Source organism: Pelobates fuscus, chromosome 5 (assembly GCF_036172605.1).
Source record: "Pelobates fuscus isolate aPelFus1 chromosome 5, aPelFus1.pri, whole genome shotgun sequence".
NCBI classification, from domain to species: domain Eukaryota; kingdom Metazoa; phylum Chordata; class Amphibia; order Anura; family Pelobatidae; genus Pelobates; species Pelobates fuscus.
Genome location: NC_086321.1, coordinates 340432756 through 340576934, shown reverse-complemented (window position 1 = coordinate 340576934; position 144179 = coordinate 340432756). Strand labels below are relative to the sequence as shown.

General features: G+C 42.4%; 1 protein-coding gene across 1 annotated transcript; it reads right to left on the bottom strand.

The window, feature by feature from the left end:
* Nucleotides 1-55778: 55778 nt before the first annotated feature.
* On the bottom strand, nucleotides 55779-133209 carry LOC134611663 (plexin domain-containing protein 1-like). The gene is made up of 13 exons (XM_063455775.1): nucleotides 132960-133209; nucleotides 119041-119201; nucleotides 75478-75621; nucleotides 68316-68385; nucleotides 68103-68225; nucleotides 67800-67918; nucleotides 66688-66787; nucleotides 65879-65974; nucleotides 65203-65284; nucleotides 64369-64429; nucleotides 62792-62924; nucleotides 60700-60965; nucleotides 55779-57091 (listed from the first exon to the last, which is right to left on the bottom strand). The coding sequence occupies exons 1-13, from the start codon at nucleotides 133075-133077 to the stop codon at nucleotides 56975-56977; spliced, it is 1590 nt and encodes a 529-aa protein (XP_063311845.1). The 5' UTR covers nucleotides 133078-133209; the 3' UTR covers nucleotides 55779-56974.
* Between the last annotated feature and the right edge of the window lie 10970 nt (nucleotides 133210-144179).

Here is a 144179-nt window from a genome sequence, read left to right as displayed (position 1 = left end):
ATTATTATTAGAGTCCTCATTATAATCATCAGAGTCCTCCTCCTCGGACTCGCTCTCAGCCTCCTCTAGCTCCGATTCAGAGTCGGAGGATTCCAGTAGGGCCTTAGCCCTCTTCCATTTCCTCACTGATTTTGCCCGGTGGGGGGCTCTTCGTTGTGGTCCAACCACAGGTTCTGCGACAGGATGTGCCCTGTCCGTCTGTAGGGTTTTGGAGGCATAATTGTCCAAATTACGAGACTTTTTAGCGGCCTTACGCCCACTAGGGGCCACCGGCTTATTTTCTGGGGGGTTAGCCACGGGGTTAATTGGTAGTTGCTTGGCTCTCATCGCAATGGTTATGGAATGGGATAAATTATCTGACATGTTTTTGTAAATAAGACCGTAGTTCTACGAGACTTTCCAGACCCACAGTCTCCCGAACGCTGTCAACCGGTCAAGGTTCACACGTTGCATTTACTCGCCCTCCTCCCCCCTCCCCCCCCCCCCCCTTACTGGATGGCGTACTCCTATCCCCCAGGCGTCCACCGTGCGGGGGCTGGAGCGGGATTCGGCCCGGCCCTGCTTAAATACTGGTCCAATAATACTGGGGGCCTCAACCAACCGGAGAAACGTTCGCACCTGCTCCGCCGTCTTTGGGCGGAGAGGGTGTCCGTGGCGTTCCTGCAGGAGACGCACTTTCGGGGTCCTAATGCTCCCAAACTGGAAAACAAACGTTTCCCCCTGGCTTACTATGCCAACCACCCTGATTCTAAGAGAGCAGGCGTAGCAATATTGTTCGCACACAACACACCCTTCTGCCACGTAGAGACCCAAAGAGATCCGGGAGGCAGGTACATTTTTATCAAGGGTACGATAGCTGACCACACGTACACATTCGCTTGCTTATACTCCCCTAACCGCGGCCAGCACACCTTTCTTTCCCGCACCTTAAACAGGCTGAACAGGTTCAGGGAGGGGCTTCTTTTGGTGGCTGGTGACCTGAACATGCCACTTGACCCACTCCTGGACACGTCACGGGGAACATGCACGCTCCCGCCGCACTGCTTGCGGACAGCTACTAGGGCTCTGACTAACTTAGGACTAGTAGACTGCTGGAGAACCGCACACCCCGATGACAGAGACTACACACACTTCTCACACGTCCACCGCCATTATAGCCGTATTGACTATATTTTCATGTCCCAGGAATACCTCTCCCTCCTACGCGACGCGCACATTGGAATCACGACCCACTCGGACCACGCCCCGGTTACAGTCTGCACGAGCTCCCCACTTTACAAACCAAAGGACAGGCAATGGAAACTGAACGCATCCCTACTGACTGACCCTGTCACCCGCGCATCCACACATCAGACGCTCACACAATACTTCGACACTAACGAAAACCCGGACACACCACCCCTGACGGTCTGGGAGGCACACAAATGTGTTGTGAGGGGCCATTACATCGCCATTTGCACTCAACGTAAGAGAGATAGACTCAAGCATTTCACCAATCTCACCACCAGGGTTACTGACTTGGAGAACAAGCACAAACAGACATTAGATGACGACACCTACCTACAACTGACTGAGGCTAGGAGGGATCTTAGGGACCACCTTTCGCAGGGACTGCTGCACACCCTGTCGAAGTCGGCCAGATACTTTTATGAACACTCGAATAAGAGTGGTCGACTTTTAGCACGGATGCTCCAGACAAAAAGACGGACGCAACACATTCATAAAATAAACACACCTGGCCAACGTAGCACACGACTCCCAGGAGGCATTCTTGAAGCCTTTCAGACCTACTACGCTGACTTATACAACCAGACACAGACCGCTCACGGACAAGCATCTCAGACGCACCAACGTCAAATCACCGACTACCTCTCCCAGCACATAGCCAAAACGCTCACCCAGGAACAATCGGAGGACCTAGAACTACCCCTGACACTTGACGAACTTAAAGGCGCTCTAAAGTGCATGAAGCCTCACAAAGCACCGGGCCCGGACGGATTACCGGTCTCATACCTTCGCACTTTTAGTGACACACTCTTGCCTAAACTTCTATCCGGTCTGAACTCGATTCGCGAAGGAGGGCAGTTCCCGACAGACACGCTAGCCGCCACCATCACAATAATCCCCAAGGAAGGTAAAGACCCATCTAATTGCTCGAGTTACCGCCCGATCTCGCTCCTAAACTCGGACCTTAAGCTCTTTGCTAAAGCGCTAGCACTGCGGATCTCCCCGCTCCTCCCGGATCTGATTCACCCAGACCAGGTCGGGTTTATCCCGGGTAGGGAAGCCCGTGACGACACGATCCGGGCCCTTAACGTCATCCATATCGCTAAATCCAAGAAACGCGAGGTTGTCCTGTTATCGACGGATGCCGAAAAGGCGTTCGACCGGGTAGATTGGTCATACCTCGCGTCCACTCTCCACCACTTCAGATTTGGCCCACAGCTGCGCAACTGGGTGGCGGCTTTGTACACGACCCCGACAGCACGCATTCGCGTCAACGGTGCACTGACGAAACCTTTCCCCATCAGCAATGGCACGCGGCAAGGTTGTCCCCTGTCCCCCCTCCTGTTTGCCCTCTCTCTAGAGCCTTTCCTGGAGGCGGTCAGACGGGACGGGGGTATTACGGGGGTGACTCTGGAAGCGGAAGAACACAAACTTGCCGCCTATGCAGATGACATGTTGTTCTTCCTGGAGCAACCCTTAATTTCCATCCCTAACCTCCTCAAAGCGTTCCGCGACTTTCATCGAGTTTCCAACTTGAAATTAAATATGTCCAAGTCAGAGGCCCTACCTCTCCTCGATAACACCGAGCTGGTTGATCGGCTGAGCTCAGAGTTCGCCTTCTCCTGGCGACCAGATAGACTACGGTACCTGGGCACTTGGCTGCCGAGGGATCTCGCACAACTCTACCCGATGAACTTTCCTCCCCTACTCGCTACTATCCAAAAGGACCTATTGCGTTGGTCCCCAATGTATCTCACCTGGTTCGGCCGCATACAAGCCCTGAAAATGAATGTCCTCCCCAGACTTCTATATCTTTTCACGACACTACCTGTCGCGATCCCACAAACGTTCTTCCGTGCACTGGCCAGAGACATCCGTAGCTTTGTATGGAACCGCTCCGCTTCCCGCATTCGCAGAGCCACCCTGGAACGCCCAAAGTCAGCAGGGGGGGCCGGACTACCTTCCGTGCAACGATACTACCAGGCCACACATCTACAAAGGGTGGTGGACTGGCACGCGAACACGGGTGCCAGGAGATGGGTGTCTATGGAGGTACAGCAATCTCGCGGTACGATCCCTGCTAGACTCTGGCTTGGCTCCCTTACGTATTCCGAGCTCCGACTCCACAATCCCCTCATAGACGCCACCCTTAGGGTATGGTGCTCACTACGCTTCACGCACAGGCTCACCACATCACCTAACCCACTGACCCCGATCACACATAACCCGTCTCTCGCGGACGGTCTCACCCCCGCGGCAATGCGAAATTTTCACCAGACGGACTGGCTCTACCTGCATCAGTGGATCGCAGACAGGGCCCTTAAACCGTTACCCGATGTCGTATCGATTCAGCAGCCGACCCTGATAGACGCGTTCCACTATCACCAGGTGAAGACATACTACACAAACATTCAAGGCAAAGACCACATTCACAGACAACTGACCGACTTCGAACAATTGTGCACTGACAGAAAACACCTTGACCACGCTGTATCCCACCTCTACGTACGCCTACTGACACCGGACAATGAGGGCACACTGGGGTTCACGGACAGGTGGGAACGGGAGACGGGCGTGCACTTGACTGCCCAGGAGTGGGGCAAAGTCTTTCTCCTAACCCACAAATGCTCCATTAGCTCCAAATACCAGGAGATGAGCTACAAATTACTCACGCGCTGGTATAGAACCCCTGAGGTGCTCAGACACATGCATGGTACAACCTCTGGCGACTGCTGGAGATGTCACTCCGCTCTGGGCACCACCCTTCATATTTGGTGGACTTGCACACGCATAGCTCCATACTGGCACATGATACACGACAAAATTAAAGAAATCACGGACACAGACCTCCCATTCTTGCCTCTGGCAATGCTCCTCCACCACACATCCATGCCCATTCAACAGTACAAAAAGTCCCTCACAATACACCTGCTCTCTGCTGCGAAAAGCCTTATCCCGCTGCTTTGGAAAAGCCAGGCGGCACCCACTTACAAGCAATGGGTAGACAAGGTTGAGGAGATCCGTGGGATGGAAATGCTAACTGCGTCCCTGCGGGAGCGCTCGGACAAGTGCGCCCTCCAATGGTACCCCTGGACGTCCTATACTGCACGGGGACGGGCCTGACCTCGTACTCCGGGCCCCCCCAGGAGACGCCTGATACCCTCGCCTGCTACCCCGATCCATATCCCTATGACGGGGATTAGTCCCCAGACTTAGCCACCCCCCCTTCCTATACCCAACCTTTGACTCATCTGACAGCTATAGACGCGCCTGTAATACATTTTACACCTGAGGAAGGTGCCCCATATTACTAACTATAACCCGCTTAGGCGGACACGCTGTACACTGATTGTGACTTTATCATTGCTGAAACATTATACTCGATTATGTATCCATGCCGGGCTCGATGTTCTGAGCCGATGTATGTCATCCTTTGCAATTTGATGTTTGTTTCCCCTGCCCCTCCCCTCCCTTTTCTTTTTTCTGTACCCCTTCCTTACTTGAAAAATCTCTCATAAATAAAGAATGTCTAAAAAAAAATTATCTGACATGGTGCCCATGGCGGTAAATATGGCCTGTAAGAAAGTGGGGTAATGAAAGTGGAACAGAAGGGTCACAACAAACAGAATCTAACAGAAGCGCTAATCTAAATTGCTGAACTCACCCTTATATAAAGGGGTATGCAAGACGAGAAAATCTAAAAGGAAAAATATAAAATGGAAACAATGGTGTAGTATATCTGGACTGGATATTTCTTAAAGAGAGCTGTATATGTAACAAACTCACATGATTCAGAGCCTGGCAGAGATAGGCTCAGATCATAAGCGCAGGGGTATTTTAAAGCAAATACCAAGCTTCTTCAATAGCTTTGTGGTAATCCTCAAAGAAAGGGAGAGAAAGGGAACAATGGACCAAAGTCCTAGTGTATTATCTTCAACCCAATATGTCAGTAAAACAAGTACAAGTGCTTGCTCACCTTTAAGAGAGCCAATCCAAACTGGGCTCTTAGTGTGATAAGTGATGTGCCTTTAAGAGGGCACTGCTCTTCTTTGTTTAGCAGGAGAATAGATGCAGGACGTAGGCTCATGTAGACAATCTAAAATTTATTTGTAGTTAAACACTTACATAAAATACAAAATAAAAGTCCCATAAAATAATGGTGAAGAGATGAGTCCTCGTCCGAGACGCGTTTCGCCTTATAGAAAGGCTTTTTCAATAGGGGCCACCGGCTTATTTTCTGGGGGGTTAGCCACGGGGTTAATTGGTAGTTGCTTGGCTCTCATCGCAATGGTTATGGAATGGGATAAATTATCTGATATGGCCTGTGTCACAGACTTTGCCATGGCCGCGTCTAAGAGGGAATGCAATTCCTCTGAGTCCACATGCTCCTGTGCTGTTTCCAACGCTGTGGGCATTTTGGGGCCCTGTGAGGGAGGGGTGGGTATGGTGGCACTAGGTGTAGTGGCACTATAAGCACTGTGTTCAGTCTGCATGTTTGGGATGGATGGGCCTTAAATACAGGCACGGCTGAGAACTATACCCCTTAAGTCAACTGATACAATAGCTACTCCCAACTACAGTAGTGGTAAATACACTAGCAGGCACCAAACACCAATGTGGGGCAAAGCACACCAAATATACAATAGAATAAACAAATGCAGCAAGCTCACCGAGTGTTCCCTCAGGAATAAGCTCCTGGGGAACACAGGGAGAGTTTGCCCAGCAACAGGGAGTAACTCCCGCCCTCAAACGAGCAGTATTGGCCGCGCTAGCAAAAGCGCGGCAAAACTGCCAATCCCAAGATGGCCGCCGAGATGCGCACTTGCGTTGTGTGCATGCGAGGGCGACCACGGTTACCGCGGACCGTCGGGGCCACGACCGGCAGCGGTACCCGTACGAGGGGAGAAAACAAGAGGGGAGTGAAGCCAGAAAAAACGGTCGGGAAATAAACAACCCGACCTGAGGTGTAAGGGGGGGGGGGGGGGCGGAGAAGATAGAGAGGGAAAAGTACAGGGAGGGCAAAGACCCAAAAGAGAGAAACAAAAAACCCAAAAGGATTAAAACACATGTAAACCCTGAGGGAAGGGAAAAACTATTTAAAGGTAAACTGACTGAAAACAAAGCTATTAACTGTCAGCAACAGAGGAAGGAAAAAATGTTGTACTTATCTGAGGCTGCAGCAGCAAGAGGAGTGGCTTAGGGTCACATGGGACTTTGTTGTAATGGGGACACTCTAATTGGTTCATATGTGGTATTTGATTAACCCTTTAGAAGTTATGATGTGTTATTGAATTGTTTTTCTTTTTTTCATGGAATATATATACAATATTTATTTTGCTGCTGAGGAAAAGAAAGAGGAAAGCATAATAAGAGCCTCCGTGTCCTTTAATAAAATCCTAATATTGGTACAACCACATGATACACTGTGGCCAACCCTATGCACTTCGCCTACGCAAACACGAACATCAATGCTTCTCAATATCCACCCACAGCTCTATCCACGCACCCACGATGGCATTGACACTCTTTTCCCCCTCTTACCCCCCCCCCCCCCCCCCCTCCAATGGAGGGGTACTCCATAACAAGCACTCGGACCACTAGTCCTCATCTCCATGTAACGAACCCAAGCTACGTACAGTTTCTTGTTTGCATTATATATAATATAAAACATGCTGTCCACCTGCATCTCAAACAGATTTTTATATTTCTGAATTGTGCGATGCTCCAATTACATTGTATGTTACCACATTATTCTTCGCACGAAAAATAAAGAATGAAATTATATATATAATTACATAAATAATTTCATAAATATGCATGTAGACTTCAAATATATAAATATGTATACATATTTAAATTCTACGTGCATATTTATGTAATATTTTTACATAATTAAGTAATTTTATTGATTGCAATTCAATTTGCTAGCACTATATTTAACCCTGTAACTTTCCATGACACCCTAAAACCTGTACATGGGGGGTACTATTTTACTCGGGATACTTCGCTGAACACAGATATTAGTGTTTCAAAACAGTAAAACATACCACAGCGATGATATAGTCAGTGAAAGTGATGTTTGTTGCATTTTTCAAGCACAAATGGCACTTTCACTGATGATATTGTTGTGATACTTTGCCTTGGGGCCCATAACGTTGTTAAGATGGCACTGGGTCTGGTCATTAAGGGGTTAAGCTGTAGTGGTTCTGGTGATTATAGTGTTCCTTTAAGAATTGTATCTTTGGTGTTGGGGAAATAAACTGACTCCTAAATTTTTTTAGCTGGCTCCTAGATTGAAAGCAAATTTGTCAAGCTCTGCTTTAAGGGGTTAAACTGACTAGATGTTTTATTGTTTTTGCTTTCTGTTCCTATCATAGATATATTTATTTACACCCTTGTCTTTCCCTATATACGTTTTATGATGATTTGACATTAATTTAATATCTCATCTGTTTCAACAAGCATATGTTTGCATTCACAATCGGAAGAAGGGAAAAGGACTTAAGTTCCAGCCAAAAAAAGCACCAGTACTGTCCAGGGGCTTACCCAAATGAACTAAACAAATAATTTTTTTTTTTTTTTTTTTAAAGAAACTGGTTACAATCTTTAACTTTCTTAAATACAGGTCTAAATGTGAACAAAAGTATATTGTAAGTTGTTATGGTGTCCGGAGTGCTTTATTATGTTAGCAGTTCATACTGCCTGGATAATGCTACACTTTTTTATAGCTATTATCACCGTGGTTACTATTTTAATATTTAATAGAAAAGTAACATCACGTGTGAATGAAGTGTAATGGGCATTGAGCAACAATTGTTAAAAAGCATTGTTTGTTTGTTTTTAAACTTTTCTGTCCAAATATAACTTTACAGTATTTACCTCTACTTTTCGAGAATTCATACAAATTTTAAAAACATGTCTGAGTATCAAAATGCGACTTAAACTTTTATGTGTGTTTGTGTCAGAGCTATTAGATCAGGTCACAGTTAAAAGTTAATTTTGTATGCTCGGCCCTGAACTAGTTCTGTTTATTTTCTTTACTATCATCTATTATAAGTGTATATAGAGATTCTATTTTTGCCTTTGACAAATTGATGGTGTTAGCTTACATACGTTATGTAAATATTATAAAATGTACAGTTTATAATAGTGATTCACTGCAGATCTTACTATAAACAGACAATAGAATTATAGCTGGCTGAGGTATGTTTTTCCTTGATTCTTTGACATGCAGAAAATGTATTGTTAGATTACTCTGCTTTTCTGGATTTGTAACTTTATTCTTATTTTACTTACTAGAGCATAACAAATATAATTCAGACTCGTTTTTTTTTTGTTTTGTTTTTTAAACTGCGACCGGTATGATGGATTTTTATTTGGCCTTTTTGGGGGCTGAAGAAAGAAGATTTTAGAAAAAAGAAGACGTCAAATGGTTTTTTTTTACAGGTTAGTTATTTTATTCCCCCCTCACTATTTTTAGGGTGAGGGGGGTAGGTAGGGGATAGTTTGTTTTGGGTGGGGGTGGGGAGGGGGTGACTAGGGGCTTGGGACCCCTAGTCACCTTGATTGGGGGGGGGTTTCATTAAGGGCCCCCACCCACCGCTCAGGGGTGGGGGCGGGGGGGGAGGACAGTAGGTCCCCCCCCCTTATTCTTTTATTAGGGCCCCCACCCACCGCGCAGGGGTGGGGGCCAGGGGGGGAGGACAGTAGGTCCCCCCCCTTATTGTTTTATTAGGGCCCCCACCCACCACTCTGGGGTGGGGGTTGGGGGGGGAGAAACATAGAAACATAGAATGTGACGGCAGATAAGAACCATTCGGCCCATCTAGTCTGCCCAGTTTTCTAAATACTTTCATTAGTCCCTGGCATTATGTTATAGTTAGGATAGCCTTATGCCTATCCCACGCATGCTTAAACTCCTTTACTGTGTTAACCTCTACCACTTCAGCTGGAAGGCTATTCCATGCATCCACTACCCTCTCAGTAAAGTAATACTTCCTGATATTATTTTTAAACCTTTGTCCCTCTAATTTTAGACTATGTCCTCTGGTTGTGGTAGTTTTTCTTCTTTTAAATATAGTTTCCTCCTTTACTGTGTTGATTCCCTTTATGTATTTAAATGTTTCTATCATATCCCCCCTGTCTCGTCTTTCCACCAAGCTATACATGTTAAGATCCTTTAACCTTTCCTGGTAAGTTTTATCCTGCAATCCATGAACCAGTTTAGTAGCCCTTCTTTGAACTCTCTCTAAGGTATCAATATCCTTCTCAAGATATGGTCTCCAGTACTGTGTACAGTACTCCAAGTGAGGTCTCACCAGTGTTCTGTACAATGGCATGAGCACTTCCCTCTTTCTACTGCTAATACCTCTCCCTATACAACCAAGCATTCTGCTAGCATTTCCTGCTGCTCTATTTCATTGTCTGCCTACCTTTAAGTCCTCAGAAATAATCACCCCTAAATCCCTTTCCTCAGATGTTGAGGTTAGGACTCTATCAAATATTCTGTACTCTGCCCTTGGGTTTTTACGTCCAAGATGCATTATCTTGCACTTATCCACATTAAATGTCAGTTGCCACAACTCTGACCATTTTTCTAGTTTACCTAAATCATTTGCCATTTGGCTTATCCCTCCTGGAACATCAACCCTGTTACATATCTTAGTATCATCCGCAAAAAGACACACCTTACCATCAAGACCTTCTGCAATATCACTAATAAAAATATTAAAGAGAATGGGTCCAAGTACAGATCCCTGAGGTACCCCACTGGTGACAAGCCCAAGCTTCGAATATACTCCATTGACTACAACCCTCTGTTGCCTGTCACTCAGCCACTGCCTTACCCATTCAACAATATTGGAATCCAAACTCAAAGATTGCAGTTTATTGATAAGCCTTTTATGTGCAACAGTGTCAAAAGCCTTACTGAAATCTAGGTAAGCAATGTCTACTGCACCACCCTGATCTATAATTTTAGTTACCCAATCAAAAAAATCAATAAGATTAGTTTGGCATGATCTCCTTGAAGTAAACCCATGTTGTCTCTGATCTTGAAATCCATGTGTTTTTAGATGTTCAACAATCCTATCCTTTAACATGGTTTCCATCACTTTCCCCACTACTGAAGTAAGGCTTACTGGCCTATAGTTGCCCGACTCCTCCCTATTACCTTTCTTGTGAATGGGCACAACATTCGTTAACTTCCAATCTTCTGGGACTACTCCTGTGTCAGGGTACCTGCTGTCTCTACCTCTGTGGAGGTGAGACACTTGGACGTTCTTCCTCGCAAAAGGGTTGAATCACTCATTCCTCGCGGATCCCTCGGTCGTTTACACGCCGGCCGCGAGGGATCCACTTCCTTTTATGACGCGGCGTTCAGTAGCCGACGTCATGACGACAACCCAACCCGATCTGTCAATCAAGCCCCAAGCACGAATGAGGATTCGTCGGGGGCGTGATTACCTGTTTAGAATCAGGGTATAAAAGAGGGCTTTCTACGTTTGTTCATTGCCCTGTCGTGGTTCTAGCTTGTCTAGTCACTCAGTGCTCTTGTATTCTGTTAGTTTCTTTGGTTTTGACCCGGCTTGTCTGTTCTACCTCGTTTACCTCTATTACCCTTTGACTCGGCTTGTCTCTCGTTTACCTGCTCTCTCGTTCCCTCGACCTCGGCTTGTCTCTAGACCATTCTTTTCTACTACTTACGTTAGTCCGGCCATTCTAAGGTCCGGTATACGTACCCTGTACCTGTTTGTACTCTGCGTGTTGGATCCCTGTCCCGATCCTGACATCCTGTTAACAATGATTGGTTAAATAAATCTGTTAATGGTTTTGCTAGTACACCACTAAGCTCTTTTAATAGCTTTGGGTGTATTCCATCAGGTCCCATTGACTTATTTGTCTTTACTTTTGACAGTTGAAATAGAACCTCTTCCTCTGTAAACTCACGTGTAATAAATGACTCATTTATCCTTTTTTTAAACAGAGGTCCCTTTCCTTCATTTTCCGCTGTAAATACCGAACAAAAATATTCATTGAGGCAGTCAGCTAGACCTTTATCCTCATCTACATACCTTCCTTCTTTTGTTTTTAATCTAACTAATCCTTGTTTTACTTTTCTTTTCTCATTTATGTATCTAAAAAAAGTTTTGTCCCCCTTTTTTACTGACTGTGCTATTTTCTCTTCTGTGTGTGATTTGGAAGCTCTTATAACTTGCTTAGCCTCTTTCTGCCTAATCTTATATGTCATTCTGTCTTCCTCACTCTGGGTTTTTTTATAATTACTAAATGCTAACTTTTTGTTTTTTACTATTTTGGCCACATCTGCGGAGTACCACAGTGGTTTCTTGAATTTTTGCTTTTACTGACAAGCCTAATGCAATTTTCTGTTGCCTTCAGTAGTGCAGCTTTTAAATAATCCCATTTCTTTTGGACTCCATTTAAGTTGCTCCAGTCTGATAATGACTCCTTTACACATATTCTAATTTTAGAAAAGTCTGTTTTTCTAAAGTCTAAAACTTTTGTTTTTGTGTGGTGTGACTCAGTCACTGTTCTTATATTAAACCACACTGACTGATGATCACTGGATCCTAAACTTTCACCTACAGTAATATCTGATACCAAATCTCCATTTGTTAACACTAAATCTAGTATGGCCTCTTTACGAGTTGGCTGCTCAACGACTTGTTTTAGAGACAATCCCAGTAGGGAGTTTAGAATATGTGTGCTTCTGGCACAAGTAGCTATTTTTGTTTTCCAATTCACATCAGGAAGATTAAAGTCACCCATGGTGATAACTTCCCCCTTCAGTAGGTCCCCCCCCCCTTGTCTTTATTTAGGGCCCCCACCCACCGCTCAGGGGTGGGGGTCGGGGGGGACGACAGTAGGTCCCCCCCTATCTTTATTTAGGGCCCCCACCCACCGCTCAGGGGTGGGGGCCGGGGGGAGGACAGTAGGTCCCCCCCTTATTCTTTTATTAGGGCCCCCACCCACCGCGCAGGGGTGGGGGGGAGGACAGTAGGTCCCCCCCTATCTTTATTTAGGGCCCCCACCCACCGCTATGGGGTGGGGGCCGGGGGGGAGGACAGTAGGTCCCCCCCTATCTTTATTTAGGGCCCCCACCCACCGCTCAGGGGTGGGGGCCGGGGGAAGGACAGTAGGTCCCCCCCGTCTTTATTTAGGGCCCCCACCCACCGCTCAGGGGTGGGGGTGGGGGGGAGGACAGTAGGTCCCCCCCCTATCTTTATTTAGGGCCCCCACCCACCGCTATGGGGTGGGGGCCGGGGGGGAGGACAGTAGGTCCCCCCCTATCTTTATTTAGGGCCCCCACCCACCGCTCAGGGGTGGGGGCCGGGGGGAGGACAGTAGGTCCCCCCCTTATTCTTTTATTAGGACGGTGGGGGCCAGGGGGGGAGGACAGTAGGCCCCCCCTTATTGTTTTATTAGGGCCCCCACCCACCGCGCAGGGGTGGGGGCCAGGGGGGGAGGACAGTAGGTCCCCCCCCTTATTGTTTTATTAGGGCCCCCACCCACCGCGCAGGGGTGGGGGCCAGGGGGGGAGGTCAGTAGGTCCCCCCTTATTGTTTTATTAGGGCCCCACCCACCGCGCAGGGGTGGGGGCCAAGGGGGGAGGACAGTACCCACCGCGCAGGTTGTTACAAGTGGTTACAAGTAGCAACAAAAAGTGCAACAAAATATTTGAGATTAGTATCAACAAATAGTGCAACATTTAATTTGAGATTAAGAATGAGAATATAAGAATATGTGCCAAGATTATAATAATGTAACAATATTAAATAATGTGTATGTGAAATGATTAAAAAGGCATGTTTATTGATATGTGAAAATTGGAGGAGAATAGATCCATTGAAAAAGCCGTTCTGACGGAGAAACGCGTTTGGAAGGACTGATTGCTGATTACTGAAAGTTAGCATCCAGGGTATACTTACCTGTATTGTATCCAGCAAAGTAACATCTAAGCTGTTGATCCGGGACGCCGTGAGCAATACAAGGTCTGCACCTAAACATGCACTTTGTATATCAGCTTATAGATACATGTTAATGAAGTCTGATTGTTATTATTTTATGAAAAATATTTTAATTTGAGCTTTTATATACTGATTTTAGCTGAGAGCTAAGACTCTAATAAAGCAAGTTTTATTTTTAATTAATCTGGACGGCTTCTCATGTACTGTATTAATACAGAGAGTCACTAATTCATTTTTTCTCTGTATTTTTTCATATATTCAACTTTATTGTGGAGTGCTACTATCCAAGAAAATACCTGGGATAAAGGAGACTTACACAGACTAATACTGGACTTTATCATTTAGTCTGTTGCATTCAGTATATAAGATCTGATATTGACTCTTTTTAATTGTCATTTGTGATATATTACTGTTTGACTATCCAGGAAAGATAGGTTTATTCATATTACTGCAGTAATAGAGACTGCAGTTAGAGGTTAAGGGTATAACCTGTTTTTTATTGTATGTAATACAAAGATACCATCAAATGAGAGTCCATTAGACCAAATGTCAGAGCCAGAATAAACAGTGGTACGTAAAAAAATTAAAAAATAAGCGCAGAATGATTAGTGTTTATTATGCTCAGTAATGAGAACTAAAAAGTAAAAATAAAAATGCAGAATGTCAAAGATATGCTCCAGTTCTTAATTTTTGATCAGCCAAAATCCACAGAGAGCAAAACACAGTTCCACAGTAAAATAGGCTGCCAGAGAGATGCAGGTCTGTTACCTCTACTGTGTGAATGAAAGCCCTGTTTGTCATAGACTCACAATAAGGACGATATCTGCTGAGGGTTATCAGATTGGTAAAGGAAGGAGCAGGACAGACAGATTGTTGACGTCTCCAGTGTTAGATATGGGCTAACTTTTTTAGGAAAAGCAGCAGAAGGATGGGAAACATGTTGCATTGGACGCAGAGGCAGGGTAGGGTTCTTCCACTCTGGTGTGAGAGGCTGCAGTCAGCAGTAAAGCATTTTCCAAAAATCCACCAATAGTTGGTCCAGCTGAGCCATAGTTAGGCCTCGGAGAGGCTACTGCCATATTGAAATGGGGAATACACCGATCAGTTTTCTCTCTCACAAGGTAAAACAGTGATAGGTGCTTGGATATTCCTCCCCGGCAAGAGAGTAGAAAGTGGTTCAGGGCAGAGTCTTCTCACACTGGTGCCACAATGAGGGCTTCAGTCCACAAAAAGTATTACATTTAATTCACTGCTCAGACGATATGCAGCTGTTCAGCATGACAGTCAAACCCCACCCTGCACTATTACTTTTTTCTGCTAGTAAACAATGGTTCTGTTCTTTTACTCATTTGCTTTGTGTGCATTGACTTTAGCTGGAATGAACTGGATTGTGAATTCACTTGCGAAATATTTAATAGACATTTAAAAGAAAACAGAAAATCACATGAGAAAGGTTTATCATGGATAATAAGTTATAGTTGCTTTTCAAAAATATATTCTCTGCAACTTTGTATGTGGAATGGATGATGCAATCCGTTACAGTAACATAAGTTGTGGATTATTAATTATTACCATGTATAGCTATTATAACCATTTCTTCTGAGAATTGTATGGTTATTGATCTTTATGTGTCAGGACAGGGCTTTTTGCCTTACCCCATCTAAAACAGAACAGAACTTTCACTTCCTGCACACTCATTTTCAGATTTTTCTGTCCCAGTTTGAACCACATCTGTCGGCCACGTGCAACTTCTCCAAAGCTCTGCCACAGGTGTATAAAGAACTAAGGATTCTGGGTACTGGCGTGCAAATGAGAACATTTTGTCCAGTGCATATTGTAGATTTGCCCCTGCCAAGAACTATTAATTAATAAAAAGATTGTGTGTAACATGTATTTTTGTTTTATTGAACAAACTGGAAAAAGTCCCAAAAAAGAATAATTCATAGGATATAGGCCAATGCTGTTATAGGACTGCTGAAATGTTCTCATGTTTGGAGTGCACTCAAGTCAAAAATGTTTATCTCTGGTTACCATGAAAGACTTGTCGGGAATCCACCCCTACACTGCATAGTTTGGTCAAAAATGACATTTACTTCTACAATATGCTAGACTTTATTTGCATCCACATTGATAGCATGCAAAATGCCATCCGCCTACTTAAATGAAGATTTGATGGAGGCAGTGACAGTACAATCTGATTTTATACGTATGTTAAATAGTGCACAATTCTCTTTTGCAGCACATATTGCATGAAGCAGCACTTGCTGGGGAAATTTAGATACATAGATCTTGCTGAGATCTACACTACAACCATGTAAGTTTAAATTACTTTGTTTATACAGCCTTTGCCCTCCTAAACACTTCCTATAAAGAGAGATATAATGTTTAAACTTCCTTTATTGTTTATTTAATAATCTGTTATCTCCTGTTCTGTTAATTGATTGCAAAAGCCTCCTATGTGTGATTAAAGTTCAAATAACAGAACAGGAGATCAAAAAAGCAAAAATCTAAGATAAGTTATTATCTGACTGAATTATTATTATTTTTTTGTTTTGGCTGTGTTAGTCACATACAGGGGAGGTGTGGCTGGGGTGGAATAAACAGAAATTACAGTGAGTTAGCTCCTAAATGGAAGAGAATCGGGGAGTGACCTATACAGCCATACTACTTCATTATGTAAAGATGTTTTGAGACCTACAGTAATCCTTTAATCTTTTTAGTGTTATTAGCAAACTGTGCGTACTCCTTATGTTTTGGTTGGTTTATTATAAATATCAAATGGCTTTTGGATGTTATGTTATTGTCGTGTAGTTACTATATGCCTAGTGGGAGCTCTATGTGTCATTATTTTTGTGTTAAAAATGTTGTTCTGTGGGTGTTACGTGAATATAGAATGTTTTATGGGTGGTATATTAGAGATATAAGTGCTCTATGTCATGTAGGTACCGTACTTAATGTGGATTTCATAGGTGCTATATACAATGTGGACAAGGAGTCTTTGTAAAATATGGCTTGGGTTGTCTGTTTAACACAATTTTGGTAAGCAGACTAAACGTGTAAAAGTATGATATATTTCAATACTCATTGATTATACACATGCAAAGTCTTGTATGTGTGTGGGAAGTGTTATATTAGCACGGTATGTCAACAGAATTTTATGATGCGGTAAACCCTTAATTATAGCCGATGTTTAATGTTTAACAATGATAATGTAAATAATATTTTTCAGAAGCTGCATAATACTTAACTATAATTTAAATGAACTCGCTTAATTTGGGAATTAAAGGAACATTCCAGTCACCCACACGTGGTTCATGCAAAGTGTGCATTAGCTTATAGGTAGTTGTGCTATAGAAGAAAACTGTCAGCTAAACTACAGCTCTCTTAGTTAGACCTCTACACCCTGTTCCAAATTATTAGGCAAATTCTATTTAAGTGTCACAAAGATTAAATATTTTGTTTTTCAGTTTAACTCATGGATGGCATTGTGTCTCAGGGCTCTTTTGATCACTGAAAACAATCTCGGACACCTGTGATAATTAGACTGCTAGGTGAGCCCAATTTAAGGAAAAACTACTAAAGGAGGGTGTTCCACATTATTAAGTAGAGCACCATTTTCATGCAATATGGGGAAGAAAAGGGATCTCTCTGCTGCCGAAAAGAGTGAAATAGTTCAATGCCTTGGATGAGGTATGAAAACATTAGATATTTCATGAAAACTTAAGCGTGATCATCGCACTACTAAGAGATTTGTGGCTGATTCAGAGCACAGACGGATTTGTGCAGATAACGGCACATTGAGGAAAATTTCTGCCAGATCCATGCATCGGATCAAGAGAGCAACGGCTAAAATACCATTACATAGCAGCAAACAGATATTTGAAGCTGCTGGTGCCTCTGGAGTCCCACAGACATCAAGGTGTAGAGTCCTTCAGAGTCTTGCAACTGTGCATAAACCTTCTATTCGGCCACCACTAACCAATGCTCACAAGCAGAAATGGCTGCATTGGGCAGAAAAATACATGAAGACTAATTTTTATACAGTCCTGTTCACTGATGAGTGCCGTGCAACCCTGGATGGTCCAGATGGATGGAGTAGTGGATGGTTGGTGGATGGCCACCCTGTTCCAACAAGGCTACGTCGTTAGCAAGGCGGTGGTGGAGTCATGTTTTGGGCCGGAATCATGGGAAGAGAGCTGGTCGACCCCTTTAGGGTCCCCGAAGGTGTAAAGATGACCTCTGCAAAGTATATGGAGTGACCACTTTCTTCCCTGGTACAGAAGGAAGAACTATGCTTTCCATAATAAAATCATTTTCATGCATGAAAATGCACCATCTCATGCTGCAAAGAATACCTCTGCATCAATGGTTGCTATGGGAATAAAAGGAGAGAAAATGATGGTGTGGCCTCCATCCTCCCCTGACCTCAATCCTATTGAGAACCTTTGGAGCATCCTCAAGCAAAAGATCTATGAGGGTGGGAGGCAGTTACATCCAAACAGCAGCTCTGGGAGGCTATTCTGACATCTTGCAAACAAATTCAAGCAGAAACTGTCCAAAAACTCACAAGTTCAATGGATGTAAGACTTGTGAAGCTGCTATCAAATAAGGAGTCCTATGTTAGAATGTGATGTGAGCTGTTAAAATGTTTAAAAAGTTAAAATGTTGTTATAAGTTTGATTGAAATAGCTTTTGATTTCAGTAAATATGCCGCAAACACAACAAATGACAATTTTCAGTTCTTTACAACCTATAAAGTGTTTTGAAACTTACTGTGCGTAATAATTTGGAACAGTGCATTGTAAGTTTTTTATGTTTAAAAAAAATTCTGTTATCATTAGGAGGTTTGTTCAATAAAATTTGAATTGTCCTCTTAATAGTTGATAACATGAGAATTATGCTGACTGTTATTTACATCAATTATTTAGGTAAATGAGAAAAATATAATTTGCGTAATAATTTGGAACAGGGTGTATTAAGCCCATACATTTTTGCTGTTCATATGTTTATATAATATGTTCAGCAGAGCAAACGGAGTAGATGAGCCACTTCCTGGGTTGGTTACAATGTGCTTTAGAAATGATATATATATATATATATATATATATATATATATATATATATGACCATCAGGCATGTACTGTGTAATTATCAGGAGTGGAGGATGTACTTTGTAATTTGCAGTTTAAAGAGAGTGTAGAAATCTTCACCCATCACTAAAAGTGTTTTAGGTAATACTCCAAAGCCTGCATGTGTCCCAGACAGACTGACAGGTTTGTAGGGGAGAGCAATTTCATTTAATTTCAACTCTCCTCTTCAAACATTTCATAAATCACAGTGGACAGTAATATATATTGCTTCCCTAACTTCACTGTGATGCACTTTCAAATAATTTATTACATGATTAAATCGTATCTATACATTGCAGTAGCCAAATTCCTTGTACATCTAAACATTGTTTCTACTTCACTTTTATTCTGACTTTTTTAACTTTTGCAGCAAACTTAAAAATACAGCAATTTTATGACATTCCAAGGCACATGCCCAAGGTGTCCTGAATCCTCTGCCCTCTAGAAATTATTTGATTGTCCAGAGGTCATTTGGGAGCATAGGTGGTGTTCTCTGTACATTCCCAGTTGATGCATTACTAGAGGTTGTTTGAAGGGGTGAGTAACATTTAAATCTGGCTAGGCTAGTAGCATTGAACTTGAATTGTTAAGCATTGTGTACAGCCCAGCCCAGTACAGCCCATAGTTTCCCTTTAATGAGACCAAAGTCAGTCAGGGATAGACAATATAAAAAATGTACCCAATGCTGAACACACAGCAACAACCAAAGACAGAGAATGTTAAATGCAATACAATACTTTGTACAGAAAAAAACATCAAAATAGGCATTAAGGGAGAGCGGTGACACATTTTGCTGAAACAGTGCTTATGCTTGTTCACCGAAATAGTAAATATCTGGTCACCATACTTTCGCTTCACCCGTTTAAGCCTATAGCTGCATGGCACACATGCACACACACTCAGTACTGAAACCCCTACCTTTCTAGTTTTCTGCTTAGACAAAAATGTTTAAAGGGAAACTCCAGTGCCAGGAAAACAATCCATTTTCCTGGCACTGCAGGTCCCCTCTCCCTCCCACCCCCCATCCCAGGTAGCGGAAAGGGATGAAAACCCCTTCAGGACACTTACCTGAGACCCCGCCGATGTCCCTCAGTGGTGGTTTCGGGTCGGCGTCGCTCCTCCCAGTAATCGCAGTGGGCGAGACGGATCCCGCCCACCGGCTGAGGAAACCCAATGCGCATGCGCGGCAATGCCGCAAACTCGCATTAGGTCTCCCCATAGGAAAGCATTGAAAAAGTTTTTCAATGCTTTCCTATGGGGAATTGAGCGACGCTGGAGGGCCTCACACAGCATGAGGACGTCCATCGACGCTCTAGCAAAGAAAATCTTTGCTATGATTCAGGAAGTGCCCTCTAGTGGCTGTCTAGCAGACAGCCACCTGAGGTGGAGTTAACCCTGCAATGTAATTATTGCAGTTTATATAAAACTGCAATAATTACAGTTGCAGGGTTAAGAGTAGTGGGAGTTGGCACCCAGACCACTCCAATGGGCAGAAGTGGTCTGGGTGCCTGGAGTGTCCCTTTAAGCACTCACCTCTCAAATTCACTTTTGATTAATTATGGGCATGTGTGTAGTAGGCAGTAACTGGACATTGTAGACTGTTTTGCATTACCATATTTGAAATCACAGTGAGAGGTAACAATCTTCCCTCCTCCCACACCAACTGCATTACTCTATTTCCACATATGAAACAGATATAATTGTGCTGTCAAGATTTCCAAAACATAACTCAGAGAGAAAAATCATCATGAAATTTAGGCCAGTTGCAAAGGAAGATGGAACATTTAACTGCCTGTACTGACCCAAATCCAAATTAATTAGGATTCCATGTTTCTGAGAGCATCTTTTGGTATGGGGATATCAGTGCTGTTGGCAATGACTGATTAAAGAGTAAGACGTGCTTGCGTTAACCCTCTCTTTCCAATGTGGTTGGAAAAAAATTATTTTATGGCAAGTTACTATATCATGACTCATCTACAATATTCTATTTAAATTAGATTAAATTAAAAATCACAAGTCTTCAAAACACAATGAATAATTTCTTATACTTATAACAACTGTGTGACAATTCAAAGTGAATTTAAATCCTAAGAATCTTCATGCTAGTTAAATAATAAATCTTAAATTTGTACAGAAAACTTTGTTTTAAAGTCATATCCACCGTCTAAATTGCAATAAAAGAAGTAAAACATCATAACAGTATTTTCCTTTCAGATTAGAGGCAGTGCTTATACCACAGGGATATCCAATCTGGAGGGAAAAAACAGGCAGGCAAATCTCCAAACATTTTAATCCCTCCCCTAATTACCTCCTTTCCCATAAGTAGCAGCTCCTCCTGATCATCCCCAGTTCTTTGCCTGCCTTCGGCAGGGGAGGTTAGACAGGAAGGTTCTCCAGGAAGTAGGTGAGAAGGGCTGAGGCTCTGGAGGCTCTGCTTCCTTGATGTCCGGTAAGTAGCGTGCAACACGCCGGCCGGCGTGGTCACTCGAAATTTATGTTGCCGTCTTTTGCCGTGCCAGGTGCCGGTATGACGAAGGACGCAGGCGTGCGTCGGCTGGGAGGTCCTGTCGGTGGAACGCACACACAGGTTGCGTTGCGTTCCACCAGGGAGTCGCAGAGCGCTATGCACATGCGCAATGCGAACCTGGATTCAGGCGCCAAATTCGAACTGGACGTTTCCGTTTGGTTACAGGACTTATATGAGCATGTACCAGCAGCAACCTCTGTTTGCCAGGAGCTCTCAGATCGGTTGTGAAGTGTGTTTCTCACCTGCCCTCCAACACACTCTCAGGCCATTTAAGGTAAGACTGTTAAGTTTTCATTTTAAATGGTTCTTAGCCTGAATCCGTAAGGAGAAAATTTTGATTATTTTCCCCTTTCTTGTTTTCTTGTTTTCCAGTATGTCTAATCCGGAAAGTATGGATAAAGTTGCTGAGAAGGGGAAATGTGCATCTAAAACCAAGCATTTAATGTGTTCTGTGTGTGGCCAACCTATGCCTGATGGTTGTAAAAAAGAAACTTTGCTCAGTGTGTTCAAAAGAAGCTTCAGAGGAAGCAAAGAGAACAGAAATGTCCACTTTTCTCAGCTGGTTACAGCAAAGTATGCAGCAAACATTTGTGGATGTGCAGTCAGCTGCTTTACAGTCAGTCCAGGCTTCTGTTGCCCAGGATTCTCAGATGGTAAAGCATGCTAAGAAAAGACTGAGATCTTGGGAAACATCTGATACTAGTTCGGGAACTAGTGGTTCTGAGTATGAAGATAATTCAGGCAGTGATTCCTCAGATGAGGAATTTGCTTTCCCAGATGAAGCCATTGGGAAATTGATTAAAGAAGTGCAGTGCATCTTTGATTTTGGGGTAACGGGGAAAAAGTCCAAAGTGTTTCCTTTTCACCCACAGACTAAGGAATTGATTTTGAAAGAATGGAAGTTCCCTAGTCACAAGCCGTTTATGTCTAAGCATTTTAAAACTCTTTTTTCCATAGAATCAGAGCAAGACTGCAAGCTGGATACGGTCCCTGTAGTGGACGTCCCTATTGCTCAAATAGGTAAAAAGACTACTTTACCAATTGGAGATTCAAGCGGGCTCAAGGATGTCATGGATAAACGCATGGACTCCTCTTTAAAGAAGTTGTTCATCTCTTCTGCAGCCCAAGCTAAAGCCTTGATTACGGGGTCATCCGTTGCCAAGGCCCAGAAACTTTGGTTGGAAGAACTAGAAAAAGTATATACGGGAGAAGCTAAGGAAGACCCGTTAAAGCTATTAAAAAATATCAAGATGGCGTCTGATTTTTTAGTGGATGCTTCTTCAGAAAGCCTGAAATTGTCGGCCAAGAATATTGGTATCTCAACAGTCGCCAGGAGAGCGCTTTGGCTTAGAAATTGGTCTGCAGATGCGGCATCTAAAAATTCTCTGTGTGAACTACCTTTTGAACCAGGAAGACTTTTTGGTTCTAAGCTGGATGAGCTGTTGAAACAGATGAAGGAAGGAAGGAAAGCTTTACCAGTATCATATAGGAAGCAGTCTAGAAGCCGTCACGCAGAGACTCGTCCTTCATTCAGAAGTTCCTTTCGTAGAAACTATTTCAGGGGTCAACAGCAAAGAGCCTTTGATTATAGGAAGAAGGAAAGGTTTACTGCCAAGAGAAATAAAAAATTATGACGCCAGGCCGGTGGGTGGAAGGTTGAGTCACTTCCTAGAGCACTGGAAAGAGACAACGTCAGATCGCTGGGTCCTTACAGTGATAGAGCACGGATACGCTCTAGAATTATCACAAGCCCCTATAAACATGTTTCTATGTTCCAGGGTTCAGTCTCTAGATATGGAACTCTCTCTGATGCGAGAAGTGTCAACTCTGTTACTAAAAAGAGTGGTGGAAGAAGTTCCTATGAAGGAAAGACATCAAGGCACCTATTCAAGACTTTTCTTGGTGCCAAAACCAGATGGTTCGTTCAGACCTATTCTAGATCTAAAAGCCGTAAACAAGCGGATTATAAAAAAGAAATTCCTCATGGAATCAGTAAAATCAGCGGCTCTGCTTATTCACCCAAAGAGTTGGTTTGCGTCCCTGGATTTGAAAGATGCCTATCTTCATGTACCCATAGCGGAATCCAGCAAAAGTTTTCTACGGTTTGCGGTGTGCTGCCAATCGGTAACCAAACATTACCAATTCAGAGCACTGCCTTTCGGCCTATCATCAGCGCCCAGAGTTTTCACAAAGCTTCTAGTAGTCGTTTCAGCCTTTCTAAGAGGTTTGGGCATCGCTGTCATTCCATATTTGGACGACTGGCTGTTGATTGCAGAGTCCCAGGTTCAACTACAGTTAGATCTGAGGACAGCCATCAAATCGCTGGAAAAGCATGGCTGGCTAATAAATTTCAACAAATCGGAACTAGTGCCAGTTCAAAGGATCCAGTTCTTGGGTCTAATTTTGGATTCTATCGCAATGAAGTTATTTCTGCCGGAAGAAAAGAAACTAAAGATCAAGCGGTTAATCCGGAATCTCAGAGTAAAAAGAGTGTTTTCAATCAGAGAAGCCATGTGCTTGCTGGGTCTGTTTACAGCCTCAATTCCGGCCGTCGGTTGGGCAAAAGCCAGAATGAGACCTCTACAAAGAAACATTCTGCTAGTCTGGAATCGACAGGAACTCGGCCTGGATGGGCTGATGAGGTTCAACAATCTAACTTTAAAAAGTCTGCAGTGGTGGACATCTTCTCGTTTCCTCCACGAGGGTCTGTCATTCCGGATGAAGTCCTTCACTATCATAACAACAGATGCCTCTGCGCTGGGCTGGGGGGCCCATCTGGGAGACATAAAGAAGCAGGGGTCCTGGCAAGTGAAGGATATGAGAAGTTCCTCGAACTTCAGGGAATTAAAGGCCGTATGGATGGCACTCTTGGCGTTTCAGTTTCTCATCATAAAGCGACATATTCAAATTCGTTCAGACAATCGTACGACAGTGGCATATTTGAACAAACAGGGAGGTACGAGATCAACAAGATTAGAAAGCCTGTGTTCAATGATCATGCTGTGGGCGGAAGTGCACCTTATGTCCATCTCTGCAGTTCACATTTTAGGAAAATTCAATGTGGTGGCAGATGCCCTGAGCAGGCCTCATTTGAAACAAGCAGATTGGTCCCTGTCATGCAGAACTTTCAATTTCATCACAGACCGCTTCGGTGTTCCAGAGATAGACCTGATGGCATCCAGAATGAACAGGAAGACAAGACGGTTTGCGTCCCTAAATCCAGCGGACAGGCCGGATTTCATAGATGCCCTGTCAGTTCCATGGAAGTTCAACCTGGCTTATATCTTTCCGCCAGTAGTGCTTATTCCCAGAATACTTCAAAAAGTAAGGCTGGAAAATGTAAGAATTATCCTAATCCTTCCATGGTGGCCGAGGAGAAGTTGGTTCTCAGTTCTCCTGAACTTTCCAGGGGCCACCTTTTGGAAGTTGCCGCTTTCAGGAGAAATTCTAGAGGACGCCATGGTGCCTCTTCCGACCCTTCGGAAATTCCAGTTGACGGCTTGGTTTCTGAATTCCAGATTTTAGAGAGCAAAGGTCTGGATCCTGAAGTGATTAAGATCCTGTTGGCAACTAACAAGGAATCGACGTCTAAGATCTACACTAGAATTTGGAAGATATTTTGTCAGTGGTGTTGTAGGTTTAAAGTCAACCCGGTTTCCGCGTCCATTCAGAAGATCCTAAGCTTCCTTCAGATGGGATTTGCAAAAGGCCTTAAACCTGCATCGTTGAAATTACAAGTTTCTGCTATCAGTTTCTTCTCCCTCAGATGCCTGGCCTCAAATGTTCTGATTTCTAGGTTCTTCAGAGCTCTGACTCGTTTGGTGCCCTATGTTAGGGAAACCTGTCCTCCCTGGGATCTAAACTTAGTCCTTTCCGCGCTTTGTGAGCCGCCCTTTGAACCATTGGAGGAAGCTTCCCTAAAGCTCATTTCATTGAAAACTGTTTTTTTGGTGGCTATTACATCTGCTAAAAGAGTATGTGAGATCCAAGCTCTTCGGGCAAATTTTCCTTTTTTAGTTTTTCATCAGGACAAGGTGGTTCTAAAGCTCGATCCTTCGTTCAGCCCGAAAGTTTGTTCTGTTTCAAATGTTAACCAGGAAGTGGTCTTACCAACTTTTTGTCAGAATCCATCTAATGCCTTGGAACGCAAATTTCACTGCCTAGATGTAAAGAGATGTCTTTTGCAATATCTAAAAGCAACAGAATCCTTCAGGAAGGATAACAGTCTTTTTGTATTATTCAAGGGCCCAAGAAAAGGCATGAAGGTTTCGAAAACTTCTCTGGCTAGATGGCTGAAGGATTGTATTCAGTTGGCGTATTCCAGGAATGGCATGGATCATGCAGGCCCGTTAAAGGCCCATTCTACTAGATCTGTTTCGACGTCCTGGGCTCTGCGAGCAGCTGCTTCTCCTTCTCAGATTTGTTCAGCGGCTACGTGGTCCTCGCTCCATACTTTCGCAAAACACTACAAGTTGGACATGATGGCCTCGGAGGATGCAGCTTTTGGGCGCAAGGTGCTTCAAGCAGTGGTGAAATGAACCCGCCCTCTGGATCTGCTTTATTATATCCCTGTGGTATAAGCACTGCCTCTAATCTGAAAGGAAAAACATAAATTTTACTTACCGAAAATTTCTTTTTCCTTAAGATTAGAGGCAGTGCTACAATTCCCGCCCCTTTTTTCTAATAAACTAAGTAATTTTGCAGCTATTTGGCTTATGTATTGTCTGGGGATGATCAGGAGGAGCTGCTACTTATGGGAAAGGAGGTAATTAGGGGAGGGATTAAAATGTTTGGAGATTTGCCTGCCTGTTTTTTCCCTCCAGATTGGATATCCCTGTGGTATAAGCACTGCCTCTAATCTTAAGGAAAAAGAAATTTTCGGTAAGTAAAATTTATGTTTTTTGCATATATGTGTTTACTTTAAAATTGCAATGCCAAATATTTTTGCATAACCAAATTGACCGTGCTGCTAGTTTAATCAGGGATTCCTATAAAAAAGTTGTGGCCAAAGGTAAGTCATAATATGTCATTAAACCACATCTCCCATTACTTTTCAAGTACTCGTTCTAATACATACATGCTGCTTAATGTGTACATTCATAAACACACACTGCCTAATACCTACACCCATACACACATACTGTCTAATACATGCATCCATACACACATACTGCTTAATGCAGGGCTTGACAAATTTGTTTGGAATCTAGGAGCCAGCTAAAAGAGTTAGGAGCCAGTCATTTTCAACAAGAAACATGCAATTCTTAAAGGGACACTATAGTCACCAGAACCACTACAGCTTGTAGTTGTTCTGGTGTCTATAGCCTGTCCATGCCGGCTTTTCAGCAAAAAGTCAGAGTTTACAATGCTGCTTAGTAACACCTCTAACGACAGTCACTCAGACGGCCACTAGAGAGTCCTGGGTCACTGCTGCACAAGGTGTTGCACCCACGTTCAGGGTCTCCGAGCTCTGCATGGAGGCGCTGAATTTTCCTCATAGAGATTCATTAATTCATCCCTGTGTGGAGATGCAGATTGGCACATTTGCTGCGCATGCACAAAAGCCTCCATGCTACCTCAGCGCTCCTTGCTACTTAGCCAGGCGATCGGCTCCATGCTGCCTCAGCCGGCCGCCTCCTTGCTCCTTAGGGCGGGCGGCTCCAATATTCCCAGCGGCTGCCGCCTTCAAAGCTCCCAACATTAAAGAGCTGGCAAATCCCAGGCACCACTGCGAAATTTTTAGTTGCCATGGCGACCTGGCGCCTGGGATTTGTCGAGCCCTGGCTTAATACGTGCATCCATAGACACATATTGCTTAATGCGTACATCCATACACACATACTGCCTAATACCTACATCCATACACACATTCTGCCTAGTACATACATTGTACATTGAATACATAATTTATCGCTGTGATAAATGATGTATTCAATGCATTTGGTGAATTTAATTTTATAATAAAACTAACACAGATGAGCACACTTACTGATAGACACACACTGACAGACATACACTCACTCACTGACAGTCACACACACACACACACACACACACACACAGACTCTCACTGACAGACTCACACAATTTTAGTTTTTTTGAGGCAAATTCAGTCCAGTGTGGGGCAGCTCCTTACTCCTCCCGCTCGCTGTTTAGTATGCCAGGGCCAGAATTACGTCATATTCCAGCTCCCGGCATCACAGAGGGCGCGCGAGGGAGGAGTGGGAAGCTGTAAAAACAGCCTCCCTCGCCTCCCACACTGCCGCCAATACTTGCCTTCCAACACCAACAAAACAACGTAAAATTTAACATAGGGTAGCATTAATTTTGAAATAGATATATCTTCTGCAAATATGTGAAAGGTTACATCAGCTTCAGATAGTTTGTAATTACCAGATTTTACTATTAACATTTATTTTACAAAAACTTTATTCTCCCAGCAGCAAAGAAAGAAATTAGCATACAAATGTAGAACCAAATTGACCAAACCCATAAAAGGTTGACCATGTAACACATAAGCTGATCATAACATAGATCATCCCATATCCCATCATGTGTCGCTAAGCTACTCCTGTTTCTGTATGATGCTCCTTAACGTAAAAAACTAAAAGAACAGGAACAATATAACAAAATACTCAATCTTCAACAAAATGAGGAACAATAGGGCGTTGATGAGATGACGAAGTTCAGTTGGAACTCAATCTTCAGTAAAACGACTAGAGAGTTCAAACTGAAAAGTAAAAGAGGATGCAAATAATTGTTAAGACACCATCATAGACTTCAGGTAACAATCTACACATTAAATTAATTTAGTAAATAATTGATAATTTACCATAGCAAGAAAAAAACAAACATCACATTAACCTCTTAAGACCGCAGCCAAATGTACAAGTTGTGAACCAAAAAAAATGTAAACAAACCACAGATTTTGACTATATGTCTGTTCAACAATAATTCACCTCTTTCATATTAAATGCACCCACACTTATTATATATCATTTTATTCAGGGGAAACAGGGCTTTCATTTAACATCAAATATTTAGGTATGGAACATAATGTAATATGAATACAATATAAAAAATGAGAGAAAATAAGATTTTTTAAAATTTTCTTAGTTCTATGTGACATTCTAACTGTGAATGTCATAATACTGTTTGCTTTTACAGCAATAAAATACACATATTTGTATTCAGTGATGTCTCACATGTAAAACAGTACCCCATATGTACAGGTTTTATGGTGTTTTGGGAAGTTACAGGGTCAAATATAGCATGTTACACTTTTCAGTTTTTTACATTGAAATTTGCCAGTTTGGTTACGTTGCCTTTGAGACTGTATGGTAGCCCAGGAATGAGAATTACCCCCATGATGGCATACTATTTGCAAAAGTAGACAACCCAAGGTATTGCAAATGGGGTATGTCCAGTCACAAACACCAGCCAAAGTTAAGGTTAATATTTGTTTGTGTGTGAAAAATGCAAAAAACTAATTTGAAAGCCAATTTTGGCCAGTGTTTGTGACTAAGTGGCTACTAAAAAAGACTGAACATACCCCATTTGCAATACCTTGGGTTGTCTACTTTTGAAAATGGTATGCCATTATGGAGGTAATTCTTATTTCTGGGCTACTATACGGTCTCAAAGCCAACGTAACCAATCTGGCGAATTTCATTGTGAAAAAACTCAAACGCAAGCCTTATATTTGACTCTGTAACTTTTGAAAACACCATAAAACCTGTACATGAGGGGTACTGTTATACTCAGGAGACTTTGCTGAACACAAATTTTGTGTTTCAAAACAGTAAAAAGTATTACAGCAAAAATATCGTCAGTGTAAGTGCCGTTTGTGTGCGAAAAATGCAAACAATTTCACTTTCCCTGACGATATCATTGTTGTAATACATTTTACGGTTTTGAAACACAAATATTTGTGTTCAGCGATGTCTCCCGAGTAAAACAGTACCCCCCATGTACAGGTTTTATAGTGTCTTGGAAAGTTATAGGGTTAAATATAGTGCTAGCAAATTAAATTCCCTATACTTTCGGCCTGGGTTGTTAGGCAGGTCCCGCAAATTGTAATTAATAAAAGGACCTAATTATGTAAAATTATTACATAAATATATATGTAAAATTATTATATATACACGTGTACATATGTGTATATATACACATATGTATGTATAATTGATGTAGATTAATTTAGAAATAAACAAATATGTTTAAATGTCTATCTGTTCCTGTCCAAATCTGAGATGATTAAATTGCGTATACACAGAAGTAAGTTCACACTGACACATGGAGTTCAGGTTAAAAGCACTTCAGAAAATTTAATGCCATCTGGTTGGAAAACACTTATGCAGACCTTTTTAAAGGCAAAATGACATCATCATTGAATATCAGATAATAACAAATAAACATCATTAATTGGATTAAATGTTATGTGACTATATCAGTGTCCACCCATCAATATTATTAATTGGCTCAGGGATTTGAGTGACTAGCTAGGTGTCCTCCCACCGGGAGGTGGTAGGTTTACTCGGTGGAAAGGGGGGCTTGAGCGTCATTTTACACAGTCAGTGATGTCAGTCTCATGATCAGGTGCAAGGTTCTTTTATGAATAGAACATTTCATTAGTACAGTGTTCTCATGGCCTTGGCTCTGGCCTTGGTTATACTTTGTTGCATGTTACAGGAGATTCAATAATTCCGGAGTCAGCTATGTCTTTATAGAAAATACAGTCTCTGTTCATTGTATTAAATGTTGCTGGGAAATTCTGTCATGTAATGTAGTTTAAGATGGAGAATATAGGCACAACAAGTCATAGCTGGGGATTGTGGGTCCATGGTGACAGGTAAACATTGTTGGTTGCAATAGATATAATAAATGCAAATCAAAATATTATTATTATTAGCAGTGACGGTTGGGAAAATGGACTCAAACTTTCCTTTTACTGCAAAATCATCTGGTACCCCCCTTGGCACACCTATGGCATCAATATATATATATATATATGTGTCAAACTTTCCCTTTAGAGGGGTGCTCCTCTTTATGTTCTGAAGCATGAATGTGGTGTGTCAAGAGTACCTTGTCATGTATTATGTGTATGGACATAATAACCTTGGCTAGGGCACATTTGCTTATGCATTGTAGTATTAAACTTGTCCCACGCTACATCAGCGTGGGTGGACTCGGATCATTTAGTCAATATTAATATCACCACAAACTCAGGATGGGCAAATAATCCTGAGGGAGCTTGGCGTTTGGATCTCTTTAGCTTCACGAGGTCTCCTTTTGGGGTCCTCGGCTTTCCATCGATGGCAGGTGGTCAGGCATTATTATGGCCATCAAACACCTACTTGTTGGTATCTCTTTTATTATTTTTTTTAACAAGTCATTTTTTCTTTAGAGTCAAAAGTGTGTCAAAATCAACAAATGTTACTTCTCATGTTGCAGAGAGAGAGAGAGTCTTGAATCTGGAACAATGAATCCACTAAGTGATCTCTGCAACTTTCACAAGGCACTATTGGGTATATGGTCTTGGTTGTCACATTGATGACCGGCTAGGCTTCTGGCCATCCTGACAAAATGTCTATTATAACTAGTGCATATTTGACCCAGCAGCTCTTTGTCACCTGGATTCTTGAAAGGGATATTGAGAGTTAGCTAGGTGCTTTAGAGTATTTAGAGATCAAAGAGTTCATGAGGGTCTTGGATAGGTATAAAGTTCCATGGGCTCACTGCCCAGTACATGTTTTTTGGGTAAACAGAGCTTGAGAGTGTTGGAGTACAGCCCGTCTTCAAGGGTTGCCCCTTTCTGTTTTTTCCAGCTTTGTATTTCTTCAGGGTCAGCAGCTGCTTGTCATTCTTTCAGAAGCTTGAAATCTGTAGGTAGGATCTACATGGTGAGTATAGAAGTTTCTTTAGCGGACACCATTCTGTCCACTTCCCTTGGTGCACTTGTGGCTTGGTTGGCAGCTTTTAGTCAGCTGAGTGGTGCTTCTTATCTTCCAGATTGATCCAAAATAATGTGCTGCACCCAGGGCATATCTTGAGTCAGTGTAGGTATTGGCATGTCTTCCTTCAGGCATTTTGTATGCCACTGAGAAGGCTGTCAATTCAGCGTCTTGAGCAGATGTGGGTGAGGAAAGTGAAGATGCTTGACGTACCTGATCTTCTGTAGCAACAGCAAATCCAGTATGGTACCTTTCCTCTTTATCCGCAAACAGAGTGGAGTCAGGATCTGGTAAAGCTACTGCATGCTCTGTTGAAAGGTGTCTTGTTTCTTCTTTCATCTGTTCAAAGCAACCATGAGGAGCAGTAGAAGAGGTTTCCTCACCTATTTCTGTGTGAGATTGGGGGGTATTTATCTTTCTATTTACAGTTCTCTTGCTGACCCCCCTCTGTAGAGAGTTGCAAATTGATTGTTAGTGTTTCATGTGTTCTAATGAGTCAGGTTCCTTTCATGAGATTTCTGGGGACTTAGTGAAGAAAAAACATGAGGGACAGCCACCTCCCTTACAGGTGTCTTACTTCCATGGGAATCTGGGTCAGGACCGCACTATTTCCTTGAGAGTGCCCAAAACAGTTCTTTCATGTCTGAATAATTTTTCGTTAGTGTGGTATTCCCCCCTGGGAAGTGGCGGAAGAGTGGCCAGAGCAACTTTTCTTCAAAATATAATGTTGTCAGGTAGAGGCAGAGTTGTCTATGAGCGGAGGAAATTGGTAAGGAATAAGAAGGGAGGAAGCATATAAAGGATATAGATATGGTGGTGGGGAGATGGAAGAATGAGTAGTGGATAGAGTGAGAGGGGAAGAAGGTGGAGTAGGAGGAGAAGGTGGAGTAGAGGGAGGAGTAGGAGGAGGAGAAGGAGGAATAGAGGAGAAGGTGGAGTAGAAGCAGAAAGTGGAGTAGAGGGAGGAGTAGGAGGAGGAGAAGGAGAAATAGAGGGAGGAGTAGGAAGAGGAGGGAGGAGTAAGAGCAGGAGGAAGGAGGAGAAGGAGTAGAGGAGAAGTAGGAGGAAAGAGGAGAAGGTGGAGTAGAGGGAGGAGTAGGAGGAGGAGTAGAGGAGAAGTAGGAGAGAGGAGAAGGTGGAGTAGAGGGAGGAGTAGGAGGAAAAAAGTGGAGTAGAGGGAGGAGTAGGAAGAGGAGGGAGGAGTAAGAGCAGGAAGAAGGAGTAGGAGGAGGAAAAGGTGGAGTAGAGGGAGGAGTAGTAGGAAGAAAGTGGGGGACTGTAGATGAAGGGGAGGGATCGGTGGGAGGAGTAAGCAGGGGTGGGCAGGTAAGGGAGCAGACAGGTGATGTAGCAATGGAGGGTACATCAGAAATCAAGACTAGGTAGAAATGCAATGGAGGCTGCAAATAGCCCATGTACAACAACTATTAACTGGCCCTATGCTTTCCCTAGAGAAAAATAATAAAAGGCTAACATGCTCATCTTGTCTCCACAAGCCTCGAACGTTTCACTCCGTGGGTGTCCCGCAGCGGCTAGCCCACCACATCTCCCACACCAGACTTGTGCCCGTGGAGACAGACGCTATCCCTGACTCTCGTTCTTCATTTTATTAATTTATATCTAACATCTCAAAATGTAATTCCTACTTATATCACAAATATACATTATCACAATTTGTATGTCTCGCAAATGGGATAAAATTTATTCTACTCTTCACTGATAATGTATTTTTAAAACATACAAAATAGACAAATAACATTGTCTTCTGCAAAATAAATGGAAAAGATAACGGAGATTTTGTTAAGCTTATAAATGGCTATACATTAATCCACATTTCTTGTTCTCCAGTTTCTGGCTGTTAATGGCAATGTACAATGTAATAGAGCAGCAGAAAATGCTAGCAGAATGCTTGGTTGCATAGGGAGAGGTATTGGCATTAGGAAGAGGGAAATGCTCATGCCATTGTACAGAACACTGGTGAGACCTCACTTAGGGTACTGGATACAGTACTGGAGACCATATCTTCAGAAGGATATGGATACCTTAGAGAGAGTTCAGAGAAGGGCTACCAAACTGGTTCATGGATTGCAGGGTAAAATTCACCAGGAAAGGTTAAAGGATCTTGACAGGTATAGCTTGGTGAAAAGACGAGACAGGGGAAATATGATAAAAGCATTTTAAATACATAAAGGGAAACAACACAGTAAAAGTGGAGACTATATTTAAAAGAAGGAAAACTACCATAACAAGAGGACATAGTCTCAAAAATAGAGGGACCAAGGTTTAAAGATAATATCAGGAAGCATTACATTACTGAGAGGGTAGTGGATGCATGGAATAGTCTTCCAACTGTAGTGGGAGAGGTTAACTCAGTAGAAGTGTGTAAGCATGCGTGGGATAGGCATAAGGCTAAGCACTTGCTGCTAGTAACAGATCTAGAATTAATACACTATAATGCCCAAAGTCTCAATTCCTATGCACATGTAATAATAAAATATCTGGGCTTACAACAAAAATTATGTTAGTCAGTCTTTAAACTTGGCTTATTCATTTGTTAATAGTTATGCTTCTAATGTTAACAGGTCAAGAAATCTTTGTTTATTAGAAACTTCTTTTAGTAAATGTTCTTTAAGATAACCCCTCTTCCAGCATGTTATCAATTTTTTTTTTTTATACAAAGTTCAAACACACTTGTTCACAGACACTTTCCTGATATAGGGAAACTAATAGTAGGATAATTTTAGTAATTGTAACTTTTTGTTCATAATATGTGGGAATTAAGGAAGACAGCATGTCTTAGGATAGGATGAGCGTGGTAGAAGTAGATCTCGAAGTGACACTATATATGGGCGTATATATGACCTCACTAAGGGCAGAGTGAGGGCAGGAGGAGGTGTGGGTACTAAGGACAACCTTCTTTTGTTCTAGGGGCCATTTTCTTTTAGGGCATTTCAGCTGACAAATGAAAGCATTATACATTTAACAGCCCGTGAAGTTTTGAAATAACATGGTGCAAAAAAAAAATAATAATAAATAAACTCACGGGATGCAAACAATATACCTACAGCCATTAATCACTTTTCCTCTTCACAATCTAACTTAACAACTTTGCATATTCCCTCTATCCACATTGCATAGTAATGCAACAAATCACACTTGCCTTTACATTTTTAACTCGTCCAAATAATTCTCTATTCCTGCATCAGATTCACTTTCCTAACCTTCGTAATCAACACTGAGCTACATCCCCGACTCCCTATCTTATACACCAGTCTTGGAGAAAATACTTTGCACCGCGAAAGGAAATACAGCCTCAGAAAGGTGGAATGTAATCTTGTGAGCTAGTCTCCCACACGATCCTATCAACTTCAATTGAAATAACAAAATACACAATTAGAATATTTACTAGCAAAAAATCCATTGCTAAGTTCTTAATAACTCTACGGAACACAAATCTGAATCGCACTGAGTCCCAAACACGCCCCCCCTCCTCCTCCCTCCCCTGTCTCACAGAAGGCAAAAAGGGAGGGGTAGGAGAGGGGGGACTGCAAGCATGACATTTTAACCATGTCAGTGCTGGAAAGACAGTTACGTTACAATTATTGCAAAGCAAAGAGATTCAGTGAAACTCAATACAAAACCCCCACCCTCTACCAGGGTAATGGCTAACACAAAATACAAAAACAATTATTATAATATACATATATTCCTAACCCTTTGTGATTTAGTTCTTCCTCAACCCAACCTTCTTGCTGAATAGCCTTCGCTACTCTGTACCATGCTTCAGCTGTCTTTAATAAATCATTATTTGCAAGCTTGCCTTTCTTCTCTGTCAGTAACCTACACCAGCTTTCTGGTTGCAATATACCGCATGTCGGCACAGCAATTTTACATACTTTTGCAATCTTTGCAACACCTTTAACCATCTCCTCACCCTCTCTGTCTTCAACTAAATCACATGCTAGCCAGCCCTTACTGGGCTTACTCAAATCCTGCCCCATAATCCCCTTTCCCCTACACCAGCGTCCTAGATATAGGGAAAGATAAGGAAAATTGAACAGGAATGTCTACAATGCTCGACTGCCACTTTAATGTAGGTGGGTCCTACTCAAGTGCGTCTTCCCAAAACGTAGACTAGTCACTGAATCCGCCTACCCGGGGTGGTAGACACGGATTGGAGCGAGGTGAGAAGTGTGTGACCAATCACTTCTCTGTTAAGAGGAATGGGAGTGGATAGTATAATAGTATAGGAAGTGTAGAAAAGATAAAAAGGTAAGGAAAATCCTTAGAGACAGACACAGGAGTTTGAATGACTCCTAATTAAACAAACAAGACAACAATACAATTGAAATACAGTGCATGCATCACAGTTCAAATAAAATCAACAGTAATCCCTTTCCTTTACTCGTGTGCTTACTCCAAAGTCACCTCCCTCAATCTCGTAGTGTCTCACTACCAGCGGCCAAGGATAACAGCTAACACCGGTCCGAAATCCATATGCCTCCCTCGTTACAGCAGTCCACTAAAAGTGTCTGCGCTACCCTCACCCTTGTAGTGCCCCTATGAGACCCACTCATAAGTCTCACTACTCCGTGGTGATGAAGACAGCAATGCCTGCCCGAATTCACGCACCACAAATAACAATTGGAATGACTCCAGCCTAGCGCTCAAAGCTGGAGGGTACCACCTCTCTGCAAGCAGAGTTATGTGCACAATGAAGCTAGCTAGGCTATCAAAGTGACACCAGAAGGATCCCCAAGAAACTATGAGTCTACACAATCTCTACAGATCCAACACACCTCTTTTTCCATACAGCCACAGCCACGAGGCTCCTAAAAGAGTTAAACAGGCAAAGAAGACCCCCAGGAACACTTCCACAGGTCAACCCCCCTTTTTCCCTACAGCCACAGCCACGTGGCTCCTAAAAGGAGTAAACAGGCAACAGGACTCCAGGCAAATCCCCCGGGTCCACCCCCCTTTATCCCAAAAGGGGTAAAAAGACAAACAGACAAACAGAAGACCCAGGCAAGTCCCCTCAGGTCCACCCCCCTTTATCCCAAAAAGGGGAAAACAAGCAAACAGACAATCAACCCGGGCACTTAAGCTAAAATAGGCCAATACAAACACACCCAGGCAACAGATAGACTAAATGCAGGTAAACAAGTGAGTAACGAGACACCGGGCAAGATATTACCTGTCTTTGATGTCCTCCCGGGAAGCAGTCACAGCCACGTGGACGGGTCAATCAAAGGGGCCGGAACATACCGGTGGCTCTGCAGAAGTCTCTACCGTGTACTTGGAGGTGATCAGTCTCCTTTCCTACCCCTAGGATTCCCCCGTCCAACAGCATCTTCCTTAGGACGGCTCACCGGCCAGACATAGCCCGATGCCCCACGTTGGAAAGCGCCAAATTGATGTAGATTAATTTAGAAATAAACAAATATGTTTAAATGTCTATCTGTTCCTGTCCAAATCTGAGATGATTAAATTGCGTATACGCAGAAGTAAGTTCACACTGACACATGGAGTTCAGGTTAAAAGCACTTCAGAAAATTTAATGCCATCTGGTTGGAAAACAGTTATGCAGACCTTTTTAAAGGCAAAATGACATCATCATTGAATATCAGATAATAACAAATAAACATCATTAATTGGATTAAATGTTATGTGACTATATCAGTGTCCACCCATCAATATTATTAATTGGCTCAGGGATTTGAGTGACTAGCTAGGTTTACTCGGTGGAAAGGGGGGCTTGAGCGTCATTTTACACAGGCAGTGATGTCAGTCTCATGATCAGGTGCAAGGTTCTTTTATGAATAGAACATTTCATTAGTACAGTGTTCTCATGGCCTTGGCTCTGGCCTTGGTTATACTTTGTTGCATGTTACAGGAGATTCAATAATTCCGGAGTCAGCTATGTCTTTATAGAAAATACAGTCTCTGTTCATTGTATTAAATGTTGCTGGGAAATTCTGTCATGTAATGTAGTTTAAGATGGAGAATCTGTCAGGTAATGAGGACAAAATGGAGGGTTTGTTACAGTGTGAGGTTAAAATGGAGTTAGTACAATAATTCAGTACAAGTTCAATAAAGATTTTTAATAATTCTACATCATATATATGTCACTGCGATCAGATCGCAGGGAGAGGCTGTCTCTGCATTCAGATTGCAGAGACAGCCTCTCACTGCGATCATACTCTGCAGATCGCGGTCACTGACCGCAGGGGGACTGCCTGGGGGGCCAGGCATGTCCCCCGACCGCGATCTGCATTGTGAAAATTTTAAAATCGGCTGACACATGGTAAATACCGATCGCAGTCACAGCCTGTCACTGCGATCGGAAGCTGCAGACCACGGTCCCCAGGCACAGGCGGGCTGCCTGGGGGGCCAGGCATGCCCCCCGACCACGATCTGCAGCGGCCATGTGCCGCCAGCCACGTGGGGGGTAAGACCGCCCAGGACGTTCTATGCCGTCCTGCGGCGTTTAGAGCCGGCCAATTAAGGACGGCATAGAACGTCCTGCGGTCTTAAGGGGTTAACAATAAAGAAACCAGAATGGCATAACAACAACAATGTAGAGCCTGACAAATTTGCCCATTATACAAGTGCAGGGATAACAAGGGGAAGTAAGAAAATAATAATCAAGGTGGATGAATATCCGCCACTGTGTCTTTAAGAAAATCATAATTTTATGTTTTTTTCGTAGGTATTTTTATTAAAAGACTCAAGGCTCATGTTTGCTAGATCAAAGCTTTGAAATAACCAAAGACGTAAACTGTGAAGCTGGTCTGAAGTTAAAACTCTCTTAATGTGAATTTCCGAGTCCAGTCTGCAGCCTTTAGAAGGCCTTTCAGAAGACAACCCAATGAAAAGGCTTTGGAACGTATGGCAGCTTTCATAGAGTGCGGTCTGAATATGGAAGTATCAATCACAGCGGATGTCATAGTCCATTTATCCAGAATGACTGTAGATACTGGCTGAATAGGTTTACATAAAGCCATAATGAAACCTGTGCGAGTGGTATCACAGAAGGTTGCTTTACAAGCCTCATATTATCTGAGGCATGATATTGGACACAATTGAAACGTGTGTGGGAAACTGATTTTAAAAATTGATTTCATAGACTGTAGTGGATTACCTGGTAACCCGACTGGTTAGTCGGGTAGTGGTTCGGGAGTGCTTCAACGAACGGAATTAATTCACCTCCCGACCGAGGAGCGGGCAGAAGACACGAAAAGATGAGGAAATACACATAATAACAACAAGGCAATTCACGGACAGGCAGCAGTTCCACCATATAGACATTTTCGTATATTCACCATATTAATGGCCAATGCATTATCAAAAAGCTAAGTGAGAATACAGAGGATGTAATTTGTGCTGAAACGGGATTCACGTCTTGTTTCATGCACCAACCAGTCCAACCAGTTTCGTGCACCAACCAGTTTCTGTAGCCCAATCTCCAGCCAAAATATTGAAAGTCGATTGTGGAGCATCAGCCACATGCCATGGGCCCTGGAGTTGGAGGGGTTGAGATATCCCTACCAAGAGAAGATCCGATGGGAAACACTGTGGAATTAGGATGTTGAATATCTTCGGGGTCAACAGAGGGTCGTCTTGAGGGTCAAGCATTATGGGGTCAGTTATAGGAGATTAAGTAGCTGAATGTACTTGTCTGATATATAATCTCCAACTCCTCAGAGACCTCCTCAGAAGCCGAGCCAGATATTTCCTGTAGGGCTTTAACCCTTTTTTCACTTGAGCACCGATTTTGCCCGTTGTAAGGCTTTCTTACAGGTGACCAAAACATCATCTACAGCACATGTTCTGTGCATCAGCAAGGATTTGGAGGTACAGGCACCCACATGAGATGATTTACGAGTTGCTATGAGGCCATGAAGAAGAACCAGTGGTGGGGCAGTGTGTGCTGCATGCTGATTGGTGCAGTACTAATAGATTGAGAAAGGGTGTCTGACATGACACCCATAACAGAAAAAAAACATCTAAGTGACTGATTTAGTCATGGTGGTGTGTAAGAGGGAATGAAACACCTCAGAGGTCATATGCTCTTGGGAGAAGTATTTGTCTCCAGAGAGCAATGGTTCCCTAGGATGGAGAGGTGGCTTGGAAGGGTCAGCATTTCTGGTAGAACAACCAGGCTGGGATACATGTGGCAAGGAGGAATACTGCATATTTAGATAATGTCAGGGTCCCGCGGGCGGCTGTGAGGGGAGGCTGCAAGCCGCTTGCAGCACTCACCCTTGGTTCTCCCCTTCCTATGCCTGTTGGCGAGCGGCGTCCTCACAGCCTCGGACGCCGCTCGCATCCTCCTTCTCGTCTCCCGGCGGCAGCGTGTGTAACGCTGCACGCTGGGAGACCGCGCATTTATGCAAACGCCGGGGTCAGCCACGTGACCCGGCGTTAAAGTCACAGTATGACAATCACAGTGGGAGGTATAGATATCTCCCACGTGTGATTGTTAATTCTGATTGGAAGTTATCCAATCAGAATTAACCACAGGGTTTAAATACTTACCTTTCCTGTCCCTCAGTGCCCTGTTGTGGTCTTTGGTTACCTGTATTGCTGTTTGCTTGTGTTTCTCTCTGGTTACCGATTATTTGGCTTGTTCCTCCGACTCTCCTGTATTCTCCATCCCTTTGACCTCGACTTGTTTCACGTTCTCCTGTTTTCTGGCTCCCCTTACTCGGCTTGTCTCCTGACTATTCTTGTTGTGCTTAACCCGGCCATTCTAAGGACAGGTACTGCACCTTTTCCTCTCTGTGACCTGTTAGCGTGTTAGGTTCCCCGAATCATGACATTACAACAGGGCCATAATGGAACCTGCTGACATTCCACAGCTATTAGTTAATCAGGAGGCTAGAATGGATAGTTTAGACCACCGTATGGATCAGTTTGCTCAAGCTTTACAAACCATACTGGCTCGTACTGCACACTTGCAACCTGCCGTTCAGGAGGCTGCTGCTGCTGTGCCCGAACCCATTCCCACTCCGGTACCCGTTCCTGCTCACGTAGTTCATATGACGCCACCACAGCGCTATAGCGGTGATCCAGCATTGTGTCGTGGTTTCCTCAACCAAATTGATATCCATTTGGTGATGAATCCACGTTCCTATCCCACTGACAGAACTAAAATTGCCTTTTTGATAAACCACTTGTCTGGGAAAGCTTTAGCATGGGCCAACCCCATGTGGGAGAATACGTCTCCTATGTCATTTGCAGATTTTTTGACAGCTTTCAAACGCACGTTTGATCAACCCGGTAGGGTTGCCTCTGCTGGCAAAGCTCTGCTTAGGGTCCGACAGGGTAACAGATCTGTAGCGGATTATACTATCGAATTCCGCACTCTAGCAGCTGAAGTGGTTTGGAATAATGACGCCCTCGTAACAGCCTTTCAGGAGGGTTTGGCCGCTTACATACTGGATGAAATAGCATCCAGGGAATTGCCTGTTCTTCTGGATGATGTTATAGACTATATATTTCTTATTGACAACCGTATAAGAGAGAGGCGTAGTCAAAGACGGATGAATACACAGGTGATACCTGCTCTACCCAGTACTGCATTACTAGCATTACCCGCTCCTAGTCAACCATCCTCCGAACCCATGCAATTGGGTGCTACGGGGTTAACTGAGGCTGAAAGAGCGTATTGTAGAAGGGAGGGGTTATGCCTTTATTTTGGAAAGAGGGGGCACCACTGTAATACCTGCCCTAAATTACAGGGAAACTTCAGCACCTAAGGCCTAGAAAGGGGTCGGCCTCAGGTGTTATGACTTTGTCCCCTCATGTGTCCATCTCCAGACCGTTTATTACGGTTTCTCTTTTGGTCAATAAAACCACTATAACAACCAAAGCCTTGATCGATTCAGGTGCAGCAGACAACCTTATGGATGAAAACTTTGCTAAAACCGCAGCCTTGACTTTGATCCAAAAAGCCACACCCTTGGCCGTTGAGGCCATAGATGGTAGACCACTTGAGAAACCTCTGGTGACCCATGAAACCCAAGAAATAGTTATGTCTGTGGGTGCTTTGACTCCCCTACTGCTTCCATCGTTCTGGGTTTTCCCTGGTTAGTTAAACACAACCCAGTACTTGATTGGGGTTGTTTAGATATACTCTCCTGGGGGGAATCTTGTCAACGAGACTGTATGGCCCATGTACGTCCTGTTTGTTTACTCAATGTGCCCACGGCTAAACCACTTTCTGTTTCTGTCCCTTCTGTGTATGCAGACCTTGCCTTGGTTTTTGAAAAAAGGGAGGAAGATAAGCTACCTCCACACCGTGACTATGACTGTGCCATAAACCTTTTACCGGGTACTATGCCACCTAGGGGTAAGGTCTACCCTCTTTCTGAAAAAGAAAATCAGGTTATGGAGGAGTATATACGGGAATCCTTGAGGAAAGGTTTTATCAGAAGGTCCTCCTCTCCTGCTGGTGCTGGTTTATTTTTCGTTGCCAAGAAAGAGGGTGACTTAAGGCCATGCATAGATTACAGGGGTCTGAACAATATAACAATCAAGAACGCCTATCCTATCAATCTCATCACTGAGTTGTTTGATCGTGTCAAAGGTTCTAGATATTTTACTAAACTAGAACTCAGGGGGGGCTTATAACCTTGTTCGTATAAAGGAGAATGATGAGTGGAAAACAGCGTTCAATACACGTAGTGGACATTATGGGTATCTAGTCATGCCTTTTGTACTGTGTAATGCTCCTGCTGTGTAAATAAATGATGTCCTTAGGGATCTACTGCATGTCTGTGCCATGGTATACCTTGATGACATACTTGTATATTCTCCTGATTTAAAGTCACACCATACTCATGTGAGGATGGTGCTTAAGAAATTGTTGCAGAACGGTCTTTATTGCAAGTTAGAGAAATGTTTGTTCGACCAGACTTCTGTGCAATTCCTAGGGTATGTCATTTCTGAACAGGGATTCAGCATGGATCCTTCTAAATTGGAAGCCATACTGTCCTGGCCTCTTCCCCAAGGACTTAAAGCAATACAGCGCTTTATAGGGTTTGCCAATTATTATCGGAAGTTTATTAAAAACTTTTCACCACGTATTTCCCCTATTATGAAACTAACTAAAAAAGGTTTGCACCCCAGGGTTTGGACTTGTCAGGGTACCTGTCAGGGTTAGACTTTCTAACGGCCGTCCTCTCAGGGGGACTGATTCACCCAATCCTCACAGCTCTCATAACCGTTTACACGCCGGCCGCGATAGCCCCGCTTCCTTTTATGACGCGGCGCTCAGGAGCCGACGTCATGACGGCAATCACGTCCCGACCTGTCAATCTAGTTCCGAACAACGAATCAGGGCTCGGCAGGGGCAGAGCCATCAATCAAAGAGCTAGGTATAAAATAGGGATGTGTGTAATGGTTCATTGCCCTGTCGTGGTTCTAGCTTGTCTGGTCACTCAGTGCTCTTATTGCTATTGTCTCTTTGGTTCTGACTCGGCTTGTACTTTCGTTCCTGCTTATCTCTCGTGTCCTTTGACCTCGGCTCGTCTCTCGCTTACCTGTTCTCTCGTTCCCTCAACCTCGGCTTGTCTCTGACCATTCTTTGCTTTCTCCTTACGTTAGTCCGGCCATTCTAAGGTCCGGTATACGTACCTAGCTCCCGTTTGTATTCTGCGTGTTGGATCCCTGTCCCGATCCTGACATTACGACAGGGCCATGGATCCTGCAGGTACAAACGCTCAGGTTGGTTCTCCTGACTCGAGATTTGAAGCCATGGACCATAGAATGGACCAGATGGCTCTGGCGCTGCAAGCATTACTATCCCATCCTAGTAATCAATCAGAGGAGATGCGTACACCACCCATCTCTCTTGTTAATACAGGCCTAGAGGTAGCCACAGTGGGAGCCTCTTCCCGTGTTACTTCCCCTTTACGCTATGGCGGTTCTCCGGATACCTGTCGAGGTTTCCTAAACCAGATAGGGATTAATTTTGAATTACAACCCCGCGCCTACCCTACAGACAGGGCGAAGGTTAGATTCATAATCTCGTTACTCATTGACAAAGCTCTTAGATGGGCTAACCCTCTGTGGGAAAATGATAATCCAGTAGTCTATAATTATAATGCATTTGTCACTACTTTTAGGAGGACTTTTGACCCTCCAGGAAGAAAGGCTAGTGCAGCTAGACTACTATTACGTCTTAGACAGCATAGCCTAACCCTTGTGGATTATGCGTTAGAGTTCAGATCCTTGGCGGCAGAGGTCAAGTGGAATGAACAAGCCTATATGGACGTATTTCTGAACGGATTATCAGATGAGATCTTAGACGAGGTTGCCACAAGAGATCTTCCTGAAAATTTGGAAGAATTAATTTCATTTATTTCTCGAATAGATAAACGCATGAGACAGAGGCAGAACACTCGAGATAGAACTCCTAGACCTTCCTTAAGACTAGCTCTCCCAGAACCTATGCAAATAGGTAACACTCGTCTCTCAGAAAGTGAAAGACAATACAGGAGAATGGAAGGTCTGTGTATGTATTGTGGAGTAAGAGGTCACCTACGCCTAAATTGCCCTAACCGTCCGGGAAACGCTCGCACCTAAGTTTCTCAAGAGGACAGGCCTTGGGTGCTTCTATTTTGTCCTCTACATATGATTACAAGGATCATAGGCTTCTGTTACCTGTTTCTTGAACTTGGGAAAAGGGAGTACTTAATGCTATGGCATTCATAGATTCCGGAGCAGCTGAAAGCTTTATTGACCAAGCCTTTGTCACGAACCACTCTATCCCATCTCAGCTAAGGGATACACCCTTGGCCGTTGAGGCCATAGATGGTAGACCATTATCAGACCCTGTTATTTCTCGTGTGACTATACCAGTTAAGTTAACCATTGGTATTTTACACGAGGAGGGTATATCTCTCATGCTTATCTCATCTCCTTCAGTTCCAATAGTCTTGGGGTACCCCTGGCTTAAGAAGCATAACCCTATTATTGATTGGGAACAAGGTGAGATAGTCTCTTGGGGTCAGGGTTGCCAGAAAGTAACTCTAACCAGCCCACAGATTTACGGATACCATCTCAGTACCTGGATTTAAAGGCAGTCTTTGATAAAAAGAGGGCTGATACTTTACCCCCACACAGGTCCTTTGACTGTAAGATTAGACTCCTGCCTGGTACTATGCCTCCGAGGGGTACTGTATAGCCTCTATCCACTAAGGAGAACTCAGTCTTAGAGGAATACATACGGGAGAACCTAGACAAGGGATTTATTAGGAGATCCTCTTCTCCAGCCGGGGCCGGTTTCTTTTTTGTAGATAAGAAAGACGGCACTCTACGGCCTTGCATTGATTATCGGGGCTTGAATAAGATAACGATCAGAAATGCTCATCCTATTCCCTTGATTACTGAGCTATTTGATCGCCTGAAAGGCTCCAAGATTTTTACCAAGTTAGATCTGAGGGGAGCTTATAACTTAGTGAGAATCCAGCAGGGTGACGAATGGAAAACGGCTTTCAGTACCCGCTATGGTCACTATGAGTATACGGTAATGCCCTTCGGCCTTTGCAATGCTCCTGCTGTATTCCAGGACCTAATTAATGAGGTTCTTAGGGAATTTCAACATGAATGTGTTATAGTCTATTTGGATGATATACTAATACACTCTAGAGAGCCTGAGACTCACCACAAACAAGTCAGAAGGGTATTGCGTAAGCTTCTACAACATGGTTTGTACTGCAAATTGGAGAAGTGTAGCTTTGACCAATGGTCTTGTTTGGCTATGGACTTCATTGTCGATTTGCCTGTTTCTAAAAAACATACTGTTATCCTCACGGTGATTGACAGGTTTACTAAAATGGCTCATTTTGTACCCCTGCCTAAATTGCCCTCTTCTCCCGAATTGGCTGAGATTTTTGCGAGGGAGATTTTTCGTTTACATGGTATTCCTTCTGAAATTGTTTCTGATAGAGGGTCCCAATTTGTTTCCCGGTTTTGGAGGTCCTTCTGTTCTCAATTGGGCATCAAATTGAATTTTTTTTCTGCCTATCATCCCCAGTCCAACGGAGCTGCCGAACGCACCAACCAAAAGGTTGAACAATTTTTGCGTTGTTTTGTTTCTGAACACCAGGAGGATTGGGTCGGTCTGATTCCTTGGGCGGAGTTTGCGCACAACAATCTCGTTTGCGATTCTACTCGTTCTAGCCCCTTCTTCATGAATTATGGCTTTCATCCTTCCGTTCTTCCGTCGGTTTCCCCTTCCCAAGGGATACCGTCGGTTGATGTTCATGTTGCCAATCTGAGGAAGTTGTAGGATCAGACTCGACGTATTCTTCTTTATAATTCCACGGTGTCCAAACGACACGCTGACAAACGCAGACGGGTGGCTCCGTTTTTTTCCCCGGGTGATAGGGTATGGCTGAGTTCCAGAAACATCCGCTTAAAGGTTCCCTCCATGAAATGTGCTCCTCGTTACATAGGTCCTTACAGGGTTCTGTCTCGTATTAACCCGGTTGCGTATCGTCTGGCTCTTCCGCCTGCCCTGCGCATCCCGAATTCCTTTCATGTTTCCTTATTGAAACCTTTGGTTTGTAACAGATTTTCCTCCGCTGTGTCCTCCCCTCGTTCTGTCCAGGTTGAGGGTCAGGAGGAGTATGAAGTCAAGTCCATTCTCGATTCTCGGGTTTCTCGGGGGAGGGTGCAATATCTTGTTGACTGGAAAGGTTATGGTCCTGAGGAAAGGTCTTTGGTGGTCCGGGAAGATGTGCATGCCCCTCGTCTCCTCAGGGCATTTCATGCTCGTTTTCCGTCTCGCCCCGGTTCCTTCCGCCCGGTGGGCGTTTCTGAGAGGGGGGTACTGTCAGGGTACCTGAAGTCTCTACCTCGGAGGAGGTTAGACTTTCTAACGGCCGTCCTCTCAGGGGGACTGATTCACCCAATCCTCACAGCTCTCATAACCGTTTACACGCCGGCCGCGATAGCCCCGCTTCCTTTTATGACGCGGCGCTCAGGAGCCGGCGTCATGACGGCAATCACGTCCCGACCTGTCAATCTAGTTCCGAACAACGAATCAGGGCTCGGCAGGGGCAGAGCCATCAATCAAAAAGTTAGGTATAAAATAGGGATGTGTGTAATGGTTCATTGCCCTGTCGTGGTTCTAGCTTGTCTGGTCACTCAGTGCTCTTATTGCTATTGTCTCTTTGGTTCTGACTCGGCTTGTACTTTCGTTCCTGCTTATCTCTCGTGTCCTTTGACCTCGGCTCGTCTCTCGCTTACCTGTTCTCTCGTTCCCTCGACCTCGGCTTGTCTCTGACCATTCTTTGCTTTCTCCTTACATTAGTCCGGCCATTCTAAGGTCCGGTATACGTACCTAGCTCCCGTTTGTATTCTGCGTGTTGGATCCCTGTCCCGATCCTGACAGGACTCCTGATGCCCTTGAGGCCTTCGAGACTCTCAAAAAGGCATTTGCCACTGCCCCTGTGCTACACCATCCTGATCCTTCCCTTCCCTTTGTTATGGAAGTGGACGCTTCTGAATCAGGTTTAGGAGCAGTGTTGTCCCAAAGATTATCGTATGACGAACCCCTCCATCCCTGTTGTTACTTTTCTAAAAGGCTGTCTGATTCAGAAAAGAATTACGACGTCGGGAACAGGGAACTATTGGCTATTGTGATGGCTTTTAAAGAATGGAGGTACTTATTAGAGGGATCTAGACACTAAATTTTGGTTATAACTGATCACAAGAATCTCTCCTATATAGCAAATGCTAAAAGATTGTCCTCTCGGCAGGCTAGATGGTCTTTATTTCTTTCACACTTTCAGTACGTTATTACATATAGGCCTGGTTACCGTAATGTCAAAGCTGATGCTATCTCCCAACAGTACGAACCTTTGGAGTCTATTGCCCCCACTCCCGAACCCATTGCACCTGCGTCTCAGATAATAGCTGCTACTCGTTTGGTTATTCCGTCTCCTTTCCTTGATAGTATCAAGACATACCAAACCCGAGCACCCTCTGAGACACCTGTTGGTAGACTATACGTGAAAGTAAAAGACAGAGAAAAGTTGTTAGCTTTATTTCACACCGCCAAAACTGCTGGTCATCTGGGGATTACCAAGACATACAAGGGTCTCCTTCAACAGTTTTGGTGGCCTTCACTTAAACAAGACGTGGTGGATTATGTGCAGGCTTGTTGTGTCTGTACACAGTGTAAGTCGCCTAATGTTAAACCCCGGGGACTCCTAATGCCCCTATCTGTACCGAAGAAACCCTGGACCCACTTATCCATGGATTTTATTGTGTATCTTCCTTCCTCTGATGGACAGACAGTAATTTTGACTGTGACAGATAGGTTCTCTAAAATGGCGCACTTTATTCTGCTTAAGAAACTTCCTTCTGTGGTTCAGTTGGCTCAGGTGTTTGCCAAAGAGGTGTTCCGGTTGCATGGTATACCACTGGATATCGTATCCGACAGGGGTTCTCAATTTGTCTCTCGGTTTTGGAAGGGCTTTTGTGCTGAGATGGGGATCTCCTTGTCGTTTACATCCTCCTATCATCCACAATCTAATGGAGCTGCTGAACTGGCTAATCAGTCTGTGGAGTTGTATTTACGCTGCTTCTCGAATGCACACCAAGACAACTGGTCTCATCTTCATCCCTGGGCTGAATTCACCAGGAATACTGTGACTCATTCGTCTACTGGCTTAAGTCCTTTTATGGTTGCTTATGGGTTCCAACCTTCTGTCCTTCCCGATGTATTCTCCGACAAGGGAATGCCCGCTTTGGACGAGCACCTCGCCTCCTTACGGAAGATGTGGGATCAGGTCCATGTTGCTCTCTCTCGTGCAGCGGTTGCTCAGAAGAGATTTGCTGATCGCCGTAGGTGTGCGGCTCCTTCTTATGCTCCGGGTGATAAGGTTTGGTTGTCCTCTACATATCTCCTCCTCAGAGTTCCCTCGATGAAATTTGCGCCCAGGTTCCTTGGCCCCTATAGGGTATTGCGTAGGGTGAATCCCGTGTCCTATTCCCTGGCCTTGCCTCCTTCCATGCGTATACCTAACACGTTTCACACATCCCTTTTGAAGCCTTTGCTCTGTAATCAGTTCTCTGGTCCTCTCAGGCGACCCGATTCCCTCCGCACGGTCTCTAGTGACGTGTACGAGGTGGCTGCTCTCCTCGATTCTCGTTTTTCTTGGGGTCGGTTGCAGTATCTGGTGGATTGGAAAGGTTACGGTCCTGAGGTGCGGTCTTGGGTTTCTGTCTCTGATTTGCACGCACCCTCTTTGGTCCGCTCCTTTCATGCGCGGTTTCCTTTGAAGCCTTCGTCTCCCCTTCCTATGCCTGTTGGCGAGCTGCTGACGCCGCTCGCATCCTCCTTCTCGTCTCCCAGCGGCAGCGTGTATAACGCTGCACGCTGGGAGACCGTGCATTTATGCAAACGCCGGGGTCAGCCACGTGACCCGGCGTTAAAGTCACAGTATGACAATCACAGTGGGAGGTATAGATATCTCCCATGTGTGATTGTTAATTCTGATTGGAAGTTATCCAATCAGAATTAACCACAGGGCTTAAATACTTACCTTTCCTGTCCCTCAGTGCCCTGTTGTGGTCTTTGGTTACCTGTATTGCTGTTTGCTTGTGTTTCTCTCTGGTTACCGATTATTTGGTTTGTTCCTCCGACTCTCCTGTATTCTCCATCCCTTTGACCTCGCTTGTTTCACGTTCTCCTGTTTTCTGACTCCCCTTACTCGGCTTGTCTCCTGACTATTCTTGTTGTGCTTAACCCGGCCATTCTAAGGACCGGTACTGCACCTTTTCCTCTCTGTGACCTGTTAGCGTGTTAGGTTCCCCGAATCGTGGCAGGTAAGTTTTAAAACGATCTATAGGGTGTTCGTAGGGAGAATTTGGTGTGGCCAGATAGCAAGCACCCCACAGCCACTGGTAGTAAGGGCAGAAGCAGTTGTAAGGCACAGATGTGGAAGCACAAAATGGCACTATACAGTATATATATTTGTAAATACAGGCACTCCTCACTTACTGACCGGGTTCCGTTCCTATGATTCTCTCATAAAACGAATTGGTCGGTAAGCCAGGATGCCACTCACCAGTGAGACAGCCAAGTCTTGCATGCGATAGAGAGCAGGTCTATGTCTGGAAAAATTCCCCAAACATAGACCAGCTCTCCAAAATGGGGAATCCCTCGTCTTTATGTTTAAGAGAATTCCCGAGACTCAGATTCAGGGGATTCCCCCTCTGTAGAGAGCCGGTCCCATGTCCGATCGGTTGATAAACAGGTAAGTCGCTAAGTGAGGACTACCTGTAGTAACAGGCAGAGTCAAAATAAGCAGTAGCAAAAGCACAGGGTAACTTACCCAGTGTTCCATCAGGAACGGTTGTGTGACAACGGTCGGATCAGGTAGGGGTGAGAGTCACACAGTGAAGGAAAAAGAAGGAAAAACTGACAGGGAAAGGGAAGGGTTACAATTAACCCAGAAAAGGTTAGGTAGTGCAGAGCAGAGGAAGCAACAGCCTACTGATCTGACCTGTGTAGCAAACCAATAGATACAACCTCAAAGAGAAGAGAAAATAGATACCAGACATGCAGTAATGGGAAATATACAGTAAATGTTACAATGCAAGCCAGAGGGAAAAACAAATTGGTACTTAGAAAAAGGAGCAGCAGCAAAGAAAGAAAAGTGGCTTAGGGTCACATGATGGGATGATCTATGTTTCTATTGACTAATGTGTTATATGGTCAACCTTTAATGGGATTGTATAGGCCATGTCCCTGCAGTCTCACTGCAGAATTCTCTGAAATTTAGGAGTTAAATAGTTTTGTTTATACAGCCCTAGTCATTCCTCTCGGTATGTTACTTGCACAGCCTTCCTAAACACTGTAAAGCGAGATCTAATATTTATCTCCTGGTCTGTTAATAGCCTTCTATACCATGCAGGAGATGTGATTAAAGTTCAATTTACAAAGCAGGAGATAAACACTGCAAAGGTAAGCTAACATATAATTGAATTTTTTTTTATTTTTTTTTTTTAATGCAGACTGTGTCAATCATAGCCAAGGGAGTTGTGGCTGGACCTGCATAAACAGAAACAAAAGTGACTTAACTTCTAAATGGCAGAGAATTAAATGGACACTATAGTCACCAGAACAACTACAGCTTATTGAATTTGTTCTGGTGTGTAGAATCATTACCTTCAGACTTTGCAAAATGCAGTGTTTACATTACAGCCTAGTGATAACTTCACTGGCCACTCCTCAGATAGCTGTTAGAGATCCTTCCTGGGTCATGGCTGCCTAAAATGCATCCAAACATTCAGTATCTCCTCCCTCTGCTTGCAGACACTGAACTTTCCTCATAGAGATTCATTGATTCAATTAATCTCTATGAGGAGATGCTGATTGGCCAGGGCTGTGTTTGAATCATGCTGGCTCTGCCCCTGATCTGCTTCTTTGTCAGTCTCAGCCAATCATACGGGGAAGCATTGTGATTGAATCAGGCAACCACTTCTGATGATGTCAGCAGACTGCTTGTTTTTCTGAGTGTAACATCATGCAGATCTACAGCTTCTGGCTTGAATACAGTAAGAGTTTGCTATATTTATGGAGGCATGAGGGGCACAGGGGGGCTAGATGGTGGTTTTAACACTATAGGGTCAGGAATACATGTTTGTGTTCCTGACCCTATAGTGATCCTTTAAGCAGTGAAACTGCATGGCTTGATACACTAAAACTGCTTCTTTATGATAACGTTGTTTTAGTGCCTTGAGTATCCCTTTGAAGGCACACTGTAATGTTATAAATACATATATTCATAGCGTTAGATTTATTTTATTTTTTTACCTGTTAAACATAGAAACATAGAATGTGACGGCAGATAAGAACCATTCGGCCCAATTTTCGAAATACTTTCAATAATCCGTGGCCTTAAGACTATCCCACGCATGCTTAAACTCCTTCACTGTGTTAACCTCTACCACTTCAGCTGGAAGGCTATTCCATGCATCCACTATCCTCTAAGTAAAGTAATACGTCCTGATATTAATTTTAAAGTATTGGTCCCGCCAAAGTAAAAAAAAAAAAAAAAAAAGGTTAAACTTCCCTTTAATCCAGCGCTATCTCTCTCTCACCATGGCAACCACTCCTCCCCTTCTGAAATCAGCATTACTGTGTTTCTCTGGGTAATCTAATTAGTTTCTCATAGAGAAGCACTGGGGCTTTGCTGGGCATACGTGGCAACTGCTGCATTCCAACAATTAGATGCTTGTCATAGAGCACCACTGAATCCAATGCTTGTCTTTAAGAGGCATTAACAGTGATGTTAAATGTGGAGTTTTTCAATAATTAAATAAGAAAGTGCCTCTTGTGGTTGTCTGTCTGACAGCCACTAGAGAGATTTTAATTACAAATGTACACATTGCTGTACATGAAGATGTGAGTGCTTAGTGTCCCTTTCAGTGAAAAAATTTGGCTTGCACAATATTAAACTATAACATTTTCACATTATTTTTCATGATAAATGTAAGTTAATGTTTCTTAACATTTAGAGAAAACCAATATAATAATTTTTAATATAATGAAGGATATTACTAACGCATCTTGTTACTAAATTGTATAGAAAGTTTCTGTGCTCTTAAAGGGACACAGAACAACTACAGCTTTTTGTATTTGTTCTGTTGAGTATAATCAGTCACATCAGGCTTTTTTTGCAGTAAACACTGTCTTTTCAGAGAAAATGCAGTTTTTACATTACAGCCAGGGACACCTCCACTTGCCACTCCTCAAATGTCTACCAGAGGTGCTTCCTGAGGCAGTGCTGCATAGTGTGCATGGAGACACTGAGCTTTCCTCATAGCGATGCATTGATTCTGATGATATGAGCCAAACAGGCAGATCAGGGGCAGAGCCAGCAGCAGCAAACTGTAATAAAAGTAAGATTTTGATATATTGGGGGGGGGGGGGGGGGGGGGGTAGATGGTGATTTTAACACTATAGGGTCAGGATTAAGTTTGTGTTGCTGACCATACAGTGTTCCTTTAAGTTAAAGTAGTACAAAGAGTCATATATTTTATGTTGATGTTTATTCACTAACCTAGGAATTGTGCAAAAAGGGGGATAATAAGCGGAATTCCAAATATAAGTCAAAACCAAAATGTGCATTTTCCCTTGTCAGATATATGGAAATGAGATAAAGAACAAATCCCTGAAAACAGAGATAAATTCAGTGTGTCCAGATCGTATCTCTGTAGGGGATAACCCTTGTAATGCAATACAAAAACGAAACTGGAGTGTGAACCAAGGACAAGTGTCCAGGGAACACTAGTGAGATACTGGTCTGAGTTGTTGGTCACTTAAAATAAAAAATCATTTAATTGGTATACAAAACCATGAACTTAAAGTAAATGTAAAAAGAAAAGAAAAAGTAAATAATAAGTGCACTCTTACAGGGAGGAGGGTAGAAAGGTAGCTCAGGGAGCCCAGGGATGAGCTTAGGCAGTGGGTAAAGAGAGGTAGCAGTAGTTTATGGCTACATAATAGTCCTATGCAAGAATTAACTGCTTTCAACAGAACTGGACATGAGCTCTAGTGGCTACTATGAGAACCTCTCCAATACCCAGAGCAACAGTGTACACAAACTGGTAAACTCCAGGATACTGTAACAGCCTGTGTGATATAGAATACTTCACATCTGCTATAGAAACAGGATAAATCCTTGGAGTGTACAACAGCCCGTTAGTAGAACCCCAGTATAAGGTTACATAAGAGGATAAAGTTCTAGATCCGTGTTACAAATTGCTTCACACTATCTCCTAAGGTACAATAAATCCTCAAAGGCTGGTGCCCTATCTGTGCCAAATCCGAGGTATAAACTCATACTGAACCCTGAATAACGCTCCAAACCGGTTACCAACCCTCCTTGCCCTGTTTAAACACCCAAAACAATAGTGAAGAAAAAAGTGCTGTGCTTTAAAAGAACATTACTTCTGCCTAACGCGTTTCGGCGCTAAAGAGAGCGCCTTTCTCAAACACCCAAAACAATAGTGAAGAAAAAAGTGCTGTGCTTTAAAAGAACATTACTTCTGCCTAACGCGTTTCGGCGCTAAAGAGAGCGCCTTTCTCAAAGAGAAAGGCGCTCTCTTTAGCGCCGAAACGCGTTAGGCAGAAGTAATGTTCTTTTAAAGCACAGCACTTTTTTCTTCACTATTGTTTTGGGTGTTTAAACAGGGCAAGGAGGGTTGGTAACCGGTTTGGAGCGTTATTCAGGGTTCAGTATGAGTTTATACCTCGGATTTGGCACAGATAGGGCACCAGCCTTTGAGGATTTATTGTACCTTAGGAGATAGTGTGAAGCAATTTGTAACACGGATCTAGGACTTTATCCTCTTATGTAACCTTATACTGGGGTTCTACTAACGGGCTGTTGTACACTCCAAGGATTTATCCTGTTTCTATAGCAGATGTGAAGTATTCTATATCACACAGGCTGTTACAGTATCCTGGAGTTTACCAGTTTGTGTACACTGTTGCTCTGGGTATTGGAGAGGTTCTCATAGTAGCCACTAGAGCTCATGTCCAGTTCTGTTGAAAGCAGTTAATTCTTGCATAGGACTATTATGTAGCCATAAACTACTGCTACCTCTCTTTACCCACTGCCTAAGCTCATCCCTGGGCTCCCTGAGCTACCTTTCTACCCTCCTCCCTGTAAGAGTGCACTTATTATTTACTTTTTCTTTTCTTTTTACATTTACTTTAAGTTCATGGTTTTGTATACCAATTAAATGATTTTTTATTTTAAGTGACCTACAACTCAGACCAGTATCTCACTAGTGTTCCCTGGACACTTGTCCTTGGTTCACACTCCAGTTTCGTTCTTGTCAGATATATACCAAAAGCTGGTTTAGTAAATAAACACCCAAACGGTTTATACATAAATTAGAATAAGATCTTGATAATGCTGCCCAAGGATTAGCTTGGAATAAGTATGCTTTTGTAAAATGGGAAAATAAAATAACTACTATTATGCCTCCAGCTGCTGTAAAAGCACAAATCCCTTGATGAATAGATCCATATTATGTGACCCCATAGCTTTTACCAGATGTCAGGACAAAGAAAGAACATTTGTTGCAGTGATTAACTTCCCAAATTCTCTTAGCAGTATGATATGCCTAGTTTGTTAAAAAGACAAGCACATTACCATGTTTTTTATTTTTAACAATCACTCTTCCTTTAACATTTAAAATAACCAGCATAATGATGGTTCTGCTAACAAGTTCAACAAAATTGAGGTTATTTTGGCAGCTTAACAATACCAGTAGCATCAACACTGAGACATCTGAGTCCTAAATACAGAGAGACTAACTCTCTGTATGCGGCACTCCTCAGTGCAGATGCCCCTGCTGTCTGGTGGTAGTGGTGGCGGGGACAGGTGAGGGCTGGGGCAGCTCCTCCGTTTTCTTAGTTATCCAAAGAAGTGCATCAGGGTCATATGATTTTTATTTTAATGTTTAATTTTCATTATATAAACCTCCTGAATATGCTGTGATATTGGGGAGGGCTATAGAGATAGACAGACAGATAGACCGACAGACACAAAATGGGTACATGTGGGATAAGGAATATGTGAGAGTATTATAGAATATGTTGAAAAAAAGCTAAATATACATATTTAGAAATGTTATTCATTTACAACATTGTAAACATCTGTAACTTAATTAATTTGCAAATTATTTTTTCCAAATTTTTCTGTCAACCAAAATTTTCTTTTTTTGTTTCCATTAAATAATGTGCTGCCTAAACATAACATTATTTTCAGCGACACCCAAAATCCTGGCACCAAATATGCTTCAATTCCTATTTATCATTTGGTGACTTAAAGGACCACTATAGGCACCCAGACCACTTCAGCTTAATGCAGTGGTCTGGGTGCCAGGTCCATTTAGGATTAACCCTTTCTGCTGTAAACAGAGCAGTTTCAGAGACACTGCTATGTTTACTTTAGGGTTAATCCAGCCTTTAGAAGCTGTCTCATTGACAGCCGCTAGAGGCACTTCCGCGCTTCTCACTGTGATTTTCACAGGTCCATCTAGGATTAACTCTTTCTGCTGTAAACATAGCAGTTTCAGAGAAACTGCTGTTTACTTTAGGGTTAATCCAGCCTTTAGAGGCTGTCTCATTGACAGCCGCTAGAGGCGCTTCCGCCCTTCTCACTGTGATTTTCACAGTGAGAAGACTCAAGCGTCTTGCCGCGCATGTGCATTCAGCCGATGACATGAGAAGAGGGAGCAGAGTCCCAGTGCCGAAGGAGCCTGGCGATGGGAAAAAAGGTAAGGGATTAACCCCCTTTCTTCAGCGCAGCGGGAGTGGGGGCACCCTCAGGGTTTGTTTTCCTGGCACTATAGTGGTCCTTTAAACATAAAATAAAGGCTTGTTCACCTGCTTCAAGTATTAAATATAAAAAATACAAATACCTATGCTGTGTGTTTTTTTCTTCTTTTTCCCAAAGATCTATGGACTTGCAGTAAAGGTTTATTGTAGCAATTTATTGTGGAAATGCTTATTGAGAAGTTTAGGGGTTAGAATATGGTTGAAAACCACAGGTGTACTTCTGACCACCTGGTTCTACTAAGAAATTACAGATAACTATGTAACTCATAAATAACTCAGGATACCTTGTTCAGAGATCCATTTTATAGCAGCAAATTTCTATTTCAGAGAGGGACTGTTACAAGGCTCGACACATTTATATAACAATTTTTAAAAAAGGTTTGGAGCCAGCTTCATATATATGTAGCTGCCAAAATGGGTGTATTCTTGGAGATCAGTATTAAACATAACAAAACGTTGGCAACGGGTAACATTGTTGGAACTTTTCTTAGTTTGCTCCTTGCATTTGTCCAATAGATATAGAGAAACAGGGTGTCTGCAGACATGCAAATGATGAGATGCAACAGTAAAATATTTGTATATGATTATTTACAGCGCTTTTGTGGTACTTTATTACTCTATATTTATATCACTCACAGGCAGAGCAGCTACTAGTATGTTACAGGGTTTCCAGAACCAAACGTGTAAATAAAACTATTATTTCAAAAGCAGCTGTAGACACTGACTACAGGAGCTTTGCCATTGTTGTGGTTAAAGTACTTGATCATGTAAAGATTTTGGGGTGAAAAATGGGTTAAAATTAAAAACAAATATTGCAAATACTGTAAAGATACATACAGTGCAGAAAGAAAATTGAGTAAATGTATTTTCCTGTGGGGAGAAAAAGTCCAGGACTGCAACATTTAGCAATGCAGGAAGTGAATGTTGCACATTATTGGCACACATGTGACTTTGTAGTAAAATGTCATAGATGTGTGCATCCCATATAGGTGTCAGTTTCTCTGTATATCTTTTTGCAAAATATGTAAAGCTGCACGTGTTTGCTCCATATGATTGTATTGTGTTTGCAGGTTTCTGACTGCTGGTCTGATGTTCAGCATATCCATGGCAGAGGAAGTCACGGATTGGCGAGTGTCAGTGATTTGCAAATATCTGTCTGAAAGCCACATCTCCATGATTAAACTGGTTGAACATCTATAATCTGCTGTTTTTTAATATGGAGAATCGGTGCTCTGGTGAATGCTTTTTTAATGAATCGGTCCCTAAATTGCAATACACATCCAATGTCCATTTGGTTCATAATGTATTTCAGTATTCTAGTATTGAGCAGGTCTATGAAGCAAATCTTTAATATATTATGAGATATATGAAATGCTGTGTTAGTTCTAGATAGCATGAGCTTAATGTTCTACAGGTTTCCGTTGTTGGTATGCATTCTTTTCCACATTCCAAGAAACTCAATGTCTTTAGATGTCTGATGCTGATAGGCATTGATCTGCAGGTGTCTGGCAGTGAAACATTCTGTATTAGGTCATTGGGTGTGGTGCTAAGGTTCGGTCCTTTGGAAATTTCTACAGTTAGTGCATTTTTCTGCATATTGCTTCTAACACTAAAACTCATGTGAAGTGCAAAAACTATGACGTTGAAGAGAGGATCTTGCCCCTTCGTAGACTTTCTGGGGTCAGTGTGGTGTTTTTCTGCATAACTATATATCTGGGAGATCCTGCCCCAGAGCTGATATTCAGCTGTCTGTTGTAGCTGAAGAATTCTTATGGTCCTATCTCCATGATGCCATCTTTCTCTAGTCCTGGTGTGGGATCCACCTCCCTGTAAATACCAGGATATCCATGATTGTGGAACTTCATTGCCCATTGATGGGGACGGTACTGAAAAAAAAAAAAAAGTAGACAGTTATTACTATTGTGAATTTTACACAAAGTGCATCACTGCTGACTATGACTATTAATTGTGCATTTTCTAAATATAAAGGTCAGTGAGCAGAACGTTAACTACACATTGGACAATATGCAGGGGGTTGTATGTTTTAAACCAAAAGGAGGATATATTCATAAAGATGCATTCAAATCCCAATAAATTATTTTGAACTTCATTTTATGGACACCTTATAAGATCTCTTATAATCTACCACCAATGCTTACAAAAGTTAACTGTACACAGTTTTATTGTGCCCATGAGCAGAGGCATGTTGGAACGTTGTTACTGAGCTCTAAAGAGCTGCCACTAAAGATTTTGCTATTGTTAACCGCAGGGCCGGATTGGGAAAAAAATTAGGCCCGGCATTTTTTAATCAGAGCCGTCCCCTAACACAGAGAGGGTGTGTTTTGTCATCACTAATGACAAGCATGCCCCCTCTCAAAGTGAGCATGTTAGTTCAACGCGCAGAGCCCCGCTAAAGAGCTCTGGCATTAGAAAAAGGCCCTGAATTTGTTCTGCGCAGCTCAAGCAAATTTATTAACATGCTTGCGCTGTGTTTGCTTTTAAATTGTCTCTGGTGTCTCCACAAGTGGGATACCAGAGGACAAAAGGTACAGGAATGTGCATGGTGCATATGTTTGGAGCCTGCTTGTGGGATTGCGTGTGTGTAGAGTGTGGTGTGGTATTGTGTAAATAGGTCAATTTCATTTGTGTTTGTGGTGTAATATTTGTGGCATGGGGCTGTAGAGAGTGTGTGTATAGGAGGCATAGTGTTATAGGGGATGTAGCGAGTGTGTGCATACGGGCTGTAGTGTGTGTGTATAGGTGACGTAGTGTGTGTAGGGGTTGTAGAGAGGGTGTGTTTAGAGAATGTTTTATGTGTTTGCTGACAAGGAACGTAGTGTGTGTGTAGGTGGTGCAGTGTGTGTGTGTAGGAGATCTACTGTGTAAAGGACCCAGAGTGTGTATAGGAGATTGTGTGTGTGTGTGTGTGTGTAGAGGATTAAGAGTGCAAATAGGGTAAGGAATCTAGCGTGTATCTGGAGCGTAATGTGTGTAGTGGTGCAATGTGAGGGGTGCTGTAGTGTGTATGTATATATATATATATATATATATATATATTTGGACGTATTGTATGTGTGAGGGGCGCAGTGTATGTGTATGTAAGAGGGTTGCTGTGTGTGAGGGTGTTTTTATCTGCCGTCACATTCTAGGTTTCTAATTTTCTTTGTCTGTTAACTCACTGAGGGTTATTTTATATATTATATATATATATATATATATATATATATATATATATATATATGTGTGTGTGTGTGCTGTATATGTGTGGGAGTGTGCTGTGTGTGTGAGCGAGGGTGCTGTCTGTCTGAGGGTGCTGTGTGTGAGTGAGGGTGCTGTGTGTGTCTGGGGGTGCGCTGTGTGTGTTTGGGTGCTGTGTGTGTTTGGGGGTGCGCTGTGTGTCTGGGGGTGCGCTGTGTGTCTGGGGGTGCGCTGTGTGTCTGGTGGTGTGCTGTGTGTCTGGGGGTGCGCTGTGTGTCTGGGGTTGCTGTGTGTGTCTGAGGGTGCTGGGTGTGTTTGGGTGCTGTGTGTGTCTGGGTGCTGTGTGTGTTTGGGTGCTGTGTGTGTCTGGGTGCTGTGTGTGTCAGGGGGTGCTGTATGTGTCTGGGGGTGCTTTGTGTGTGAGTGTGAATCTGACGCTCAGAATCCCGCGAGAGAACCCGGCGGAGCTGCTGGCTAGAGCTCCGCCGCTCCTCTCTCCTGCCTACCTCCCTCAAACCCCAGCTGGCGGCCACCTGTAACTGCCACTGGGCCGGTGAGGGAGATCTTTGATCTCCCCACCGGCCCATGGAGACACACAGCAGGGCCGGCGCTCGGGTAGCGCTGGCCCTGCAGGGGCTGGCAGGGGAGATCCTGCGATGGCCAGTCCGGGCCTGGTTAACCGTGTACTAAGTGCTGCCCCACTGCTTCAGTCATGCTAAACAATGTATGAGTCTTATAACTGCACATACCAAACTCACTGCTGGCATTCTACTAGGGATGCACCAAAATGAAAATTCTGGGCTGAAACTGAAAATTCGGGATGCCCTTGGCCGAGTTTTTTTCCTATAATTTTATTAATATTAGATTTTTTAATGAATTTAATTAATCTAATACAAAAAACGTCCCTTCTCCCTTCTCTTTTAGTGGCCCCCCCCACTTAATGTTCCTCTCTCCCCTCTCTAGTGTTCCTCTCCCCTCCCTCTTTTTTAGTGTTCTTTCCTCCCTCCTCCTCCGTCCCATAGTGTTCTTTCCCCCCCTCCTCCCCAGTCCCATAGTGTCCCCCCCTCCCCTGTCCCATAATGTTCTTTTCTCCCCTTCCCTGTCCCAGTGTTCTTTCCCCCCATCCACTGTCCCATAGTTTCTTCCCCCCCTGCCCACAGTGTTCTTTCCCGCCTCCCCTGTCCCAAAGTGTTCTTCCCCCCCTCCTCTGTCCCATAGTGTTCTTTTCTCCCCTTGTCCCATAGTGTTCTTCCCCCCCTCCCCTGTCCCGTAGTGTTCTTTCCCCTCTTTCCTGTCCCATAGTGTTCTTTCCCCCCCTCCCCTGTCCCATAGTGTTCTTTTCCCCTGCTCCCCGTCCCATAGTGTTCTTCCCATCTCCCCTGTCCCATAGTGTTCTTCCCCCCCCCGTCCCATAGTGTTCTCCCCCTCCCCTCCCTGTCCCATAGTGTTCTTCCCATCTCCCATGTCCCATAGTGTTCTGCCCCCCTCCCCTGTATCATAGTGTTCCCCCCTCCCAAGTGCAGTATTCTTGACTTTTCATGTTATCATTACTATCTTTCATTGTGATATATAATCATCTGAATTGTTAATGCAAGCATGTCTGTTAGACTATGCAGTACAAAAAAAAAAAAATAATTTCTCCAAATTTGACTCGTTTTGGGCCGAAAATTTCGCCAGCCGAAATTTCGGTGCATCCCTACATTCTACATTTGAGGTTAGTGCATAACTTTATGAATGTCCTTTGATATACATACATATATATATATATATATATATATATATATATATATATATATATATATATATACCAAAATATACCTGATATATAAAGTAAGTGCCAAGAGTTCTAGTGCAATTTTATTCTGAGGGGTAGGTAGATTCACTATTCTTTAATTATTTAGGACATATAAATATATAGTTTTTTAGGAGATACGGGTATATTGGTAGTGGTACTGAGGAAAGTCAAGTGGTACTGAAACATTGAGCGACCTTATTTTACTTGTACATATTGCCACAAAGTAAAGTGGAATTTATCTTCATATGGATAAGTAAAAAAAAACTAAATTAATTATACAAATTACAATTATTTGTACATATATATATATATATATATATATATATATATATATGTATATATATATATATAAAACATATATAGTTTGAAAACAAAAAAACTCCTTAGATTATATTTACTTATGGTTTCTTAATGGGATGTATACACACAACCTAGTATAATTCTTGAATTGTTAGGCCAGAGATCGATAAATAATAGATGTAACATCAATATCTGTCTTACCTTCATACAGCAGCGTCTTCCTTGTTTTCCAGAGTGTCGGTTTATATAAATCACTGTCAGTATAATAACTGTGATTAGCAGCACTGCCAGCACAATGCCTATGATTGTTCCAGAATGTACAAGTGGTTTGCTCGATTTGGGCCACACCTGTTCCAGTTCTGGAACAGATGTTACACTGTCAGAATTCCTGGCAAGGGTCATCCTGTTTATGTTAATAAGCCCAGAGGTCTCACTGTCTCCCGCATTCTTAGTCAGTTTTGTATCATCTGTAAAAAGAAAGTGTTTTTGTTAATGTAATAAATGTCTCAGTTACTCCAAATGTGACTATACTAAGATGTCATTGTAAAAGAATAGACCCTTGTAGATGGAATAATGCCAACTAACACAAATAGAATTTTTTAATCACGTGACTATTTTTGTCAGATGTTTAAATCTGCATTCATTTAGCTGTGGTGTTTTGAATCCAACAATTATTTTTCTTTTAGCTCTGTTCCTACTGGTAATATCCGGTTTTTGACAGAACTGCACCTTAACCGTGCACTGTTGGAGCTGTATTAGGTCATATGTGTTTACGTACTTGCAGTTATTCAATGAATATGCAGAAATAAAACAGGGAATTGTAATATTAAAAAGCTATGCTTTTTAGAGAAGGTTTGAACTTGAAGATGGTAATGTCATAAGATTTCTGGGAGTGCAAAGTACAAGCAATACACTTTTTGTCTACCATCTTGGTTATTGCAAACCATCTGTTCCAATGTAACCCCTAAATAACGATCTTGCTCTGTACTGGTGTCCATAATGAATGCTTCTGACAGACTTTTTTTTTTCGTGTTCATTGATTTGCTAACATGTCACCCCTCAGTCATTCCTTATTTTATTTTCCTCCATATTTAAGATTTTATGGCTGTCACCTATAAAGTTAATCACAGCTGTATATCCAAGGAACATATCATTCATGATTAACCAGGTGGTAAACTCTCACTATGCAATTCTCGTTCAAACCAAGTGCTTCTTTGCCCCACAGACAATCTTCTCCTGTCCTCTCTTTTTGTTCCTGCATCCTAATGTCAGATACTGAATTTCTAAAGGACTACCACATTCTTAGAGACTGCCCTCTCCAATCAATTCAGTTTTCTCTAAAAAACTCAAAGTTTACTTTTTAAATAATCCATAAAAATTTTTTTTATTTTTTTTTAAACTTCAATCAACTCGTGTTCATATAGCACTCAACTCACAGATTTGATCCTCCCAATGTTTGTTCTAACTGACTTTCTTTGCTTACTCTACACCATAGCAAAGGTATATGGCACCCATGGCAGAATTCCCACGTGAAAATAATTTTGTTTGTGCCTCTCCTAACTCCCACCTTCTAGTGACTCTCCTGGCCCCACCCCTAGTCTCACTCCAAAAAACATCCCTGCACCTCTGTTTTTCCTGCCCTCTGCACTCCTTTGTCTGTTCTTCTAGCCTCTCACCCCTTTGTATATCTTTCCCTCATAGGAAGCTCAAGGAAGCAAGGTGAAGGGTCAGAGTAGGACCCATCTAGGGGGGTCTGCCTTGACGTTGGCAGGCGGGCATTCCCTCCAGTGGCCATTGGAGTAACTAAATGACCTCCATTTGTTTAAATATACATAGGGATTAAGGAGAGAGGGCAGGTAACTTTTTTTTCTTTGGTTTTTACTATATGTATTGGAGCTGATGTGTACTGTGGTCGTTGCTGCCACCCAGGAGTGATGGGAGTGAACGCAGGACTTTTCTTTTCGTATTTGTATTCACTTTTTGTATCACACAGCTAGGTTACAATTCTGCCGCCCATCCCATGTGTTCCATATTAAGGGTTAATAAGTATATAGGGGTGTATATAAAAAATACCCCTTTCTGTCTCATTAGGTGAAGTGTCAGAGTAGGACCCGTGTAGGAGGGTCTGCCTTGACGTTGGCAGACAGGCATTCCCTCCAGTGTCCATTGGAGTAACTAAATGACCTCCATTTGTTTAACTATACATAGGGATTAAGGAGAGAGCACAGGCAACTTTTTTCCTTATGTTTTTACCATTTTAAAAAAGAGTCTGTTTCACAGACATCTCACCTACCTTCTGTGGTGAGGCCCTCTGTGATGCCTGATGTTGTTGTCGCCCATTGACTCTGTTCAGTTGATGTGGGCGGAAGGGAGGAATCAGCTGGTGAGTAAAAATCCACAAACTCTTCACAGGATGTGCTTTGGGCCTTGTGTGTGACACGTGGAAAGTAAACAGAAACCCATAATGTATGTAAACTAATTGTGAAATTGTTCAGCAGCTAAGGGATACTGTAGTTATTATAACAACTTAATCTTATTAAAGTTGTTACAGCGCTTACAATAGTTCCCACACTTGAATTTACCCCAGAATGTTTTGTTTTACTAATTAGAGGGCTTGGAAGCATGGCTTCAAGCCACGACTCTAAGCCCTCTGGATAGGAGACCTGGGACTGTTACTTCCCAGTTCTCATATCCAGTCATACAGTAACGTCAGGCGCATGCACAGAGCCATACGGCTTGCCATAGAGAATCATTGAATTCAATGATTCTCTGACAAGATTTTTTTTTTATTTCAATTTATTATTTTTTAAATGGACAATATAGACAGTACATACATCAAATGTAATGTGCGAGAAATACGTGACAATCCATTCTAACTAACTAATTGTGTGTGCTAGGTAATGTCTCACAATATCGTGCATCATACTTAAAGTACAAATTGCTCAAACTAGTTTTAAATCATAAGTAAATGATAAGTAATGCGTAAAATATCATCCAAAACCAAACTAGGATAGAAGGGTAAAAAAGATGGGATACCCTCTCCTAAGGAGACCTTACGTTGGAATCGTACTCCCTAACTATAAGCATGTGGTGTATTCTTGCTACGCTGTCCACACTTTCAATAGAAGGCATAGTATTGTACATCAATACAGTCAAATGTTCATCAATTAAGCTTTTTTTCTGGAATGTTATCCCTTATTTCACTAAATAATGGAACTGCTGTTCCTAGCCAAGAAGCAGCTAGTGCTATCTTTGTGGCCAATATTTTTAAAGAGCTTTTGAGCTTCTCTTGGGAATTCTTCCAAGGGGCAGAATAAGCCAAGGACCAAGACCAAATGGTGTTTAAAAAAACAACAACAAAAAAAAAAAAAAACGCTGCCAGCAAGTTCCCCATCTCCCTACAAAAAGGAACCACCACCTGGCATGTCTACCATAGGTGGCCACATAACCACCAGCAAATATCAGAGCTTTCCGCACAGGAGTGGTGTGCCATCTTTAAAGGCTTTTGTACATTTGTTCATGGGAGAAAACACGGACACCCCACTGGCTGCTTCCCATATTTCCTCCCTGGAGTCCTCCTCCAACACCTCTCCCAGATCCTGTTCCCACTGGGTCACATAACGTAGTGGTCTCCAAGTTGTAGAATTAGAAACTCCTTCTATGACAGATTTAAATTGGTGGATCTCTGTGAGCATTGTACATGTGCCTACAGTTCTAAACAGTCTCCAATGCTCCTCTGTGATGGGCTGTCATGCTGGAGGAGCCCACGGTAGCAATTGTAATTAGCTAGGGATTGGGAGATTTGTATTCCTAATGCTACCATGTCCCTTTAAGGCAGCTATACTCACATACACTCCCGGCAAACCTCACCTGTTCAGCACAGCCATATGTCAGCCAGTCTTGGCGGTAGCGATCAAACCCACTCGAACATCTGCAAGAAACATATACAGGGTAATTCACTAAACTGAGAATTCAAAGTTACTTACAAATTTAAATCCAAAGTGCCTAAATAATTCTTCCAGTTTAGCTATTTTGACCCTAAGTTTTAAATTCACTTTGAATGTGCTTTGAAGTCTCACTTTGTTCAATAACCCTGATTGTCAACTTATGATGTTGCATTTGTCAGTAAACTTGTGTTATTTAATGTATGTAGAAGCACCAACACAATTATCATCAATTTTACATCCAACGACCACATGCTTTTCACAGAGTTCAAGTCGCACACCTTATAAATAAGTGTCAGGGTTTTGGAACTGCAGGAAACCAATATGCAAAATGACACTGATAGCGAGGTACAGAAGGGGAGAATCCAGAGACATAGTCAGACAAAAGGAAAGGTCAGTCCAGGTAACGTACTATCTTGGGCGGATAAACAGGCAAGATATCAAATACTAGGGAGTTAGAGTAAGGCACACATTAGACAGACACTAAGAACAGTAGCTGTGACGTGATGGAGCCGGCCACATGGGGGCAATGTACAGAAAGGGGAGAGTCCCTGACAATAAACTTAAATTGTCAGTAAAATGTCATCATGATTTTTCGTATGGGACGCACATTGAGAGTAGACATAAATTACTAACTAAAACCCATTTGCTTGTATTATTATTCTAAAATAGTATTACTGTATTTAGTAACATTAAATTGTTGTTTTCTGATGGATTTGTCCTTGCTGAAGGATGCTCACCACTCATACAATTTGCTCACCTCTGTAATACATGGCACCAGCTGCAGTTAAATGTCAAGGCTGAGGTTATACACTGTTCGCAAGTCGATAGCTCTAGGCAAGCTGCAGAGGACAATACAACAATCATTTAACAATAAGACCCATAGTAAACCACCCTTGGCCTTCAGGATTACTCAAAAACAAAACTGTTTATGTAAGTAGAACGTAGGATTTCTTGTGGGAACCATACCATGCCAACTGTCCATTAAATGCAACTCTCATTATTCCTAGTTTTTGACTGTCCAACAATTGCACTTCTTGAACAAATCAATGCCACATTCTACAGATTAATAGCATCTTGGCATAACTCTGTTATTTTAAGGAGTCAAATTTACAGTCCGTGACAACATCAATCACAACATCTGGATAAATAGTGACATTTGTATGGATTTATGTGCATCCATAACAATAAGCAATTAATATGTCACAGAGGAACAAGTAAAACAGAAAGCATCTTATAATAAATGGTTGCAAACTAAACAAAATTATGTGTAAATGTGCCATGATATCGTGATTCAGAATAGATAGTAAATGTTGCAAGAGAGTAGAAATGATCATTTATATCAGAGGAAAAGCAACAATAAGATACGTAGATGTTTTGTCCAAGGACAAATAAGCAGATTTAATGAGCTGTCATATTATATATTTTTTTATTACTTGGCAACGGGGTAAATTCCACAACTGTCTGGCTCCGAATTTTTGTGAGGTCCACCTCCACCCTGTGATATTCATATATGGTGCGTCTTTGAGATTCTGCAGGTCAGGAAGAGGAATATAATTTTTTTTTTTTTTTTTAAATGACAATTAAGGATGATCTGCCATGCATTCATATTTTATATAAAAAATTGGATCATTCAGCCATATACATGCACCTGGGGTGAGATAGTGTTTGAAAACTGACAGTCAATCTCTATGGTCATCCCTGCACAGATGCAGGGAAGTCCAGAAAGACTGTTGGTTTTCAAATGTATTTTTTTAATGATTTTACTAATTTTGGTTAGGGAGATGGGTGTGAGAGTGTCACTTTTAATAGCTTGTAAACAATGTGCTATTCTATAGATTGTTCACCTTTTAGAACTTTGGCCCAGAATTGTTTTTTATACATAGCCATCAAAAATAATGCCTGTGCAAATCTCTATATAGCTTTCATGAAGGCATCACATGCAAGTGACCTCGCATGTATAACAGTGGTATTTGCTAGGCATTTTGTAGCTTTACAGGAGCACTGTATGGACTATAACACCTTCATCTTATTGAATTTGTTATAGTTTCTTATGTCCTACCTCAAAATGTAATTTTTAATAGTTTTAAAGCTTGGTGGTGAGGCTTGAAGCCTTGCCTCCAAACCCCCTCTGGGTTGGTTAGCTAGGACTGATACAGCTGGCTCTCATACCCAGGCGTACCGTAACATCACACTTTGTCATAGAGATTCATTACTTTCAAAGCAATTTGATACACTTTATTACCTGGAACATCCAAAGAAGGATTGAGAACCATGAAGGCGTCTGAGAGTCCTACTTTCACAGGATGTTCTGCAAGGCTAATATCCTTGGCCAGCAGAGGTACCTGTATTAGGACCAAACATTCGTCAAATCAATTACAATACAAAAGAGCATTTTATTTTTAGTTTTTTTTCAACATCTGATGGATAGACTATATAGTATAAGGAAAATAGCAGTCTTGTTTCTGGTAAAATCTGAATTTTTATACCTCTGTGTAAATGTTACAATGTTTTTAATGTTACAATGTTGAATGACCAAAAAACAAACACGAGTCCTGCGCATCCAGTATAGGCGTGCACACCCAGGTGCTACCACAATTTATTTGAGGACAAAGTTAATGCAGCAAACGTTTCGAGCAGCAGCCCTTCTCAATGCTAATGTTCTTGGAATAATGTCCTAAAATAAATTGTGGTAGCACCTGGGTGCTTAGCATTGAGAAGGGCTGCTGCTCGAAAGTTTGCTGCATTAACTTTATCCCCAAATAAATTGTGGTAGCACCTGGGTCTGCACACCTATACTCGATGCGCGGACACGTGTTTGTTTTTTGGTTGTATATACACTGTTAGGACTTCAGTGTGGAGTATCTGCAGCACAGTCCTCATTTTTTCTATGTTTAAATTTTGAATTTTGTAGGCATTTTTTGCCTTTATCTCACCCTATATACAATGTTGAATGTGAAGAGTGGATTTGTACACTTGTATTTCTACATTTATAATTTTTTTATCTCCACACTAAAAGGCTTCCAAATGCCAATGTGATAAATCTCTCTGAGTCCTGAATGACAGTCCTTTAATTTCTGGTGTAGCACAACTCCTGGTACGAGGGGGCTGTGGTCTAAGAGTAGTGAAAGACAGAAGGGGCCAGTTGATTAATGCACAACAAACTGAACCCCCCTCGTATTACATGGCGCCAGAGAGAAAGCAAAGGAATTCCCTTCACTGGAACACTGCCTTAAAGGCTGACCATCCACTTTGAATGGCAGGCACTGTGTAGGATGGTCATGTGGCTCATGATATTATGTGGTATCAAAGATTAGTTAAAAGGGTAGACGTTTTGAGTGAAGCGTATGAACTTGCCTCTTTGTAACCAAATACAATACGTCCATCTTTGTGCAACGAAGCTTGAAAAGTGAACCCTCCTACATTTTCCTGTTCATGGAGATGAACATTGTTCCACTGTACCACAAATGATGTGCCTGGTGAGACAGAGTGTGCAAACACAGTATCCATACAAGATCACATGGATCAGAGTATCTTCTAACAGCATGAATTTCATCTGTGTGCCAATATGTATACATTATGCGGTTGCATTGTTAAGAGCATACTATTAACTGCTCATACATTTTATTGTGTTTAATGATGTGATATCTTAACCCTTACCATTGTCTCTGTAGCTTATCGTTGAGTTAGAAGAATAGCTGGGATTGAAATTTGCCATGAGGGGTGCTACGTATTGCGTCGCTGTTAACATGCGATGGAGGACATCACCCATAAAGATAAAACCTGAATGGAACAACATAACATCAAAGCTCACTGACACATATTCTAAATGTTTATATTAACCAATAGTGTGGTTTTGGGAGCAGTACTTACCTCCTGTGGCTATTGTGATGTGGCGCAACAAATGTCCATAGAATGGGAATTCAAATGACAAAATAACTCTCTGTAATTGGAGGAAATCAAAATGAGAAACAAGTCATATAAAACTTAATTTTATATTTAGCACTTCTTATATAAGACCCTTATTCAATGAATTTTAGAAATAATTATGCATTATCAACAGGTTCTAAATGATAAAATATATAATTATACATACAGGCACAGTAGGAATAGATAGTTGTGTCTATTAGCATTTTTTACTACTTTTATAGAACATACTTCACAAATTCCCTTGTATCTCTACAAAATACCCTGTATCTCTACAAGACGAGACAGGGGGGATATGATAGAAACATTTAAATACATAAAGGGAATCAACACGGTAAAGGAGAAGACTATATTTAAAAGATGAAAATCTACCACAACAAGAGGACATAGTCTTAAATTAGAGGGGCAAAGGTTTAAAAATAATATCAGGAAGTATTATTTTACTGAGAGGGTAGTGGATGCATGGAACAGCCTTTCAGCTGAAGTGGTAGATGTTAACACAGTAAATACGTTTAAGCATGTGTGGGATAGACATAACGCTATCCTAACTATAAGATAAGGCCAGGGACTGGGGGGCGGAGCTTGAACGCTGAAGTGAACGGTCGCATGTGCCTGCAGCTCCGAGCTACACACGGCGGAATTAACGGCTGGCCTGAACCCCTGCAAACCCCGAACACCTGGAAAGACCCCCCGAGACCACATGGGGCGAAAGACGAAAAAATCGGTACCAAACAAGCCCGGGCTGACTATCGGAGAAATGTGGGGACAAATCCGAGGCGCCAGTGAGCACAACATGGCGGCGCTCCATGGCGGCTGATCGGATTTCTCCGATGAACTATCCGAAGAGGCAGATGGAGAATATCAGCCTGCCCCTGCCCCAACACCAATGGCTAAACAGAGCAAGCAGGGAGCAGACTCCGAGCCGGTCACCACGGCGATACTGAAAACGCTATTAGCAGATCTGCAGAGGAACATACTTGCAGATGTCACGGCACTGCGAAGCGACCTACAGGGCCTGAGAGGCCGCATCAGCACGCTAGAGGGCTCCACACAAACAAATGCCCAAAACATTACCACGCTACAGCAGGCGGTGCACGACTTACACTTACAGGCCCAGCAGCACGAAAGACGCCTCGCTGCCCAGGAAGACTCTAGGCGGAGACATAACCTGAAGATGAGAGGGCTTTCAGAGGCAGTACCGGAGCAGGAGCTGCCACACGTGGTGAGGCGACTGTTCTCGACCATCTTACCACCCAGACAAGCCAAAACGATTGAACCTGCTGACCTCTTTCGGATCCCCAAACCCACGGGCGCTCCAGCCACGGCCTCAAGGGACGTTATACTGGTATTCCACAATGGGAGAGACAAAGCTGCAGTCCTTACCGCCCTAAGAGGAAAAACACCTCTCCAATTTGAGACCATGGAACTGACTTTCTATGCTGATCTCTCCAGTAGCACCCTGGCGTGGCGGCGGTCGCTCCGGCCACTCACCACCTTGCTGCAACGCCACAAGATAGACTACCGTTGGAAACTACCCCGTACGCTCCAAATTCGACAGGGAGCAAACTTACACCGGATCCAGAACATCTAGGACGCTGAAGCAATACTACGGTCCCTGGGCCTACCGCAGGACTTGCTCTCCCAGGGGGAACAAATCAGCCTCACCTCACCAGTACGCACCTGGGATCCGGCAAGGATCACGCCATTTTCCCCCAAGTGCTCAACACTCTTACGCAGCAGTCACCACCTAGCTAATCAATATGGATAATCTACATGGGGGCCCATCGCACCCAACCCCCACCCATCGCACCTGGGAGTTTGCTGTGATGTTGGTGGATGCGTGCGCCCGACCGCAGCCATATCACCCTGCGGGGAGCTTCCAGGCCACAAACCTGCTGCTGTTGATGTATGACTTGACCACCCACGGCATCCTACCATACGGGACACACCTAGTAGTATGTACTCTGTCTGGCAGGGGGCTTTTCCTTTGACCAAGGAGTGTTTCCTTTTATCGTTTCATTTCTCGTTTTTTTTTTTTTATTATTTTCTCTTATTATTACTGTTGATGTAACACTGTTGCCTGTCTGAATTGCAAGAGGAGGCGCAGAGGGGATATACTTGCCCTACACATACCACATAGTTCAGGGGACCACCGAGTAGTAAACCCTCTACCATGCGGCCATATCTACCCTAATGAGCACTATGCCCGCCTCGGCAGGCTCCCTCTCACTACAAGTCTAAACGTCGATACAAGTCCAAATATTGAGGGGCTCACCCTGAACTGCAACTCCAGTAACGAATGAGTTTGCAAGGAGACAGGGACCCCTATAGCTAATTAATTTTGTTTTCGAAATTTTCTTTTGATCTTTACCCACTTTTGTGGAGCACTACCTATCTCAGACCCTTACCTAGTCCTATGCCTGTAGACCAACTAACCCTTACCCTAAGGCAACGCCAATACAGCTTTAACTTGTCTGGGATAGTTGGGACAGGCATGCTATACATCTCGTAGCGGGGACTACTGATACAGTTTGCCGTTTAACACATGGAAATAACTCTCAGCTAAAATTGCCAATTACTATGCCAACAACTGATCTCCTGCTCCTAATCAGTGTACTATATATAAGTTTAGATGGTCAGCGATGATCTACAGTCAGAGGTACCGTTAAATATAATGTCTCACTTGAGACAGCCGACAGTAACGAGCTGGTAGGTAGACTTCTCTGTGGAGAGGCCCTTTAACCCTTATGGGCCACCCTTTCGAACAAAAATATAGTTTGTCTACCAATAGTTTGCACTATGGCTTAATCCCAGTCCACAGACAGACGAATCTGCGGTACTGAGACACAGCATATAAAAGCATATACGTTAAATTTTAGTTTAGGCTCGTTGCCTACCCATGCTACACACGTCTCTTCCCTACACTAACTGGTAAAAGACTGGCAGGATAATATGCTTAGAACACACCTATCTTACTCGCTAGCATGCACATACCATCACAAATTGTTTCTAGACAATGTATAGGCATAAGAAATACAACGCGCTACCTTAATCAGTAAGGCCAATCTAATATCAATCATTTACACTACCAGATAGCTTAAGCTTGGTTTACCGCAATGTTATTTTATTCCCTTAAAAATGTATACATACTCCACATGTCTCAAATGCTGTACTATGAATATGAAAATCGAGCCTGCAAACGCTGTTGGGGCAAAACAGGCACTGTTGTACAAACCTGCATACCAAAAATAAAGAATTTCAAAAAAAAAAAAAGATAAGGCCAGGGACTAATGAAAGTATTTAGAAAATTGGGCAGACTAAATAGGCCAAATGGTTCTTATCTGCCGTCACATTCTATGTTAAGCTAAAGAAGACAATGGAAGAAAAGACAAAAGGTAGCAAGGGAGAATATGAAGTTGAAGGTTACAGAATATAAAGGGTATCATGACGAACTACAACTTGGTTTGTGAGCAATTAATGAATTCATAGCAGACAATTGAAAAGCTGCACTCTAAACACCATACCCACATACCCATACCATTGTATCCATCAGTTACGGTAATATTTTATAAGTGAGCACTTAATCGACATGTTTGTTCGTTTTTTATGTAAATTAGACTGCAAGTACTGTGGTGTACACATACTTAGATAAACATATTAATTACTGTGAGTTGCATAATTATGTTTTTTAGTGTGCCTATTTAAGCTAAAGTGGAGTATGTTTGGGTGTCAGAAAAGAGGAGTGGTGTATTAGTGTTTACTGTAAAGGGTTTAACTATAGGTGGAAGTTGGGGCTCGGGGAAAAAACAAATTACTCCCTAGAGTAAATGTAAGGGATTGGTAGAGGAATGAAAAAGAATGTTTAGAGACAATGAAAGACAAATTACAACATGTTGTATTAACAGAGAGAGAGGCTTGCTTTAATAAGAGTTTGGCTAAGAAATTAATCTTGTAGAGAGGTTACTAAATAAATTAATGTGTGCATGTAAATATTTGGAGATATGTCAGTGTAGAAAAAACAAACAAGAAGCAAACGAAAAAGAAGTGGATCAGTGTTACAATACAAAATAGATGACGTATCAGGTACTTAGTGGCATACATTTTAAGTCTTGTGATGTAATTACTCAGAATGCTATCAGCACCAACAGTGTAGTCAAAGATAGAATTTTTTAATGACTGCCCAGATTCTTTTTCTGAATGGCCGTGACAAAGGGTGCTCTGCGACTCAACAAGGTTTATTTATTTATTTATTTATTATTGCCATTTATATAGCGCCAACAGATTCCGTAGCGCTTTACAATATTATGAGAGGGGGATTTAACTATAAATAGGACAATTACAAATAAACTTACAGGAACAATAGGTTGAAGAGGACCCTGCTCAAACGAGCTTACATTCTATAGGAGGTGGGTGTAAAACACATTAGGACAGGAATTTACAATCAAATAAGGTGGGCTGCCCTTTAGGAGAGGGCAAGAGACAGGTATGTGAGGTAAGGCTTAGTCTTGGAGGCCATAAGCTTTCCTAAAGAGATGGGTTTTAAGGCACTTCTTAAAAGATGCAAGACTAGGGGAGAGTCTGATGGCGGTAGGCAGGCTATTCCATAGGAAGGGAGCCGCCCGCGAGAAGTCCTGCAAGCGCGAGTTGGCCGTACGAGTGCGGACAACGGACAGGAGGTGGTCACGGGCAGAACGGAGAGACCGAGAAGGGACATACCTATGGATCTGTGAGGAGATATAAGAGGGGCTAGAGTTGTTCAGTGCTTTATAGGTGTGAGTTAGTACCTTGAATTGACTCCTATAGCATACAGGAAGCCAATGTAAGGACTGGCAGAGGGGTGAGGTGTGAGAGAAACGACTAGAGAGGAAAATAAATCTAGCAGCAGTATTCATTACGGACTGTAAGGGTGCAGTACGGCTATTGGGGAGACCAATCAGGAGAGGGTTACAATAATCCATGCGGGAAATTACTAGAGCATGGACAAGCTCCTTGGTAGTATCTGGTGCAAGAAAGGGGCGGATGCGGGCTATGTTTTTAAGATGGAATCTACAGGATTTGGCAACATGCTGGATGTGAGGCTCAAAGGTGAGGCCAGAGTCAAGTATGACGCCAAGACAGCGCGCTTGCAAGGATGGACTGATGTTGGTACCACAAACTTGGAGGGAGAGCGAAAGAGGAGGATCAGTATTAGGAGGAGGAAAGACAAGGAGCTCAGTTTTTGAGAGATTGAGTTTCAGGAAGCGGGAGGACATCCAGTCAGAGATGGAAGAAAGGCAAGCAGTGACACGTTGCAGGACGGCAGGGGAGAGGTCCGGGGAGGAGACATATAGCTGGGTGTCATCAGCGTACAGGTGGTAGTGAAATCCAAAAGAGGTAATAAGTTTGCCAAGAGAGGCAGTATAAAGAGAAAATAGAAGGGGACCAAGGACGGAGCCTTGGGGAACTCCAACTGAGACAGGGCAAGGGGAGGAGGTATCATTAGAAAAGGAGACACTGAATGAGCGTTGGGAGAGATAAGAGGAAAACCATGAGAGGACAGAGTCACAGAGACCAAGCGATTGAAGAGTTTGAAGAAGGAGAGCATGATCAACGGTGTCAAAGGCCGCTGAGAGGTCAAGAAGAATTAGTATGGAGTAATATAGTGGCCTTTGGATTTAGCTGCGATTAGGTCGTTAGTAACTTTGATAAGGGCAGTCTCTGTAGAGTGGAGAGGGCGGAAGCCAGATTGAAGAGGGTCAAGGAGAGAGTTGGAATTGAGGAAATGAGACACACGGGTAAAGACAAGTCTTTCCAGAAGCTTTGAGGAAAAAGGGAGCAGGGATATGGGACGGTAGTTAGAGGGGGTGGATGGGTCGAGGGATGGTTTTTTTAGTATAGGTACTACAGTGGCATGTTTAAGGTCAGCAGGGACGATGCCAGAGGAGAGCGAGCAGTTGAAGATGTGTGTTAGAGAAGGCACGAGACAAGTGGAGAGAGATCTAATAAGGTGAGAGGGGACAGGATCTAGCGGGCAAGTGGTGGGGCGAGAGGAGCAAAGAAGAGCAGCCACCTCTTGGTCAGTAGCTGGGGAGAATGTCTGAAGGGTAGGAAAGGCGTGATCTATGTGTGATTGAGAAACAGAAAGGCAAGGAGGGGAGAATTCTTTCCTTAGCTGTTCAATCTTGTCAGTGAAGTAACATGCGAAGTTATCAGCAGTAAGGTTAGTTTTGGGGGTGGCCACAGCAGGGCGAAGAAGAGAATTAAAGGTGTGAAAGAGACGCCTGGGGTTGCGGGAACATGAACTAATGAGAGTGGAAAAATAGGACTGTTTGGCAAGGGCAAGGGCTGCACTGTATGAACACAATATGAATCTATAATGGAGAAAGTCTGATTGTGTACGAGACTTCCTCCAGGAGCGTTCAGCACAACGGGAGCATCTTTGCAGGTAGCGCGTTGATTTAGTATGCCATGGTTGGGGGCGGGTCCTCCTCGAGGTGCTTGTTTGGAGTGGCGCTGCAGTGTTCAAGGCAGATGTAAGAGTAGAGTTATATATGGAGATGGCCTGTGAAGGACAGGAGAGGGAAGGGATGGACAGCAGTTGTGAATCAATGTCAGCTGACAACTGTTGGAGATCAAGAGAATTAAGGTCCCTCCTGAGTTGAGGGGGGTTAGGCTGAGGTTTTTGGGTGAGGGGGTATGTGAGAGCAAATGATAAGAGGTGAGCAAATGATAAGAGGTTAATCAATAATTGAATAATTGAATAATAATTGAAACAACATTTTGTTTTAGTATCATTTTAACTTTTGATAAATAATTATTTTAGTGTAAAATGAACATATAGACAGCCTAACTACTATCAAAATTGAGATTTTTCACCCATATAAAATTCTGCTGATCATGATACAACACAGAGCACGCCTTGTCTGATATAAATACTTTACTTGCAGTTACTTAGTACTTGGTATACAAACTATCTGAAATGTTATGACAGCCCTGTTACTTGGGAATACAGTTCAATGGCCAAACATTTAACAAATATAACAGTCTGTGGCTGGGTGTAGATATGTTGTGGCTAGCAGTGTAATTTCCAAACTTGCCACTCTCTGTTCCAGTCTGGCTTATGACTCACCGAAGCCTGTCTGTGTGTGTTGGACAGGATACTGTGCACTCTGGCTTTGTTGCTTTTTTCATGTAATAAATCCACCCACAACTCTTGACTTTGTAGATCTGAAGGACCAAACATCCTTGATGTGTAGTAACTGTAACTGTCTTCCTGTGAAGAAAAAAGTAGCTGGTGCTGATTTAACCCTATATATGTTACTTTAAACCATGGGTGTCCAAACATTTGGCTTCCCTGGGCCGCATTGAGTGCAGAGAAATTGCCTTTGGGCAGCACATATAATCTAAAAAATTATCAATTCATATAATAAAACTTCAAAAGCCCTTTCTTAAATTTGTTTAGTAGATAAATCCCTGATGTGTTATCCTTATGTGGGATTTCCATATTTAAGGATTCCAACTTAGGGAACTATCTACTAAACAAATACACATGTATATACATATGCACACATAACCACACACACAATCACAGGCCCACACACAAATATATAATCACAGATCTATACACACAGTCACATACATTTATTTATTTACTTATATATGAAATATTTTACCAGGAAGGATACCATTGAGATTTCTCTCGTTTTCAAGTATGTCCTGGGTCCACAAACATTGCATTGATACAAGAGGGTATATAAAAAAAAATATTAATACACAGTATACAAAATTTAACATAGAACAGGTAAGAAACATAATCAACCATGACAGGTTCATTCTGTTTTGAGATATGTAGAGAGGGATCTCTTAAAGTCTTTTAGGCCTGCAGGTGCATATTACTACAACCCCATAATCAATGATTGGCATCAGCATTTGCTGCACAATCTTTTCCTTTACTGTAGGGCTTGGCCAGGATTTGTTTCTGTACAGGGCCCCTAGTTTTGGATAAAGTTTAGATGCAAGTTTTTCTATGTAGAGGGCAAAAGATAGATTGGGGTCTAACAACATACCCAGGTATTTAAAAGAGCGGACTGCAGTCAGTGTGCTATTTGATTTTGTTTTGATGCATAGGTGGGGATTTTGTAATTTGTGTAATTTAGGTACTGTTCCAAAGATCATTGTGACACTTTTCTGCCTCTGTGAAATGGTCTTGGAGCACAGCCTCAAGCTGCGGTAGATCGGATTCGTTTGCATAGATTACTGTGTCGTCTGCGTACATGTGTACATTTGAGGATTTGCAGACATTAGGCAGATCATTTATAAATAATGTGAATAGTAGGGTGCAGAGAATGGAACATTGGGGAATTCCACAAGTGACTGGGAGAGGTAGGAAGTCGCTGTCAAAAATGGACACATATTGTGATCGATCCGATAACTATGATCAAAACCAGGTTAGCGGATGATCACCAACAGGGACGGCGCCACCATTAGGCGAACTAGGAATTCACCTATGGCACTGGTCACATACATACACACATAATCACACACACACAATCACAGACCTATACGCACAATCACAAATATACACACTGTGGCGAAACCGACCTCGCCACTGGGCCCTGGAGAAGCCTGTTTGCCCGCCTCCTACCTGCTGACTATGGCCCCTGGATTATTTGGGGCATATTGTATTTTATTGTGCGACTGCTGGCCCTTTAAGCACAGGGAATGGTATTTTATTGTACTGCTGCTGGCCCTTTAAGAACTGTCTGGGGACATATTGAGACTTTGGGTAACAATACCCCTTTAAGACTATGTCCCCAGACCTGTAAAATAACTTGCCCCAGGCTTTCTCCCACTTGGTTCAGTAAATAGGGCTTACTGAACCAAGTACCACACAGGCGGACCACCCAGAAGTTAAAGTATGCAGGCAATTTACCTCCCAGGCTGTGAGGTTACTGCAGGTTAATTGCACGTGGCGGCGGCCATCTTTGTTCAGTCGAACGCGGTCAGCGGTGTATGCTAAAGATTCTGTGAAACTGAAATCGGCTACACATTTTGCTGAACACCGCTGACCCTTACCTTCTCCTACACTTCGTTTTTCAACTCCAGAGACTAAGTCCCGTTCGTTTTTCGGCATGAAATTGACTGACCGCACAGCCCAAATCTATGGAACTGTTTTGGGCAGGAAAATGTGCTTGCGGTCGGTCATAAAGGGACCTCCAGCTAACTTTTGATCCACTGGAGGGATTTGGCTGATTTCTGGAAGTGTTTATGTTTAAAGTGTGCTGATTCCAAATAAATTGTTATGAAGATTAGATGTATGATTTTAAAGTTATAGCACATGTATAAAAACTGTATTTTCCCTGGCTGTAATAATTATGTTAACTGGTTAACTGAGGGGAGGGAACCTGGGGGTTGTAACCATTATGCTATTGGTTGTTTTGTCCCTCCCTGTGGGCGGTCCTGTATTCTCAACACTTGTAATAAAAGCCAGGCTGGATGTGCCAGTCCAGAGTTCCTGTTTTACCCTCAAAGTGAAGTGTCGTCTCATTATTGGGGGAGGATTTATTGTATGCTGTTCCAGTTTGACTGCTAGGAGTGTAAACCTATTTGTATGGTTTTTCCTATTCGGCTGTATGCAGCATTCATATGCTAGAGAGGATTCCTATGCTTCTCTGAGTCGGTGGTTGTGGTGTCTGCTGCAGTGCTTGAAGTCCTCAGGAGCGCTAGGAGCATCCTTTAACGGAGGTATCCAGTCGGGGTACCAGGCGATCCGTTACACACACGCAATCATAGACACCAATACATATAAAATCACAGACCTATACACACATTATCAGATGTACACACACACACAGAATCACAGACCTATACACACAATTACATACATTTATTTATTTATAAAATATTTTACCAGGTAAGATACATTGAGATTTCTCTCGTTTTCAAGTATGTCCTGGGTCCACAAATCATTGCATTGTTACAGTTAGTGTACAATAAAATACAAATACAATATTAATATACAATATATACAAAATTTAACATAGAACAGGTAGGAAATATATAATCAACAATGACAGGTACATTCTGTTTTCAAGTATGTAGAGAGGGATCTCTTAAAGGACTTTAAGCTTAGGGAAGATTTTAATTTGTGCGGGAGGACGTCCCACAATTGCGGTGCTCTGTAGGAGAAGGAGGATCGGGCTGCTTTCTTTTTATATTGAGGTAGACTAAGTAAAGTGTTGGTACTGGATCGGAGGTTATAGGAAGTGGGAACAGCCGGGGAAAGCATTGCGTTCAGGTAGGGTGGGAGTTTCCCCGAAAAGCTCTTAAACACAAGGCTGGAAAGATGAAGGGTGCGTCTGGATTCCAGCGACAGCCAGTTTAGTTCTTTTAGCATGTCACAATGGTGGGTCCTGTAATTACAATGTAGCACAAATCGGCAGAACGAGTTATACAATGTGTTGAGTTTATTAATGTGGGATTGCGATGCAGATGCAAATATTACATCCCCATAATCAATGATTGGCATCAGCATTTGCTGTACAATCTTTTCCTTTACTGAAGGGCTTACATACACATAATTACTGATACAATCACATACCTATACATATAATCACAGACACACACATACAATCACAGAACTATAGGCACAATCACAAATATGCACACAATCACAGACCTATTTATACAGTCATATATATACACACACGTAATCACAGATGGACACACACACATACAATCACAGATGTACACACAATCACAGATCAATATACACAGCACACAGTGTGCAGCACTTCCCAGGAAGCAAAAATAGTGGCCGTCCGAGGAGTGGCCACTAGAGGTGTTCCTAGACAGTAATGTAAACACTGCCTTTTCTCTGAAAATGCAGTGTTTACATTGAAAAGCCTGCAGGGACAGGCAGTAGACACTATAACATCTCCTTTAACCCCTTAAGGACGGTGGGCGTTCTATGCTGGCCTTGGGGACCCGGCTCTAAACTCCGGCGGGCGGCATAGAACGCCCAAGCCATCCTATGTACTTACCTGGTGTGGGGACTCACTTGGGAGCCCAAGGAGTCCCTTTCCTTCCTCTTCGGCCCCCCTGGGCCATGTGATTGAGAGGACCTCACGATCACATGGACGGCATAGCCAGTGTTCATGACCAAGTGGCTACTAAAAAAGACTGGACATACCCCATTTGCAATACCTTGGGTTGTCCCATCATGGGGGTAATTCTTATTCCTGGGTCTCGAAGGCAATGTAACCAATCTGGCAAATTTCAATGTGAAAAAAATGAAAAATGAAACGTGCTATATTTGACCCTGTAACTTCCCAAAACACCATAAAACCTGTACATAGGGGGTACTGTTTTAAACGTGAGACATCGCTGAATACAAATATGTGCATTTTATTGCAGTAACAGCAAACAGTATTATGACATTCACAGTTAAAATGTCACGTAGCACTAAAGATTTTTTAAAAATTCTTATTTTCGCCCATTTTTTTAATATTTTATTCATATTCAATTATGTTTCATACCCAAATATTTGATGTTAAATGAAAGCCCTGTTTCCCTTGAATAAAATTATATACGATAAGTGTGGGTGCACATAATAAGTGTATTTTAATATTAATATATATACTTATATTAATATTAAAATTAGGGATCGACCGATTATCGGTTTTACCGATATAATCGGCCGATTTTCGGTATTTTCGGCAATATCGGTATCGGCCAATAGGGATACCGATATTGCCGATAATACCTCCCAGGACCGCCAGGCTCATTACAAGCCCGGCGGTCCTGGGGGGGGCGGGCAGCAAGCGTTTACTCACCTCCCAGCAGCTCCTCCAGCTCCCCAGTGTAAATCTCGCGAGACCCGCGGCCAGCTCTGACGGCCGCGGGTCTCGCGAGATTTACTCTGGGGAGCTGCAGGAGCTGCTGGGAGGTGAGTAAACGCATGCTGCCCACCCCACTTCCCTCCCCTCCCCCAGCTAAGCCAATGCCACTGGACCACCAGGGATTAACATATCCCCCCTCCCTGGCAAGGCAACAAGCAGGGAGGGGGGACAACAAAAAATAAAAAATAATAATAATTAAATATATATATAAAAAAAAATAATTGAATATAAAAATTAAAAAAAATTTTTTTTAATAAAAAATGTCCCCTCACACACACTGTATATAATTCAGTGTGTTTGTATAGTGTGTGTGTGTGTATATATAATGCAGTGTGTTTGTATAGTGTGTGTATATATAATACACACTGTATTATATACACACACACTATACAAACACACACTGCATTATATACACACACTACATTATATACACACACACTATACAAACACACACTACATTATATACACACACACTATACAAACACACACTGCATTATATACACACACACTATACAAACACACACTGCATTATATATACACACACACTATACAAACACACACTGCATTATATACACACACTATACAAACACACACTGCATTATATACACACACACTATACAAACACACACTGCATTATACACACACACACACTACATTATATACACACACACACACTGCTTTATATACACACACACTATACAAACACATTGCATTATATACACACACACTATACAAACACACACTGCATTATATACACACACACTATACAAACACACACTGCATCCACTACACACACACTGCACACACACTGCATCCACTACATACACACTGCACACACACTGCATCCACTACACACACATACACAGCTCCCCTGTCTAAACACACTGCATCCACTACACGTGGCATGTATATTTTGTGCATTTACCTTTAGAAATAGTTTTTTATTTTCCAAAATGGTAAATGTACAGAATATCGGCAAATTATATCGGCTATCGGCCTGAAAGTTCACTGGATATCGGTATCGGCTCTAAAAAATCAATATCGTTCGATCCCTAATTAAAATACACTTTGTATGACGTTACATATATATAATATGTATATATATTATATATATAATATATATACATATTATATATATATAAAAATATATTTAATTTATTTTTACACTTGTTTAATTTTTTTTTTTTTTTTACTTTCCTACCAGCAGGGGGACTGTCTGATATTTCAGACAGTCCCCCTCCTGGCAGATCCATAGCCAGCTAAAGGGGGCCATGTGATCGCTCTTTGAGAACGATCACATGGCCCCTCGGGGGCCTCATTTGCCAGAGGGGGGCTGCCTGGGCTGTCAGGCAGCCCCCCAGAAGAGGATCGCGGCAGAGGTGAGTACAACTCATCTCCAGGGGCTCAAAGCCGTTACGGCGTTCCATGCCGCCGCAATGGCTTTAAAGCCCTTTTAATGCGGGACGGCATGTAACGGCGTTAAGGGGTTAAGGGGTTAAGCTGTAGGTTTTCTGGTGACTATAGTGTCCCTTTACATGTAAAATCCATTTTGAATTTACCTTGAATTCTAACTTTAGTGACTAACCTTATTGGAGAGTATGTCGCAGCACTACCAAGCTATATCATGTGCAGCCATGTGTTGTGGTAGAAGCAATTGTAGCTCCCATGGCTTGTTGAAAGGGACACTGTAAGCACTTTAACAACTTCTTCTTACTGAAATTGTTACAGCGCCTACAGTTCTACTCCCCAAAACCCAATATTTATTCCTGAACAATTCTTGCAGTGTTTTAAGGTGCATTATCATGCTAAAAGCGGCCATTGAAATGAAGGGGTGTACATGGTCTGTAACAATATATAGGTAGTTGGTACGTGTCTAAGTAACATCCAATGATGCTCACGTCCCCATTGAAGGCGCTTTCAGTAGACAGGGGTCATCATGGGTACTCTCACAGGTGTGCAGCTACACAGCCCCATACGCAGCAAATTATGAAGCACTGGCTTCTGACACCTTTCTATCATAGCCAGCATTAAAGGGACTCTCCAGGGAGTAGATTTTACTCACCTCGTTCCAGCGCCGGGAGCCTCGTGAAGCCGCGCCCCCTATTTCGTCAAAATGACGAAATAGGCGGGCGCGAGCAGGGAGCAATCAGACGCTTCCATTTGGAAGCGTCATTGCTCCCTTGTGCGCATGCGCAGCTTCGCCACACATGCGCACATACTTCAGAGGGCGGCATTCATGCCGCCCTCTGAAGTGCTGAGCACACTACCGCGCATGCGCGCGGTGTGCGCGGCCGCGAGCTGAGCTGAGTGACAGCTCAGCTCGTGGTCTTTGCCCGCCCCCCTCCTCCGCTGATAGGCTGGAGAGAGAAGGCGCGCACACAGTGCCTTCTCTCTCCTGAACACGTCAGATGTATTTTAATACGTCTGACGTGTACAGGGCCTTTTTAGGGCCCTGCGTGATAGGAAGTCCCTCTAGTGGCCGTCTGAGTGACAGCCACTGGAGGTATTCCTATCAATCAATGTAAACACTGTATTTTCTCTGAAAATACAGTGTTTACATCAGATTGCCTGCAGGGAGCTATAGATAATACCTGAACAACTACATTAAGCTGTAGTTGTTCAGGTGACTATAGTGTCCCTTTAAGGTTTTCTGCAATTTAAGCTACAGTAGCTCTTCTGTATGATTAGACCAAACAGGCTAGCCTTCTCTCCCCACATGCATCAATGAGCCTTGGGCGCCCGTGAGCCTGATGCAGATTCGCCAGTTGTCTTTCCTTGCTCACTTGCCAACTTGCCATTTTGGAGATGCTAATAATAATCATTAAAAACATGATATCTATTTCATATTTTCCCAGTCCAACCAATCTTAATTACACTTTTCTACATGGCTCATACTGAGACAAATCTATATTACAAATGTTTTGAGTGCTGTCCTCTGTTAATATGTATAGTTTGAAGCTGGAGAGAAATCAGGTAATATCTTAGTATAAGATAAAAAATCAAATTGCATTGGTTTTATTTGTGTTGTAAATTTGTGTGAGTGTCTGAGAGTGTCTCTCTAAGTTTCTAAGGTGTATCTTTGATATGTCTTGAGTACTTCTAGGTGTTCTGAGAGTGTTTCTATATGTGTCCAAGAGCATTTGTTTGTTAGTATTTGTATTCAAGCCTGTGTGTGTGTTTGTACAAGTGTCTGAATGTGTCTTTGTATTTGTGTCAAAAAGAGTGTTCACATGCCTGTCATTGTTAACTTTCTACAATGCAATAGCATTTTAAATATCGTTTTATTTACTCAAACAAGCCACTCATAACAATTTTCACCATCACAGAAATATGCTTAAAAATAATAAAAATGTATATTTCTTTGTACGTTGCTAATCAACAATGGTGATTGTGTTGGCATAGCGGGAAGCCTCACTCTTCAGTCTTGCATAGGGCACCTTAAAACTTAAGGTCAGTCCTAACCATAACTCCTTTATGGTGTGTACCATGTGCATGCACAATAAGTGCCTTCAAATTGCTAGCATTCTCTTCCAAACTCTAAATATGCATATGTATGAAAGCCTGAAGTGTTTTCCAAATTCTTGTAATACTTAGCTTTTCCAGCATAGTCAGCCTGGGTATCTTAACTTTCTGGCCATGAAATGGCAATCATAAAAAAAATAACCTTCAATGCTCTTTAAAACTGAGCAAAACAACATTTCCAAACCACTTTCATCCAAGAGTTGTTTGACAGTTTGGAGTTTAATGGATAGACCTTAATTTATTTTACCCTATAAGGAGGTGATAGTTTGACAAACCTCAGGAATATACTGTTTCAGTGAAAACATTATTGGGAAGTTTTAACTTTTTTCAAGTAGTTTATATACATTATATTCTACAGGAAAACTCCAGCATTATACATAAATACATTCATGTATAACTAAAGTGTTGTAGTGCCATTTTATGTTCCAAAAAAAAATAAATGGTTACTTATCTGTAATCCTGTGATAAGAGTATTGCCACCATGAGTTACCAAATTAATGCAGTGCTTTTCATAGTGAAACATTGCAATGCGGGGTGCATGCACAGTGATTGCTGCATTGCGATTGCAATACCTCTCATAAAGTAACATTTAATCCAGTGTTTTTCGGTGAGATGCCCCGATGCTGTGCTAAGGCACAAAGCAATCTGGAAGAGTAGCCTCCTTCCTGATTGACAGCTGGGAGAGTGCACCATGCCACTTTATACAAGTAGTGATTTCTCTTGAAAATTGCACTTTTTAAGGTGCTAAAGAGGGGACACTGTTAACCCCTAAAGCACATCCGGAAACTGATGTGCTTTAGGGGTGTGAAGTATACTTACAATCATTTCATGAATCTCTCCTTTCAAAAAGTACCTAAAAGGTTACTCTGCTGCTATCTTCTGGGGATGTTGCTTAAGCAGCAACTGGCCTGTTTCCTTGCAGGTTTTATCCTACTTACTGGAATACAAATTTAATTCTGGGTTCTCTGCCAGAGATTCCACAGTGTGAAGATTTAAGCAATACTTCAGTAGGATGGGACTTAACTTGGACCCTGACTCAACATTTTTCACCATCCCCAGTCATTTGTTTTTATTGATATCCTTATGTTTACATTGACAGACAACTTGCCCTGTGTAATTGAAAGTGAATATGTGAATATGCTGTTACGCAATGATTCATGACTCCAGTTAATTTTTTTTATTTAATGCTTCTCGATGTATGTTCCGATAAAATGTGCGAAGTATACTCCTTTCTCTAACATGTAAGTGATGATGGTTGAGATGATTTGACAAAGTTACTTAATTTTATATGCTCATAAAAAGATTAAAATATCATAGCTAGCTTTTAAGAATCAGCCATCATGCCTCAGATTTTAATGGCAAATTCACTAAACCAAGAAATGTGGGGAATTGGCAATAAAATTGTAAATGTCAACATAAAAAAGTGACACTCACTATTTTTCTAGTTCAGTTTTTGTGACTTACAGTTTGTCCATTCTCCACAATTCCTGGTTTTCTGTAGAAGCCCATAATCTTGTATGGGCGGTGAAGTTTCAGCCTGGTAATTACAGTCACAGTAAATATAAAACTCAAAAGCTAGGAATCATGGCTGCTGATACTGTTCCAGCCCTTATGCAAAAAATAAACAAACGCTGTCATTACGTCCGTCCCTGGAATGTCACATTGAGTGTTAAACCATTCCACGTGTATTTAGCAAAATGTGTAATTGGTATGATTACTTCCTTTCAATTTCCTTTCTTTACATCAGGAAGGAATTACACCTCTTGGAATTGTTATTTTTCTTCTCTCACAAACTTGTCGACCCTAGAGAGGTTCTATAAAAAGCAGTTGCATAAGGATTACTATAAGGAGGGATGTCTTCTGTGTAGCTTTTATAATGTCTTGTTTCCTATTTGAATCATGGGAGAGGATTATTTCTTCCATATATGATAAAAAAAGTTGAGATTCTGGAATTGTGAACATCTGGGTAACAAGTGTTTCCAGTCCTTACAATTCTTTAGTGTGATTTATTAAATTCTTTAATCGCATTATTTTCAAATATTTATGACAGCTGATTTATACAACAATGTCAAAATAACCTCATAAGTAACGTGTTATAAAAGTGAGTTCAATGTACATTTTTGCTTGTGTAGAATCTTGATAAAACACAAATCTTCTGACTAAACTGTTGTAGATGTTCACTTTCATTAAAATTGTCATGGCTGTATGTGATAAAGCTTGCAGACATAGTGAAAATGAAAGGGACACTATAGTCACAGAACAACTACAGCTTAATGTAGTTCTTCTGGTGAGGATAATCATATGCAAGCATTTTCATGCAAATATTGCTTTTCCATTAGGGCCACTAGAGGTGCTTCCTGGGGCAGTGCTGCACAGTAGGCAGCACTGCCGTTCAGCGTCCCCATTCTCTGCATGGAGACGCTGAATTTTCCTTAGAGAGATGCATTGATTCAATGCATCTCTCTGAGGAGTTGCTGATTGGGTAAAACGGCGTTTGACCTGCTCCCAACCCGCCTCCTTGCCGATTTCAGCAAATTCAATGCTTCCCCATAGAAAGTATGTAGATATACTGGAGTCTGATACCACCAAGGAAGAATTTATAGTTCATCTACTGCAGTGCTATAAGGATCGAAGAGGATCTAAAAGGGATATTTTTGTCCAATTTGATGAAAAGAGGGAACAGGATAGTTTGGAATTCCATGCCTCGATGCATGGCACTTGTGGGGAAGAGTAAGAGTTTGTATATCTGTAATAAGGTTCTCAATATTTTTTTCAAAACTGGGTAACATCTGGCTTTGAGCTAGGGAGTGTAACCATGCATAGAAATTGGGTGAGTTGGTGATACTGGAAGATCTCAAGAAGAATAAAATATATAAACCAGCTGAAAAACGGAAGAAAGAAAATAAAATGTCTGAATATTATAAAATATTATTTTTCATAAAGTGGGCTGCTTCACAACTAATTTGAGCGACCGATAGAAGTAAAATTCAAGAATATGGTAGTGTGAGCGCTCCTATTATATATATAAATATATTCACCCCAATATTCTAAATTCACAAATAACAACACTATTCAAGGGCTTAGGTGAGATAAACCATAAATTACTTTTAATGTATACAGTACATAACACTATACATAACAATATACATAACAATATATAAAAATGTAGCTAAATGTGAATCAGAAAGTAACACTACTACCGGGTGGTCTCCCCAATAGCAGCTACACGTAAATACAACTAGCTACGGGACCGCTCAGTCGTCTCCTAAGCAAAAACATAAATAGACATAGCCATGAAACAGCAATAAAATAACATATAAACCTATATATAAAAATAGGAGGGAAAGGACCTTCAGGCCTTTTAAAAGACGAATCCTCGAACATATAAACTCAGTTAAAACAGCAAGAAACATAGAAACATCCGTTTCCAGACATGTTAAAACAGTCCACAATGGGGACGCCACTGTCCTCAAATTCTCTGGCATCGAATTAATTAAACCTGGCCAAAGGAAAGGCAATTGGGATCAACATCTAAGAAGACGTGAATGCTATTGGACTTATCGCCTAAAAACCCTGTCCCCTAGGGGACTTAACGAAGGGTTTTCATACTCTCCATTTATTTAGAAGTCTCTCTGTAACACACTATCTTTGAACACTAATAATCAGTCCACTAACTACATCCTAGTTAGTATTGCGACCAGTTATCTCTTTCTTTAGCCCTTAACAGGACTTTATAAGTTATAGTGGTTTACCCTACACACTATTTTTAGGGGTAATTATAAGTCCCCTTTCCTCTTGTATATATATTGCCACCCCTCTACTTTTACCCTTTCCCCGTATTTTCCACTAACATGCTATACTACTATCCTTATAATATGCAGGGTTATAATTGCCAACTACTCAGAATACTCTAGGGATACCCTAGGGATCCTTACAAACAATTGTATTAAGCAATATAACCCTATCGTTTAATGATTATCCCACATTAATCATATATGCATAGTAAGTGGAACATAGGGGCAGTCCGATCACTGAAAAGAATCCTGTCAGTCAGCTGATGTAAACGGACTTCTAACTCCGCCCACAATACACTGACGACATCAGGACCTAAGGCACCAGCAATATTTGTTCTATGAACTAAGCTGTTTTCCTCTACTATTCTGTGTGGGTTGTTTTGGTGGATAAATGTGTACAATCGGATTTTATAGCGATCATTGTAGCAGTTTGCACTTAGCAATTGTACTGCAACATTAGTTTCACTTGCATCCCCTACATGCAACAGTGATTAAAGTTTATATGTAGCACTGTTGATGCAGGGTTCCCTGTACCGTATTTATCGGTCAATATTCCGCTTTTTCTGTACCTATATTCACCATCAACCACCAGCATCGTTATATACATTTATGTACTCTTTTTACTCTAACTAAAAACTAGGCAGTACATGTTTAACATCAGTGTTCTTTAATTACACCATACCAGCTCGCTGGGAAGTTACCCCGTTAAAGGGATACTACCTTAGCATTGTGCATTTTTTTCTATATTCACTATAAAGGGTTCAAGCCCATTTCGGTGGTGCTGGTACCACCTAATCTGACCTTCTTTCCCTAGCCATTTACTCAACTATTGTGGAGCAAAGACAAAGGGAAATTTCTTCTTTCTCTTTTATTTAATTTATTCTTAAGGGTTCAAGACCCACAATTTGGTCAGAAGAGAGACTTCTTAGATATCAAATAAGCTATGGCGGGTTTCCTAGCAAATAAACCTAATGCCACAAACTGGTGCCAGGATGCAGAATTGATTTTTTTCAGAGTCTGATTTACAGCCTGATGACCTTAACTACTCTATGACATCAGGCTTTAATTCTCTCACGCAATTATACAAACAACAAATAAGGACAAGTTGGGAGATAGCATCCCTGGAAAACTATCTAAAAAAGAACTTGATACCAAGGGGACTGAGAATACCAACAACCCCTAGTTCACATACTGATGAAGAAGAATTCATCAAAGAATGGGAGGAAGCAGCTGGGCAATGCTCAGTACGCTTCATGCAGATCATTTGTAAATTCGAGAACAAGAAATTAGTAGAACTTGAGAAAAAAATAGATAGCGAAGTTGAAAAAATTCAACAACATAAACCAGACCCAGCCTTTGGCCCCAATGAAAATAAACTCCAAACAAACTTAGAAAAATACCAAAGTATAATAAAACAGAGGAAACATTCTAAATTTCTAAGGGACCATAAGGACTTCAAAACTGGCAACGTCTACAAAAGGTTTAATAATAGAAAAAGAAGGATCGATAGTGATCAGGCATCAACATCAGAATACGAATCGAGTAGCTCCGACACTGACACAATAGCAACCCCCTCCACCTCCAGTGAAACCAATAGAGGGATCTTAAAGAGAGGAGTAACTTTTTTAGATCGTCCACAGGGGGAAAATCGCCCCTTTTTGAGACCGAGACCCAAAAAACAATACAACAGAAAGAATCGCTTCTAAAAGGAAAACAGATTGTCAATTTATCTGAGTATAACCTTACACAATCCGAATTGGACCTTTTAGCTAAAGGTCTGTCTTTTATCCCTATACCACGTTTTGACAAATTCACCTGGGTTAAGGATATCCATCTTTTTGCTAGAAAACTTATGTTGCATGAGAATTTCCTTCTAGCTGAGGAGAAAAAAGCAAAAAATCTAGGTTTGGAACTCAAAGATTACTACATGACTAAAATCCTAGTAGAACTATTAGAAGAGAACAACAATATGGAGGGACCTAAATACCCTTTTACCAGTCTTAAAAATAAAAGTCGTTATTGTCCAAAGCTAGGAGATTCTAAATATGTAGAAACTTTTGTAGAGTTGGTTTGTGAGGCAATAGAAAAAATCACACCAAATGAAACAACCTATAAACCAAACTCGAACTTAACGGCCTCAGAATACAAAGCCTTAAAGACACTAAAAGAGAACCAAACCATAACCATAAAGTCTTCAGACAAAGGTGGGAACATTGTCATTATGGACACCCCCAAATACGTTCAAATGAACAAACAAATTCTTATGGATCACACTACTTATAACATCTTGAAACAAGATCCCACAAAAGCCTTCGCCAACAAGCTAAAAAGTATCCTTCAACAAAGCTTAGATGATAAAATAATCTCAGTGGACGAATTTAACTTTATGACCATCACCAACCCTCGCATTTCAACCTTTTATAGTCTGCCCAAGATCCACAAACAGCAGAAGGTCTTGACAGGCAGACCAATTGTCTCAGGTAACGATAACATGACTCAGAATGTCAGCATATACCTGGACTACATCTTGAAGCCATTGGTGACAAAGCTTCCTTCGTACCTAAGAGATACTAAGCAAACGCTTTCAGTCCTGACCCAAACTAAATTGCCAGATAACTCTATCATCTGCAGTTTAGATGTCGAATCTCTATATAGCTCAATACCCCATGGTTTGGGAATTAAACATACTGAGCACTTCCTGAGGAAAAGAGGGACATTGTTAGACAAACACAGTGACTTTGTCTTGGAACTCTTAAGATTCGTCCTAACTCATAATTTTTTTCTATTCGATGGGGTATACTACCATCAGGTGCAGGGAACTGCTATGGGGACATCTTGTGCACCCTCATATGCAAACCTGCACCTGGGATGGTGGGAGGAACAAGTGGTTTTTACATCTCCCCCAAAAAATCCCCTGACCCAGCACATTCATCTTTGGAAAAGATATATCGATGATATTATAATTATCTGGACTGGGTCAGGGGATCAATTCGGGCAATTTACACATAGCCTGAATTTAAACGATTTAAACCTCAAATTCACAGCAGAAATTGGCACCCCCTCACTAAGTTTTCTTGACCTCATTGTATCTCCCAAACCAGAAGGCACTATCAAGACCGATTTGTTCAGAAAAAGCACAGCTACCAATAGCCTTCTGAATTGGAGAAGTCATCATCCAATCCAGCAAAAAAGGGGGATACCCACAGGCCAATACCTACGTCTAAGACGGAACTGCTCGGATATCGAAGATTTTAAAATACAAGCCAAACAACTACGCCAAATGTTCAGATCTAAAGGACACCCCAATAAATGCCTGAAGAGGGCATATCATAGGGCCTTAATGACTGAACAGACAAGTGTACTAAACGAAAATTTAGCCCCCTCTAAAACATTGAAAGAAGAGGGTCAGAAACAATTTAGATGCATCGCCACCTTCGATGCTGGGTGGAACCAGGTCAAAACCATTATGACCCACTTTTGGCCTCTACTGAAACAGGACATTCATCTCAGAGATGCCCTTCCCTCATATGTACCTTTAACAGCCAGGAGGGGTAGCAACCTAAAAGATAGTAATTAGTAATTTCCAACCCAACAAACCACCAACACATTGGCTGTCCGAGAAGATCAAAGGCACTTACAAATGCGGTAGATGCAAAGCCTGCAGATACATTAGCACAAACTCAAAACATTTCAGTAACAGTACCAATACTGAAAATTTCAAACCCTCTCATTTTTTAACTCCAATTCCAAAGGAGTGATTTATCTAATCACTTGCCAATGTCACGTCATGTACGTGGGCAAAACCTTCAGGCCTTTTAAAAGACGAATCCTCGAACATATAAACTCAGTTAAAACAGCAAGAAACATAGAAACATCAGTTTCCAGACATGTTAAAACAGTCCACAATGGGGACGCCACTGTCCTCAAATTCTCTGGCATCGAATTAATTAAACCTGGCCAAAGGAAAGGCAATTGGGATCAACATCTAAGAAGACGTGAATGCTATTGGATTTATCGCCTAAAAACCCTGTCCCCTAGGGGACTTAACGAAGGGTTTTCATACTCTCCATTTATTTAGAAGTCTCTCTGTAACACACTATCTTTGAACACTAATAATCAGTCCACTAACTACATCCTAGTTAGTATTGCGACCAGTTATCTCTTTCTTTAGCCCTTAACAGGACTTTATAAGTTATAGTGGTTTACCCTACACACTATTTTTAGGGGTAATTATAAATCCCCTTTCCTCTTGTATATATATTGCCACCCCTCTACTTTTACCCTTTCCCCGTATTTTCCACTAACATGCTATACTACTATCCTTATAATATGCAGGGTTATAATTGCCAACTACTCAGAATACTCTAGGGATACCCTAGGGATCCTTACAAACAATTGTATTAAGCAATATAACCCTATCGTTTAATGATTATCCCACATTGATCATATATGCATAGTAAGTGGAACATAGGGGCAGTCCGATCACTGAAAAGAATCCTGTCAGTCAGCTGATGTAAACAGACTTCTAACTCCGCCCACAATACACTGACGACATCAGGACCTCACTGGTGATTGGCCCATTTACATTGAAATACCGGGGGGGGGGTTTGAGCGGCAATTTTAAGCCCCTGACGAAGGAGTCCAGTACTCCGAAACGCGCGTCGGGTTTCCAGCGCGATTCCCATTCATTACACGTTAGCACCTTGGCACTTCACTGTGCACATCACGAAGCACGAATGGGAATCTTCTTTTTGTCACTTTCACTCTCGGTTACTATAACTTACTAATCTATGTCGCCTTAGCTAAGAGTTTAAATCATAGAGGTACAGCAGACAGGTAGCCTTATAGTGCAGAACACCCACGAAGGTGTTTATTAGCAGAAGATAGGGCATTAGCTAGACCAGTTGTCTATACAGCAGCATCCTTATCAGATCATTACGATCATTACTAGCTCGCTGTCCACGGGTCTTTTTTGTATCTACACGATACTTTTTCCCTATTACTGATTTCACTATGGCACCAGCAATATTTGTTCTATGAACTAAGCTGTTTTCCTCTACTATTCTGTGTGGGTTGTTTTGGTGGATAAATGTGTACAATCGGATTTTATAGAGATCATTGTAGCAGTTTGCACTTAGCAATTGTACTGCAACATTAGTTTCACTTGTATCCCCTACATGCAACAGTGATTAAAGTTTATATGTAGCACTGTTGATGCAGGGTTCCCTGTACCGTATTTATCGGTCAATATTCCGCTTTTTCTGTACCTAAATTCACCATCAACCACCAGCATCGTTATATATATATATATATATATATATATATATATATATATATATATATATATATATATATATATAGTATTAACCCTTTCAATGCTGGAGTGGTTAAATAAAAGAGAAAGAAGAAATTTCCCTTTGTCTTAGCTCCAGTTGAGTAAATGGCTAGGGAAAGAAGGTCAGATTAGGTGGTACCAGCACCACCGAAATGGGCTTAAACCCTTTATAGTGAATATAGAAAAAAATGCACAATGCTAAGGTAGTATCCCTTTAAGGGGGTAACTTCCCAGCGAGTTGGTATGGTGTAATTAAAGAACACTGATGTTAAACATGTACTGCCTAGTTTTTAGTTAGAGTAAAAAGAGTACATAAATGTATATATATATATATATATTCACCCCAATATTCTAAATTCACAATAACAACACTATTCAAGGGCTTAGGTGAGATAAACCATAAATTACTTTTAATGTATACAGTACATAACACTATACATAACAATATACATAACAATATATAAAAATGTAGTTAAATGTGAATCAGAAAGTAACACTACTACCGGGTGGTCTCCCCAATAGCAGCTACACGTATATACAACTAGCTACGGGACCGCTCAGTCGTCTCCTAAGCAAAAACATAAATAGACATAGCCATGAAATAGCAATAAAATAACATATAAACCTATATATAAAAATAGGAGGGAAAGGATTCCCATAAATGGTAGAATTACAATCCAGTGAGGGGCCCCTCAACTGGTATTAATACATATATTTAAAAAAATGGGGATTGTGGGAGAGGGGATATAGTGGAGAAATTAGTCATGATAAACCCTGTGTGGTATTGTGGGGGTTGAGAAAATTAACTGGTGTGGTTGGGGGCATAGCATGAATATTGGGGCATCCTGCCATGGTAATATCTCTATCTCTGGTAATGTCATCTAGCGAGGACAGATGCCAGATAATATAAATATGAGTTAGGTAATCCTATTTTCCCCATCCATCCATCACCCCTGTCTTTAGTCTATTAAGCGTGACAAATTATGGTTTCTTTCTAGTCCAGACAAAGTGCTTTAGGGTTTATCGTAAGGAAGTACAGAATGAAATGTGGAGGTGCAAAGTATACATAGTGTTGAAGAAAAATGTATCAGAAGGAGAAATTGACAAACAATAAAACACAAATATCATTAAAAAAACAAATACAAAGAAACAAAACCGGTTCTAATTAAAAGAGAGGATTTTCCCAAATATGTATTTGTGAGGTGTGATAAAATTAAATATAGAAGCGCACACTTCTTTATAAGGATGTGCATGGGGAAAAATTTTGGTTCGGTTCGGCATTCCGAAATTCGGGACTTCGGCCATTCGGTTCAGTTCGGAATTTCGACACTTCGAGACTTTTCTTGCAGCCGCCAAGTAGATAACTCCCTAATTCGCCCGGTATTAGGGAGCTATCTACCAAAAAGCTTTCAGCCAAATTTACTAATACTAAGTAAAAATTACTTAGTATTAGTACATTTTGCCCCTACTCGCTAAACTGCGAGTAGGGGCATGTCTATTAAACAGTGAACAACCTAAAAAAAAATCCCCCCCCCGAATAGAGGGTGGGGGCCATAAAGTAAAATAAGATGGGGGACCTATTGCCCCCAGCCCCCACTCCTGAGCGGCGGGTTGGGGCCCTAAAGAAGAATAAGGGGGGGCCCTATTGTCCTCCCCCCTGGCCCCCACCCCTAAACAGCGTGTGGGGGCCCTAAAGTAAACTAATGGGGGGGACCTATTGTCCTCCCCCCTGGCCCCCACCCCTAAACAGCGTGTGGGGGCCCTAAAGTAAATTAATGGGGGGGACCTATTGTCCTCCCCCCAGCCCCCACCCATGAGCGGCAGGTGGGGGCCCTAAGTTAGAATTGGGGGGGAGCTATTGTCCTGGACCCCACCCCTGAGCGGTGGGTGGGGGGCCTAAGTTAGAATAATGAGGGGGGACCTATTGTCCTCCTCCTGGCCCCCACCCCTGAGCGGTGGGTGGGGGCCCTAAATACCAATAAGGGGGGGTGGTCCTATTATCCTCCCCCCGACCTCCACCCCTGAGCTGTGGGTGGGGGCCCTAAGTTAAAATAAGGGGGGGAACCTATTGTGTCCCCCCCTGGCCCCCACCCCTGAGCGGCGGGTGGGGGCCCTAAATAAAAATGTAACCCCCCAGGTGACTAGGGGTCCCCAAACCCCTAGTCACCTGCCTCCCCAAAAAAATAACCCCTACCTACCCCCTCATCCTAAAAATAATGAGGGGGGACCCTTATCTAAATACTTGTAAAATTAAATAGATAAACTTACCATTTGATGTCTTCTTTCTTCTAAACTCTTCTTTTATCAGCCCCCAAAACGGGCAAATAAAAATCCATAATAACCGACGCACTTAAAAAAAAAAAAAAAACAAGCGCAAAATAAAATAATCCATCTTCACCCATGGAGGGCTCCGCGCAGACTGAGCTCTGCAGGGCGGGGAAAGGCTTATAAAGCCTTGCCCCGCCCTGCAATTAGGCTCAGAGCACTCTGATTGGTGGATTTAAGCCATCCAATCAGAGTGCTCTGACAGGTAAATGAAGAGACTGACAGGTAAGTCTCTATAATTACCTGTCACAGCACTCTGATTGGTTGGCTTGAAATCCACCAATCAGAGTGCTCTGTCATTTTACACAGCGTGTGAAAGTTCTTTGGAACTTTCCCCCGCTGTGTAATTTGACTCATAACTCTCTGATTGGTGGTTTGAAAGTAACCAATCAGAGTGTTATGAGGGGCCAGGGGGAAGGGGGGGATAAATATATTTATTTTTTTTGTAGTTTTTTTTTACAGTGCACTGTTTAATAGACATGCCCCTACTCGCGGTATAGCGAGTAGGGGCATAATTTACTAATACTAAGTAATCTTTACTTAGTATTAGTAAATTTGGCTGAAATACCAATTTAGGTCTTTCAGCCTTTTAGTAGATAGCTCCCTAATACCATGGGAATTAGGAAGTTATCTACTTATTCATTCCTGTCATTACATTGACAGGCTAAGTAACTTACATTTTATATGAATGTATGTTACTTGATTGTTGTAAGTGTTGCAAATGCTTACACCTGAATCCTGGCTATGTTTGTATACTTTTTATTTAAAATTGTATACAGTGTAACATTCTTCATTCTTCCACTGGGTAAGTATATTAGTACTTAGGCAATACTGTGCTTCGGCACTTCGGAAATTCAGCAATTTCGGGACTTCAGAAATTCGGAAATTCAGCTGTTCGTACATTCGGAAGTACCCGAATGTCCGAATTTCCCGAAATTTGTTCAAATTCGGACCGAAACGAATTGCACATGTCTACTTCTTTATCCTGCAAATGGGCACCCCTATTCTTTTCTTTTATATCGAAGGGGTAACTTCTGGGTGTGGTTTGCATCTTTTTGTTTAATTTTCAGTCAGTGTTTTAGGGCTATGTGCTGAGATTGCCTTAGAAATCATCAACTTAACATTGTTTGAGTGTTAAAGCGGTACTGTGATGCCGAATTTACCTTTCACCAATCACTCTGATTCTATTCGTGCCTATTCGTGAAACTCTGATTCTATTCGTGCCGTGGCTGCATCTTGCAGCCGCTTAGTAAACAGCTCCCTAATTCCCATGGTGTTAGGGAGCTATCTACCAAAAGGCTGAAAGACCAAAACTGATCTTTCAGCCAAATGTACTAATACTAAGTAAAAATTACTTAGTGTTAGTAATTAATCTGCCCCTGCTTGCTATGGTGCGAGTAGGGGCATGTCTAATAAACAGTGGAGTGGGGGCCCTAAGATAAAACAGGGAGGATGACAATAGGACCCATTAGCAAGCGGGTGGGAGACCTATTGTCCCGTCCCCCACCCATTAGTGGTAGGTGGGGGCTGTAGTGACAATGGGGGGACATAGGTCCTCCCCCCGGTCCCCACCCGTGAGCAGCGGGTGGGGGCCCTAAATGACAATGGGGGTAGGACCTATTGTCCTCCCCCTGGCCCCCACACACACCTGTTGTTCCGGCCCCCACCCATGAGCAGCGGGTGGGGGCTCTAAATGTAAAAAAAAACAAAAACGGGGGGGGGGTGACTAGGGGTCCCCAGGGGGGACAATAAGTCGTTGTCTGGGTGCCAGGTCCCCCTAGTTTTAACCCTGCAGCTGTAAATATACATTGAAGGTTAATCTAGCCTCTAGTGGCTGTCTGCCTGACAGCCACTAGAGGTCACTTCCGCAATCCGCAATGCAAAAATCGCATTGAGGACACGCTGGACGTCCATACGAAAGTATTAAGAAATGCTTTCCCATGGGCAGTTTGAATGCGTGCTGTGCATGCGCATTCAGATCTGACGTCGGCAGGGGGAGGAGAGGTCACCGGTGCTGGATTAAGGTAAGTGGCTTAAGGGATTTTAACCCCTTCATCCCAGCGGGAGGGGGGTGGGGGCTAATAACCCTATAGTGCCAGGAAAACAAGTTTGTTTTCCTGGCACTATAGTGCTCCTTTAAGATTTTCTTGTCTGTATTATGCTGTAATTTGCATCACGTAATTTTCATTTCACATGAAGAAAGTTAACAGAGCACATAGGTAATTTTTTAATAAATAAACACATACAAAGGAAAAAAAATATATATGTTAGTAGCAATATATTTTACTAAGAAGGTAGTGGGAGTAGGGATTGATCTAATAAATATTGATCTAAAAAAACTGGTTTAAGGTTTACTACGCCTTATTTGAACAATGCACAGACAATTTTCCACCAATGAATAGTTTGATCAAATCCTAGAGATGGTATGTACATTAAAAACAAATATAGTGAAAATGATTTAACACGCTTGACAGAATGGCGGGAGGGGGGAGGAAGGAGGAAGGTTAGTAGGAGGGGGACGGCACACAGCCACTAAGCCTAACACTAGGGGAAGGCTCCCACATGGAAGAGGGCCGGGAGGGCAAAATTAGTTAACAGCGGGAGGGAAGGGCGCAATCAATATGTAGCCCAAAGAGGGACAAAGGCAAGACCACCTCTCTGTAACTGGGACAGACCAGACTGTAAGAGATATGACAAAAATAAAAAATAGGTGCGCAAAATAAATATGTAAAATGTACAATATAATGTGCCAAGCATGCAAACGTGTCATGCAATTATGTACATAAATGCAGGTATATATGCATATTGGGAAAACACCACATATATATTAACTGTGCAGGTGAATATACACCAATATAAAGGAAATATATACTTGCACAGGTCTGCTCAGGTTGTCCAATCTAAAATATAAAAAGACACAGACCTAGTGCAATATTGTTGAGGTAAATAAACTTGAAATAACGGAAATATTTTCCAAACTCACAGTTGTGTAGTGGTTGAAGTACCACTCCAAACTATCAGGCTTTGGGAGGATCAGCCCCTTGTGGTCGTAGGATCCAATGGATGGACAGCTGAAAGTACTCACTTGATGACCGGTAAGTTCAAAAGTAAAATTCCATTTATTCAAACATAAAAAAATAATTAAAGTTGGGATTAAAAGTATGCTCCTGTCGCTGATAGAGTCCAGTGAGTCCAGGGCAGGGCCGGACTGGCCCACCGGGATACCGGGAAATTTCCCGGTGGGCCGTCGGCACCTGGGGCCGGGCAGACATGTGGGTATGCTGCCAGCCGCTGGAGGAACTTTTCTGGCGGCCGCAGGGGAAGCTGTGCTGTGTCTGCTCTCCAGCGCGCTACTGAATGAGACCGGGGCCGGAATATGACGTCATATTCCGGCCCCGGTCTCATTCAGTAGCGCGTGAGGGCAGGGGAGCAGACACAGCACAGCTTCCCCTTCGGCCGCCAGAAAAGTTCCTCCAGCGGCCGCCATCCCAGTTTCTTCTGCGGCCGCCATCCCTGCTCCTCCAGCGGCCGCCATCCCTGCACTAACGGATCCAGGGGGGGGGCAACGGGGCAATTCCCCCCCCCCCCCCCTCCGAGAATCCGAGGTTCTCCCTCTCCCCTCCCGGCTAATGCAGGGCTGGCCTGTACAAGCGCCAGCCCTGCAATGTGCCTTCCTGGACCGGAGGGGAGATCAGAGATCTCCCTCTCCGGTCCGCAGGCACTGTTTGCTGGTCGCCGGCAGGGGAGGGAGAGAGAGAGGACCTGGAGGAGCTCAGTCTGCAGCTCCTCCAGGTCCTTCTCTCGCGAGCACGGAGCGTTGCCACGGCAACGCTCCGGATCTCGCGAGAGTGAACTCTAGCCCTGGAGGCCTGGGCTAGAGTTCACTCTCACCACATGGACCACCAGGGATTCCCCACCGGACCACCAGGGATCGAGAAATGTCCCCCCTCCTCCCTAAACAAAGGTAAGAAGGGAGGGGGGACATTATGTATATTTAAAAAAAAAAAAAAACATTTTATCAAATTAAAAAAAAAACATAAAAAAGCCCCCCATCCTTATCACACACATACACACATACACTGCCCCCACACACACACATTGTCCCCCAACTACATAGACTGCCCCCATACACACACATTGCCCCACATACATACACTGCCCCCATACACACACATTGCCCAGATACACTGCCCCCAATACACACACACACCCTACACACCCATACACACAAACTTCCCCCCATACACACAAACTTCCCCCCATACACACATTGCCCCCCACTCACACTGCAACGCACACACACACACTGCCCCCCTAACACACACTGCCGTCCTCACGTACACACTGCAACTTTCACACACACACACACACACACTGCTCACACAGTCCTTCTTACACAAACACACACACACTGCACCCCTGCTCCTATGCCCTACTACAGCCCCATTTCCAAGAAGACCTCATGTAAGTTGTCAAACTGTTCTTAAACGGTTTGACTACTTACTCTGGGAGGGGGTACTGGCACCATAACCACTACACTGAGCTGTAGTGGGTATTGTGTCTGGATTATTTCTCTAAATAATCTGCAAGTGCCCCTCCCGAGGTCAGGCTCTGGATCCGCCACTGCATCCCTGCTCCTCCAGCGGCCGGCATCACACCCAGCTCTCTGCCCTGCATGACCCCCCTGGCCGGTCACCCACAGGTAATATGTGCTATGCTGTCAGTGTGTGTGTGTGTGTGTCATGGTATGTGTCTGTCTGTGGCATGGTGTGTGTGTGTCTGTGGCATGGTGTGTGTGTGTGTGTCTGTCTGTCAGGGTGTGTGTCATGGTATGTGTCTGTGTCATGGTGGGTGTGTGTGTGTCTGTGTGTCATTGTGTGTGTGTGTATGTGGCATGGTATGTGTCTATCTGTGTCATGGTGTGTATGTGTGTGTGTCTGTCTGTGTCATGGTGGGTGTGTGTGTCTGTGTGTCATGGTGTGTGTGTGTGTATGTGGCATGGTCTGTGTGTGTCATCGTATGTGTCTGTGTCATGGTGTGTATGTGTGTGTGTCTGTCTGTGTCATGGTGGGTGTGTGTGTGTGTGTCTGTCTGTGTCATGGTATGGGTGTCTGTGCCATGGTGTGGGTGTCTGTGTTATGGCGTGTGTCTGTGTGTCATGGCGTGTGTCTGTGTGTCTGTGTGTCATGATGTGTGTGTTTGTGTCTGTGTCACGTTGTGTTTGTGTCTGTATCATGGAGTGTGTGTGTCTGTCTGTGTCATGGTCTGTCTGTTGTGGTATGTGTGTGTCTGTCGTGGTGTGTGTGTGTGTGTGTCTGTCATGGTGTGTGTGTGTCTGTCATGGTGTCTGTGTGTGTTTTAAAAATAGTGTTTTTACTCACCTTTTTTTTTTTCCCCACGCTATGCTGGTCTCCCCTCGACTGGCCCTGCCTCTATGGCTGAGATCATCAAGCTTGCCATAGGATTGGCTGCAAAACGCTACACCAATCAGCATCTTCTCATAGAGATGCATTGAATCAATGTATCTCTATGGGGAACCTTCAGCGTCTCCAAAGCGTGAAGGACCTGAATGTAGGTGCTGCACACTGTGCAGCACTGACACAGGAAGTACCTCTAGTGGCCGTCTGAGTTGCTGTCACTAGAGGTGTCACTTGGAAGCAATGTAAACACTGCCTTTTCTCTGAAAAGTCAGTGTTTACATTGAAAAGCCTGCAGGAACAGGCTATAGACACCAGAACCACTACATTAAGCTGTGTGTGTGTGTGTGCGCGCCTGCTAGTGAGCTTGCTTGCTTGCATGTGTGTGTGTGTCTGCTACTGAGTGAGCTTGTGTTTTTATGTCAATGAGCTTATGTATATCAGTGAGATTGTTTGTCTGTGAGGCTGTGTATCAATGAACTTGTGCGTGTCAGTGACATTGTCTGTGTCTGCATGTGAGTATGCTTACTGTATAATTAAACGTTTTACTATGAAAGGACCAATATTTTATATTAGAAAAAGCAATATATATATATATATATACTCAATCATCTGGGGTGGCAAGACATAGCCTTACATATTACGTGCGACAATATATGGCGCATTGACTTATGGGGCTGGCATATATTTTTTTTCCAGGGCTGCTTTGTATCCCCAGTCCGGCCCTGGTCCAGGGTTACGTCTCTCAGACGAAACGAAAGTTGTAGTTCTCTCTTCCCCTTAGTACTGACTTTTCATTGGCTCTCTCGTCCAGCGCAGTTACTTCCGACTTCCGGAACTGCGCTGGACGAGAGAGCCGATGAAAAGTCAGTACTAAGAGATATGAAGCAGCCTGTTGCGTACAACATCATAGTGGAAGGGCGCTGGGAGATCACCAACCCCGAGAGGTGAACTTTCTCACACCACTTGGGAGGGGTGAACACCCCCACCCTAATCTGGCACAGGTTAAGACCAGATTATCACCTTATACTTATTTTTCATGTTTATTTGTATGTATATTGAAATTGTTACTTGTTACTGATTTTCTTTTTTTCTCACTCTCACTAATGACAAGTACTGATCTCCAATCCCGTTGCGCCGCCTGATTGCAGCCCGCGTCGCCGAGGGTAAACCCCACACCAGACCCCACACACAGTGCGCACAACAGTCCCCGGATGCCCAGAGAACCTGTAACACCAGCAACGCCGCCTATACCTCCTCGTGGCTCTTAAGGTACTATCACTTAACGTCAAGGGCCTAAACTCCTCCAAACAAACGAAGATTACTAGCGAGAGACTTAACCCCTTAAGGACCAAACTTCTGGAATAAAAGGGAATCATGACATGTCACACATGTCATGTGTCCTTAAGGGGTTAAAGACTACGAAAATAGATATTGCACTGATACAGGAGACGCACCTCCCCAGGTCGGCACCCACCAGACTGACTGACAGGACCTACTCGACAGTACATGAGGCACGCTCACTACGTAAGCGAGCGGGGGTGGCGATCCTCATCCATAAAAACTGCCCGCTACAAATAACTACCACCCAAACTGACCCAGAGGTGAGATTTCTATATATAGGAGGCACACTCTATACTACAAAAATACATTTCGTAAATGTCTACGCACCCAACAAGCCAGACCAGCAATTCTGGGAGGGCCTAGAGGTACTGGTAGCCGGGGCTAGGGGGGGGTCTTGCTGGTGGGGGGCGACTTCAACGCAGTGCCAAGCCCAGCAGCTGACAGGAGCTCAAAACCTAGCACTGTGAGATCCCAGGGCAGAGGGAGACAAGACAAGCTGCTACACACATTTTTGGCACACACGGGCCTACTGGATGTATGGCGACTGCAACACCCGACCACATCTGACTACATATTTTATTCCACACCGCATAACACATATCCCAGAATAGATAACATTTTTCTCAATGGGGCAGGGATGGATAAGGCCCTACACACAGACATCAGTAGCATCACATGGTCAGATCACGCTGACATAACGCTCACCCTAGGCAACCTACGATACCAGTCCAATTGGTCATGGAAACTAAATACTAGTCTCCTCAGAGACGACAAAACACTAGAAACAACCCGACAAGCTATCACAGAATATTTTGAGCTAAACACAACACCCGACGCCAGCCCCACCACGGTTTGGGCAGCACACAAAGCAGTCACGCATAAAAAGCGAACTAAAACAAAACGGCTACTCGAACTACAGTCAGCCCTACGTAAGGGAGAGCAACAACACAAAACCAAGCCGACTGAATCCAAACTTAGAGAACTTAACGCCCTTAGACACTCTATTAGGGACATATCCCTGGAGGCGGTGTCACGCTCCATACAATGGTCAAAAAGGCTCTTCTATGAGAAAGCTAATAAAACAGACACACTTTAGCCACAGTGCTCCGCCCGAGACCACAAGGCAAAACCATCATGAAGATACGCATGGTAGCCAATACGCTAGTAGAGACCCCCGAGGCTATTAACGAGGTATTCACCTCCTACTTCTCCGTCTCTACAATCACTCCCCCCGCCTCCAAGCCAATAACACCACTAACGTAGCGGACATACAACACTTTCTCTCTGAACTTACCATACACAAAGTGAGCGAGGCAGACGCAGGCTCACTACGCGAACCGATCACCCAAATTGAGGTAGAGTCAGCCATAGCATTTCTTAAGGGTAACAAGGCCCCAGGCCCAGACGGATACAATGTCAATTATTACAAACAATTCAAAGAGATACTGGCCCCTCCCCTTACAGCCCTTAGTAATCACTTTATGCAAGGCGGGTTGCCCGACGGGGACATGGCAACAGCAAATGTGGTACTACTGCCAAAACCAGATAAAGATGACACATTAGCCTCTAGCTACAGGCCAATATCACTCATTAATACAGACCTCAAGATCTTTGCTAAAATACTAGCATCCAGACTCACCTCCCTACTCCCGCGCCTGATCCACCCGGACCAGGTGGGCTTTATGCCCGGACGCCAACTATACGAGAATACCAGACGGGGGTGGACACCCTGTGGTACATGACGGAGTCCAAAACGCCTTCTCTAGCACTCTCTTTAGATGCTGAGAATGCGTTTGACAGGGTGCTGTGGCCTTACCTGTTTGAGCTACTCCGGTTCCAGGGGTTTCCGGAACCATTTGTGACAGCAATACAAGCACTCTACACAGACCTGAGGGCACAAATACTTATAACAGGGGCGCACAAAAAGCCATTCACCCTAGGCAATGGCACCAGACAGGGATGTCCATTGTCCCCTTTGCTCTTCGCCCTAACCCTAGAGCCACTCTTACAAGCTATCAGGCAACACCCAACAAATCAAGGGAATAGAGATCAGTGGCACACCATTCACAGTCTCGGCGTATGCCGATGATGTCATGCTGACACTCCGGGACCCACTGGACTCCCTGCACCACCTAACACTACTACTAGAAAGATTTGGGAACATCGCAGGCATAAACCAGGAAATAGTCACATACACACACCTGAACACCAAAGCCACACTACAAACTAGAGACTATTTCAGGTACTTGCAAATCCGAGACTTTGCGCCGAGACCTGACGTAAAGAAGGCAGCCCTGACACCACTAACCTTTTTCGAAAGACTATGCTATACGGAGACTACACAATCTAAGCTAATTACATTACTGTACAACCACCTCAACATGACCCCAGACACAAAGGGTGCACTACGATACGCTGACCAGTGGGAAGCCGACCTGGGGGAGGTCCTGGAGGGAACGGAGTGGCAAGATATTTGGGAAGCATGCACCAAAACCACTATCTGCGTAACACTCCAAGAACAATCTTATAAAACGATATTTCGATGGTACATGACTCCAGTGAAACAAAAACACATGAGATTGAGCCCTACAGATGATTGCTGGCACTTATGCAGGGGGAAGGGCACATACATACACATGTGGTGGGAGTGCCCGAGGGTTGCGACATACTGGCGCAGCATAGTAGACTTTGTAGATCTTACAAAAACGGATGACACTAGACCCATGGGCATGCCTTTTGTCTAGACCCACGGAGGGCCTCCCAAGACACGAACAGAAACTCCTCAACATGATTTACCTAGCGGCCCGCAGGGTCGTAGCACAACACTGGTCATGCCCGGACCTCCCGCAGATATCTCTGGTCAGGACAAAACTACGTGACAATTATCTGATGGATAAACTCACGGCCCAAGTGCGGAACACATTGACCACGTTCCACAAGGTGTGGGATCTATGGAAGCAATACGATACAAAGAACCGAGGCCCGGGTCGAGGGGCGGCATCCACGCGGTACATTTCAGTGGCGATAACTGGGAACCACCCAACGGCCACTGTCATACCAGAACCCGGACGGATGGAAGCGGCACCACTGCAGAACGGGTAGATGGTTAAAGCCAGAACACGGGGCGCAGTCCACTGAGACGGGCAGCGCCTGGTTCTAGGCCCCCAGGAGATCACTTCATCTCAAAACTTCACAAATTTTACTTGTCTACACATATCTATCCTTTTCTTATATGTTTTTATCTATTGCAAGCACACTAGACCTGTAAACAAACAGGAGGAGAGAAAGGCTCAAACATGCATGAGACGCGCAGACAATTTCAGGGGATGGGGGGTGCGTTGGCACACGTAACTGGCCGACGACACGTACCCCCCCCTCCCCCCACCAGCACTACCACACTATCATGCTCTGCCTGTCTGCGCACCTAGCGGAATGGTGGCACCCAGGGGGTGGTATGGACAGAGCAGACAGGAGGGACATAACGCCTGAACTAACCAGGCAAATTCAGAACACAACATAAATACGCTCGAGGCCACAACAGCATAACATACTCATCAGGGCCAACTTGAGAGTTCATGACACTCCACCTACAAAGCCCACTTCTCAACAATACTACCACTGTACATAGTTACACTTTGCTTGCCAATGTAAAAGAAAAACTCTGACGGCAATACACACAAAGTGCACAGTATGTGAATGATGCCTGTACTAACCATCCTACTCTGCATTCTGTAATACATGACAAAAATTGTACGGTTATTTCCATACCTATGTTTGCATTATTGTAACAATGCTTGACTGTCAGAACGAAAAATAAACAATTTAAAAAAAAAAATATATATATATATATAGTATAAGAAAATAAGAATCCACATATAGGTCTAAAAGTCCATAAAGTTACAAATGATCTAATTGTGGATAAAATAAAAAAACACTTCTCCATATTAATTCTTCTTGACCTCTCTGCTGCCTTTGACACTGTTGATCATGGCCTCAGTCTCCAAACTCTTCAAACTCTTGGTCGCTGTGACAAAGCTCTCTCATGGTTCTCCTTCTATCCCTTCCAAAGTTCATTTGGTGTCTTCTTTTCCAATGACCCCTTATCCTGTCTCAGTCGGATTCCCTCAATGTTCGGTTCTTGGTCCCCTTTTGTTCTCTCTCTATACTGCCTCTCTTGGCAAACTCATTAATTTGTTTGGATCCTGCTACCACCTGTACACTGATGACACCCAGATATATTTCTCCTCTCCCGACCTCTCCCCTGCTTGTCACCAATTGCCTTTTTCCACTTTCTAAAACTGAGTTTCTTATTTTCCTCCTCATTACACTGCAAGTTCACTCGTGCAGGATTTCTCGCAGGCCAGTTCTTTCTTTTGGGACAGTCTGGCTACCCCCGTCAGTCTTCAATCCTTTATGAAGTCCCTCAAAAACCATCTTTTCAGGAATGCTTATGGCCTCCAAGAGTAACTTCTATCTCACAAACCTGCCTCTTGCTCTCTCCAAAACAGCCACACTCCACTCTCACCTCCAGTTCTGCTACTTTCCCACTTGGTTTATTTGCTGTCTTCCTCAATACCCTTCCTATTGTTTTCTATTCCCCACATCCTAGACTGTAAGCTCGTTTTTAGCAGGGTCCTCATCTACCTATTGTTCCTGTAACATTTCGTTTTTGTTTAACTTGTTAAATTCAACTTTTAATGTAAAGCGCTGCGGAATAAGCTGCCACTATATAAGTATTAATAATAATAGTCCAAAAAATAAAATTTAAAAATAGGAGATAGTAATTTAATGGGATACAGATTTATCAGTCTGGCATGTGTGCTAAAATACCATACTATGCATGACAAGTACAATAATCAAAGTGTGTGTATGTTTCCACATAGTATCCACTGGTAAGTTTGAATAGCTCCCGTTTGTGTACCTGTCTTAACAAACAGGTACCCAATTCCATTCACCCAATTATTCTCTGAAGCCTGCCACAAGGAACAAGTTTCTGCTGTATCTATTCAGGAAGAGGTCAAATAGGCTTGCTTGCATTCATATCATTGTTAAGTAACTACCTTGCAATTGTCGTTCTAATAGCAGGAAGTACTGAAAAAAAATTAAATACAATGCTTTTTACTCAGAATCCTTTACAAGCACAGATTTTTGTGATATCATTTGACCTCTGTGTAAGAAATCGTGCCAGTATTTATATAATGTTGCTTCAATAAAAAACACTATCAGAAAAAGAAAAGTAACACATAATGAAATTAAACATTCCAAGCCTTAAATGGTTGTGTTAAATAAACCTGTATAGTTATTTATGTATTAGTAAGCTAGTTATCTGTATGCCTGTTAGAGTTGCCATTTGGGCTACTTGCACCAATGTTGCTTGAATATTTGTGACGGTAGTCACCATCACCAGGATATTCAGGCAAACACTAATCGTATGTAGGACCCTGGACTACTCCTATGTCTAAGTCACCATGTGTCTGTTATAGGTGTAGGGTTTTTATAATGTACTTGTTTATTGTTAAATATTTTGTTTGCTCTCCTTTCCTGCGGATTCTTGCAAGCAACTAGGTGGATTTAATTATGGAGCCTGTATAAAAACAGCTGTTGGTAGCAACTAGCATGTTAGTTTGCATATTCAGGTAGATTTGCATCTTATGGTTTCTGCAGGTAGGAGAGATATTTCATGTTATTTATGGTTTTCCCAACCCCTGTATATATATGTATATATGTTGTGATGTTATTGTGAGTTCTTGAGTGTTTACCCATATGATTTGATTATTTCTGTTTTCATTGAGTTGTCACCATGAGCTACATGTAATGAGAATATGGGTTAATCCTGAGCAGTGGTGTATCCTGGTTTTGTGCTGCCCTAGCACGTACAATGATATTGATTAAATATATACCGTATATACTCGAGTATAAGCCGAGTTTTTCAGCCCATTTTTTGGGCTGAAAAACCCCAACTCGGCTTATACTCGAGTCAGAGTCTGTATTATGGCAATTTGCATTGCCATAATACAGACTGGGGGGAGAGGGGGGCTGGCAGAGCTGTAACTTACCTGTCCTGCAGCTCCTGTCAGCTCTCTCCTCCTCTGCGCCGTCCGGTCAGCACCTCGGTCAGCTCCCAGTGTAAGTCTCGCGAGAGCCGCGGCTCTCGCGAGATTTACACTGGGAGCTGACAGAAGAGCAGAACGGACGGCGCAGAGGAGGAGAGAGCTGACAGGAGCTGCAGGACAGGTAAGTTACAGCTCTGCCAGCCCCCCTCTCCTCCCACTGAACTGCCACTGGACCACCAGGGAAGGAGAGCCCCCCTCCCTGCCATATATCAAGCAGGGAGGGGGGACGAAAAAATAAAATATATAAATAAAATAAGAAATAATAATAAAAAAATAATAATAATAATAAAAAAATTAATAATAACAAAAAAAGGGGTATAAGGACCACTATGGGAGGGGGGGGGGGTATAAGGACCACTATGGGAGGGAGGGGGTGGGTTAAGGACCACTATGGGAGGGAGGGGGGTATAAGGACCGCTATGGGAGGGAGGGGGGTATAAGGACCACTATGGGAGGGAGGGGGGGGATAAGGACCACTATGGGAGGGAGGGGGGTATAAGGACCACTATGGGAGGGAGGGGGGGGATAAGGACCACTATGGGAGGGAGGGGGGGGATAAGGACCACTATTGGAGGGAGGGGGGTATAAGGACCACTATGGGAGGGAGGGGGGGTATAAGGACCACTATGGGAGGGGGTGGGATAAGGACCACTATGGGAGGGAGGGGGGTATATGGACCACTATGGGAGGGATGGGGGGATAAGGAACACTATGGGAGGGAGAAGGGGGATAAGGACCACTATGAGAGGGAGGGGGTGGGATAAGGACCACTATGGGAGGGGAGGGGGAAGTAAGGACCACTAGGGGAGGGGAGGGTAAGGACCACTAGGGGAGGGGCGAGTCAGGACCACTGGGGGGGGGAGTGAAGGAACACGGGGGTGGGGAGGTAAGGACCACTGAGGGAGGAGGAGGGGAAGTCAGGACATATGGGGGGGAGGGGGCGGCAAATTTTTTTTTGCCTACGGCGGCAAATATCCTTGCACCGGCCCTGCACACACTGCATTCACACACTGCATTCATACACACACACACTGCATTCATGCACACACACACTGCATTCATGCACACACACACACTGCACTCATACACACACTGCACTCATACACACACGCTGCACTCATACACACACACATACGCACACACTGCATTCATTATACACACACTGTAAATAAATATTCAATTAATATATTTTTTTTAGGATCTAATTTTATTTAGAAATTTACCAGTAGCTGCTGCATTTCCCACCCTAGTCTTATACTCGAGTCAATAAGTTTTCCCAGTTTTTTGGGATAAAATTAGGGGCCTCGGCTTATATTCGGGTCGGCTTATACTCGAGTATATACGGTATATATAATATAAAATAAATAAATATATAAATACGTTAAAAAATAAAAGAAAATAAATAATTACAAAATATATATATGTGTAAATTCGTTCTAACTGTATTTTAAAATTAATATATATATAAATATCAAAATACATGTAGAACGAAATAATATATATATCTATATACCTAAGTATATACATATATATATCACTATATATATATATACCTATATATAAATAAAAATAATAATAAAAATTGTATATATCTATATATACTCGTGTATATATACACACGTATATATATATATATATATATATATATATATATATATAATAATTCTACGTATATATTTATGTCATAATTTTACATAATTAGGTCATTTTATTAGTTGCAATTTGCGGGACCTGCCTGACAACCCAGGCCAAAAGTCAGTGAAAGTGACATTTTTTGCATTTTTCACACACAAATGGTACTTACACGGATGATATAATTGCTGTGATACGTTTTACTGTTTTACTGTTTTACTGTTTTGAAACAGTAATGTTAAAAAACTGAAAAATGTAACATGCTATATTTGACCCTGTAACTTCCCAAAACACCCTAAAACCTGTACATAGGGGGTTCTGTTTTACACGTGAGACATCGCTAAATACAAATATGTGTATTTTATTGCAGTAAAAGCAAACAGTATTATGACATTCACAGTTAGAATGTCACGTAGAACTAAAAAAAATTTACAATTCTTATTTTCTCCAGTTTTTTATATTGTATTCATATTACATTATGTTCCATACCTAAATATTTGATGTTAAATGAAAGCCCTGTTTCCCCTAAATAAAATTATATATAATAAGTGTGGGTGCACATAATATGAAAGAGGCGAATTACGCCTGAACAGACATATAGCGCAAATTCAAATTTTTGTTTACGTTTTGTTTTGATCACGTGTACATTTGGCTCAGTCCTTAAGGGGTTAAATAGATTTTCATTTACATATACATTTTGCTTGCAATCTTGCTAACACAATGTAAAGATAGAAATAATTGATGTGATTCTGACAGTAATATATATATGTATATATATATATATATATATATATATATATATATATACATGTATATTAATGTGTACATTAGTAATATATATAATTATGCCTATAATATTTACACATATGTTAATATATATTTATATATGCATAATGCACACATAAATGTCATTAATATATAACATATATGTAATGAGCACGTATTGGCCCAGTTTTGTTGTTAGTTGCATCCAGCACAATAACATATTTAAAGTGAAGAGCGCACCCATACACTTCAAAATTAACAAGATAACTTTATTTTTTACAACTGTGCAACTGCATACATTCACCATTTCAGTCCCATTACTAAACTTTCCTTAAAGGGACACTATAGTCACCCAGACCACTTCAGCTCAATGAAGTGGTCTGGGTGCCAGGTCCCCCAGGTTTTAAACCTTTAGATATAAATATAGCAGTTTTAGAGAAACTGCTATGTTTACATTGCAGGGTTTATCCAACCTCTTGTGGCTGTCTTCCTGACAGTCGCTAGAGGCGCTTCTGCGATGCTGGATGTGAAATAGAACGTCCATAGGAAAGCATTGACGTTGGCGGGGAAGGAGAAGTCACCAGCGCCGAGGGAGCCCGGCGCTGGATTAAGGTAAGTGGCTGAAGGTGTTTTAACCCCTTCAGTGCCAATGGAGGGGGACCCTGAGGGTGGGGGGGTCCTAAGGAGTATATAGTGTCAGCTCGTTTTCCTGACACTATAGTGATCCTTTAATATGTCAAGGTAGTTGGACTGAAACATTGATTACATGCAACTGTACGTCTGCTTAAAATAAAGGCGCTCTTCTGTTTATTTTGAAACCCTATATGCTTTCTTTCATTGAAGTAATAGTTTTCAATTTTAAGTTATCTTTTCCACCTCTATATCAGCACACTATGCTGGCACGACGCATTATTGGGCTGGTATAGAATTTTTTCCAGGGCTGCTTTTAGTTCCCAGTCCGGCACTGAACTGATATGACACATTTTAATTCTTCTTTTTTTTTTTAATACAGCATGAGTCACAGTTTGAGCCCACCCCAATATCTGCAAGATGTTATTTGTCATGACTAAACTAATGCTTTAATGTTTTTTTTATTTTGTGCATTTTCTTTCTTTTTAACACTATTGTGCTTGCTATTTATCAATAGTGTCAAATTTACTGCTATGTCCTGACAGGTATACTGCACATGTCAGTTACTAAGGACATTGGACATGTGGGATCAGTTATTATAACCTGATTTACCCGGCTGAAGAAGCCACGATATTAGTGGCGAAACGCGTTCCGGATTTGGCATATTTATGCTTTTTTATTTTGTTACTTTTAAAGTTTGTTAATACATTTTGGAATTTTATTTATCGATCCTGGTTCCCAGCATTCTTATCCAGCACAGAAGGGAGTGCAGTCCCTAATCTGCACAACGCTAAAGAATTGAGTCATTATTGTATGACTCCAGATTTGTGAGTACCCACTTGGGATTTTTATTCTACATTAGAAATATTACTTGCAATACTACGCAATCGTTGGTATTTTCCCATCTCCCTCACAGAACAAGATCCACATCTGGAATAGGGGTGGGTCGCCTAAACGGACCCAGAGGCGATTCAAACCAGAGCTGGGTCTATAGCTCTTTGTTTGTGAATGTATATATACCATAACTAAAACAGGTTATTTTATTGTGTATGATCTATGCTATGTTCAGTTATTTTTTATAGATATCTATATATATCAAACTCATCTGAAAAGTCTGCCTCCTAATTAAGTCAGTCCGTCTCCGTGCTAAACTAAAAAGGTGAATTTTTCGATTATTTAAAGCGCTACATTCTTTTTCTTGTCAGTTATTATAACCTAACCATTAAATAATATTGCTGAGCATCCAAGTGCAAATTATATTATAAATGTGTCCTCTGCATTCAGGCTTGACATTTACAGGGAAATTCAAACTGCATACGATTATAATCAATAATCTGTTCGGCGCATCTGCATTGCAACTGATTCTATAGGTGTATTGACTTCTCACATAGGCAAATATTCCAGGCCAAGCTCTTTGCCTTATGGGTCATCTCCTTATTAGCAAATTTCTGATTTGCATGCATTAGTCCCATAGAGAGCTCACCTTTATGAGAACTACATTGGATAGTTCTTTGACCTGGATTTCACCGCTGACTGTTGAATTCTTAGTTAGATGTTACATGTTGGGCCTGGCAGCCCAGCAAATATTTGTTCTAAGATCCAGTAACTAAGGAATGTCATGTTTGTAGTGCTAGAAGTGTGCGTGTTCCAGGTCTATTGTCATTATGAGGCCATTAAAAAACATTTTTCTTCAAGAATGCAGCTCCTGTTAAAAGTAAACATCACAATAGACATGTGCCCTTCTTTCCGTTTAATCAATCGTCTGTCTGGTATGTTAGTTATTCTAAGCTTTCACTACTTGCTCAAAATAGTAATAAAAATAATATTTTAAGTATAGGCTTCTGCTGTTTATGTGACCTCCATGATTCAGCTTTTGGTAATAATCTGCATTGTTGTCATTCACAATATGTATATTTATTTAATGCTTACACGATGTGCTATCCTCTATTGCTAAGTAAAAAAAAAAACATTTGAAGGCAAAGCACAGTGATACCCAAACATGCCAATTTTAAAAAAATGGTGTAAAAAAACTTGTTTTAAAAATATTTTAAAAATAATAATAAAGAGAGATCTGCTGAAGGATCTAGCTCATATTCCCACTCAATCAACATTAGTTCATCACCACCATATATCCCCATGATTTGCTGCATAATCAACCCAAGACCCACTAGCTTGCATATGTCCCTAAGCTGTATTGTATGTAGACTTTTGGCTTCCCGAGACAAGCCAAAGCTTTACACTAGCCCCCCATATTCTGGTAACATACATACATAGACATGCAATCACACACGTTGACTTTATTGCCAGCGTGCTCATGTTGGAACGAAGTGACATCATGTCCTTCCTATACTTCTTACCCATCGCTAGAATGTATTAACAGACAGCTGGGAGAATTTTTTTTAAATAGTTTTTTTTCTTAATCTATCTAATGAGCATAAATTATTTGAGGCATGACAGGTGCCCTTTAACTCGTGATTACCTAATATTTTTTCTGGGTTAAACATAGTGTTAGCTTTTAATAGCTTATCCTTGTTATTTTTGGTTTAGGACTGTTGCATTCATCAATATTGCTTCTTTTAGTAGCTTACCCTTATTGTTGTTTTTGAATTCTGGTTTGAGCATGATACATTGCTTCTGGTTTGAACATAGCTTCTTTTAGTAGCTTACCCTTATTGTTGTTTTTGAATTCTGGTTTGAGCATGATACATGGTCATACTAATTAGCCACTGAACTACATTTGGAGAGTAATCCCTTTCTGCGACACTTCTTTTTTGTTTGTCTGGCTGTGCTTCAGTGTTTACCAATTTTAATCAAATAAAGTTTTAATTGATTTCATTTTCTGAAGGAAGCTATAGAATTCACAACTATGAGTTTCCCTTAGAGTATGACACCATGTCTCCTCCAATGGACATCATCGACCCTAATTGTTGCAGGAGACTTTAAAAGACATATTTTTACCGTTAGGGTGTTTATCTTCCTATCAACTTCACTGGTCCGCACCTAAAAAAAACGTTGTTTTGTAAATCATATTTACAGTACAGTGGGAAATAGTACAATGGGAAATGTGCTGTCAGTACATGGCGCAACATTTCTGTTTGTTTATACATCACTTTATCGCATTTCTCAGTCAAGGAGGACTTGGGTTGATCAAGTCAACTAACAAATTATGATTTTTGGGGCGGGCCTGACCAGCTAACTGAACGGCCGCATGGTGGAGGAGCTCCCGCTACAAAAGCTGTTTATAGGGATATGCTCGCAGATATAATGCCTCAAACGATACCGGGGTATGCTACCCAAGCTGGGAGCAACCTGGTGAAGCTCCAGATACCGGACTCAAGCATATCCCACACCCGTGAATGCAAGGTGGCAGGCCGCAGCCTGCGGTGGACGGAGCTGGGTGGAGACGGTCGCTCTCCTCGCCCCCACACCGAAGGGAACCGAGCCACTGCATACCCGCTCCCCCCCCCTCAGGACAGGCGGGGTTGATCCCTGTCTACCCCATCCAGGCAACAGGGCTACGATAAGCACAGGCAACGGAGCCTCACAGGCAACCTTTGGCTACACAGGCCTACATAATGGCGGACGCCACGTGTGGCCAAAACTACCATACTCTAACAAAGCTGGAAGCCATATGCGACGCCTTCTGGGCGAAGCTGGCAAAGAGAGAACGGCAGCCCAAAGCACAGGTACATCCACCCAGCGAAAAACCCGCACATACCTGTCACAGCCGCGATGACTCCCGCCCGACAGGAACTAAAAGATGGCGCCGACAGCGGAGACCTTTCCCGCATACACACAACCAGACAAGACCGCGCCGCGATGCGAGGGGGCCAGCTGGCATCCGCCAGACCCTGCCTGAAATCGAGAACCGCAACGCAACTAAAGGCAGGCAAGATCCCCTCACAGCACCGAGCCCAGACACTGACATGGAGAGCCCCAAAGTCACAGTCAGAGACACTGTTTACCTGCAATGTCAACGCAGGCTCCCACAGCGGCAGGTGGAGTGGACAGCCACCGGAACCTACAAAGCCGCATCTTGCCATGCCCCAGCAGGACTTTCAAGCATCCCTGTCACCCTTCCCTACGAAGGGTATAGGCTGAAAGAGAAACCACATGCCGGGAAGCGTAGAGGTCCAGGCCTGGAGCCTCTGATACAATGGACGCAAACAAAACCATACTGCAGCCTCCTAAACCGGGACTTACTAACAACATGGAACTCTAACGTAATATCCACTGCTTGGTCGTTTCATTTTACTTTATTTATGTTACTTAGCCATGCTCTTTATTTACGTTTTGTCTAGCACTCTCATAATAGCCTTCCAACAACTGTATAAGGCCTTAACACAAGCATCAGCTAAACTCTCAGATTGCCTGTCACCTGCTAATTTACTGACGACACGCCCGCTTGCCTGGCACTATCCGTGCTTATCTCACCTGCTTTATACTCGAGCCACATAGGCACATACTATATCTAAGCACACACATAACCGTACATATCTGAGCTTCACATATGATTTGCTTGCCATGTAGCAAAACACACAGGATATGCATGACTGACCTAAGCCCAAACTACTTCAATCACAATATGCGCGGCTGTCTCAAACGTACATTAACCTTAATACAAAAATGTGCCGACTAAACAAAATGAAACTCAGCAATCGCTTTAAATGTATAAACCTTCTTTTGACATGTTTCATTGTGAATTATGCATGTTCTTGCATCTGTTTTTGTGACAGTGCAGGACGATTTGTTAACTTGTGCACAATAAAAATAAAGAATAAAAAAAAATTATGATTTTTGTGATTTTGGGCAAGTGGGATAAGAGATATTAAGTCAGGGATAGGCACAGGGAGCCGGGTCCAGGGATCTCAGGCACTAATCTATGATTCATAACCAGACCACCATGGTACACAGTAAGTCCAGAGTTCGTGCTGACATCACCGTGCACGAATAAGAGGGGTTAGGAGTGCAAGGATCGAAAGTCCTCTAAACCACATGTTACCAACCACTGTGCCCATATTGCCATGTAAATATGCGACCTGAACATCAGTTCCTCCATGTGTGAGTGCCACTACTCCAAGGAGAGTCAAGCTGGTTGTTTTAAAAAAAAAAAAAAACTGAATCAGGCTTTGGCTATATTCAGTATGCGTATTGTCATTGATTTCTTAAATGCCCCCATAAAGGCCGTAGTGTGATAGAGGACAAACGGGACTGGCTGGAAGGGTTATATGAAAAGCAGGTTATAATAGAGTGTATTTGCTTCCGGAAAGGTTGTATAATGAGACAGTTCCATCAGATGTGCAAAGTCGTAACATCAGCTTGATCACATCTTCAGCAGAGTTCATTGTGAGACAGGTTGATAGCCCGCATCACTTGCGGTGTTCTATACCAGTAGGAGTGTTGTTTATATGCTGTCTCTTGTATTTTGCTGGACAGTGAGCTTGTTACACCAAGTCACACATCTTCTGCCACTGAGATGCAGAAAAGCTCCCTCCCATTTCCCAAAATTTGATGGTGTTGGAAGCCTAGCCTGCAAATGAAGGGTAGTGTACACTCAATCTTCAAGGCAATCTGACTCGATACATATGGTCGGAAAGGGTGTGAGTTCTCTGTAAAGTTGATATTGTTAAGGCATGATACACAAAAAAGCTTGAAGTTGGTGGTAGCAAAAGCCAGACATAAAGGTTTGAGGCACTGAACCCTCATTTGTTGCAAATGGGCTAAAATTTTTTAGTGTACATGAGGTCCAGATTTACTGGTATCCAAATTCCTAAGTATATAATTGACTAGTTAGACCATAGAAAGTGGTATATTTGGTAGACCGGGTTGGCCTGACAGGCAAAGAGATATTCAAAATATGAGATTTCTCAAAGTTGATGGGCAAGTTCAAGAGGGTTCCATAAACCTCAAACTCTGTCATAATATGTGGGAGGGAAACTGAGGGACCGTCATATAAAAAGCAGAAGGCCATCTACATAGGCTCAAGCTTGTGATGCCTCTAACCGACCCCCATTCCTCCAATTAGAGGGTTACCCTGTATTGCATTAGGAAACGGTTCAAGTGCAAAGACAAAGAGCAAGGGCAACAGTGGGCATTCCTGTCGTGTTCTGTTGTGTATATCTAATGATTCTGTAAGTACGCTGTTCAGTATACCTGTGCAGATGGGGAGGTAAAAAGTGCCCACATCCATCTCAATAGTGGCCCAGCCCCACTTTCTGTAGTGCAGAAAGTAAGATGCTCCAGTTCACTCTTTTGAAGGTCTTCTCCATGTCTGTAGAGAGTAGGAGAAGACTCTTTGACTGTACTCAGGCTTTCTGTATAAAGGTCAACGTTCTAATGATTTTATCACTGAGCATGAATCTAGTCAGCATGAATAAGTGCACAGAGATGGGACTGGAGTCTATTGAAAATTTTTGCAGACAATTTCAAGTCACAATTCTAAATAGAGATAGCGCAGCACTCCCTGGAATGCTGCACCATCAGTCTCAAGAATTCCATACTGTGGGTGGTGGCATATCTAGAAAATGGTGAGCAGTTGCTAAAGCTAAACCCATTAGAATGGGGCCAGAAAATTAAAGGGTGGGACCTGACACTGGTCCCCTTCTGGCCCAGTCTGCATATGCCTCCAAACATGGCATGTTGGTTGGGAGTGCAAAGGAGTTTTTATTCCTACCTAAAAGTGAATTATCATATATTCTTATTCCACAACACTTATTGTGGTGGCTTGCTAGCAACCACTGGTCATCCTTTACATGGTTAACCCTTGCACTTAAAAGTTTTTTTATTTTGTTTTTTAGCTATTTGCAATAGCACTGATATTTACAATTCACTTGCCAAAAGGCAAGTGAGTTATAATGACCGTTGCATTCGGCCCTGATTTTATTTAAAATCTGCATCCGACCAAATGGCTGCGTCCGACCAAATGGTCTAGAACTATTTGGGATAGCCAATTTTAACCCGATTTGCTTTTGGACAGAATTCTCAGACATACTTCATAAAGTGGAAACCAGACATTTTCTAGTGAAAATATTACTGACAGTTGTGAAACCTTTTACACCTACATGGTCTATAATGTGTCAGTTTATTCTATTATGGAATCCTTTACTCTTGTCAGTGAACCTCATGCCGTAGATTCTACAGAAATTAACAAATTATTGTTCTATGAAATAGAACAATCATTTGTTAATTTCTATAGTAAACTGTTGAATAGACACGCCATCACTCTGTTCGGATTACCTCTCAGTGTGAAATACCTCTACCTTCATGATATTCCCTCTCCTGGCCCTGGGTTATAAACTACATTTTTGCTTATGATGTCCCACCGAAGGTGGAGATACAACACCAAAGTGAAATGCTGCACATACAGACTCCAAGCACCAAGACCACTTCATATCACTGAAGTTGTCATGGTGCTTGGAGTAACCCTTTAAGTTAAGCAGGACTATGGTGATTCTAATATATTCACCTTTGAGACAACTTGCATCTGTTACATAAATAGTGTTTCTTGTTTTTGCTAATTAATAATAAATGATGATACATTAAACACTATAGGAAAAAATGTTTAGAGCATTTCATTGTGAAAGTGTTCGCTAATTCAAAGACTGAGCAATTTAATTTAGGACTATGTGGATTGTTATAACAAGGGTACTAATATTTTATTTATTTCTTTTTATTGATGCATCCACGGAGATGCTTGTTTTCCAGGTTAGGGTTTGCAACAAACCTGAAGCTTTGGAAATACTTGTTTTGGCACAGGTTGATCAATCAACATGATTAGAACTGTATAACTAGTAGATAGTATGACTTATTTTATCTATATATACATAAGAAACTCTCAAATAAACTTTGAAGTGATAGAGATAAGTGAAACTGAGAATTTTCTCATGCCCAACAACCATTGCTCTTTCATACTCACAATAACTTGTGACTGATTATCCAGCAGAGTGTCAATAGACAGACTGTCACCTCCCATATCCTGGCTTATGCGTGTTCCATTTCTGGTTGATCCATTGCTAATGTCACGCTGCTTTCTCGCAAGGTGTATGTCCCACCTTTTCATCTCAAAAGACTGGTGACCTATAACAAAGAACTGTGTCAGAGTATAGCAGACTGTGCAGAGTTTGGATTAAGTCAAAAGGAATGTGGCAGGCACACTGAAGGCTCTTTAGCAGAATAAGGAAAGATAACGAACCCTTAAAAAGATTTGCAAGATGGGCCATACTTGGGATACAAAACTGCCTGTGGGTTCAACAGGTTGTAATATGGTCAAATATAATATAGCCCAAGGTTGTAATAAAGTCCAATATACTTAACATACTACCAGCAGAAATTTCTATTCACAGAAATTTCTGTCCTCTTAACTCTGCAATGTAAACCATTGCAGTTTTAGAAAAACTGCAATGTTTACATTGCAGTGTTAAGACTGCCTCTTGTGGCTGTCTACCAGATAGCCACTAGATGCGCATCTTGCAGTTTCACAACTCTGGACGTCCTCACACGGGGGACTACGTGGACAGAGGGACGCTATAGTGTTATGAATACATCTTTGTAACTATTCACTAACCACCCCTAAAGGGACAGTGATTGATTTAGGAAACACTTTGTGTGTAGATGAGTCAATTACTTTACTGAGTGCATGATGCTAACAGAGTAAGAACCCCTGCCACACACATCCTATGTTTGGAAACTGCTCTCGTGACTTTGGTGCAGACTTTCACTATTGTATGAATAGACTTCATTAACAACTATCCTGTATGTAGTGGGAATCAGTAGCAGACAATTTAGTATAATAATTTGTGTACTGCATCCCAGCCACTTCTTTGTGGCCTTAAGATGTTTGTTCTTAACACAAAGAAAATATTGGGGCAAAGAGAGGATAACCAGAAACTAACCAGGATACCAGAGAATAAATGAAGCGTAAAACAAACCAGCCTTGTTGCTGACTAAAGATAACTACACAAGTTTAACTGTAACAGGCCAAGGTCAGGATACCAGAGAACAAAATAACACAAATATCTAGCACAACAAGAACTACAGTAGAATATTATGCAAGAACTGTGGCTTTGTGCCCAATGTGACTTAACCCCTTAAGGACACATGACATGTCATGATTCCCTTTTATTCCAGACGTTTGGTCCTTAAGGGGTTAAAGGACCACTATAGGCACCCAGACCACTTCAGCTCAATGAAGTGGTCTAGGTCCCAGGTCCCCCTAGTTTTAATCCTGCAGCTGTAAACATTGAGGGTTTATCCAGCCTCAAGTGGCTGTCTCCCTAGAGGCGCTTCCGCTATTTACACTGAGTAAATCGCACTTATCTGATGCTGGACATCCTCACGGAGTCCAGCTTCAGATAAGATCCCCGCCTATAGGTGGGATTGAATGCACGCACGCCTCTGGCCGGGCATGCACATTCGGCTCCACTCTGGAGTGGACATCGGCAGGAGGAGGAGAGGTCACCAGCGCAGAGAGAGCCCGGCGTTTACGTAAGGTAAGTGGCTTAAGGGGTTTTAACCCCTAACCCCCTTCAGCGCCGAGGGAGAGTGGCCCTCCAAGAGCCTATAGTGCCATGAAAATGGGTTTGTTTTCCTGGCACTATAGGATCCATTTAAGCTTATAGAAGACTTCATCGGCTGTTTTGAATTTATTTGAACCCGGTGAAGCACAGAGCCCTTCTCACCTGTGTCCTGCCATTTACTTGACACTCACTTGAGAGCATGTGCTTTCCTACATGAATATAGTACATCTCTGCCAAACCTCACGTTCATATTGCAATGATGTCAGCTGGCATCTCTAGACAAAGCACTGTGATTTTCAGTTTGGTAAGCATATGCTCCTCCTGATTAAAGGTAAAGTAAATTGTACCACACAGGTAAAGTAATGCTAGACAGTGTTCTTTTCAGAATCATAATTGTTTAATGATGTGTATTGATTTTTATTTTAACTTACCTGCTGCTGTGATTGCATTTTGTGAAATTGCACCAGCAGGCAAGTTATGTTGAGTAGCAGTTGGTTAGATAACAGTAGTGTCTAATCCAACATAGCTGCTCAGCCAGATTAAAAAAAAAGGTGAAATGTTGAAAATAAATAATTATATATATATATATATATATATATATATATATATATATATATATATATATATATATATATATATATATACCCATCACTAGAACAAAAATCAGTTCCATTAAATGTAATAAACTTTTAGAAAACGAGATGTGAAAATATGAAGATAGTTTTTCTTTAAAAGCTCACACCACATGATGATCATTCTTCATCATAAAGACTAAATAAGTGTTGTGATACAGCACTTAGTATCAAAGAGCCTCATGTCAGACAAAAAAGGAGAGCTCAGCTATAAACGTGCATAGATGTTGGATCCTCACAGAGGTGGTTGAAGCCATGTGATCCTGAAAACATACAGAACATACAAAAGCTTACTTTAAATTAAATTCACCATTAAATTGTGTGTTTCTAAAAGATATCCCAGATACCTCACATTAAGCTGACATAAAACTAAGTATATTTAACTTATACAATACCAAATCACATTAGCACAAACTATATTCTACTCCCTAGAGTAATTAGGTGTGAAGATCCCATCAATCATATGCTTCTAATTAATGTTGCTATAAATATTACACAGTGAAAATAGTTCATTCAATGTCCTAAGTTCACCGATGGCTGATTTCCAAATATTTAATTTAGCCTAGATACTCCACATATCTCCACTTCCCCCCTTAAAAGGTATTCCTGTTGCATTATCCTGTTACATGAATAGTATATACTGTATTGTAAAAACAGACTTTGCAGGAAATTTCACATCAGCAAGTGCAGAGCATCTTGGTGAATGAAATCCACATCCTTGTTTTGATTAGCCTTTTAACAAAAACTAATTAATTAACAAAAACTATCCCCCCACCCCCACCCCCTGGCAAGAAATCACACCTTTCACATACTTACGTACACAAACATATACACTGACAGACATACTGACACATACACACACACATACGGACACATATATTTACTGACAAACATACTTACAGACACACACAGACAAACGGACACACGCACCGACAGACATACTGATAGACACACATACACTGACACACACACACATATATACTGACAGACATACTGACACACATACAGACATACTGACAGACACATATATATATATATACACACACGCGCTGACAGATATGCTGACACAGACATATACTGACATACACATACACACTTGAAAAAGGATAAACACAGGCAGCACTCCAGGATAATGAAGGTAAGTTTTATTTGTGGGTTCACCACCTCACCAAGAAATAAGTGCGACGTTTTGGCTCCACAGAGCCTTAATCATGCATTATCCTGGAGTGCTGCCTGTGTTTTTCCTTTTTCAAGACTGCATTGGTGGATTCAGAGGTGTCCATCCTATACACAGAGCGCCTCTTGGGTAGAAGGTCGGAGTATTCATGCGGAACTTGTGTGCAGGGTATACTGTTTCTGCCGCATAAACATACACGCAGACACATATCCTGACAGGATTACTGACACACACATTGACAGACATTCTGACACACGCGCATACACTGACAGGCATAATGACACACACAGACGCAAACATTGACAGACATACTGACACACACAGACATACACACAGAAAGTGACAGACATACTGACACACACACATACACTGAAAGAAATACTGACACCCACAGACACATATACAGACAGACATACTGACACACAGACAGACATACTGACATATACTGACACACACAGACACATACACTGACAAACATACTGACACACAGACAGAGCGCACCCGGGCCCCTGCTTACAAACACCCACCGGGTGGCCCTTAGTGCATGGGCCACCCGGTGGGCCTCCTTAGTGTGCGGGGAGGCGAATAAGTAGTTGAGGGCAACGGGGCAGCTGCCTTGGGCCCCCAGGAGTAACTGGGCCTGGGGCAGCTGCTCCGCGTTAAAGATGGCCCTGACTCTTTGCAATGTGTTTCATTACTTCTAAAATTAAATTGAAAACCTAGACATATTGGTCATTTTAGAAATCAGGACTAAGTGAATTTCCACTCCTCAGGTGGCTGTTAGAGATCCTTCCTGGGTCATGGCTGCCTAAAATGCATCCAAACATTCAGTGTCTCCTCCCTCTGCATGCAGACACTGAACTTTCCTCATAGAGATTCATTGATTCAATTAATTTCTTTGAGGAGATGCTGATTGGCCAGGGCTGTGTTTGAATCATGCTGGCTCTACCCCTGATTTGCCTCCTTGTCAGTCTCAGACAATTCTAGGAGAAGCATTGTGATTGGATCAGGCTGCCACTTCTGATGATGTCAGCAGACTGCTTGTTTTTCTGAGTCTAACAGCCTGCAGAGTTACAGCTTCAGGCTTGAATACAGTAAGATGTTGCTATATTTATGGAGGCATGAGGGGCCCAGGGAGGCTAGATGGTGGTTTTAACACTATAGGGTCAGGAATATATGTTTGTGTTCCTGACCCTATAGTGATCCTTTACATCACTTGTTTCTATTTATGCAGCCCTAGCCACACCTCCCCTGGCTGTAAATCACACAGCCTGCATTTATAAAAATGTTTTTATTTTCAATTAGATGTGAACTTGATTTATATGATTTTAAATTTTTATATCCTGCTCTGTAAATTGAACTTTAATCACACAGAGACTCCTGTAGGGACTAGGAGGTTATTAAAGGAGTGGAAGAGAAGAAATTCTAGATTAAACAGAATGTGAAATAAAGGAACCTAGAATATCTAGGTTCCTTTTCAGGAAGTGTTTAGGAAGGCTATAAAAGTCACATGCAGGGAGATGTGACTAGGGCTGTATAAACAAAGTGGTTTAACGTGTTAGGTTATTTAATTATTTTTATTTTTTTACTTTTTAAAATATTTTAGTCCTATTTAATATTGTGTTATGTACACGTAGTATATCAAAAGAAAGTACTATTTCTTTAAAATAAATAAATATATATAGAGAGAGCCAATAGTCCTTGCACACAGGCTTGTTCTTTCGCAGTGGAGTTACGAGAACAGTAGAAAGGAGACAATGGGAGGACACAGAGTGGTGAGACAAGGGTGGATGGTGCTGGTTTCAAATGTTTCAAAGGTGTACGGAGTGCAGGGGGCACCTCATACACCTCCCGTGGATGTGCCCGGGGTGCTGTTGTACGTAACTTACCCTTCACTCTTATGTCTTCTATTTCTTCGTTATCCTATTCCTTTTACTTTTTTGAACTGGCATTCTGGCTACTCACTCCCGAGATTTGGAGCCAGGCCGTGCGGCTGCCAGCTCATAGACAGACAAAACGATTTTAAACAAGAACTTTGCAGAACGCCGGTTGGCCCAGAATTCACAGTTCCTTTCTTCCCCTTTTTTTGGGAGACTCACTCGTCCATTATTATAGACTAATTATCAGTGAGCTATGACCTGTTTGAGGACCTCATTGACATGTCTTGTTTATGTAAGCTCGTTCAAGCAGGGTCCTCACCTACCTATTGTTCCTGTATCTTTTTGTAAATGTCTTATTTATTGTTACATCTCCCCCCTCCCCCCCCCCCCATTCAGAATATTGTAAAGCGCTGCAGAATAAGTTGACGCTATATATATACCAATCATAATAATAATGTAGTTGCAATAAGGTCACTTGTTAACAAATTTCCAACACATAGGACCTACGTGTCCACATGCATTACCACAGATGCAGGAACCTGAGAGACCTACCATATCTTTCTGAAAAACTTGAAATAAGAAGAAATTTACTTTAAAAAAAATAAGGAAATTTACCATTCCATGTATATACATTTGGAGTAAAAAGAACACCTTGATTGTTAACCTACTGATAAAGTTGATGGTATCACATCTACTGTTATTCCTACCCAGATACGTATATTTTCTCATGGTGTATGTGCATTAACTTAAAGTTTAATTCTAAAGATTTACACAGTTTTCATTTGCTTTCCTATTCAGTGATACTAAAATTATCAATTCTGGATATCCTGATCTTCAAGTAGTGTATTCAGTCAACGTGTTAAAACTGGATAATATGTAGAAATTAGGACTTATTGTCGTACATATACCTAAAACCATTTTAAATAAACTTTTAAGTGATAGAGTAAAGTTAAAGTAAGAATTTCCATAAGTCCAACTCCCATTCTGCTTCATACATACAATAACCTGGGACTGGTTACTCGAGTACTAGGCAGGGATTGTACTGCATATGCTGTCATTTGTGAGCATGTGAAAAGCTCCTAACCACATGAGATTATTTGTTCATGTGTAGATAATATACATTACGCAACATTACAGACTAGGATATTTAAGCAGCAGTGACATAGAAATAAATCAAATTGCTATGTTGTAGTTAATGGCTCATATTATTGTCTATGGGAGCCAATAAATGCTGCTTAGTGACTGATTTCAAATTGGTTTCCAACCCTGTTGTTATTCATTACCCGCTGCTAAGACTCAAAACACCAGTCTTGTGCTGGATGGAAAGACACTACCCTACTTCATATAAAAAAAAATAGGTATGCAAAATATCATTACATTGAACTCTAAACCACATATCAAAGCATATCTAACCGTGTTAAATGGCAATACAATTTAAGACCAGACACAGTCTGTAATAAATTCAATTATTCTTAATATTAGTACAGCCCATGTGTCATTTAAATGAACAATTCATATAGCAGAAATTCAAAATTTAATTTTAATAGCACTATAAATTATAAGACTAATATCAAAAGTCAGTGTTTTGTGGGCGGAGTATGGAAATCGGTAGAACGTTTGAGGGTGCACCAGTCTGTCTAGATTCAGCAATAACTATGACCCTTAAGCAAATACTTTGTCCTCCAACAACGTGTTCATCACCCACTATGTGCTTTTTTTCCCTTAGGAATAAATTGTAGCTCAATCTGTTGTACTTCTAAACACAAGCATACAGAACGTTAATAGAAGAAACGCCATATGGCCATATAAAAAAAAAACAACCTCACTACAATATTGCGACGTGATCATCACAATATGGTCATGTTCAACTTTGTATACAACTGCATAATATCAGTTTTGGCCTCCATATCCTAATGGCTGTTAAAACATCAATAACCAGGAACTGGAAGTCCCCTTCTGGAAGTCCATTCACAAAGTATTATACAATGAAAGATGGAACATGCTATAGCCAGGTGCTCCTCTCCATTGAGCCACCAGTATTGCTTTTGGGATAAATTGATCGAAACAATAACAATAAAATAGAGACCATTTCATTTTTTTTTTTTTTTCAATAATCCTTCTGTAATTTTTTCTTTCTTTGGTTCCTGGTTAATGATATTAGTACTTATCAATGACCTATAATGCCTCTTTATAGTACCTCTCCCCTATGGATACCCCCTGCCTCACGTCCTTTACATTCACATTTTTAACTGTATGGGAGAAGAGATTTACCCACAGCATATGACAACACTCATGTTAAATGCTCTCTAAAGCATTATGATCTGTATAACTATTTGTCCAAGTCTGTCTGTCTTTTTGTATATATTTGTTTATACCAAATTAAATAAAGTAAAAAGAAGAGAAAGAGATGGTAAAAAATATATCAGTTTTGGCCTACATGGCAACAAAGTTCTTCTGCAAAATCGCTAATGTCCATATGTATAAATATTTTTGGTCAATTCACTTGAGCAATTTTATATACGCTATTACAAAAAGCTGTCATCAAACCTATTTTTACAGCTAACTCGTTGAGAGAAAGGGTTAATAAGGGTACAATATACACCAATAAGTAAAAAATATATATATTTAGGTTATTAAAGGGACACTCCACCTCCGAGATAAAAATACAAATCACTCTTTAGTAGATATAGCATGGGTGAAAACATGCATGCGTTTAATTATGTACAACCTGACAAAGTAAATTTATAAATGTGCTAATATGTATTGAAATCTGCACATTATATAAAATGAAAAAAATAGGACACATTATTCTCATATAAAGCCTTTAAGCAAAGCTAAAGTGCTTTAGGGATTAAGAGTGTCTTTTAAAATGTTTGTTATATTATCATTACTATTTCCCCATTGTCTGCATGTGCTACTACCGGTAGTGGGCAGATATTGTGGATGTTTTAGAGTCATCTATAAAATTTATTTACTTTGCCCATTTGGCTTTTATTAGATTTCTTCATAGTGAATACAGGTTAAATTCACTTTATGATAAATATGCAATTCCTATTAAGACAGTTACTGATTTTAAAGTAGATTCTGAATGGTACTGAATGACACGCACTCATTCAGTCAAAGTACCATAATTTAAGCTGGATATTCCCTTAGAAAATATCTTGTAATTCTGGCATTTTATCCAGATGTTGCCAATGTGGACTCAAGTGTATAGCCCTAATGATCACCGCATAATTACCACCTCTGTCACACTGCCATCTTTTGTGGGCCAATTATTTCCTTCTTCTTATCTTCTGCTTGAATAGCAGTCTGCTTCACTGAAGTAATAAGGCAGATGCCACCAAAAGATGATAGTGAAAGATATAAAGTAGCAGTAGCACCAGAAATCATGAGTACTATGATATACCGTATATACTCGAGTATAAGCCGAGTTTTTCAGCACATTTTTTGTGCTGAAAAACCCCAACTCGGCTTATACTCAAGTCACTGTCTGTATTATGGCAATTTACATTGCCATAATACAGACTGGGGGCTGGCAGCGAGTGCTTACCTCTCCTGCAGCTCCTGTCAGCTCCCTCCTCCTCCGCGGCGGTCCGTTCAGCACCTCTGTCAGCTCCCAGTGTAAGTCTCGCGAGAGCCGCGGGGTCATAGTGCGGCTCTCACGAGACTTACAGTGTGAGCTGACAGAAGAGCTGCACGGACCGGTGCGGAGGAGAAGGGAGCTGCAAGAGAGGTAAATAAACGCTCTCTGCCAGCCCCCCTCCACTGAACTGCCAATGCCACTGGACCACCAGGGAAGTAGAGCCCCCCTCCCTGCCATGTATCAAGCAGGGAGGGGGGACGAAAAAAAAAACAAATTAATAATAATAATAAAATAATAATAAAAATAAATAAATAATAATATAACAAAAAAAATATTAAAATAATAATAATAAAAACATATTAAAAATGTCCACCCCCCACCAAGGCTCTGCATCACACTCTGCATCACACACACACACGCTGCACTCATACACACACACACTGCATTCACACAGACACACTGTACTCATACACACACACACTGCACTCATACACACACTGCACTCATACACACACACTGCATTCATACACACACACTGCACTCATACACACACACACTGCATTCATACACACACACACTGCACTCATACATACACACTGCACACACTGCACTCATACACACACTGCACTCATACACACACTGCATTCATACATACACACTGCACTCACACACACACACACACACACTGCAGTCATACACTCACTACACTCATACACACACTGCACTCATACACACACACTGCATTCATACATACACACTGCACTCATACACACACACTGCATTCATACATACACACTGCACTCATACACACACTGCACTCATACACACACTGCACTCACTCATACACACTGCACTCATACACACACTGCACTCATACACACACACTGCAGTCATACACACACTGCAGTCATACACACTGCACTCACACACACACTGCAGTCATACACACTGCACTCATACACACACTGCATTCATACACACACACTGCACTCATACACACACACTGCATTCATACACACACTGCACTCATATACACACACACTGCATTCATTATATACACACACTGTAAATAAATATTCAATTAATATAATTTTTTTAGGATCTCATTTTATTTAGAAATTTACCAGTAGCTGCTGCATTTCCCACCTTACACACTGCACTCACACACACACACACACACACACACTGCAGTCATACACTCACTACACTCATACACACACTGCACTCATACACACACACTGCATTCATACATACACACTGCACTCATACACACACACTGCATTCATACATACACACTGCACTCATACACACACTGCACTCATACACACACTGCACTCACTCATACACACTGCACTCATACACACACTGCACTCATACACACACACTGCAGTCATACACACACTGCAGTCATACACACTGCACTCACACACACACTGCAGTCATACACACTGCACTCATACACACACTGCATTCATACACACACACTGCACTCATACACACACACTGCATTCATACACACACAGCACTCATATACACACACACTGCATTCATTATATACACACACTGTAAATAAATATTCAATTAATATAATTTTTTTAGGATCTCATTTTATTTAGAAATTTACCAGTAGCTGCTGCATTTCCCACCTTAGTCTTATACTCGAGTCAATAAGTTTTCCCAGTTTTTTGGGGTAAAATTAGGGGCCTCGGCTTAGGGATCGACCGATATTGATTTTTTAGAGCCGATACCGATACTGATAATCTGTGAACTTTCAGGCCGATAGCCGATAACTTGGCGATATTTTGTACAATTACCATTTTGAAAAAAATAAACTAATCCTAAAGGTAAATGCACAAAATATACATGCCACATGTAGTGGACGAAGTGTGTTTAGACAGGGGTGCTGTGTGTGTTTGTGTAGTGTGTATAGTGAATGCAGTGAGTGTTTGTATAGTGTGTATATATAGTGAATACAGAGTGTGTTTGTGTAGTGTGTATAGTGAATGCAGTGAGTATTTGTGTAGTGTGTATATATAGTGAATGCAGTGTGTGTGTGTTTGTGTAGTGTGTGTATAGTGAATGCAGAGTGTGTATATAATGCAGTGTGTGTATGTAATGCAGTTTGTGCAGTTTGTGTTTATGTAATGTAGTGTGTGTGTATGTAATGTAGTGTGTGTGTGTAATGCAGTGTGTGTGTGTGTTTGTAATGCAGTGTGTGTGTGTATAATGCAGGGTGTGTGTGTGTATGTAATGCAGTGTGTGTGTATTTGTGTAGTGTGTGTGTATAATGCAGTGTGTGTGTGTGTATGTAATGCAGTGTGTGTTTGTGTAGTGTGTGTGTGTAATGCTGTGTGTGTGTAATGCTGTGTGTGTGTAATGCAGTGTGTGTGTGTTTGTGTAATGCAGTGAGTGTGTGTATGTAATGCAGTGTGTGTGTATATGTAACGCAGTGTGTGTAAATATGTAATGCAGTGTGTGTAAAATGGGGGTGGGGGGGCATTTTTTTATGTTAATTTTTTTTATTTTTTATATTTAAATGTTTTTTTTAGTCCCCCCTCCCTGCTTCTTACCAGGGAGGGGGGATATAGTGTTCCCTGATGGTCCGGTGGCTTGTTAAGTACTGGGGGGTGGGGGGGGGGGGCGGCAGCAAGTGCTGATTTACCTTGCCTGCAGCTCCTCCAGCTCCCCAGTGTAAATCTCGCGGCCCTTAGTGCCGCGCGGAGCATTGCCATGGTAACCCGTGGCAATGCTCTGCGGCCGCGGGTCTCGCAAGATTTAGACATGGAGCTGCAGGAGCTGCTGGCAAGGTAAATCAGCTATGTAATGAGCCCGGCGGTCCTAGGAGGTATTATCAGCAATATCGGTATCTATATTGGCCAATACCGATATTGCTGAAAATACCGAATATCGGCCGATAATATCGGTAAAACCGATAATCGGTCGATCCCTACCTCGGCTTATATTCGGTTCGGCTTATACTCGAGTATATACGGTAATTACTTATTCTGCCTATTCTAGCATAAGCTCTGTCTGTTGACCCTATGTTTCCTGATCCTAAGCTCTGTATACAAACCTTTCCCTGTCATGATAGATAGAGCTGCTGACCCTATCTGTTCTTCTAGCATTTTGTTCTGTACCTTGTTTGTGTTGCTGACCTGTCTTATACAAAGTTTTGAGTACTGTCATTTCTGCTTCAAGTCACTCCACTGAAAACCTAGCAGTTGTGCTCTGGCCACTTAATCCATGTACTCAACCCCAGGCCTATTGAGACATCATGTCCCGTTCAACGCCATAAACCGATAGAAACATGTTTTTGAGAAACAACATCCGCTGTAACAAAAGTCTCAACTAATTATGACAGACACTTTTTTTTTTAAACGCACTTATTAGATATTACTATGCCAAGAGTTTTTTTTTGATGTTTTTTATTGTTTTCGTTTTTTTAATTGCAACATAAACCAGCCTGTTCCAGACCTCAAGTATCATTTGGTCCTTTTCCAATTACTGGCCTGTTCCACATTACCAATATTGTCAAGTAATATTGCCTGCTGTCCTGTTCCAGGCCTGTGTGTTCCTCACTCTGTGTATCCTGTGAAATAATTTGTTCTGTACTTGAGCTATTCTTCGGATTTACTGCATGTGGTAAGTGTGTTGCACAGCAACAAAGTTTCCGCAACCACCCTTAGTTCTTGGGCTAAACCTGAAATGAAGGTGTTTGACACAGTGAAGCCTCCACTCACACATTAAAGTGAATTTCTAGCAAAGACTCTTTAATGTCTACCCCATATGGATTAACCCTAAAACAGGAGATTGGCAAGAAAACAAGATATAAGAGACTTTCTAACAGAAAATTAACCAAACACTTTTAGTTACTAAATGACCTCTTTATAAGAAATATATAATTGTATACGCATCTTTCAAAAGAAATAAAAAAAACTGAAAAATAAGCTTTCTCTATTTAAATCTTGCAGTTATAATTTAAGTTTTAAAGTGAGCAGTGCACTAAAACATGCATGTATTACACAAATAGTGCAGTTTGTGTTTTTTCTAACTTGAATGCTTCAGCCTAATATTTGCATGTCAGTTGTCAGCTGCACTTACTGTTTTGTGAATTGACCCCTTGGGACGTAACTTTGTGCACGTTCTATAATATCGAAAGAAAGGTCATTGTTTACCGGTGTAAGAAGTGAGGAATGAAGAGGAAAATTACATTCCATATAACTGTTAAATAGCACATGCAAAAGTGAAACACATGAACACATATTTTTGAGAATGTTAGGAAATCCTCTTTCAAAAGAAATATATTTTAACTATTCTTTTCCACCACTTTACTGCCAACACATTGTTTCTCAGTAAAGGAAAGGTATCCTGCAAAATCGTTCATTAAACAGATAAACCTTATCTTTTATCTTACTATCTAATTCCTACTAAACAGTGGATTATATCTAAAAGAAATCTATAGTTAAACAACAGAACCAGTCTCACCTTCCTACAAAGTACAAAACAAGCAGAGCATGACCCTCCACCTCTACAGTATCTGCTACAGATTTAAAAAAAAATGCAGCCCATCTCATCATCATCACTGTCAAACCTGCAAAGCACCTTCACTCAAATATGATAACCTACAAAACACCTCATCCCTAACAGATCCATGCAGCATGCTTAATAAATGGTGCAATAAAATGGCTTCTTCACTTTCTTGTGTTAAACCTAAGTTTGTCTTGATGCCTTTCTGGCAACAAAGGGGTTATCATTTTTAGCCCAGAAGGCAGCCAAAGCTAACATTGTGAAAAACATTGGGGAGATTAGATGTTATTCTCATGCAATTCTTGACTAACAGTGAGACACCCTAACAAACACATTGGTAATATACTTACATAATGAAAGGCTGCATTTATGCGTATATATGTTTGTTTGTGTGTGTGTGTGTGTGTACAGAAACAAACATGCTCGTTTAGCTGTACACACTGTTCACTAGGTTGCCAAATAGAACACATGTGGTGAGGTATAAAGTTGACACAGGATGTGAGGATAAGTATACACTTACCAATAACAGGTGAGTGGTCCCAGTTGCTCTTTGTTCCCTCCAAGGGACGGAGCTGTGAGAAAATTAGAACAGAAACCCAAAGCATCTTCACACAGGAGGATATGTAAGGGGAATGCATTGGAATGAATTCAAAATACCTCTGCTCCCCCTTTTCTAAAGAACACTTGATCTACTCAGCATCCTCCCGAGAGGGGCAGGTTTGGCTATATTGAGGAGAGGGTGCTTTGCCTTCTCTGTGCATGAGACCGATATGGAGAGAGTGTGTGGGATGTACAGTTTGTTTGAAACAACTGTAAGCAAAAAAAATAGAAAGATTGAAGGAATGGGAGTCTTAAACACCATCTAGTGGCCTTCGTTAACATCACGTCAAGCAGATTGCTTTATTATAGTTTTTTTTATACAAAATATAAAACTTACAATTTATTTGTAAAGACTTTCAGAGTTATTTACGAAACTCATTTGTTAGACCCTGAGAAATTCATAGGAACTATTACATGGGTAATACACTAGATTTTTTTTATCCTTTGCAATTTACAATCTGAAACCCACTAGAATCAATGATTTAACTATAAACAAACTTCAGAACTATTTACTTGCTGTTTTGTTAAATTAATGAATGTATGTGATTCTCATACCCAATGTGGGGGTACCTACAAGAGAGCACCCACTCAAAGTGAAGCCAGAATGCATAAATCGTGGAATCCACGATATTGTCTGCTGAGGCAGGTTTAAAGCCAGCATCTCTCTCACCTCTGCATAGGCCTTATACCCACTGGGTACGTTATGGTTCCAATTTTCCCAAGTGTTCACAACATATGGAGATATAAAAAGAAAAATCCAATAGTGTTAAATTTTTAAATAACGGTGGTAATCAACTTGCATTTAAAAGAGCTAGGCCAGCTCTAGCGTATCTCGCGTACAGTGGTACAATCCCCACCTATAGGATATGGTGCGAGTGTCCTTGATGTAATAGGGAACCAGGGCTCAAAGAGAAGGAGATAAAAAGGCAACAATAGTGCTCTCAATAATATACATAGGAGTAAATAGGTAATAAAAATATACCCACAAAAATAGAGCACACTCACTGCTTTATGGTAACAGCTTGGATGGTATGATCCCCACCTCGGATATTTTTAAGTAAACGATAAAATATATAAATGCCAGATGGTATGCCAAAACATAAAATAAAGGATTGAAATGGATAATTGGTACAATAGACTGATATTAGTGACCAAAAATCTCTTTATTTTATAAAATCCAAACAATAAACATCCAAAACGTGTTTCGCCTCAAAGGCTTCTTCAAATGGAGTAAAACATACATACTGGCAGATCAGAGTTTATATAAGATTAAAACTAATTAAAATTGAGGGGGTGGGGCCTGACTGGTCGACAACCTCATGGGCTCCTGGACAGATTTGCTAATCAACCTGCTTTTCCTGACCCAAACGGAGATAAATCGGGCCAATAGAGCCAGTAATCGATGGGGAACACTGAGCAGAACAAAATGATACCCCTCAAACGACGAAATAAGCAATTTGTGCCAGACAAGTGTCGGAGACCTACTCAACAGGTGGGAGCAGGAGAGACGGCCATTCTCCCTCCGCCACGACTGAGAGCCTCGATGCAGACAGATCCCAGTTTCCTCCCCCCCCCCCCCCCGGACCGGTGGGGGTTATCCGGTTCACCAGCATAAGGCAAGCACTCACCTCTGGGACGCAGACCCGAACCACGCCACCCGGACGGCACCACGAAGTCTAACCAAGATGGCCGATGGCAGGGCCACTAATCCTCGACAGCAAAATGCTGAGGACTGGGCAAAGGCTTTCAGGGCAAAATTTGATGCGGTATGCAAGCGCTTTTGGGACCGCATCGAAACTAGGTGCTCACACCCCGTTCGGGTACCAGCCACACCGGCAACGAGCCACTGCACACTCACCAACACGCAGCCGGGTCACCCAAGCAAAGCGCTGCCACCGCGAGAGCAGTCACAAGCCAAGGAGACCCAGTGGAAGAAGTTGGGGCATTACTCGCCCGAAGCAGCCACACAGAGGCCAGGCGAAAGCGCCAAGGACACCTGCGGGAGGCTCCAGCAGACCACCCTCCGCCATGTGGGGTACCAACAGCCCACAAACACAAAAGCACCACCAACGGAAAAGGCGCCCGCCGTCATCACCCGCCCGCCGCACAGCCCGCACCGCTGAAACCAACCCGAAGGGAAGAGACGCTCAGCCATCAAACACGCACCTAGCCAGCAACAACCTTGTACCAGAACCGAAGATGCCACAGCGGACCAGCACCTCACTAGCACCCCACTCCAGACCCGCAACCACGGCCTCCAGAACGGGCATTGGCTAGGTACATGGGGACTGCCTCACCATCCGGCTTCCAGCCATAGCCCACGCTCACACCATGTGAACTTTGCTTCTGCCTGGACCCTATCCTGCCTGGGAGCTGAACTTTGACGTACCCTTCAAGTTTAGACTCCGATATACCCCTAACACACTTTTTTGGGTTCCATGATTCTCCGCTTTTTTGTTAAGGTGTTGTGACCAAGCTCTAGACACAGCAGACCCTTTTTTCAGCAACATGTTGATTAGTAAACTACAATACTAGATAGCAAGTCTTAAACCAGTTTCCTTTGTCTATTATATAGAATAGCATGTTTGAATATATAGCCCAGCAAATAACTCTTTTCATTTAATCTTTATACCATACTATATAATATGTCTACGCATGCTACAGTATATCCATGACTGGCTAGCCGGCTCGGCTAAAGCGCACATCACCTGAATATTATACAAACATGTTGGTTTAGCCTGTGGTTACTAGGTTGTCCCTTACGTTTACTGCTTCCTTAAAGTTAACCCATGAGTAACTAATCACTTAAAACTGTGCAGATCGCTTGCAATATATCTCAAGCTAAATTGTTTTAGACAGCATGTACAGTCTGTTCGTTACTTTAATTTTACTACGTCTGTCAATGCTTACTCTTGAATTCCTTATCAAAAAAAAAAAAGTGCAACTCATCTTGAATCTGTCATAAAATGTCACCAATTATTAACGGCTGTATCATCCTCTGACAGTATTAAAACTTGTAATTACCTAGGCACTTTCAAAAGTAAAGAATTTAAAAGTGGCGCCAAATTTCAGCATCTAATCATATTACAGTAATTGATCACATATACAAAGTACCTTTAAAAGTCTCTCTATACAGCAACATACCTTTAAAACAAATAAATATTTAAACATTTTATTAAAACAAGGGTTTTATAAGTTAATAATGGCATATATTCTTGGAACACGTGACACACACTATTTGCGCGTCACACTTAATGGCCGCTAAGCATTATGGGGCTTGTGGTTCATACAAGGCGTCGGCGGGCATAATTAACCCGCCGACATCAAGAAAAAGACCCACATTCACCCTTTATCTGCTAGTTTAATGACTATGCTGTTTAATTGCAGTTCTCTTAGTATGGGTTAGGTTGTGGAAATGTTTTTTTTTAGGATTAATATTTTCTAAATCTTTTAACACTAGTTTTTCAAACATAATGAGAGGGGCCGATTTAAAATTAGAAGGAAAAAATTTGGACTCCTTTCTTCCTGAGGCAAAAAGGTTTTTATAAGTGCAAACGCTGTAGATTCTGCAAAAGCACTGACCCCTCTGTACCAGCTAAAACCACCCAATTTGTATCCAATAGAACAAAAAAGATTTATAATATTAAAGATTTTATTAGCTGTTGTACAAAAAAATAATGTATTTATTATAATGCCCTTGTGGCCTGCAATATGTGGGGAACATTGCCACAATAATTTAAATGGATACCAAAATCACTCCGTATCTCAACATTTTATTATCCATAACAATAACCCTAAACAGCTTAAATGTATTGGGATAAACAAATGCACTATTGCCTTGAGAGATGGGTATATTAAAAACATATTGGGCAAATCCGAAATGGAATGGGTTTACCACCTACAAACTTTGGCACCTTATGGCTTAAATGTGGATTTTGACTTGTTCAATTTTATTAGAACTTATATTTACTATTTGTCTATTTTATTTACATAGGATTTTAGCTTATTTTTATAGTCTTAATATCATTGGTCTATTCCCTTTCCATACTATATACCCCATTCCCGTTGTCTATTTGTTTGTCATTTATTATAATTTCTAAATAAATAAATCCCCCCCCCCTAATATGGCTGACATAGTTCCCCTTTTCCCCTCTTAATACGGTCATCGTCATTTTAACTTAGTATTCACTATCTATATATATTCTCCACTTTAAATATAGCATCTGGCCAGCCTTGCTTTATGACGTCGATGGCTGGGCTGTGCTCGCCGACGTCCGACTGGCCACCTCCTTTTATGCTGACGTCGGCGGACAATACACGCCCACCATTGTGACTACAATCCCCAAAATGCCACGCGGAGCTTGCTTACAATGGCAGGGAAGTCACGCCCGCCAGCACTTCTAAGAATGCTAACTCTCACTCCCCCTTTTCTCGACGTAGGCGGTTATGTATGAACCACAAGCCCCATAATGCTTAGTGCCCATTAAGCGTGACGCGCAAATAGTGCGTGTCACGTGTTCCGGCAATATATGCCATTATTAACTTATAATACCCTTGTTTTAATAAAATGTTTCAATATTTATTTGTTTTTTTTTTTTTTTAAATTCTTTATTTTTGGAATGACATTGTTATACATAGATGCGTTGAACCAGAAGTTACATGGCATATTCATCCGTTTATATTAGCTTAAACACATTTCGAGTTTCGGTTTGCATTTGAATATACCGCGTTTGTAGGTCAGGTGTAATTATTCAGGTTTGCATATTGGTGTCATATTTTTACATTTTGCAAATAAAACATAGAAAGAACATAGTAAAAAGGAAGCATAGTAAACAGATATTGGTATCCTGCTAGGAGGGTCATGTCTATTGGCTAAAGTTCTCACTCCGGGATCAGTGCACCTATTTATACACCTTCACACATTGCGGAGTGGCCGGATATGTAGGGTGCGTGACCTCCTGTGTTTGTGGATGGATAGACGAGGTCTGAACCCCATCCACAAAGTTATTCTGACAAGGGGGCAGAGGGGGGGGGGGGGGGGGGAGGTTCCTCATGGTGGGGGTCGGAGCGCCGAGTAGGGGGGGTTCTCCTGGTGTCACCTTGGATTGTTGGGTCTGTAGGGTGGCCCTAGTATGGTCTCTTTTTTTTTTTTTTTTTTTTTTTTTTTTTAAATTCCCCAGTCTCCAGCCATCCATAATTCCCAAATTTTTTCGTAGGTTTTTATGTTGCCTCTCACTCGTGCTGTGAGGTTGTCCATAACCTGTATGTCTTTTATTTTTTGGATTACTGCGTGTACCTGGGGGATTGCTGGTTTAAGCCACTCCTGCGCCATGGTAAGTCTGGCCGCCAACGTAATTTTATGTAAAAGTTTTTGTTCCTTTCTCGGCCAATCTTCAAGCGTTCTAGATAGCAGGAATACCCATGGGTCTACCTTTATTTGCCTATGGAATACTTGTCTGAGTAGGTTCCCAATATCCCCCCAGAAGGCCTGTGCTTTTGGGCATTCCCACCACATATGGATGTAAGTCCCTTTATGTCCACACCCCCTCCAACACAGGTCGTCCGGGGTTTTTTGCATGCGGTATAGTTTTACCGGGGTTGTGTACCATCTCAGCATGGTCTTGTATGCCTGCTCCTGTTGGGTGACACATACTGAGATAGCTTTGTTCGCATCCCATATTTCTCTCCAATCTGTGCCCTCTAGGGTCTCCTTTAGGTCAGTTTCCCATTGTGTGGTGTAGTGTAGGTCGCCCCAGTCGGTGCTGTTTGTGCATAGGTGAGCGTAAAGGTTTGTAATAAGTCCCTTAGGGGGATTTTCTTTGAGGCACATTCGTTCGAAACCAGTAGGTGTGGTTTTTGCTGCTGTTTTCGCTAGGTCGTGTTGTGCGAAGTCTCTAAGTTGGACGTATCTAAAAAAGTCTGAGGGGCCTAGCCTGGTCCTTTCCGTTAACTTCTCAAATGGCACTATTTGATCCCCTTCATATAGGTGTATCGCCCTTTGTAGTCCCGCCTCCTCTATATTTTTGAAGTCTCGGGCCCTCATTCCCGGTGGGAAAGCTCTGTTTCTCAACAGGGGCATCATTGGGGAGGGTGCCGTGGTTAGTTTATGTTTCAGGGCTGTAGTGTCCCACACCCGTAGGGAGTTTAGAATGGCTGGGCAAACAGTGCGTAGGATGGCCCTGTGTTCTCTGGGAAGCCAGATGTAGAATTGGGGTAGGTCGGCTCCCGTTAAACCGGATTCTAGGTCCGCCCATCTGCGGTCCCCCGGTGTCGAGTGCCACATGGCCACCTGTGCCAGTTGGGCCGCCCGGTAGTAGTTATAGAGCCCCCCTCCGTCTTTAGGTCGATATAATGTGTTGCGGGCCACTCTGTTGCGTTTATTTTGCCAGATAAAGTCCCCAATTGTTCTCTGTAAAGGGGCCAGGTCTGTTTTTGTGACGGGGATGGGGAGGGCTTGGAAGAGGAAGAGGAGTCTGGGGAGGATGTTCATTTTTATCGTGTGGACTCTCCCTATCCAGGAGATAGGTTTATCTGTCCATCTGTCGAGGTCAGCGTTAAGAGTCCTAATAAGGGGGGTGTAGTTAGCCCCGTAAAGCTTTTGGGGATCTGCAGTCAGTTGTATTCCTAGATATTTTATGGCATTGTGTGTTATATGTATGTTGTGGTGGTTCCTTATGAGTGTCGTGTCATTAGCTGTCATAGCTATTGGGAGAGCAGCGGATTTGGACAAGTTGACCTTGTAACCTGAGAGGGCCCCGTATTCTGTTAGTTCTCTATCTAGAGCCTCCATTGAGTTCCCTGGGTTTGTAAGGGTGAGAAGGACGTCGTCTGCATATCCCGAAACTTTGTATGTTTGGTCGCCCACTGCGATTCCCTCTATGGATTTATTCAATCTGATTGCCTGTAATAGGGGTTCTAATGTGAGTACGAACAGGAGGGGAGACAGTGGGCAGCCTTGGCGTGTGCCGTTGTGCAGGGTGATGGGGGTTGTTGTGGCGCCTGGGATCCGTATGAGTGCCTTGACATCAGTGTACATGGCTTGTATTGTTTTGATGTACGTCTCAGGGAATCGGAGATGTCTTAGGAGTTCAAACAGGTATATCCACTTAACTCTATCGAACGCCTTTTCAGCGTCGAGGGAGAGGATGAGGGTTGGGGTTTGAGTAGTCGTCTGCGTCCATATTAGGTCTATGTTGCGTCTGGTGTTTTCAAATAGCTGGCGTTCGGGGATGAATCCTACTTGGTCTGCGTGTATAAGGTTATGTAAGTGTGGAGATAGTCTGTCTGCCAATATCTTGGCCAGTAGTTTCACGTCATGGTTGATCAGTGATATGGGTCTGTAGTGGTCTGGGTAAGTCGTGTCTTTTCCCTGTTTTGGTATTAATACTATGTGGGCCGTGGACATATCTGGGTCGGGGCATCCGCCCTGCATCAGGTGGTTGAACCACTTTAGAAGGTGGGGTGTCAGTTCCTCCCTATATGTCTTATAATAGCTGCCGTCGTATCCGTCTGGACCTGGGGCTTTGCGTCCTTTAAGTCGTGATATGGCTCTGTCTATTTCTTCAGCCGTGAATTCTTCCCCCATGGTTTCTATTACTGAGGGGGTCAATTTTGGGAGGTCTATTTTGCTAAGGTATTGTCTGATCTCGTCCCTCATGCGTGGCGCTTTGTCGGCGTCCGTGGGTGTGTGGTTGTACAAGGTTTTATAGAACTCTGTGAATATTTGAGCTATGTCTGTAGGTGCTGTCTTAATCTGACCTGCGCGATCCCTAATTGTCGTGATGTGTGTTTGTTTTGGTCGCGGGTGAAGAGTCCGTGCCAATAGCGTGTGCATTTTGTTGGCCTGTTCATAGAAAGTTCTTTTTGACCATGTCATTGCTTTCGCTACATCGTCTAGTAGGGCCTCTTTGATGTGGCGTCGGGTAGTCTGTATGGCCGTGAGTCCATCGGGGGTGGGGTTAGATTTGTGTCTCTGTTCCTGAGTATGAAGGTCCCGTAGGAGGGATTTTAGGTGTCGTGTTTTTTGGTTCTTTTTTCTGGTTGCTTCCCTAATGAGGGTACCCCTAATGACCGCTTTATGAGCGGCCCATATGGTGGTGGGCGTCAGGTCCTGGGTGGTGTTCAGTTGGAAATATTCTACTATCTCTTTGCGTATAGTCTCTTTGATCATTGGATCCTGCAGTAGGGAGGTGTTTAATTTCCACTTCCATTGGGTTGCTGTGCAAAGGTTACCTAGTTCTATGCTTATGTCTGCATGGTCGGACCATGTGATAGATCCTATTGTGGACTTTGTGGTCCTTTGGATGGCTTGGTCGTTAACTAAAAAATAGTCTATGCGGGAATATGAGTCGTGTGGTGCCGAATAGAATGTGTAGTCGACCTCTCCTGGGTGGTGGGCTCTCCATACATCTATTAGACCCGTCGTGCTAATGAAATCGTATACCAATCTATCTTGTCTCCCTCTGCCATGTGAGCGTGGAAGTCCCCTTATAGTCCCCCTGTCTGTGGCTGGGCACGGAGCGGCGTTAAAGTCGCCCCCCATTATAATCATGCCGTGTTGTAGTGCCTGCAGTTTGTCAGCCATTTGATCCCAGAAATCTCTGGATGGTTCGTTAGGCGCGTATATGTTTATAAGGTGTATAGTGTGTGCATATAACGTCCCGGAGACTATAAGGTATCGTCCCTCATTGTCTGTGTTGACCCCCGTGACCCGTAGTGGACAGCGTTTGTGAATTAGTATAGCAACTCCATTGCGTTTGGAGAGTGCTCTAGCTTCGTATCCCGTACTGTATATGTGGTCTTTGAGTGATATACCCAGAGTCTTGGGTAGGTGGGTTTCTTGCAGGAAGGCGATGTCTGGGCCTAATCTTTTAAGTTCTCTGTATAAAAGCCTGCGCTTTTTAGGGGCGTTTAGCCCTTTGACATTTAGGGAGTTAATGCGAGTGGACATTGTGGTGTCTGGGGTGAGTGCGTGTGAGCAGACTTACGAGTGTTGTCGTCCTGCTGATTCTGAGAATTTGTCTGTGGGGTGTCCCTGATCTTTGTTGCTTATATCGCCGGGGTTGAGACGTTCCGGCCACCATGAGGAGGGAAAGGAGGGGGAGGGAAAAAAAAAGTTTGTTAAACTGAACATATACATATTTACAGAAACATAAACAGATAAAACTGTTAAAACATAAAAGGAAATTAAACCGTCTGGTCTTATCTCTTGCCAGACTTGTGTGGGGCGTCTGCATCAGTGCTGCTAGCCCACAATTGTTGGGTTTAGCGCACGGATGCATGGTCCCGGACTTGTACCAACTAGTCCTTTAGGCCCTAAGGTTTTAGCATGAGCACGCCTGCGGGGTTGTCTTCGTGCCTTGGCGATTTTGCCCGTCGGCCAGTGTGTCTCTTAGGGGAAGTGAATTTTGTCAGTTCTATGGGTTTTCTGGAACTGTTTCATCAGGCTACCCTATACCCCGGAGTTACCCTACGTCGGGCGGGGGTGCGCGTTTAGCCTCCCTGCCCTGTGATGCACGTGTCCTTATTCTGGACCGCTGTGTGCGGTCGATGGGGACTGTGATTAGGATCTGCCCCCCCATTGCCCCGAAGCTTCTCCCGGTTCCCTCACCCAAAGCAATCTGGAATCTGATGCCTAGGTGGTGCGTTGCCTTTTCAGGCTGGTGGAGAGGCGTTGCTGCCCCCTGATCATGTAATTTACCCCTTGTTTTGTAATCATAGTTATTGTTATTCATATATCTATACATACAGGTGTATACCCTCATTTTAATTTATTTTTTGTCTATTTCTTTTTTCCTTTTTTTTTGTAATTTTTCGTTGGGGTGTATGAATTTTTCTCCCTTTTTTTTTTTTTTTTTTTATATTAATAATTTTTAAAATGTAAGTTTAAGTTTTTTTATTTTTATTTTTATATTTTTTTAAAGATTTTTATCCCTTTTTTCCCTTTTTTTATTCTAGTTGGGTAACCCGGGCCACGTACTTGGTGCATCTAGAGGGGGGGGGGAGGGGGGAATTAGGGCCATGGGGGCAAATACTTGCTCATATCGTCCCTGCATATTTCTCCCATCTGGGATTGTTAGTCCATGCGAGGTGGTTCTTGGAAGGTAGAATAATAATGTTCGGTAAATCTGCGCTGTGGGTCGTGTCTTTACTCCCCTGCCGTGTACCACTCTCTGGGTAGCTGTTGAAGGTCCGCCGGATTAGCGGTCTGCCATTGTAGGTTCGGTGGGGTTTGGATGTCCAGCTTTTGTAGAAAGGCCGTCGCGTCTCCATCAGGTGTTAGTATCTTCGGTCTGCCGTTCTTAAACGCCATGAGCTTAAAGGGGTGTCCCCAGGCATATTTTATGTTGTGATTTCTTAGGATGTCTGTGATCGGCCGCCATTCTCTGCGCCTCTGGAGGGTCGCTGGGGCCAGGTCTTGAAACAGGAGGATAGTAGCCCCTTTGTAGGTGATGGGGCCTTCTCTGCTGCGCTTCATTATGGTTTCTTTCGTCTGGAAGTGCTGGAAGCGCATGATGATATCTCTCGGCTGTTCATTGTCCGCTTTCCTGGTGCCCAAGGCTCTATGCACTCGATCAAGGTGCCACTGGTTTTCAGGGATGCCTGGAGCGAGGGGCTTTAAGATCGCCATAACAGTGTCAGACAGGCTTCCCTCTCCCTCTCTTTCCGGTAGGCCTCTCAGCCTGACGTTGTTTCGGCGGGAGCGGTTGGCTAAGTCCTCCAGCGCATTTTCTGCCGCCATCAGCCGCGTGGTGAGGTTGTTTACATGGCTGGTTACCTCATTATGTGCTTTAATGGCAGTCTCCTGTCTTTGTTCCAGGGTGGCCGTGCGGTGTCCCAGTGCCGCAATCTCAGCTTTGACCTCCGCTGTGGATCTGCTGATTTCACCAGCCAGGTAAGCTTTAACTTCCATCAGCTTGGTGAGGATCTGGGAGGTTTCCCCCTGTGGTGAGTTGGGGCCCTGGGGAGAGTCTGGATGCGCCGGCGTCGATGAGGTCTTGGGGCTGTGACGGCCGCCATCTTGCCGATCTGGCTGGGCCGCGCGGGATGCTGCGAACATGTCCGCCACGGACGTACCTGCTTCCAGCGGCTTCTTGTTTGGTCTGCGCTGGTTCTTCTTTTCCATGCTGTTTTACAGGGT

Bases quoted from the DNA above. Each gene is read 5' to 3' on its own strand.
- LOC134611663 (XM_063455775.1), bottom strand. From the start codon at position 133,077: ATGCATTCCCCTTACATATCCTCCTGTGTGAAGATGCTTTGGGTTTCT. The intron at 65,975-66,687 runs GTAATAAAGTGT...CCTGACCTGCAG, and splicing joins TCCTTCTTTGGATGTTCCAG to AATCTCAAAGACGCACCATA. The intron at 64,430-65,202 runs GTGAGCAAATTG...TGTTTCTTGCAG, and splicing joins TGGTGCCATGTATTACAGAG to ATGTTCGAGTGGGTTTGATC.